Source organism: Anomaloglossus baeobatrachus, chromosome 2 (assembly GCF_048569485.1).
Source record: "Anomaloglossus baeobatrachus isolate aAnoBae1 chromosome 2, aAnoBae1.hap1, whole genome shotgun sequence".
NCBI lineage: Eukaryota > Metazoa > Chordata > Amphibia > Anura > Aromobatidae > Anomaloglossus > Anomaloglossus baeobatrachus.
This window is the reverse complement of record NC_134354.1, coordinates 277,769,428-277,913,606: the sequence shown is the minus strand read 5'-3', so window position 1 is coordinate 277,913,606 and position 144,179 is coordinate 277,769,428.

The following is a 144,179-nucleotide window of genomic DNA, read 5'->3' as shown; positions in this document are numbered from 1 at the left end:
TTTGAATCAAACCCAGGAACGTCAAGAAAGAAACTTTAACAAACAAGCAAAAGCAACCCCCTTCGCCTCTGGTGAAATCGTGTTAAAAAGAAAGAGGAAGCAACACAAGTTAGATGATCAGTGGGAGAAGGAGCCGTATGTAATACAGCCATCCAACTTTGACAACCAAAAGACCTGTTTGATCAGCAAGGACCATGGGGAAACTATGGCTACGGTATCTCGGGACCATCTGAAAAAGTGCCCAGAATCTTTAAGAATGGCAGAAGAACCTCATCCCCAGCCTCAAATGGTGGAAGGGAGTGATCCATACCATTCTAGGTGATTTTCAGGAAGATTGCAGTATGCAGACGTCTCCTACGATATCATCTGCTGCAGCTAATCAGGGTAAGATCAGCTGTTCTCCAGTCCTGTTGTGACCGCGCACGCTCCCGCGGTCAAAACAGATCTGAAGAAGCGAGGGCACATGCGCTGCCCTCTCATGCACCGCCCTCTCACGCACCATAATACTATGGGCTTCAGAAACACAGCGCCGGAGATGAGCGCTATGCGCAGGCACTAACTCCGACGCCGTGTAACTGAAAATTTACATACGACTAGTGAGAGGGAGGAACAGGCAGCGGGGGGGGGCGAGGATACACGTGCATAACCCGCCCGGACATTAGCAGCAGAAGTGCACACGTCAATCAAAAAGTGCATGAATTTTCAAACTTTATAAAGTTGAATTTCACAGCCTAAACATCCGAGCTGCCCAATAATGGTATGTACACAATGTGCCTGATAGTGCCAGTACTGCACTGGCTGCACCTTATATTGGAAAATGCTGATGTTTGGTTCCCTTTAAGAAAAGTGCCTCCCCTGCGTGGGATGAAAATGCAAATAAACATGTTAACTTTGTTTTTCTATCTTTTCTACAGTTTAAAAAAAATAAATAATAAACCTCTCATGTCGGGGGCGTGGCCTGGACATGGAGGGATAAAGAAGCCCAGGGAATCTGCTCCTGCCCTGACCTAGGGATACACCGCAACAGCGTCTCTTTCATATGGTTTCAGAGCAGCAAATGGGCCAGAAGAAGGGGAGAGGAAGCCCCCAGCCCACATCTACTACACCGGGGGCCCCTGCTTGCGATATACGGACCTATATGCTGGACCCGACTCAGGAAGCTGCCAGGCGCAAGATGGCTGACACAGCAATGCACACAAGAAGCGGCCGCTCGCTGAGCTCTACGGTAGCGGCTGCTGAAGATTTACAGGCAGCAGGTGCAGTGAAGGGGCCAGTGGCAGAGACCTGCGGTGACAGGGATCAGACGCAGATTAGTGGGGAACAGGCCAGCGCGGCTCCCGCGGTGGGAGGACAAGATGGCGCTGCACCCACGTGCACTGGCGGTGCAGCAGGAGCGACCGCAGATCACATTCAGGCGGCATCCCCCAGTGCAGGACCAGGAGGAAAAGACAGTGACAGCGGGAAGCCCCCGGTGGTGAGGATTCCCTCTTACCTCCCATCCAGCAGGAGTCTGCACACTGCCTTAGGCCTGGAGGTTCGGTTAATGGAGGAGGGGGGGCGGCGCTGCCCGGCCATGGAGCTGCTGCAGGCATGGAGCTGTGTGTTCCCCCCATGCCCCTGGAAGCTGCTGGGACTGTGTCTTATGGGGGAAGCACCCTAGCAGGATTGTAACAGCTGCAAGACCTGAAACTACTGCACAAGCTATTGAGCTTATAAACATCAGTGAAGGAGGGGGTCCTCCTGCACACCAGTTTATGCACCAGATGTGGAGGGTGCTAGAGGGCCTTTGCTCCCATATTAGAAATATCCCAACAAAAGCAGACATGAAGTCATATATGGACAGATTGGAAAGTTCCTACAGAGCAGAGCTCTCAGGCCTGAGAGACGAAGTCCAGCAGATGGGGGAGAGAGTGGGGTCTATTGAGTCTGCAACACAATGTCTATCAATTAAAGTAACCGAGCAGGATTCTAACCTGGCCTCACACACAGCACATTTCCAGTATCTAGCCGATCATATTGATGATATTGATCGCAGGGTGGGTAGAGAAAGTCGGGTTGAATGCTGCGCTAGAAACCACAAATCCAGGAGATATAATGAATTCTTTCCTTTATTAACACAGGTCAACGCGTTTCAAAGGCATCTCCGCCTTCTTCATCAGGACAAAGAAAGAAACAGAATAACATATGCTGCTGCCATGCAATACATATATAACAGTGGAAGGAGTAGCCATGTTTCAAAAATGACGTCAGCAAACCAGTGACTAATCGCCACGTGGAGCAGGCAGAAAAAAAAGGGAGAGAGAAATACAAGAAAAAAATGTGGGGTGTAACCGATTAAAGACTAATGAAAACCCTAAAGATATACAAAAAAGGGGTATAAATTCATAGTGTTAATTTGAAAATGTGGAGATGTGCAAAAAAAATTAAATTTAATTTTACTGTGAACATAGAAAGCAAAAAGGAAGCATTTTGTTTGATTGATGATATTGAAAATCGTAACCGACGCAACAATATAAGGGTCCGCGGCCTCCCGGAATCGATTGAATCTGTCGACCTTGATAAAACCCTCCGCCACATCTTTAATGCTTTGCTGCAAGTTCCCTTGGACTCACCCTTGGAATTGGATAGATCACACAGAGCTCTGGGCCCTCGGGCCTTGGACCTGGACCGTCCCAGGGATGTCATTTGCAAGGTCCACAAATACCAGCTGAAAGATGCCATTATGATGCGAGCCCGCTCGGCAGAGAATCTACGTCACCAGGGACAGAGGATTCAACTCCTGCCGGACCTATCTAAGTGGATTTTGCAGAAAAGGAGGGCGTTGAGGCCTCTCCTGGACTCTCTACGGCAACGAAACATCCCCTACACATGGGGGTTCCCTTTCCGCCTTAGGGTCCAGCGAGCGGGCAGGATGCATGTCTTGAGTCCTCCCGGGGGTATCCCGGCATTTGCGGAGGCCCTACAGATTTCGGAGGTGATAATCATGGGATGGCCGTGCTTGCCTCCCGTGGGTCCTGGAGATGTGCATCCTGTGGCGGCTCAGGCAAGGAGGGCAAATCAGTGAGATGCCCCTGAAGATCGTGGCTGAGATGCGGTAATTGAGATAAAAGGATAAAGTTAATACTCAATTTTGTTCGAGAGCTAAGGTTTAATTTCTCCTGCAGCAGATTAATATGCTTTACAGAAAAAAAGAATTAATAGTTGTTTGTGTTGCATTGTTTAAATATGATGGGGGTGGCTCCCTTTTGGGGGCAATGGCCTGGGTCGTGGTCCCTTCGGGGACGTTCAGCTCAGTTTGAGTGGCTGGCTCAGCCCTGTGGGGTTCAAGCCCGCAGCTGCAGTATTAATTGAAATTGTGGTCAGAATATTAAACTATAAAGTTAAGATGGTTGACACAAGTTATTCAGGTGGTGTATACTGGGTCGGGGGAGTTCCCCTCCGTGCCAGCTCGCTTCTTAATTGGGGTGGCTGCACCTGGCAGGCCAAGGCGCAGCTATACAAAAGACTTACCCCAATCACACGTCTGGTCGGACGGCAACTTTATCCCTTCTGCGGTGCTGAAGTACTTTCTTCTCTAATCCTTTCCAAACCCTCCCTTTCCCCCCCCTTTTTTTTGCAGTTTATTCCACCCTCTTCTCCTCCTGCTCTTTTTCATTTCTCATTCTTCTTCGCACTTCCTTGGCTTTTCCTCTCCCCTGGCCTCTCTCCATCCCTTCTAGTCACTTATCCTACTTCCCTCTTTCTTACAGTTTGTGGACTGGGACCCAGGTGTGGAGTTATGGCGGAACTAAAATTTGGCTCTCTGAACGTTAAAGGGTTTAATACCCCCCAAAAATGGGCACAAATTCTATATGACATGCAAAAGCGGAGGGTACACATTCTTCTTCTTCTTCAAGAAACTCATTTTAAAGTCGGTTGTATCCCCAACATGACAAACCGTCACTACCCGACCTGGTATCACAGCGCTAACACAGAGTCTAGATCCAGGGGGGTGTCATTGGCTCTGCACAAATCATTAGCACATTCCATGATAGACATAAAACTAGATCTGGAAAGCAGATATGTCATAATTAAGTTACGTATTGCGAATGCAGTGTATACAGTGGAAGGGTGGTATGCGCCCAACGTGGGACAGTCAAGGGCAGGGCGAAGATTCCTTCGGGTGCTGACGGAATTCTCGGAAGGGGTGGTAATCTTGGGAGGGGATTTTAACCTTCCTTTGAACCCATCGGTGGATACCTCATCTGGCAGACGATCCTCCTGTCTCACTTAAGGTCATTTAAACAGGAGATGCACCAATCATAACTGGTAGACGTGTGGTGGATATTAAACCCATCTGGAAGGGACTATACCTTCCACTCAAACCCTCACGACTCTTACAGTCGTATTGATTTCTTTCTGATGAGTCAGCATGCTCTCGCTTGGAGCCCAGTCTCCGAGATCGGTAGCGTGGTTTGGTCAGATCACGCGCCCATTTTTCTAACTATTTCTCCCCTTAGCGGCCAGACACGCGAGTGGACATGGAAACTCAATGATAACCTCTTGAAAGATACGGTGTGCGTGAATGACATCAAGGAATCGATTGGGGTTTTCATGGAGGCACATGCGGTGGACCCTACTTCCCTATCCCTCCTGTGGGAAGCATTAAAGTGCGTGATTAGGGGGGTCCTGATAAAACATGGGACACACATTAAGAGAATGAAGATTTCACAGGTCAAGAAATTACAAATAAGAAATAACGTTTGGAACTCCATACATAGAATGGAGTTCCAAACGTTATTTCTTATTTGTTAGTGGTTTTTCGTTTGTGAACCCTCCCCATACACACCTATTGCCAATCCACATCGTATATATAGCCTGGGTCTCAGCTTCCCATACACGGTAAGTTTTTTAACTGCATGAGAGGACACAAACAAGCTAGGGACCCCAACGTAGAGAAATACTTTGGCGTAGTGTTGGGGCTCTATTGCATTGATCAATTCAGTAGCTAAATTTCTCTTTATTCATATATTCATGGCAGTAATGCAGGTTCCATTTTTCACATTTCATTTTTACATATAGCTATTGAATTTTTCATGTCAGTATTCACACAGCAGTTTCTGCTATTACATGTATTCCCCTTACATAGTCACTGGTGTGCATACCTTATCTCCCCATAATAAGGTCAAGAAATTACTTGACACGATACATAGACTGGAAATTACACATAAAAGACACAGATCGGCAGGGGTCCTAGCGGACCTTACTAAATGTAGAGAAGATCTTAGGTCACTTCTCAATGAAAAATACCTCAGATACCGTAATCACTACAAACGCTTTGTATACCAATACTCAGACAAATGCGGCAGGCCCCTATCGCGCCTTCTTTATCCCCGTAGTAATATGTCGTTTATCTCACGCTTACAGCGGCGGGGCGGTTCGGACACGAGTAACCCGGTGGAGATTCTGGAGGAAATGTGGACATTTTATTCAGATCTCTATAATATCAGGGGCCGCTTGGCTGACATGTGACCGAGTAATTTGTCACAGCGAATTGATGAGTATGTTTCAGAAACTGCGTCCAGGCCTCTGGGAAATGAGGAGGCCTCTCAATTAGAAGAGCAGTTTACAGAAGAGGAGATTGGTGTAGTGATCAAAAATAGATAAAAAGATTTGTAATTTTAGGAGTTTTTTCTATAATTTTGCACTAATGCACTTCTAATTGACTGCTTCAACCTTTCAACAAACTTATTTAATGGCAGGATTTTTGTCAGGGCCTGTAAATCGGGAACAATGGGCATTGGATGCAAGGGATGCCTTCTCTGATTGTGTTACTAACTCTGATACCCCAAGATCTTCAAATATAAGGAACATCTTTCAGGAACTCACAGGGTGTTATAAAGATAACCTGAAGTCATGGTGGGAAATACAGTCCCTGGAGAACTATATTAAAAACAGAATCGTTCCCAGGGGCCTAAGAATAAACTTAACTCCATCTAAGCGTTCCAGGTCCCCGGAACTCTTGATAGCTTGGGAAAAGGAACTTACTGAGAGTTCCCTAAGACTGATGGGTGTGCTTCTCAAAGAGGAGAAGAACATTTTTGATTTTACTTCAAAGAGGCTAACCACTCTAACAGAGGAGGCACTTAAATTTAAAACAGATATAGACTTTCCAAGGAAGGAGGCCGCTCTGCAGTTTGCGATAGAGAAATTTCAAAACTGTATCAAGGACCGCAAGCAGAAACAATTTAGTAGGGACTTATTGGAGTTTAAAGAAGGTAGGGTTTACCCCACGCTCCAAGGAGATCCGGTTGAGGGCTCAAGAGATAGCTCTGCATCAGATACGGATATGTCCGACACTGAAAAGTCTGACACGGTCTCTGCAGACATCGAAAGGGGAGCCAGATTAAAGTCTAGCTATCAGACCTCTGGTCCTTCTGGTAAAGGGAAATGGGGAAGATTTACAACAAAAAAGAACAAGGGCCAAAGAATGGACCCCTCCCCTTTGCCTTATACCTCCTCTTCTACTGCCTCGGCCTCAGGGGTGTCCTCCTCTTTTTTAGAACAGAGGACCCATCAGAATTTTTACAACTTAAGAAACAACCCTGTGAGAATGAATTACAGATGAGACATGGAAATGACAATTGCATCATCAATCTGACCCCCCGTATCCTTACCCCCTATAAATGCCAGGTTCTATCCAAAGGACTATCGTTTGTGCCTACAAATTCCTTTGATGAGTTTGGGTGGATAAAGGATATTAACCTTTTTTCGCGCAAACTCAAGTGGAAGCGGTTTTTCAACTGTCATGATAAACAGGAATGCCTAAGGCTGGGGATATCCGAGGAGGACCTCCCGGACTTTAGGAACCTGAGTAGTCTCTTGAGTGAAAATCTCTCAGTTCCGGGACATGGTCCCTTCACGGATTTAAGACCCAAAAGCCAAAAAATGCCACCAAGTACTGAGGTGAATAGCATTGACATTTTTACCAAATTGGTTACAAATGAGCTTGGCCAGCTTAGGAGTAGGGGTTGGAATCCCAAAAGCAATCTAAGGAGGGAAGAAAGGGAAGCACTGGACACCTTAATGAAAGATGATGCAATTGTGATTAAACCATCTGACAAAGGTGGCAACCTGGTGGTCATGACTCATAGTCAGTATAAAGGGATGTGCTCTGACATCCTGGAAAATAGGGACACTTATGGGGTCATCAGGAGGGATCCGACTGTGGGGTTTAACCAAAAACTTCATTCATTACTCGAGGAAGCTCTATCACAGAGACTGATCTCCAAGAATGAAATGGATTTTATGTATTCAAAATTCCCAGTATTACCGGTCTTTTATTCCCTGCCTAAAGTGCATAAGATGGTGGACCCCCTACGCGGACGCCCGATAGTGTCGGGGGTGGACACACAGAACAGCAGCATCTATGTGGACAGGGTGATGAGGAGGTTTGTCACGGCACTTCCCTCATATTTCAGGGATACCTCAGACCTGCTTATGAAGTTGGAGGATATGGTTGTGGAGGACAATGTCTGCTTTGCCTCAATTGATGTGGAGACTCTCTACAGCTGCATCCCACATGATTTGGGCATTATTGCGGTGGAATATTTCCTCAGTACCAGAGGTACACAGTTTACGGCACATAACCAATTTATCATTACCCTCCTTGACTTTATTCTAAAACATAATGTTTTCAGATTCGATGGGAGTTTTTTCCACCAGCGCAGGGGTACAGCAATGGGGAGCCCTTGTGCTCCCACATATGCTAACCTTTACCTGGGCTGGTGGGAGGACACCATCGTCTTTGGTGAGGAGATGTCTTGGTGGAGCCCCCATATAACATTCTGGGGGCACTATATAGACGATGTGCTGGTACTGTGGTCAGGAGGGGAAGGAGAATTTAGGAGATTTGTGGGTGACCTAAATAAGAACGGATTGGGTCTGAGGTTCACTTCGGATTTCAGAAGGGATAAGATTGATTTCTTGGACATATCAATCATAAGGGACACCCAGGGAAGACTCCAAACCAGGACCTTCCGTAAACCCAAGTAATGAGGATTATTGGGGATTTTGATGATCGGTCAGAGGATGTACGTAGGATTATTGTCAAGTACTGGGACATTCTGAGGGCTGACCCGGCCATTGCGGGCTCCATACAATCTTCCCCTTTGATCACATTCAGGCGAGGTAGGACCATTCGGGACAGGTTGGTCCATAGCAATTATTGCTCTCCATCTGGATCAACCTGGCTCGACACCAGGAAAGTGGGTACATTTAGATGTGGGAGATGCATCTTCTGCAAGTATGTAAAACGGGGAGACCGATTCCTCAGTGGAGTGACAGGCAGAACATACTGTAACAGACAATTTGCTAACTGTACCACGGTTGGTGTGATCTACCTCTTTAGATGTGATTGTGGGAAGGAGTACGTAGGAAAAACCAAGCGTGAATTCAAAAGACGGATAGGAGACCACATCGGGGATATTAGGAATGCCTGGGATACCCCCATCTCAAGACATGTTAGGATGGAACATGGGGGTAGCCTGGACTGTTTTTCCTTCAGTGCCATTGAGGTGGTCCCACCACCAGACAGAGGTGGTAACTGGGACAGACTCATTTTACAGAGGGAGGCCCAGTGGATTCACAGGCTATGTACTGTGAATCCATCTGGCCTCAATGAGCAGATACACTTTGGATGTTTCCTTTAAGTCCTCATAATTTGCCCTTTCTTACACTATTTGATTGGTGTCCTTCTGCCCTCTATTTCCATGGTTTTCTGCCCGGTTTTCATAACCTGTTTTCTTGCCATGCCCATTGTTCCGTAAAGGATCTGGCTTTATTTATTTACCTAACCTTGCTTTTTGCATCCCTTTATTATCAATTTCTTTATCTCAGTTATTTCTATTGGGACTCTCAGACTCCTTTGAATTGTATCCTTCCCCCATTATATCATCTCACCCATACTTTTTGACCCCCTCTATCACTGAACACCAATCTATATTTACCATGTTTTGAATACTTTGCCCCTATAGCAATGGTCTTTCCCTACATCTGCATATTATGGCCTCCGTGTGCACTTTTTTCCTCTTCACGTAGGACTGGGAGGGAGATGTCACTGGCAGTATGAGTTGAATCTCTGCCGATGTGTACGCCTCCCTGTTTGCGTGTTAAACTGGGATGCACGCATTGCGCAGGCGCGGGTACTTTCATCGGTGAGCTCGCTCACGTGACCGCAGCCTGCCAGGCTCCATGTAATGCAATGACGTGGGAATGGGCGCTAGTTTGCGCGCATGCGCGGGATCGCGTCATCGGGAATCCCCGATCACGTGACCGCTGCATGCGAGGATGCGGAAGTGGTGCACTCCGATATGCGCACCCCGCTGGAATATGTGTTCCTTTGATCTCCATCTCCTAAGGGGCTGATCTTGTTTAACCACAGGTGAGAACGCTTAGAATACACCTTATAAGTTGGTGAGCTTTCTGTGGGCGTTTCCTTTGCCCCCTAAACCTGCACCCTGTCATTGTGTCTGCATTTGAACTGGAGGGTGATGACCTGAGGAGCTCACTGACTGCTTTGTTGGGGTTATTGGACTAGTTTATTATCCAAGGAGTCCTGTGAGGATCGTCTCTATCGTATGCTTCTTAAGGCTTGAGATAAGTGGCTGATTTTGTGTACCCTAATGAGTGGCTGCTTTTCACCCCTTTGAATCTATTCCCATTATTATATGCATAAATAACCTGCCTAATCACGGTTACCCAGGTGGGTGACAGAGATCTGGGACTGTTTTTTTAGGCCCTCTATCTACTGGATTTAGTTTAGAGATATTGGGATTATACAGATTCAGGGACTACTGGCTTCTTAGTTTTTCATGGGACTACCAGCATTTACTATTGCATATTTGTTGTCTTTTTTGAACTAACCTTTATTCCACTCCTGAAGAACCTCAGATAGATGAGGGGAAACGCGTCGGGTGGTTTCTGATAGGAGCCGCTTATATCCAACTAGGTGGTTTTTTTCTTGGGTCATTGTACCCTATTGTTTCCCAATTGAATTATATTGGGTATAATGTATTGTTAATCTTTATATTGGATTTGTTGGTTCAGCTTTGTAACTATCCTCTAGACTGTCACCTCTTATTTTCTAGGGTCTGGTTAGGGCCTATAGGGACAGCCTACGTTGAGCGGGGGCGCCTATTGCGCAGGTTTTAGGGTGCCAACCTCCGCGGCAAGGAAGGGGTGAGCCTAGGGCACTAGAAGGGCTAGCCCCCCCCCTTGTACCCTTGGATATCTGATTTAATTTTACATTGATATATATGTTGGGTATTCCCCCTTTTAATACTGAATATAAATAAAGATTTGTAATTTTAGGAGTTTTTTCTATAATTTTGATCAAAAATTCTCCAGTCGGTAAGAGCCCTGCCACAGATGGATTCTCCTCAGCATTTTATAAGAAATTTAGAGAATTAATAACGCCATTTCTCACAAAGGTTTTTAACGCAGTTTCTGACACATCTCCATTTGCCGCACAGTCCCTGGAGGCATACATTACAGTACTACCGAAACCGGGGAAGGATCCATCGATGGTTTCTAATTATAGGCCGATTTCTTTATTAAACGTGGACGTGAAGTTGTTCTCCAAAACACTGGCTAATAGATTGCCTCCCCTTCTCCCTGCAATCTTTAATTCAGACCAAGTCGGCTTTGTACAGGGCAGAGAGGCCCGAGATAATGGAAATAAGACGTTATTACTTATGGCAAACGCAATCTCCTCCTCCACATCTATGGGCCTTCTGTCGGTAGACCCCGAGAAGGCTTTTGACCGCGTGCGCTGGGATTTCCTTCGTGCGGCATTGAAAAATATTGACCTGGGCCCCCGCTTTCTTCAAAAAATTTTGGCATTGTATACGTTTTCCTCGGCACGGATCAAGGCCAATGGAGCATTGTCCCAGTCCATTGCTATAAGGAATGGTACAAGACAAGGGTGCCCTCTCTCCCCGTTGTTATACGTGGTAGTGATGGAGCATCTGGCCAATGCCATAAGGAGGAATCCCTGTGTACACGGTCTGCAAGTGGAAGGTAGGATGTATAAAACCTCCCTGTACGCTGACGACTTATTGATTTATATTTCTCAGCCCCACATCACTCTGCCCTCCCTGATGAAGGAGTTTGAGAAATTTGGAGATTTGAGCAACTTTAAAGTAAACTACTCAAAACAGAAGCATTGAATGTTACCATGTGGCCCTCGGAGGTGTCATTAGCTAAACAAAACTTCTCGTTTCGGTGGCAACCCAAAGCAAACACATACTTAGGCATACAGATCCCTGCCGATCTCACACTTCTGTATTCCCTGAACTATCAAACCCTGTTGACACGAACACTTAAAGACCTACTATCATACCACAAAAAAAAACATTTTGTGGTTCTGACGTATTAAATCGTTCAAAATGGATGTGCTACCGTGGTTTTTGTACGTCTTTCAGGCGCTCCCTATCCTGCCACAGGCAAGCTTTTTCCACACACTTAAAACGGCACTAATTAAATTTGTTTGGGGCCACTCTAGGGCAAGAGTAAGATATCAGATCTTAACTAGATCCATTAGTAAGGGAGGGGCCGGATTGACAGATCTTCGTAGATACCATCAGGCCGCCCTGCTGCTGCGTATGTTCGACTGGCACTTTTCGGCTACACATAAAAAATGGGTCGTGTTGGAACAGGGGGCAGCACCTGTGCCCATGAGGTATCTGCCATGGCTGGAGTCACGTGAAGGGGTGAAGTTACCTATAGCTGACTTTCTAATCAAAGCCATGCTTAAAGTGTGGGATCAGGTGAGGCAGAGGGGCTCCTTGACTGGTCCTCCGCTCCTGCTCATCCCGATTTTTTCAACCCGGAATTTTCTCCGGGACTCACACGTCCCTCCTTTCTGCGCTGGACGGTTGAAGATGATTTTAGGGTATATCATGCTTTGAAAGGGAATGATATTATGTCTTTCAAAGATATGCAGGGTATGGACCCCCTCGCTTGCTGTCATGGATGGAGTATAGACAACTATACACCTTTGTTTGTAATCGACTGAGAAATTGGAAACACATACCTGACATTTCCCCGACCCCATTTGAGGGATTGTTTTTGCGAAAATCCCCACCATCTCATTTGATTTCAGTCATCTACAAATTACTGAGTCAGGCGGCCCCGGAGACAGATACAGACCTAAATTTCATATCTAACTGAGAGACAGAATTGGGCACTACTTTCACTGAGGAGGATAAGCAGAAAGCGTATCTATTCGCCCATAAGATGTCTACAGCTGGTTATGCAAAAGAAAAGAACTACAAAATTCTATCCAGATGGTACCAATATCCAGTGAAGTTACATAAGATCTTTACCTCTGTGTCAGAGTTGTGTTGGCGGTGCGGGGGGGGCCCCCGGGACGATGTTACACACGTGGTGGGGGTGTTCGCTGATCAAGCCCTTCTGGTTGGAGGTGTTTCAGACGTACACCAAAATTACTGGAGAATCGGTGACACCATCACCACAGATCTCATTGCTGTCCATGTTGCCTGGCTCTATTAAAACACAAAAGGGAGATCTGCTTAGATTTTGTCTAACAGCAGCCCGCTCGGTGATCCCTAGGCATTGGCGGATGACGATCCTTCCATCATTGCAAGAATGGCAACAGGAATTGGCCTCTATATTTCATATACAGGACCTGTCTGCAAATCTGGAAGCCCTGGATTCTTTTAAAAGACACTGAAGCGTTCCGTTAACTGTTCGGCCCTTGAGCTGATAGCAAAACCACATATGGTTCCTAACTTGGCCTGCCACACCTGGGAGCACCACGGCCTTCCTTCCCCTCAGACCTTTCCTTCCCTTCCCATCCCTTTCCTCCCCCTACCCACCTTTGCCGCTTTTCTGCTACTCATTTCCCTTTCTTTCCTTGGCTATTTATTATTTATACTCTAAGATGCCTTTCATCACTGTAGAAGTATTACTCTTTGGCCCAACATATGGGATATACATTCCAGACTGCTGGAGCGGACTCCTCCTATTCCCCTCACTGGTTTAAAATCTTGCCTCTCATGGAGAGAGTGGGTTAACGTTGATCGCTTAATGGATGAGGGGGGGGGAGGAGTGAGCAATGAAGCTAACGCTACATAAGGCGGGGCTTAACAGTATTATTATTTTTTTTTTGTTAGAAAAATTGTATTCTTATCTGATTCCATTAGTTAAACTCTTTTGGAATAAGACTCTTACTGTAAAAATGGGTCTGTAAGATCTAACCCCTTTTTTCCTTCTTATTTTCCTGTATTATATGTTTATTTGTTTTTATCCTAATAAAGAAAGATTATACATAAACCTCTGGTGTCCTGTAGCTCGGGGACGAGCTACGTTTAACTAAGGGAGAATGTGACGCTCTGGCCTATCAGGTCATCACAGGGTATTGTGCAATCTGCCCTTCTGCACAGTATTCACATCCTCCTTGGTTACGGGTTCCTGGCTTTTCGTATTGCTAAGAACAAGCTAATCAAAATCCTAGAAACACTCTGCATGACACCCACCAGACACACCAATGGGTAGCCTGAAGGGAATAGGGCCGCCCACTTGGGGGGTTGGTTAGGGAGGGTCAGGAGTGTAAGGAACAGGCAGTTGAGGAGTGACTCTCAAGTTGAGAGGTTGGGAGCAGGGCTCCTGGAGATTACTAGGTGGCAGACGTTGGTCTGGGCCTGGTAGGAGCTTGAACCCCAGTCACAGGGGATCGTGACAAGGGGCATGGAACTGCCTAAGAGGGCAACTGGCGGCCTTTTTCCATCTCTGGGCAGGGGCCAGGGCACAACGGGGTACGTGGACCCTAGGCCAGAAAGTAGTTTCAAGCATCCTGGTAATTCACCCGACGAGGACGGAGCCTTCAAGATTCGTTCTCCATCTGCTCCAAAATCGGGGTACTAGCGCAACAGGGGGATAGGACTTTCAAAATACACACTCCAGAAAGTCCCAAGCGTGAACCCTGAGAGCAAGCTCACTCCATTAGCCATACGGGAGAGCGGGATCCGACTAGTTCTACACTACCAGGGCCAAGGCAAAGGTTACAGGCCAACAAGCAACACCAACGGGCACGGGATCCAGGTGTGCTCCCTCCCTGCTGCAGCAGTGCTCAGAACTTTGGTGTACAAGTTGTCGGTGTCAGCGTCATTGGACTGAGTGAGTACGCAGTGACCCTTACCTCCCCAACGATATCCCTTCGCCAGCGTCACCGAGCCCCGGGGCATCCCCCCTACCCAGGGAGGGGTTAAACACCTGGCTGCCATCCCATCACCACCGGGTGCTTCCAACGGCAGCGGTGGTACTCCTCCTTACCAAACACTGTGGGTGTTGTCACGAACTTTAACCACACAACCCCCTGTAAATACCCCCCTTTTATTTTGAGTGGCCGCACGACCCCTCCCGGGTCTGGAGACCCATCGAGCAACTGCGGATCCAGATCCGAGCAGTTCTGGCTGCTGACACGGGGGCGGTACAATACCAATAGGGAATTTAGATTGTGAGCCCCAATGGGGACAGTGATGATGTCTGTGGAGTTATTGGCACTATAAAAGTGAGTAAAATAAACACAGAAACAAAAGAAGGGATGCCCATCCCCAAGAAATTAAATTTTATTATAAAAAAGAGAGAACTATTACAACAGATTAAACATAATTAAAAACACCAAATGTGTATATGATAATGTATCTTAGCACAAGATAATGAGCAAGAATAGACCACATCCTCAAACCAAATAATGGGTGTAGATATGTAGTTGGAACACACAAAGTGAAAAACACAAGACTCCAAATAGTAATAATATAATAAAGTTCAAAAAATAAATTGAAGAATGAGTGTTAAATAAATATGATGTAAAAATGATATCTTTGAAAATGCTTTGTGCGAAACATGCGTTGGGGTCTGTGGGCCTACATTTGCCACTAACAGTATATGGTATGTAGTATGTTTTTACTTTCATCTTGTATTTATTGTTGTATAAGGCTATTTTAGATGCACCTCATTTCTTTTTGTAAAATGTTACTATACCAGCATTTATATATATAATATTACTTGTATCAGCATGTCCTTATCTGGATGTATTGTATGTATGTGTTAACTGTTGTTTGTGTACTCTCACAATTTTTATTTTAATATGAGAATTTACAGTATAGCGATGGAGAATTCAGCAGTTTGCAGTAACACTAAACTTTCATTACAAACCTGGACAACATCTTTAAATATAATATTAAGCACTGTAGCACGCCCAATCCTAGCAGTGTGTAATAAACTTACTGTCAGGATTCAGCTGTGATTGCAGACTCCAGCGAAAATCACATGACCACATGACCACTTATATGTGATTTTCATACTTATGATCATGAGACAATTGACTTCTTTTATTGCTTCTCTCAGTTAAATAAGGGCTGTAGTTTTCACTGTGAATTGAGAACTTTAGGAAAAGCATTTTGATAGCACATGGCTGTAAGTGTGCAAATCGCATATTAGCAGTGTAAACTCACTGTGGAAGAGAGGGTAAGCCAGCAAGCCGAAGTGGACTCACTGGACCACAGGGGGACCCATGCTTACCCTTTATTGTAAGGGGCTAGAATAAGCATCCACCGAGAGGTAGATAATAGGTGCCACTCCCAGGGCAGTGCCTGGGACTATGGCAGCTGACCCCCACGGCAAGGACAGACACAGGTATAGACAGGCAGAGTCTCTAGTGTAGATGGGGGTCACTGGGATGGCTGAGGTAGATAGCATGGCAAGGGTGGACAGGTACAGTCACTAGTATAGACAGGAACCACCTTGACAGCTGAGGAAGACAGCACGGCAAGGACAGACAGGCACAGTCACTAGGATAGACAGGAATCACTGGGACACCTGAGGCAGATAGCATGGGTAGTGTAGACGGGCACCAGGGTACCAACAGGGCAGGAGTACAGGAATGTACACTGGCTATCTGCCTCATCTGTCCGTGTGGTTCCTGTCTATACTAGTGAGGGTGCCTTTCCGTCCTGGCTCTGCTATCTGCCTTAGCTGTGTGGTCCCTGCAGTACTATAGGAGGTTGACACACTCATTTTGAGTAAATATTACACACATAATTGCCAGTTGCGGATGTAACCATATCCCACAATGCACTGTGGCACTGTCAGATTCACAGCCGCAGCTCGTGCCCACATCATAGCCATGGTAACCAGGGACAACAGTGCAGGCAGAACCCAAATTGTGGGCTGAGTAAGCACAATTCTGTTCCCAGTCTAACATTGTGCTACCCATACCCCTTCCAGGTATAATGAGGTGTTGGTGTTTTAAATTACACATTTGCGATGTCACGGAGCAGTAAGGAGGCGTGGCCAGGTTTGTCTGCCCTTGCCTGATATTGCCATGCCTTGAGCATGTTGCGGTAAGCAATGAGACATGGCGGCACTGACGAGACATGACGATACATGGTGGCACTGACAAGAGACAGAGAGAGAAAAAGAAAAATAAATATGTACACATTATGTTTATTTACAATGAAAATACACACAGCCTTTAACACATTTAATTAGCTCCCAAAAAATATCAGTGGATAATCAAGAGCAGGCCGTGATTTGCTACAATCTCTTGAAGAGATTGTCTTTCTGTTGCTGTTATGTAAAAGAAAGAAGCTTTGCCATTATTTTTGACATGTTAATAAATTGTATCCTTTCTGTTTTTTTGTCCACTTTGGGAACGGACAATCACACACATCAAACTGCACAAAACAATGTACCACCTCCAATTATAGTCACAACAGCTTACAAGAGACCATATAGTGTAAACACACACACACACACACACACACACACACACACACACACACACACTGTGCACAGGGGAGACACCACATACTGAACACAGCTCAAGAAACACAACTCCAGATACCAATATACAGCACACAACAAGGAAGAGAAAGCGCACAGGGGTGAAAGAGGTCAAATGATGCAACACACACAATACACAAATGCAGAGAAATGACATACAACAGATATATTGGAAAGCGCAAACAGTGTGACACATGCCACTGCTCCTGTCAGCATCACTAAGCATAGACAGATGTTCAGTTCACCGTACGCCCAATGCGATAGCATCGGGCCTACTTATAGTATATATACCGTCATATGAAAACGTTTGGGCACCCCTATTAATGTTAACCTTTTTTCTTTATAACAATTTGTTTTTTTGCAACAGCTATTTCAGTTTCATATATCTAATAACTGATAGACTGAGTAATATTTCTGGATTGAAATGAAGTTTATTGTACTAACAGAAAATGTGCAATCCGCATTTAAACAAAATTTGACCGGTGCAAAAGTATGGGCACCCTTATCAATTTCTTGATTTGAACACTCCTAACTACTTTTTACTGACTTACTAAAGCAGTAAATTGGTTTTGTAACCTCATTGAGCTTTGAACTTCATAGGCAGGTGTATCCAATCATGAGAAAAGGTATTTAAGGTGGCCACTTGCAAGTTGTTCTCCTATTTGAATCTCCTATGAAGAGTGGCACCATGGGCTCCTCAAAACAACTCTCAAATGATCTGAAAACAAAGATTATTCAACATAGTTGTTCAGGGGAAGGATACAAAAAGTTGTCTCAGAGATTTAAACTGTCAGTTTCCACTGTGAGGAACATAGTAAGGAAATGGAAGAACACAGGTTCAGTTCTTGTTAAGCCCAGAAGTAGCAGGCCAAGAAAAATATCAGAAAGGTAGAGAAGAAAAATGGTGAGAACAGTCAAGGACAATCCACAGACCACCTCCAAAGACCTACAGCTTCATCTTGCTGCAGATGGTATCAATGTGCATCGGTCAACAATACAGCGCACGTTGCACAAGGAGAAGCTGTATGGGAGAGTGATGTGAAAGAAGCCATTTCTGCAAGCACGCCACAAACAGATTCGCCTGAGGTTTGCAAAATCACATTTGGACAAGCCAGTTACATTTTGGAAGAAGGTCCTGTAGACTGATGAAACAAAGATTGAGTTGTTTGGTCATACAAAAAGGCGTTATGCATGGAGGCAAAAAAACACGGCATTCCAAGAAAAGCACTTGCTACCCACAGTAAAATTTGGTGGAGGTTCCATCATGCTTTGGGGCTGTGTGGCCAATGCTGGCACTGGGAATCTTGTTAAAGTTGAGGGTCGCATGGATTCAACTCAGTATCAGCAGATTCTTGACAAAATTGTGCAAGAATCAGTGACAAAGTTGAAGTTACGCAGTGGATGGATATTTCAGCAAGACAATGATCCAAAACACCGCTCCAAATCTACTCAGGCATTCATGCAGAGGAACAATTACGATGTTCTGGAATGGCCATCCCAGTCCCCAGACCTGAATATCATTGAAAATCTGTGGGATGATTTGAAGCGTGCTGTCCATGCTCGGCGACCATCAAACTTAACTGAACTGGAATTGTTTTGTAAACAGGAATGGTCAAATATACCTTCATCCAGGATCCAGGAACTCATTAAGGCCTGAAACACACATCCGTGAAACACGTGCGTGTTTGGTCCGTTTCCGTGTATACTGGAGACACGGCCAAACGTGCACCAATGTTATTGTATGATAAAAGCTCCACGTGCGTTTTTGATGCATGTCCGTTTGTCCATGTCCGTGATCCGTACCTGTGTGCGTTTTGCACGGCAGCATGTCCGTTTTCTGCACGCAACACGCAGCACAGACCCAATGAAAGTCAATGGGTCTGTGCGCACGTCCGAGTGACATGGACGCATCTCTGTTTGCTCCCTGTATGTTTTGTGCTTTTTTCATGTGATGTCGGTCTTTTTTCTTTTTCTGTTTCATTCTCTCCCTCAGTCCGTCGGTCGGTCTCTATGTCTGTCGGTCGGTCTCTCTGTCTTATCTGTCCCTCTAGCTGTCTGTCGGTCAGTTCCCCCCCCTATCTCATACTTACTGTTCCCCGATCTCCCGCGCGGCGCTGCACGGCTGTTATAAAAACTTCGGCGGCTTTTACTATTTTGAAAAAGCCGGCCGCTCATTAATCAATCTCATATTCCCTGCTTTACCCGCCCACCGGCGCCTGTGATTGGTTGCAGTCACACATGCCCACCACGCTGAGTGACAGCTGTCTCACTGCACCCAATCACAGCAGCCGGTGGGCGTGTCTATACTGTGCAGTAAAATAAATAAATAAATAATTTAAAAAACCAGCGTGCGGCCCCCCCCATTTTAATACCAGCCAGATAAAGCCATACGGCTGAAGGCTGGTATTCTCAGGATGGGGAGCCCCACGTTATGGGGGGCCCCCCAGCCTAACAATATCAGTCAGCAGCCGCCGAGAATCGCCACATACATTAGATGCGACAGTTCTGGGACTGTACCCGGCTCTTCCTGATTTGCCCTGGTGCGTTGGCAAATCGGGGTAATAAGGAGTTATTGGCAGCCCATAGCAGCGCCGGAGATCGGGGAACGGTAAGTATGAGAGACGGCTGCTCAATTCAGTCAGGGGATTAGCGGTCACCGGTGAGTCCCTCACGAGTGACCGCTAATCAGTATGCGGCACACAGACAGAGCCGCAGCATGACAATGAAGTCGGGTGAAGTTGACCTGAGTTCATTCTCATCGCGCAACTCTGTCTGCTGTCTGCCGACATGTATCAACGACATTGTGCATCACACACACACACAGAACATTTTACACGGACAACACACACACATGTCAGTTATTTCACTCATGCACACACGGACATTCCACACGCACATACGGTTAGCATACGGGATACACACGCTGGCCACACATACCATAAAAACGGACCTAAAAAACGGAAAACGGACCCGAAAAAACGGCCCGTATCACACGTGCGTGGTTTTAACGGATGTGTGTTGGAGCTCTAAAAGATACAGGAAGCGACTAGAGGCTGTTATTTTGTGCAAAAGGAGGATCTACAAAATATTAATGTCACTTTTATGTTGAGATGCCCATACTTTTGCACCGGTCAAATTTTGTTTAAATACGGATTGCACATTTTCTGTTAGTACAATAAACCTCATTTCAATCCAAAAATATTACTCAGTCCATCAGTTATTAGATATATGAAACTGAAATAGCTGTTGCAAAAACCCAAATTGTTATAAAGAAAAAAAGGTTAATTAATAGGGGTGCCCAAACTTTTTCATATGACTGTATATGAATATATATATAAAGCGCAATATTTACTCAGTAGGATTAGGATCTGTGTGTTGTGTCTGACTATGTAATGTATTCTGATTCTGATCTGGCTTATATATCCTGAGTCATATTGCAAAGGATTGTTGAAAATCCACTTGTGACTTTTAGGATCGCTACTTCCAATAGGTGGCGCTGTGCTAGAGTTTGTCTCCTTTACTGGAGAGACAATTTGAATATTTCCCAGAGGGGCATTGCAGCTATAAGTCCCCTTACCTGGCAGCCAGACTGGCTTGCAAAGTCTCCTTAAGGAGAATAGTGTTCCCCCGTGGTCCCCACATAGCTTTCTCATGAGCCAGATCAGACACCCCCATACTTTGCACTGACGAGGGGCAAGCACCCCGAAACACCGTGTCTGCAAATTGGGATTCTGATCTGGCTTATATATCCTGAGTCATATTGCAAAGGATTGTTGAAAATCCACTTGTGACTTTTAGGATCACTACTTCCAATAGGTGGCGCTGTGCTAGAGTTTGTCTCCTTTACTGGAGAGACAATATGTAATGTATGTCAAAGCTGCTTGTATTTTGTCATATAGAAGGGTAAAGTGTTTTACATAAGGTCTTTTATTGCAGGGGAGGATTGTATTGTTATCATGCAAAGTATAAGAATGATAAGTAGGATACAGTGCAATGTATGGACCAAGAGTGTAGGAGAAGGTTAAGTGTTAGATAATGTGTTAGCAATAGGAAATGTCATGTGCAGGTGATAGCCTAGGAGACAGAGCACAGTGGGAGGAGCAGAGAGTTGGTTAGGCAGACAGGCCAGAAAGTCAGTTCAGTTCTATATATTGGTGCCTGGGATAACAAGCTCTGTTTCAGGATCCGCCCAGGCCTCAGGAAGTGTACTCCATTGTGTCTCACGGTCACAGCAAGCCGCAAAGGGAAGAGATGGTGAATGCAGAAGTCAGACTCGGCTGCTGGAGAGCTAATACCCAGAGCGAGGCCTAGACAGAAGGTTGCTCCATAGAACAGCAGAATAGTAACGCCGGAGGAAAATGGCATGTCTGTCCTGGAAAGTTTGTTGTAAAGGTATCTCATGAAGATTATATGCTAAATAAAGAAGTTGGAGTTTGAGTTAAAAGGAAATTGTTTCTGTGATGTGTTACCCAACTATGGCTATGACAGTGACCGGCAACCGTGTGGCGGACGAGGCGCTGAAGACGCGAGTAAGTGTCGCATCCCCTGGCCAGGGCAGAACACATGCACAACACCAGATTGAGGAAGGAGAGTGGAGCCCTGCCGGCCATGACCTGGCTCCCCCGTCACTGCAGTTCTGCAGACTGCTGGCACTACAAGCGGTCACATGACGACTACTCAAATAGCTTGAGTGGAAGGGGGAGGTGTTTGACAAACTGAATTCTTGCCCTGGGTTGTAGAAACTTAGATCAACTTCTGTTTTGTTTACACTATTTTTGGCTCATTAACATTTTTGATTACTTTTAAAGCAGCTGTCCAGTTTTGTGGTGAAAGTCTGCAGTCATTCTATGTAACTGCAGACTTCTGAACCCTTAAAGAGTGCATCACATGCTTTCAGAGTTCTACGGTATTGCTGCTGAGAGTCACATGGCTGCAAGTATGAGATTTGCATACATGCAGTCAGGTAGTTACTAGTGTTAAGGTGAACTCTTAATCAGAGATCACTAGTTGCCTACTGCCTGGTCTAAATGGTGTGGATTGAGTGCATGCTTGAAAAATGAGATCAGGCACAGTCAGATATTCATCTTTCCTCGACAGAAGTCAGCCCATGGTCTGCCTTTATTACAACTGAGCTTGCTCTGATATAACCTTGCAAAGGGGCATGTCCGGATGTGTTCATTGGTCAGTGGGTCGAACAATGTGTTAGTCCATGAGCTGATTGGTGGGCGTCATTGTAGGCGGGTCTATGACATCATTGGATGGATCCATGGTGATGGTGATGGGAGGGACATCATCTGGTGGATCCATGCTGATGGTTTGGTCTGTGATGTCATCTGATCTTTGGGTTGGTCTTCTAGCTTGACCAGGGGTCTTCCCTTATATGGTATCTTCTTACATCTGGACATTCCTTGCATTCCAGGCAAGGTGTGGAGAAACAGGCAATGGCAGGCATCTTTATATCTGTGTCATGTATATGATCTGAAACCTGAATTATGTAAGGCAAATCACATATTTCCCACAATCCCTTGTCAAGAAGTTAATTAAGTATTTCATCTTATGGCTCTCCTCAACAGTCCCCCCTAAATATTTTATTAACCTTCTGACCCTACCGTGGTCCTCTAACACATCAGCTCTAATGCTTTAACTGCAACCTTTTTCCGTTTTGCTATCCACTATACAAGTAATGCTAAGCCTTTGCCCCCACTGATACAGACTGCTGATCAGAGAGTTGATCACATCCCGCACCCACAGTTCACAGAGGCACAGGTAACTAGAACAGATTTATTTAATGCTGAAGAGCTTACTCAGAATTTGAGATTAATCGATTAGAAAGAGTAAGGCAATTGTAAGAATAAGCTTCTTACTGTTATGCTGCAGCTTTTAGCATTACTGTTTCTGAAAGGCTGATTCTCAGTCAATATCCGAGTGCTGTCCGTGTTTTCGAGACTTTTCTACCCGAATACACCTGATTGTATCACAACACTAATGGATCTCTTCTTGTCTCGGGTCTATAATCTACCACCAGGAGGCCTTTAACAAGATTTCCCTTACACATGGATCTGATTACCTTCAGTATCATAGAGTAGCTCTTTTACGGCTTCAAATACCAACAAATAAAACAATACCAGTTACCTACAAGTGTATGTTATCCTTAAGTCACTTAAACCCTTAAAATAATTGATTGGTTCAGGTCAGATAATGTTTTTCCCACCATGAGCCCTTATTTGTGTAATGTTCCTGTACCCATTGTTCCCTTATGGTTATTTCCCATGTATCATCCCCAATCTAGAAATTCTCCATAAGGTTCTATGTGAGATAATCCAGCACTATGTGTGTTGTGACCCTCATTCTGCTGGTACGATGGACTCTTTACAGTGGTTGTTGTCTCCAGATGGGTTTTCCCTCAAGCTTCATGGAAGTCGCTGTGGTTGGGAAAACCTGGATCGGCCCATCTGATTCTGACTCATGGCTCATTCTGACTTGTCTTTTTAGGATCACCCAGTCTCCTGGCTGGAGACCACGTGCTCCTGACACTGATTTAGGATCTGGAATTGGAGGATACACATATTTAACACACTATACAGGCAGTTGTATACGGCTCGTACATCACTGGTCAGGATATCACACTGTATCTGCAGTATCTGTGGGAAATATAATCACGTTCTAGGTACTAAACCAAAAATACCTTATGTAAAGATCGAATTATTAAGGAAAATGAACATTTGTTACATGATTTGCCAGCGTCCACCATTATCTTGTGGATCGTTACATGTTTATGTTATAATCATTAAAATTCCAAACAACATACACCCATGTGAGTATAGACACAATTAAATATTCCAATAAAGGAGGGGCAGGGATTGGGGCAATAGCCCTAAACTCTCCCTACCTCACAGCGGAGGTCGGCACCCTATAAGCCGAATTGGCGCCCCCGCTCCCCGACAGCTCGCCCTCCCTATCCCTACACTGCTAAGCTAATACGTGCTGCTAATGTCAGTGAGAGAATATAGAAACCATGAGATACAGGGATAAAGAGGCGTCAATATGCAATTATATATATCCAATTCATTCCCAAAGATTAAATATTCACACTCTGTATTTTACATAGCTGTTTGGTAGCTTAAATCAATATGATACAGCAAAATTGAAGGACCAAACCCTAAAATAAATTAAATATCTCACATGTATAACATGTACCCATTGTATCAATATAATAATAAGGCCAGGTAAAGTCATGAGGAAATCTTGTCCGATCAGAGGCCCTCCACTGTACAATTCACACTCAGGCTAATAAAATAAACACATATTTGTCAGACATTTAGCTTGAAAGAAGCCCAACGCAATTCTCCCTTCTTCACAATGGCAGATGGGTTCATCAGGTACTGATCTCTATAGTGACCTCTGCTATAGAAAATGTTCTTTTACCGCTTTTTAGGAACTCCATCTTTACATACCACCAGCACCATGAGTTTTTCAGCAGTAACGTTTTCCACACTGGATATGTTTTAGAGCAGGCCTGAAAAGAAATTCCCTCAACCCGCCCAAAACTCATATAAACCTACTCATGGTAGATGTATATGACTAATCTGCAATCACCGGAGCAGTAGAGCGGATGAGGGGGGTGTTTCTACGAGGTCTTTACAGTTTTTTCTACCTTAATAGGCACACGTCTTACAAGACTGGATGTGTCTGGTCACCTGGGTACTGAAGCAGTGGTGCCGCCCATATCTTGTCCATCCCAACACCTTTGTCACATGGGTTACCTTGGCCATTATTGAGTAGAACGCTCATGGCAGAGAAAGCTTACCGCCCTTTATCCACAGACCTTCCTCAGTCACTGGCTCCCTGCGTCTCACACTCTGTTCCTTGCTGAATCGCTTGTTCCTGTAAGGATTTAAGAACACAAGGCGTGACCAATGTCACGGACGACGTGACAGGAGCCACCGAAGTACTGGTCTGCATTGGTAAAGGACTCTCAACTCTAGGCCCATTCACTGCTTCATTGTTGTGCAGCTGTGCGAGCATCTCCTCCGACTGCTGCCTATATCCACATTTTGACTATCTTACCCCTTTCCGCTCTACAAACCACAGTGATCGCAAATCTTCAACTCGTTCTCCTATTCCGATGAGAGAGGAGGGAGTGGTTTGATTTTTATTACCTCATGTTGCGTAACCTCAGCATATCCAGTGCAGAATCAACCAGCATCTTGGTATCTGGATCCATCTACGGAAAAACTCAAAATCTGTATTAGCAATGGGCTCATCTGAGACATGTTCAAAACCTGACAATTCTTGTTACATCAGAGCAATCATGAGATATATGTATGTCTGCTGTATGCTCCTTACAGATAAAAATATAAAGAACACTTAATAGAAAAACCCAATCGATGAACAAATTAAAACCTTAAATAATACATGTGACTTTCCACATCATCTTCCCCCCCCTTTTTGAATCTATTATCCAAAACATAATTAGATTCAAAAAATGTGTGGCCCCAGAGCTCTACATTTAGGAATAAAAGTCACATTGTGTAGATTGTACCTAACCGGGAACACCATAAATATTATGTTATGTATCATTTCATAATGGAAATCCATTTCAATGGCTTTTCAACCTTCGCTTGAACCACAGAAATTTGCATTACAATCTTTCTTTCTATAAAAAGAAAACAGATGATTCAATACATTATATATAAAACACAGAATGCCATAAATCATCCACATACCTTAAACCAAATTATTGTAATTATTAATATATTATTAATAAAGATTATTATTATTATTATTATTAATAACAACAATTATAATCTTAATGATACCACAACCTGTGGATATAGAGGCGTTCATATTTGCAAAATTGAGAAAATTATCAGGAAATTTTCAGCATCTCTGTGATAATTCTGTCCATGAATACTATTACTTTTTTATAAATTGCTGCTTTACCATAGAAATCCATCTGATTAAACAGCTTCCTATGGTCTTGTATCTACCAATAAATCTAAACATTTCCACAATTAAGTTTTATTCCTTTAGGATAAAATTAGTAACATAAAAAAACTATTGTCAATTACCTTTTTTCCAATATAATTTGCAATGAATTAAATGTGGAAACCCTTTTTTTTCTCTTTTTTTTTTTTTCCTTCCCTCTATTTGCCTTTTTATGACAAAACAATAGATATGACTAACTCCCCTTGTAACTTGAAACTCTAGTAGTAAACCTGTATTTTTCCTCCTCCCCCTGTAGCCAAAAACAGGTTTTGTTTCTTTTTTTTTTCTTCTGCAAGACAACTTAACATTGCGACCTCTCTTCGCATGGAGATTATTATTATTATTTATTATTATAGCGCCATTTATTCCATGGCGCTTTACAAGTGAGAGAGGGTATAAGTACAACAATCATTAACAGTACAAGACAGACTGGTATAGGAGGAGAGAGGACCCTGCCCGAGAGGGCTCACAGTCTACAGGATATATTTATCTTTTTATATATTTATTTATTTTTAAAACATACAACTCTCAGGATCAATCTATCAGAATGGAATATTTGTTTATTTTCATCAGATCTGTTTTAAGGTACGTTTATTTTAAGGTTTTTCTCTTTTCTTTTATTGCTTACTAATTAATAAGATATTGCTCCTTGTGACTGTCCTGACTCAATCCAACCTGCACACTGGATCTATATTTAGTGTTTTCCACAACTACCCAATCATACAATATTCCATCTTTTAGTGCTATAAACATTTACTAACACTTCATGTTATTCAGTGGCTGCAGCTTTGTCAGCTCCACTGAGGCCTGTAGAAAATGGCCTCACAGCACGTGATTTCCTTCTCTTTGTTGGGATTGCAGCATCATGTGGGGGGAGGGGAAGGTAAACTTTTTTTTTTCTCAACTATTTCCCCCTATATTCTATAGTCTGGATTTTATGCATACACACCACACATACATTTATATATATCATATACACACATTCAGATATCTACAGCCCTGATCCAACTACAGTTAAAAACACTCATGTTTCTGTCTAAGTATATAGTACTCCATCCAATCCATTGCACATCCCCCTACTCACTCTCTGTCTTTGTCTCAGTCATACCTCAGCCATGTGCTTCATCCACCATTTTAAAATCTGTAGGAACATGTGGCAGAGAAAAGGGAAAACTGACCTCACATCTGCTCAAACTCTGTCTCCCCATTTTCTATAGTCTGTATTTATACATATATATTTATACACACACACACATGTCCCAGATCTAAGTCTAATTATAGATAAAAACACTTATTTTTCTGTCTAAGTATATAGTACGCCATCCAATCCATTGTTCAAACATTTACAGAGCACATGGTCTTCTTCACACATCCCCTGACTCACTTCGTTTTCTTTGTCTCAATCATGCCTCAGCCATGTGCTTCGTCCACCATTTTAAAATCTGACCTAAAATGGCTGCTACCAAAAATAGCACATGGCTTATCACAGGATTGCGGCCTAGAGTCCCAACATCCCAACAAAGTCCACTTTCATCCGGATTTTTCCGGCACAACTAGACACAACATCAATTTCTCAATCTTTCTTTCAAGATAAACAACACCAACAAAACCAACAAACAAACAAACACAGGAGTAGATGACTCACAACTGACACACAACTTGAACACTAAGTAAGGTTTTTAAGTCTGCAGTAGGCGCCTCGTCATGGTGTCCCTGCGAGGTTTCTACATGGTCCGTAATTCATAAAGACACCAATGGTGTCACCCTGGCTACAAGGTGCCCGTACCAGCCGATTAATGTCCAGCGCTCTTTCTAGACCCCAAGACACCTCATACCAATTATATCACACAAGCTTGCGCTAAGCCCCAATGGTATCCGTACCAGCCATTTCACGTTCAGCGTTAGGCCCCAAGACTACCACGTACCAGCCACAATGCGCAACTTAAATGCTATGCCCCAATGGTATCCGTACCAGCCATTCCACGCTACACTGCGCTAGGCCCCAAGATTACCACTTACCAGCAGTCCCACGTATTTCCTCACAGAGCCATAAACTGTACCACAGGCGACAACCGTATACTATACCACAGACAATATCCTTCACCATATCAACAAATTTGAGAGCCAAAACACGTGCCTAACCTGACCAATTAAAACCTGCACTTTATCTCTAGGCCTCTTGCCGAGTCATTCACTCTAGGCCTCGAGCCACAACTCTATTTAAATCTCCACTAGAACCGCAAAACATATGACAGGCAACAACCAAAAACCATACCACATGGAGCGTCCTGCACGTTTCCAAACACTGCTCAAAAACCCACTTGCTATCCTAACTACCAGTCAATCTCCCCTCAAGACAAATACACACAACAGGCCGCAGGCAACTGAATATGTGACGGTTCTTCCGCAATTAAATATGGCCAGCAGCGGAGAAACTCTTCTGCCGTCACAGAGATCGCAAACACCGGACACGGTCAGGCAATCAGTGTCACACACCCTGAGACACACAAGTAAGACTTCAGATTATAAAAATCAGCAGACTTACCATGTGTTCTCGTATAAGAGTTGATCAGACTCTTGGCTCAGGGTATCCAGCACGTCCTGCCATTCCAATCGCCGGTCCTCAAGATTGTAGAGTTTCTCCTATACTGGCCCCACGTTGGGCGCCATTAATGTTAAGGTGAACTCTTAATCAGAGATCACTAGTTGCCTACTGCCTGGTCTAAATGGTGTGGATCGAGTGCATGCTTGAAAAATGAGATCAGACACAGTCGGATATTCATCTTTCCTCGACAGAAGTCAGCCCATGCTCTGCCTTTATTACAACTGAGCTTGCTCTGATATAACCTTGCAAAGGGGCATGTCCGGATGTGTTCATTGGTCAGTGGGTCGAACAATGTGTTAGTTCATGAGCTGATTGGTGGGCGTCATTGTAGGCGGGTCTATGAGATCATTGGATGGATCCATGGTGATGGTGATGGGAGGGACGTCATCTGGTGGATCCATGCTGATGGTTTGGTCTGTGATGTCATCTGATCTTTGGGTTGGTCTTCTAGCTTGACCAGGGGTCTTCCCTTATATGGTATCTTCTTACATCTGGACATTCCTTGCATTCCAGGCAAGGTGTGGAGAAACAGGCAATGGCAGGCATCTTTATATCTGTGTCATGTATATGATCTGAAACCTGAATTATGTAAGGCAAATCACATATTTCCCACAATCCCTTGTCAAGAAGTTAATTAAGTATTTCATCTTATGGCTCTCCTCAACACTAGGAGTACCTGGCCTCACTCAACACAAGTGAATTGAGTGACGCTGAGCACGTCCTAATCAGAATTTGAGTGGAAGTCTGCAAATCCCACTTTCATCATACAGTATAAATAATAAGACAGTAAAATTTGGGTCAGCACAATTACACAGCACATTTACCAAAAAAAAACAGATTTACATTTTTTTTATGTTTACTACTTATGTATGCTACAGTCATTTTTCTCAAAGTATGTGTGGGACCCCTGAGGTATCAGTCACCACAGGGTACTTCATCTCACTTAAGGTGCAGTACTTATCCCGGGTAATGAAGAGGTTAATCGCTTGTGTTTAGCACTTATCCAACATTCACATAATCACCCATTTAGTGAGACAGACAGTTACACAACTCAGGAAGTAAGCCAGCTTGGGAAATTCCCGGTTAGCAGGGCAATGGCCTGGGAGGTGGGGAAGCACTGGGGAAATTACAGAACACACAGGAAAATCACTTCAGAATAGTCTGGGACACAGAACAACACGGTTGCTTAAGAGCTTCTTCCCGACTGGAAGAGGCAGGAGATGAGCGGGTGAGCTGCAGAGACAGAGGAGAAACACGGTTGCTGAGGGAAGAGCTTCATTGCTCTCTCGGAACCAGCGCAGAGCAGGGCGCAGAGCCCTAGGGTGGAACATACTCCATGTTGGACTACAAGAATTTGCAGGACAGGGGGATTGTACGTTCTTCTTGCCACCACCAATTCCCGGAGCTCAGTGGCACATAGGGCCCTGGGTCGGGATTACAATCAGGCCCCACAGCGGACCCGCGTCACCTGCATACAGGACGGTAGCTAAGTTACAATAACCGGGGTTCCCAAGTAGCTTCAGTCCACGGAGATCCAACACCAAGCAAAAGGAGGAAGGTCTCTCAGTTCACAGCACTGGAGTTGACCTTGAACTTACCCGGGAGCGGCTGGGGCCCATCACGGCGTAGACGGTACCCTGAGTGCAGCACCAGAACTGTGAGTAAATAGATCTTGACCTTACCTACTGCCTCAGTCTATCATTACTGGCGCCGGTGCTCCGCGCTCCGGTGCCAGCGGCCAACTATCATCCCCATCATCCTCACCGGGCCCTCTCCACCTGTGTGGAGCAGAATCATACTTGCTGCAACACCATCAGCACCGGAGGACATCACCCGCAGCGACGTCTAATCCCTGGCCGCATACCACAGGTGGCGTCACGAGACAAACTTCCATCCCATCCTCCATTCATCCCCTTTTATTGTACGCCTCGGGGCCACGAAGCCGGGCAGGGTCACCCGTGACATCCCATGCCCGACATCACCAGGCCCGGCGACGAGTAACAAGTTTAACCCCTTGCCCATTGGGTGCTAAATATGCTGTTTGTGTTTTTAGATCTTGGATTATTCTATAGTTACTGAAGTACAATTTTAAGCATTTCATATGTTTTTATACTTTTATTGACAACATAAATAAAGTTTATGGAAAGATTTAATATTTACACTGCGGAACATTATTTTTAAAGAGTTTTGCAATTCACTTTGCTATGCTGGATATCAGCTTCTGGACCAAATCCCGACTAATGACAATCCATTCTCGCACAATCAGTGCTTGGAGTTTATCACTATTTCTGTGTATTTTTTTGTCCACCCACTTTTTGAGGCCTCAAAGTACCACTCACCTTTTCTTCTCTAGACAATCAATTTTCCAGATGTCCCAAAAGGTTGAATGGGGCTTCATCAGAGAAAATAACTTTACAGGAAGAACAGGGATTGGGCTGCAGGGAAATGGGGTAAAGTTATTTTCGCTGATGAAGTCTCCTTCAAACTGTTTGAGACAGCTGGAAAATTGATTGTCTAGAGAAGAAAAGGTCAGTGGTACCATGAGTCCTTTGTTATGCTAACAGTAAAGCATCATGTGATAAGACTTTGTATAAACTTGATGTGTTTGTCAAACAAAGTGTAAAAACTTATGAAATGCTTGTAATTGTACTTCAGTAACCATATAAACATCTGATTAAAAGATCTAAAAACACAGAAACCGCAAACAGTGTGAAATCCTAAATATATGTCAATCTCAAAATTTTTAGAAAAAAATTAGTTTTATAAAACATTTTTTTTCAACAGCAACACCCTTTAACGACCACCAATATATATGAAAATGTAGTTCATTAAGGTGCCTTTTAAAACGGCAGTGAAGAATAACTAAATAGCGCCCCCCCGTTGGTGAAGATCCAATAGGTTACAGCTGCACATGATACCTCTAGCCCTGACCGGTTTTGGAACCAATTGAGGCTGATTAAATATCTCTGTCAAATCACAACAACCACATTTAAGTGATTAAAACGAGGTTAACAGACCCTCTTTGACACCGTCAGCCTGCCATGATCGTAATCACTGGTGCCCATGGTTGCCATGGCACTCCCAGGTCATACGATGACCCCAAGTTAGATACTGCTATAACCAAGATCTAACCGCACAACCAGTGAGTCACTAATAGGTCTACGGCACTGCAGAACAGGAGTATTGCAGTGTGTGAGACCAATTATCACATGTAAATGATGTGGTTCAAAATCAGACAAGTACGGTAAATCAAAATATCATCAAGGTAAACCACTACATACCTACCCACCAAATGGCGAAAAATGTCATCGACGAAATGTTGCAAAACAACCATTGGTCAGACCAAATGGCATGACCAGATTTTTATAGTGTCCTTTAGGAGTATTAAGCATGAAGATTCCTATTGATTTTAATTTGTATGTGTCTCCAGTATGTATGAAAATGGACAACACACATACTGGAGACATGGACATGTGAAGGGGCCTTAGACAGCTAGAAGCTGTGGTCGATTAGCATAACGTCGGCTCGGCAGTCTCACCCTGTCAACATTGCAGAGCAGAAAGGAATCACTATGTCAATGGGATGTAACAGAAGCAGATTAATAACTGGCAGGAGCGGTCTGTGACTGCTCTGTGCTGGAGAAAAATGGCCCCTGACACAACAGGCAAGTAGGTACCAACTACATTCCAGTTAGTGCTTCGGGACATTTGTTTTTTTGTTTTTTTTAAAGTCCCAGGTATCCTACTAAATCTCCAGATGTAAAAAATATACATATGTGGAATTACTGTGTTCAGATATGGCCGACCAATCAAAATATTAAATAAACACTAGAATTATGTTTTCTTTGGTCAGCAGAATATCCAAAAAGGAGGGCACTACTGAATAGTGAGGGATCAATCTTGAACATATCAGGACTACACTCCCTCACAGAAGTTCTGTCACTTATCCATGTTATGTAAATAAAAGCTTACAACTTGACTTTAAATTCATCCATTGGTTTTATAAATTACTCTTTTGAAAGCTGAAACCCTCCCAAATTTGGTTTAGGTTATGAAAATAAAGTTGCTGCAAAGCTGAAATATTGATCATTTAATGATCAAAGAAAGGTCAGATTTTGGCAAGACAAAAGTTTTGTTGCCCACAGAAAGTAATGTGAAATTCAAGTAAATAATTAACTTCTAATACAAAGATATGTTGCATAACATTGGTGAATGAACTTGTGGTGCTATTAGAGCCATATTTAATATTTTGTGTGACTGCCATGAGCTTGAAGGACTGCATCCATGCGGTTCAACAATGATTCATACAATTTATTAATGAAGTCATCAGGAATGCAGAAAAAATGCAGTCTTACATGCCTCCCAGAGTTCATCTAGATTCTTTTGTTTTGTCTTCCAAGCTTCCTCTTTCATCCTACCCCAAACATGCTCAATGATGTTCATGTCTGGTATCTGGGTTGGCCTGTCCTTGAGCACCTTGATCTTCTTTGCCAGGAGGAACTTTGTTGTAAAGATGGATGTATGAGATGGAGCACCATCCTGCTGCAGAATTTGACCCCTTTTGTGATTGGGAATGTAATAGGTACCTAATACTTCTTGATATTTTAGGCTATTGATATTGCCTTCCGCCTTGCAAATGTTTTGCACCCCCCATACTGAATGTAACCCCAGACCATGATCTTTCCACCACCAAACTTAACTGTTTTCTGGGTGTATTTTGGATCCTTACGGGCTCCAGTAGGTCTCCTGCAGTATTTGCGGCGGCTGTGGTGTAATTCAACTAAAGATTCATCAGAGAAATCCACCTCCTGCCACTTTTCCAGCATCCATCTGTTTAGCAGGCTGTGGGACTTGGTAAATGCTACACAATTTTTTAATTGCCTTTTCTTTAGTGCTGGCATCTGGGCACTGATTCGACCATGGAGGCCATTTCGAGACAGAATCCTACAAACTGTTCTAGTTGACACAGGGATTTGAGGTGACCAGGACTGTTGGAGCTCTACTTCAGTGAAAGAGGAGCTGGCTTTGGATTTTCTAACCAACAAACGTTTCTCCTGAGCAGTTGTCTTATGGGGTCTGCCAGACCTGGGCTTGTCAAAAACATCTCCAGTCTCTTCAAATCTATTTTAATTATTTGTACTTGACGCTGAGACACATTAAAGATGCCAGCCACCTCTGCAGTGGATTTGGTCTTCAGCCAATTGATAATCAAGGCTTTGGTCACAAGGTGGATTTTTTGCATGTTGTCAGAGGTCAAGTTGCAGTTCAAGTGAAGGTCTGGGATGCTGGGTTTCTTTGTATACACACCCACTAAATAACCGATCATTTAGTGAGCACAGGTGAGGATGTAAACTAGGATTGGGTGCATTATAGGACAAGGCGACAACTTTTGTCTTGCCAAAATCTGACCTTTCTGTGTTCATTAAATGATCAATATTTTAGCTTTGCAGCAACTTCTCATAACCTAAACCAAATTTGGGAAGGTTTCAGCTTTTAAAAGAGTAATTTATAAAACCAATGGATGAATTTAAAGTCCGGCTATAAGCTTTTATTTACATAACATGGATAAGCGACAGAACTTATGTCAGGGAGTGTATTTAGGATAAGAAAAAAGAAAAGAATTGTGCCAAAATCAGATCATCACCAATATACACAAATTTTATTTAATTACAAAAAGTGAATCCAAAAGACACAAGCCATAAAAACAATTAAAAAAGCCCTTTGGCTAACATATAGAAACTGTACAGTGCAGCTAATACAAACAAGTCCAGAGAGGCCAAGCAGGTATACAATACATCTATAATAAAGATAATATAAATACAGATAGAAGCAGCTGTCAATGGAAAATACTCCCCATGAACATGAAGTGAATGAAGGCCAACAGATAACCACTAAAAAATGAAACACAGAAAAACAAGAAGGATTGTCTAGTTAGATTGTGTGAATCAAGAACCAAGGGAGAATCTGGTGAGAGTAACAGAGTTGCAGAAACTGGCAGTTGCAGGAACCTGAAAGGCAAACAAAAGGACAGAGCGGGGAGAGCCACACGTATCTCGCCACCAAAGTGTGTCTTCTTCAGGGACAGTCTATTCTTTAGTAAGGGAGCAAAAAATAAGCCATCACACAGCCCCAGATCTTGAAAAATGAGAAGACTATGACTCTCAGAAAATGGCACCAGAAGCGGTTTGTTTGTTTTTGCCAAATTTCTGATTTTTTTTCCACCACTTAAATAAAAATAAACTATACATGTTTGGTATCTACAAACTCATTCTAACCTGGAAAAACACAATGCCAGGTCAGTTTTAACATCTGATAAATATGCTAAATAAAAATAACCATTGTGGAAATGCACTTTATTTGCAATTTTACCGCACTTGGAATTGTTTTTTCGTTTTCCAGTACAATATGTGGCAGAATGAATGGGGTCCTTCAAATATGCAACCTGTCCCACAAAAAACAAGCCCTTATATGGCTATATTGATTAAAAAATAAAAAAAAGTTATTGCTCTTTAAAGAAGGGGGGAAATTAAACCAAAAAAAGGAAAAATCGCCGAGTAGTGAAGGGGTTAAACGGTGTTGTAAGTAGAAATTTAACTTCTCAATATCCCACTCACGCTGAGCATTGGCTGAATCCCAGTGTGGAAATAACTCACGGCACACCACTGTCCAGGAATCTGCCTTTTTTGACGATCCTTGAAGTTGGCTGCAGCAGAATCCCAAAGTTCGGGCTTTGATTCCACCTTGCAAGTATAAAAAATGCAAGGTATTGGGCTACCAATGCAAGACATATCTGAGACCAACATATTTCAAACTGTATGTCATATGTTGATAAGCGGTTAACTATGTTTGCTGTGTAGAGACACATTAGAAAATACACAATGACAAACCTAAAGGCCCAGTCACACACAACGACTTACCAGCGATCCCGACAACGATTCCACCTGATAAGGATCGCTGGTAAGTCGCTGGGAGGTCGCTGGTGAGATGTCAAACAGTCAGACCTTACCAATGACTCAGTAACGATAAAGATCGCAGTAGCGACCTGTATTATGATCTCGGCAGTCTCTGGGACCCTGTCACACAGCGTCAAACACAGTGATGCGGCCTGCCTAGAGATGAGCGAACCTCTGAAGGCTCAAGTTTGGTTCGGTTCGTCGAATGGAGGGCTGGTTCGGCGAACGTTCGTCGAACCATTCGACGAACCTCTCGAACCCCATTGAAAACAATGGGAGGCAAACACAAACACATAAAAACACATAGAAAACACCTTCAAAGGTGTCCAAAAGGTGACAAACAACTCCCAAGACACCACAAACACAGGGGAAAGTGACAAGGACATATACTCATGCGAAAACAAAACAGCTGGACGAGGAAAAAGAGGAGGAGACAGAGATATATGAGTATCTGCAAGTGAACATCGATGCCATTATTGTGCAACTTGAGCCTTGCTCATTTTAAGCTTCCATTCTGGATAAATTGCCTGAGCTCGCCACTTACGCCTTGGGGATCTTGTCGTGTCCTGCAGCCAGCGTTCTCTCAGAACGTGTCTTCAGTGCTGCTGGCTGTGTGCTGACAGATAAGCGCACACATCTGTCCACTGACAATGTGGACAGACTAACGTTCATCAAGATGAGGAAGTCATGGATCACAGAGGACTTTTTACCCCTGTATCATCAAGGGGAGGCGAAAGTCTGGTGTATTTTTGAGAGTGCTTCATGCAAAGCATCTTTTTAAGATTGCAACTGGGGGACAACTGATGCCAGTGAAGTGGTGTGTGTGTGGCCCAATTTTTGGAAACGAGGGAGACTGTGGTTGGAGTCCCCTTTTTTTAAAAAAATGAACCAAGATAATGAAGTCATGGATCAGAGAGGACTTGTCTACCCCTGTGTCATCCAGGGGAGGCGAAAGTCTGGTGTATTTTTGAGAGTGCTTCATGCAAAGGATCTGTTTAAGATTGCAACTGGGGGACAACTGATGCCAGTGAAGTGGTGTGTGTGTGGCCCAATTTTTGGAAACGAGGGAGACTGTGGTTGGAGTCCCCTTGCTGTGTTTTACATGATTTTAGAAGGGCATGACATGGTTTTGAGGTTGACTTTCAGCATCTGCAAACTGTTGGCTACAGAAATGCTGCCTTTCCAACCTTTTGAACAGAGGATTTTCAAGACCTTATGCACATCGCAGTGCCCCAAGAGCCGATGCCCAGTCACCACTCCTCCAAAAAAGGCGTGCCCGCACTACACCAGCATGTCGCACACAACATCACCGCTTCCTTGAGAAACTCTGTGTGTGACAGGGTGCATTTCACCACAGATACTTGGACCAGTAAGCATGGACAGGGCGTTACATGTCGCTAACTGGGCACTGGGTAACTATGGTGAGAGTCTCTATTGTAAGGCCACCGGCGTTGTAACTGTGCACAAGGAATCCCGCACACCTCCTTACTATGCTGGCAGCAGAGCTTAATGGCATCAGGTAGTCCACGCTTTACTTTGAAATGTCTGGGAAATGTGAGTCACACCGCTGAGGAGTTGTGGACGGTAAGCTCTGGAGAGAGACCGTGTTTCATCTTTGGTTGTCTCCACTCAACCAGCAGCCAGGGAAGGCCGGGTGTGACAATGATGCAAACCTGGGTGCGGCCCTTCGCCGTGACAATGTGACACACGTGCCTTGTATGGCTCATGCATTGAACCTGGTTATCCAGCAATTTTTAAACCACTATCACGGCCTAGATGGCCTTCTGCAGAGGGCACGGTGTAACGCCTGCCTGGATCCACACACTCAGACGGGCTGTAAAGGATAGGCTAGAGGGAAGCCACTCACCAAGCAGGACCCCCAGAACCCTGAAACCCTTTAACCTTTATACAGGGATTTGGAATTACACAGGGCCCAAGATGATCAATACCTGTGGAAGGCTGCAGTCCGAGAGAGTAGTAGTCAGGCAGGGTCAAACCATGAATTGAGGAACATGAACAGAATGGGACGGCCAGGACTTAATCAGAAAACAAGCAGAGTTCAAATGCGGATCAGGCAACGAGGTACATAAACAGCAGGCAGAAGACGTAGTCAGGAAACAAGCAGTAGTCAGGACACAAAATCACAAAACAGAACTGGGTGGAACAGGAATCAAGTTCAAAACTATGTCTGGCAGTGGTCAGCAGACAGGAGGGGCCTAAAAAAGGGTGTGGTGACTTCCCATTGTTTGTAGCTGACTGATGGTACTTCAGCAGTGAGACAACCACCACCTACAGTCAGCCAGTGGTTCTGCATATCTCAAGGTAACCTCGCCCAGTGGCTGAGCGGAACCTGCATCCACCGGCGCCGCTGGCATCGACTCCTCTCCCATCATCAGCACTATCTACTAAAGGAACACGGTGTCACCCGGCGATCGGCGTACAAGTTGCTGGATCAGACTCCAGTGGTGACTTAACAGCTGTGTGAAACAATGATGCAAACCTGGGTGCGGCCCTTCATCAGGGTAATGTGACACACGTGCCTTGTATGGCTCACGTGTTGAACCTGGTTGTCCAGCAATTTTTAAACCACCATCCCGGCCTACATGGCCTTCTGCAGCGGCTACACTCGCTATGTGCTCACATCCACCGTTCACACCCAGCAGCTGAACAACTTGCATCACTCCAGAAGTCTTTCGGTCTGACGGTCCACTGCCTGAAATGCGATGTGCCGACACGCAGGAATTTGAATCTGCACATATTGCAGCGTCTGTGACAGCACCGGCGAGCCCTGCTGCAATACGTTATGACGCATAGCCTGGGCTAAAGCTATCCAGAGGTGGGGAAGATCACGCTGATGGAGCGGTCTCAGATCAAGGACCTATGCACCCTTCTTCAAAGTTTACAAATAGCGACGAAGATATTTAGCGCTGACGTTGCCATTATCGGCATGGCAATTCTGGTCATCTACATGCTGGAGCTCACTCTAAACAGCATTCATAGTCAGGTGGTGGGACAAGAAGACAAGAAGAATGGGTGGTGGGACAAGAAGAATGGGAGGAAGTAAAGGAGGAGTCATATGCTGAAGCAATAACAAGATCAACAAGGTCCACACGTTCAGCAGCACCAAGGCGGCAGGCATGGGATGGTGGGGGAGAGGGATTAACAAGGGCACATAGTATCAGCCTAACTGTTGAGGAAGGTGCAGGAGCCCAGGAAGAAATGGAGGACGAACTGGCGATGGGCATGGAAGACTGAGCAGATGAGGGAGAGCTTGCTCACTTTTCTGTTGTGCGAGGTTGGGGGGAGAGGGCAGAGGAAGGAGGCATGATTCTCACCTCTTCACCACCAACACAGCAAGGACTTGGTCCTCCTGGATGCGCAAGACATATGAGCGCCTTCTTGCTGCACTACCTACAACATGACCCTCGGATTGTATGAATTCAAAGTAATGGTGACTAGTGGGTTGCCACATTGTTAGATCCCCGGTACAAGACAAAATTTGGCGAAATAAATCCTGCCATAGAAAGGGACGCACGTATGCAGGAGTATCAGCAGAAACAGGTACGCAATCTTAGCTCGGCTTTTCCACTAAACACCAGTGCTGCACAGAGTGAATCTCAACTCTTTGTCATGGCTAGGAGGAAATGGTCTTTTACTTGTCCACATCTGAGGGACCGAGGGCTGGCTGCTGTGCTGAGACTAGAGATGAGCGATGTTCGAGGTTCGCCAATTTCATGTTTGAGTGATTTTGGGGGGTGCTCGAGATCGAACTCGAACTCGAGCTTTTTGCTAAAAGCTCGACAGTTCGAGTTACGTTCGAGAACGGTTCGATCACCAAAAGCAGGGCTTTTTACAGCTACAGTGTGCAGGGAGCCATCGCTGGCAGCCTGCGGTAAGCTGGTAACCAATGTAAATATCGGGTATCTAAGCAAAGCGCTTTGCTTGGTAACCCGATATTTACACACTCACACTCACCTGTCCCCAGGCATGCAGTCCCCGGCGCTGACGTCCTCAGCGCCGCATGGCCCCGCTAGGCTCCACCCACTTTGCACTCCGCCGCCTGCACACATGGCCTCGCTAGGCTCCAACCACCTCGCACTCCACACGCATGGCCCTGCTTGGCTCCACCCACCTTGCACTCCGCACACATTACCCCGCTTGGCTCCACCCACCTTGCACTCAGCACATATTACCCCGCTTAGCTCCACCCACCTTGCACTCCGCACACATTACCCCGCTTGGCCCCACCCACCTCGCACTCCGCACACATTACCCCACTTGGCTCCACCCACCTCACACTCCGCTGCCCGTACACATTACCCTGCTTGGCTCCAGCCACCTCGCACTCCGCACACATTACCCCGCTTGGCTCCACCCACCTCGCCTTCCGCACACATTACCATGCTCGGCTTACCTGCGGTGATGAAGTCCCGCCCTCCCGACCTCAGTGCTGTCACATCTCTTCCTCTCGCTGCCGACCTGAGACTGTCACTAGCGGTGACGTCACAGGCTCCCGCGATACTTGGCTGTGAAGGCGGCGGTCATTGAAGTCAGTGACAGCTCTGCTATCAGCAGTGTAGGAGATCGTCACCGCAGGTAATGTACCTCGCTCCTGACAGCAGCACTTGTCATTCCCTGCAGTGACCTGGGCTGACCTATTGATGTTAGCTCAGGTCACTGCGTTGCTCTCCCAGCCAATGGGGAACATTATGTTCTTCATTGACTGGGACAGTGACTATGGTATGGATGGTCATGGGAACCCCTTGAATTACAGCAGACCTTGATTTGTTTTTCTTTCTAATAAATTGGTGAAAGAGGGAATGTTTTGGGGAGTGTTTTTTCAAATAAAAATGTGTTTGTCGTCTATTTTTTTTTTATTACTGACTGGGTTGGTGATGTCGGGTATCTGATAGACGCCTGACCTCACCAACCCCAGGGCTTGATGCCAGGTGACATTACACATCTGGTATTAACCCCATATATCCACCGCACCAGGGCACGGGATGAGCTGGGGCGAAGCACCAGGATTGGCGCATCTAGTGGATGCGCCACTTCTGGTCTGGGGCAGCTGTGGCCTGCTATTTTTAGGCTGGGGAGAGTCCAATAACTATGAACCTCCCTAGTCTGAGAATATCAGACCCCAGCTGTCCGCTTTACCTTGGCTGGTGATCCAATTTTGGGGGGACCCCCACGTGTTTTTTTTTTTTTTTTTAAATTATTTATTTAATTTAAAATAACAGCGTGGGGTGCCCTCAGTTTTGGATTACCAGCCAAGGTGAAGCTGCCAGCTGTGGTCTGCAGGCTGCAGCCGTCTGCTTTACCCTAGCTGGCTATCAAAAATAGGGGGAACCCTACGTCATTTTTTTTAAAATGTATTCATTTTTTTGGCTAAATACAAGGCTAAGCACCCCTTTGTGCCACATGAAAGGCACCAAAGGGTACAAAATTACAAAATGCAGGAGAGTGGGACATGATGTGTCTTTCTGCGATTATAATGACAGAAAAGACTGATATGAAGTGTACAAGCACAGGAAAATCACCAGAGCGCTCTACGCTGTGAAAAGCAGTAGAAAATGGCACTGGAGTGAATATATGACCGCCTCATGTAGGTTGAAGCTTTGAATCCTGGGTAAATTTATGTATTTTCCCTCCTTCAGTTTTTTTGCAGTACGGAAAAAAACCGGAAGGCACACGGATGACAAACAGATGACATACGGACCGTATACGGAACGCAAACGGATGCCACATGGATGCACCCGTGAAAATATGGACCGTTTTTGCGGACCGCAAAAACGGATCGGTCGTGTGACTGTAGCCTTATTCTGATCTGCCGTTTATAAACAGCAGGCAGAAATAAGTGAATAGCGCCCCCCAGCGTCAGAAAATATCCGGGGTTTCAGGGGTAGCTGAGAACCTGGAGATCATGATTCAGGCCGGTTTTTCTGGTCCCCGCTCACGTGATCACCGGTATACACCGTAAACCGATGATCACGTTACAGTAAATGACAGCGCTGGTAAAAAAATATTTATCTCCCATCTGGCATGAACAAACATGTCAGATGGGAGATAAATCTCCTCCCCGGTCCCCCGGTGTCGCCAAAGTGCCCCCCCGACCCCCTCTTGGAAATCCAAGATGGCCGCGTGCACAGCAGCGCGCCAGCCGCATTCACCCTACTCATCTGATTTCTGTCGCATGTGCCATGACACATGTGACAGGAAACTCCTCCCCAGGCCCTGCCAGGTCACCCCCTATAACCCTACCAGTGTTCCCCGGTGTCCCACAGTACCTGTGCAACGTTGATCCCCCGCGGCCCCTTCCTTCACAATAGACGCTGCCGCATGCACAGAGCGGCTGTCAGCTCAGCTTCCTGTGTTCAGACACAGTGAGTGGTGGTAACCATGCATCTGTAAGCTACTGCAATGCCCTGCTCATGAGGTAAGGAACATAGTTAATCAGTAGAGCTATACTACGTTTTCCAATGGATGTATTTGATTTTATAGTTGCCCTGCTGAACGACTACCAAACATGAGAGTCCGTTATACGCCACAAGAAAACATGTCTAAATAGCGAGCTCTGTTGTTTAGTATTCATTCAGCTGGATAACTGTACTTAAAGGGGTATTCCATCTCCAAGATCCTATCCCCAATATATAGTAGGTGGAATAGCAATAATATCAGCAAATACCAATATTTGGAAATGTAGAATATTTCTCCTGATTAGGCATGCCCTTACCTCATGAGCAGGGCATTGCAGCTTTGGTAGCAACAGTTATGATATGGACTCTGCTGTTGTGGACCCGGGGAGAGTGGGTGCAGATTCATTGCACCCACACTCCTCACATGGAGGGTCTGCACTTCTAGAAAATGGGGGATACGTTCCCTGAGCATGTCCCCCCATATTCTAGACGGTCCAGAGTCATCGTGGGACCCCCTTATTTTTTTTCCTTACAATAAATTGCTGAAAGAAGGAATGTTTTGGGGAGTGTTTTTTCAAATACATTTTTTTTTGTCTATTTTTTGTGTTAGTTTGACAGTTTGTGATGTTGGGTATCTGATAGACTGCATGACATCACAAACTGCTGGGCTTGATGTCAAGTGACCTTACAGCTAGTATCAACCCCATTTATTACCCTGTTTGCCACGCATCAGGGCACGGGAAGAGCTGGGGTGAAGCGCCAGGATTGGCGTATCTAGTGGATGTACCACTTCCGGGGCACCTGCGGCCTGCTATTTTTAGGCTGTGAAGGGCCAATAACTATGGACCTTCCCACCCTTAGAATACCAGACCACAGCTGTCCGCTTTACCTTGGCTGGTGATCCAATTTGGGGGGGACCCTACTTTTTTTTGTAATTATTGATATTTATAAAATAATTATAAAAAAAGAGCCTGGGGTGACCTCCACATTGGATCCCCAACCACGGTAAAGCTGCCAGTTGTGGTTTTGAGGCTACAGCCTTCTGCTTTACTCTAGCTGGCTATCAAAAATGGGGGGACCCAACGTCATTTTTTTTAACTATTTTTTTAAATAAAAATAATTAATGGGCTTCCCTGTATTTTGATTGCCAGCCAAGGTAACGCCAGGCAGATGGGGGTGGCAACCCGTAGCTGTCTGCATTATCTGCGCTGAGAATCAAAAATACCGCGGAGCGCTACGTCATTTTTTTTAAAGATTTATTTTTACAGCACTGTGATGTCAGGCAATCAAAATACAGGGAAGCCCTTTTTGTTTTTAGTTATTTAAATAAATAATTAAAAAAAATATATATGGGCTCCCGCTGCATTTTTTTGTATTGCTAGCTAAGGGTAATCCAAGCAGCTACTGGCTGCTAACCCCAACTGCTTGGTGTTACCTTCACTGGCAATGGAAAATCCAGGGAAGCATTTTTCATTTTTTTTGCCAAAAAACTACAAAAAAAATGACGTGAGCTTCGCCATATTTTTGCATGCTAGCCAGGTACAACAGGCAGGTATGGCTGCCCCCAACCCCTAGCTGCCTATTTGTACCCAGCTGGAAACTAAAAATATAGGGAAGCCCTTTTTTTAATTATTTCATGAATTTGCCACGTCATCAGTGGCATAACCAGCAGCTTATTCGGAACCGCCAATTCAATGATGACCTCATGGCAGCCAGGACCCAAACACCTCACCAGTCATCGTCTGACGAACAATAACGAGGTGACAAGTCATAGGGGCTGGCCTCTGCGAGCCAGTCCGGAGTGGCATGGCCACATCATCAGGACACCTGATTCCCTGTGGCCTATCTGGGCCTGCCATGTCATGGACAGGGCCAAAGAGTTCATTACCGGACCTAGCCTCTGATGCAGTAAGTGGCTGAGCATGCTCAGTAGCCTGAAAAACAGTCTCAGAAAAAAGACTATCAGCTTCAGCATGCTCTCTAGACACAACACAGGACTTAGACACGGCACGGAGTCCAAGTACCTGTGCAAAGAGGCTTTTCGCACTAAGTGTGGGAGCATGCACTGTAGCCCGAACTGAGGACTTAGCCTCAGGAATGGCACAGTCAGGCTGAGCATACTCACTAGGCGAGACACTGGATTTAGGCTGTGGCTGGGGTAAATCGGCACACGAATGCGCAATAGCCGCCTCTCCACACTTAGACGTGGAGGAGAAAGCAGCCAGCTGGACGACCCGAGGCACGGCCAAAAATGGCAGCTGACGCCTGGGTGCAACTGGAACCGCAGCAGGCTGCAAGCGTCTACGGCGGCACCAATTCGTAACACCAACTACCAGCCAAAATAAGAGATGTACTTCTGCCCGTCGATAATCTGATATGATCCCTTTTTTCACGGACACGACCATCGCTACCAAATGTAGATGAGGCACCAAAACAGCAGGTGCATCAATGGATCTCAAGTGCTCCATAAAGTGGCCTTTCCTCCACCTCAAGTTCAATATCCCAAATACTCCATTCCTCTGTGGTGTCAACCCAATCGCACTTGCTTCCTAACAGCTCTCAAGTTTCCACCAGCCCTGCTGAGTATGGGGTAACGAAGATGGTTGAGTCTGCAGAGCTGTTCAGTCACACTATAGCCTGGCAATCAGACGTCTGCTCCAAAGCTGCAGTGAGTCCAGCTAAGGAAATGATCTGCCCAGAAGCTTTGTGAGTCGGATCCAGGCCCCCAAGAAGAAGGTGCTGAGCATAATGTACACCTTCATTCCCAAACTGTAAATCCTCCTGGTGGAGACAATGGGGAACATGCTGATGAGACTCAGATACCTGATTGGAACGACAACTTTACTATTCGGTCAGGGCAGGAAGAGGTTGGCTCGGAGGAGTCAGGATGAGGGGAGTGAAAACACACAGGGTGATGATGAGGTTGGAGACCCCACTTACTGTCAAACCAAAGTCACCCAGTCGATGAGGTCAGCAGAGGAGGTGGAGGAGGATGCTACTGACGACGAGGTTACATTGGGTCTTCCTGGACAGAGACAAAGTACTGGACGCACGTCAACAACTGAATCCACAGCCACAACTCTGCCTCTGAGCAGAAGTCGTGGTGGCTCTGCAGGTCGCATGGACTGTAAGCCTTGTTTAGCCTGAGGCTTTTTTGACATCTCAAAGGATCACCCAAGTCATGTCATCTGTAAGATTTGTCACCAATCTCTAAGTAGAGGCCAAAAGCTCACTATTTAGAGTACTTCGTCCATGAAGTGTCACATGTGTCACAAGTGTCACATGAATTGATAGCGTGAAGTAGTATTGATCAGCTTTATCCACTGTCAATTCAACATGCTTATTTGCCATTCAATGCATGCATTGTTGCAGACTACACACAAGGGGCAGCTGTTTTTTTGCATCTGCCTTTGTCTGTTTGGTCACTATAGCAATAGCAAAACAGTCTTCAGCTGTGGACTTGAAGAGCGGAGGAGATGCTGTCTATGAACAGACGGAAAAGCTAAAGGTGTGTGTTACAGCAAGGAGCCACAGTGGAAACACTTCGGTCAATTGTGAGGGAAGTCATGTTGGAGTTTGGTGAGGAGGACCGTAACGCCTGTGAGTAGCATCCTGTGCCACAGACCGACATTCTTCCGGTGCTGTCTATACTGTTTACCTTGAGAGGAGTGTAAAGTCTGTATTTATGGCAACTGGACACCACAGTACCCGGTACGGTAGGCTGGGCCCAGATAGTAATGCGTGCACGCAACACTTTGTTTTCTTAGCAAAACACATATCTGTTCTGGTTAGGCCAACTATATAGACAATAAGACTTGCTGCCTCTGCACTGTCAAATTGTCACTTACAGTTAAAATCATAGAGGGACAGCGACACATGTTTGCATTGACTGTTGCTTTACAAGATTACCAGGACTGTATTGCTGAGCTGTGTGGTTTGCATTCACACTGTTATCATCTGCCTTATCGGTGAGGCTTCAGCTAACAAGGGTATTCAGGGGGGTAATGGGTTTTGTCTATGTTTAGGTAGATAAGTTGTAAGCTCTTGTGATGCGCCACACACACACACACACACAATTACTCCTGCTACGCAGAGGGATTACCAGGTAGTAGGCAACTATTTAGACAGTCCCTTGGTTAGGCAAACGTTGGTGAGCAGGGGGTATAAATCGCCATTACGAGTGTCGCAGCATAGGGGTGTAGGCTTTTGGAATTGTGAATAGATTGTTCTATTCTTTTAGGTTATTTTTTAAACCAAATTTTTTATTTCTTTTCTTGTAATGGTAAAATAGGGTACAGAATGAAGGAAATAAGGGTCAACAAATCAAAATATCAAATAACATAGTCTCTACAATTTATCGATCAAATATTTGTCACAGTCATCAAATTTGCTCCTTCCCCTTCTTCGTCAATGTATATTTCCATTATTCAGTCTCCGCTAACCCCCTTCAGCATTCCTTGATAACTTGTTACAAACATTACTTGTAAACACTATCCCTCCCATTCCCCCCTCCCCTCTCCATGCGACACAACCCAGAATTTGGCCAACTATGCTTTCAGCTCGCACAGGGACCCTGACAGGTCTTCCTTCATGTGCCATTCCGTAGACACAAATGTGGACATTATTTGTATTGTTTCTTCTCTAGAACATATAACGCTTATGAACTTTCTCCATTTACTGAAAAATTTTGCTGTCATCCTTTCTTTACACCTCTCCACCATCACCTTCTCCAACATGAGCGTTTTTTTCAATTGATTAACAAGTTCTTCTTTTGTTGGTGTTTCCTTCACCAGCCACTTCTGAAGAATAGACCTTTTACTTATCATTGCTATATCATGGAAAAGATTCGGTAACTTGTCTCCCCCTTTCTCTCCCTCCTCTCGATGCTGATAGTGAAATAACCAGACCATTGGATCTAACTCTACATTTCTATTCCAGATTTTCCTCACTACCCCTTGGACTTGTTTCCAAAATCTTTCAATCCTTTCGCACTGCCATATCCCATGATATAGATCTGTTTTTTCCGTCCCACAATTTGGACAACTCATCATCTTATCTGGATGTCTTGCATTCAGTATATTAAATCCATAGATAGCTCTATGTATGATCCTGAATTGGGTATCTCTTAAGTTCTCATTCACAATCTTCTTTCTCATCACCATCCAACCATTCATAATCTTCTCCTCCACTTCTTGATCTCCCAACTGCTTTGCCCACCCTTCCAACATTCTTCCTGATATGTTAGGGACTAACACTTCTCTCATATTTCCATAAAGACTTGATATATTTGTGGCATGGATATCCCTTAATATGATCGCATCCATCTGATTTGCCTCATATTCGTTATTTATGTTGTATAGTTTCTTCATTATCCCTTGTTTCACCTGTTCAAACTGGAGAGTCTGGAATGGGCGCAAGTCATACTTTGCCCTCTTCCCAGAAGAGTCAACGGCAAATTTGCCCAACCTTGCAGTTCACGTTCAATTTTCTCGATCAAAGGGGAATAATTTAATGAATATATGGTCTTAGTATCCCTCCCAACCTGTACTCCCAAGTATTTAATTGTATTTCTAGCTATTGGAATGTCACATAATGCACCCCTCTCCCCCTCCGCTCTCTTTCCGTCCAAGAAGAGAATTTCACATTTGTTTTTGTTAAGTCTAAACCCTGCTAACCTCCCAAACTCCTCAATTTGTTCTATGACTCTACTCAATTGCGTTTTAGGTTTGCTCATGAACAGGATTATATCATCAGCAAATAAGGCTGAGTGCAATGACTTCCTCCCTACCTTGATCCCTTCAAACCACCCCCCCTCATTCAAACGTCTAGCCAGTGGTTCAATAGCCAAGTTAAACAATAGTGGTGACATCGGGCATCCTTGCCTGGTTCCCTTCATCAAAGGAAATGTTTTTGACAGAAATCCCGGGGTACTCACTCTTGCCTGAGGATTTGCATAAAGGACCCTCACAAAATTCCTAAAAGCTCCGTGTAAGCCCAGGTGATCTAGCACCTGTTCCAGTCATGACCACCTCACATTGTCAAAGGCTTTCTCCGCGTCCAAGGTGATCAAGGCTGGATTCCCCTCCCAGCCGTCTCTCGTCTGCTTTACTACATCAATTGCTAGCATTACAAAGTCGCTGTGCAGCCGGTAGTCAGCGGTGAATGTGTAGTCAGCGGGTAGTCATTCACCGCTGACTACCGGCTGCACAGCGACTTTGTCACTTTATCACTGCCCCACTGGGAGATAGCAGTCATTTCTTTTTTTCCCCTAATTGAGATATTTCTTTCACTCACACAATAAAATTGAATATCTTCATATATGGAGCCATACAGTACTGTGAGCTCCCATTAGATATACTGTACAAAAGTACGCTTGAGGTTCTTCCTAATATAGATCTGTTTCATCTATTAGTTTATGAAGAAGGCATTAGCCGAAACGTTAATTTAATGGATATGCAATAAAGAACAATCAATTCTTTTCACCACAAATACATGTCCTTGCTTGTCTGGCAAAAATCCACTTTGCTGTGTGTGTGTCTGTGATTTGCTGACAGCCTGGCCGCCCCACTGTACGCACGGTTAGAAAAAAAAAAAATGGCGATCGGCATTCTTTCAGCACTCAGCAGCAGCAATGATCCAAACCCCGTCCCCCCCGCACACTATATGCTGAATTTTGATAATATCGTGATTCACAGTGACTCACACTATTACAGTGAAAAGCCAGCTAGTAACTAGCTACGCTTTTTGTTGATCGAACCGTTCTCGAACGTAACTCGAACTACCGAACTTTTAGCAAATCGTTCGAGTTCGTCGAACGACTCGAACATGAAATTGGCAAACCTTGAACCTCGAACATCGCTCATCTCTAATGTCAAGTTTGCAACTAGGGGACAACTGATGCCACTTAAGTGGTGTGTGTGGCCCAATTTTTGGAAAAGAGGGAGACTGTGGTTGGAGTCCCCTTTTTTTTTTAAAAAATGAACCAAGATGAAGAAGTCATGGATCAACAAGGACCTTTCTACCCCTGTGTCATCCTGGGGAGACTAAAGGCTGGTGGATTTTTGAATGTGCTTCATGCAAATCAATATGTCAAGTTTGCAACTGGGGGACAACTGATGCCAGTGAAGTGGTGTGTGTGGCCCAATTTTTGGAAAAGAGGGAGACTGTGGTTGGAGTCCCCTTGCTGTGTTTTACATGATTTTAGAAGGGCATGACATGCCTAAGAGGTTGACTTTCAGCATCTGCAAGCTGTTGGCTACAGAAATGCTGCCTTTCCACAATTTTGACACAGAGGATTTTTGAGACCTTATGCCCATCGCAGTGCCCCAAGAGCCGATGCCCAGTCACCACTCCTCCAAAAAAGGCGTGCCGGCACTACACCAGCATGTCGCACACAACATCACCACAGATACTTGGACCAGTAAGCACTGACAGGGCGTTACATGTCGCTGACTGGGCACTGGGTAACTATGGTGAGAGATGGAGAAGGGTCTGCTGTACAAATCTTTCCGTCCCCACGAGTTGTGTGTCAATCCTTCCTCTGTATGTAGAAGTTCCTCCCCCTCCTTCCTCCTCACTGTGGGTGCCATGTTATCTGCACTCACCCCCTCCTCCCTCTGCTCTGCTCTGGGCTTGAATGGTGTTCCACCACTTCTGAGGAGATAACGATCCATGCACTGACAGCTGGTAATTCAGTGCAGTCTCTCTATGTTGGTCTAGGGTGCTGTTTGCTTCTGTTAGTCGCTGTATATTGCAGGGGCTGTATGGAGCTGCTTCTTCCCCCTCCTCACATCTCAGCGCAGGAACAGGAAGTCCCTATTCTTTTAGTTTTATGCATGGTTCTTATTGTTTATTTTGGGAAAGTTAAACAATCATTTATCAACCCAACTGCCTAGAGTCCTTTTCCTAGTGTGTGGTTTTGCTGTATACTGGGGAGCCCACCCTATACACTACTTTAAATGAAGCATAAGTTGCAGTGGAAAGGTCACTATGCTACAATGCGGCCTAGCAGGGTGGTGCACCATCTGCCCCATCAATGGCATCTGCGTGCTCTTCATCCTCTGTGACTGTGGGGACAGCAGTCACACATGCTTTTTCAAGCTGACCTTCCACCCCTGTACCCGCAACAGGGAGTGGGATTGTCATGTCGTCAGTTGTTTTGGAAGTGGAAACAGCTGGTGGTGTTGAGCTCTCTCAGACATCGAGAACCACCTTTGGATGAAGGAAACATTAGATCAACGCCTGCACCTTCGTCACAGATTGGCTGGACTACCTGCAGTTAATAATTGCATAGCATAAATGGAGAGGAGTGTAGAATGCACATGTGGTGTACCTTGCTTGGCAGCAAAGGAACACAAAGGAAGTATCCCAGACAATTGTAGTATGCCCCTTAAAATGTCAGCACTTTTGGACATTAAGAATACATAGCAGAAATGGAGAGGCGTGTAGAATGCACATGTGGTGTAACTTGCTTGGCAGCAAAAGAACACTAATTTAGTATTCCAGACACTTTTAGGATGCCACAAAAAGTGTCAGCTCTTTGGGGAAATAAAATTGCGTGGCAAAAATGGGCAGGTGGGTAGAATGCACAGGTGCTTTGGGTCAGTGGACAGCAAAGGAACACTAACTTAGTATGCCAAACACTTTTCGGATCAAATAAAATATGTCAGCTCTTTGGGGAAATAAAATAGCATGGCAAAAATTGGCAGGTGGGTAGAATGCACGGGTGCTGTGGGTCAGTGGACAGCAAAGGAACACTAACTTAGTATTCCAGACACTTTTAGGATGCCCCAAAAAGTGTCAGCTCTTTGGGGAAATAAAATTGCGTGGCAAAAATGGGCAGGTGGGTAGAATGCATGGGTGCTGTGGGTCAGTGCACAGCAAAGGAACACTAACTTAGTTAGGAGCGGTGACTGTCACACACACGCAGCAGAGAGATAATAGTGGCGACGGGGAAAATGGCCGTGTCTTATAAAGCAAGAACATGTGACATGCACAGCCTATGAAACATGCCCTTGCTTGTCTGGCAAAAATCCACTTAACTGTGTGTGTGTGTGTGTCTGTGATTGGCTGACAGCCTGGCCGCCCCACTGTACGCGCGGTTAGGGAAAAAAAAATGGCGATCGGCATTCTCTCAGCACTCAGCAGCAGCAATGATACAAACCCCGCCCCCCCCGCACACTATACGCTGAATTTTGATAACAGCGTGATTCACAGTGACTCACACTATTACAGTGAAAAGCCAGCTAGTAACTAGCTAGGCTTTTTGTTGATCAAACGTTACTCGAACTGTTGAACTTTTAGCAAAAGGCTCAAGTTCGTCGAACGACTCGAATAGCCCCCAAAATCACTCGAACATGAAATATGGCGAACCTCGAACATCGCTCATCTCTAATCCTGCCCAGCAGGACATCGCCTTTGAAAAATATGGTCTGGACTATTCAGCAATGACTAGCGATCTTACAGCAGGGGCCTGATCTCTGGTAGGTGTCACACATAATGAGATCGCTAACGGGATCGTTACTGCATCACAGAAACTGTGACTCAGCAATGATCTCGTTAGCGATCTCGTTGTGTGTGACAGGAGGGGGGGGGAGGTTGAGTTGTTTAGGTATTGTTTAACATATAACTAACTTAATTAACAACATTAACAATGCAAGCACGGGGGAGAAACAAAGGATTGCTTTAATAAACAACAATTACCTGCAATTAATTAGGTGCAATTGCTTTACAAGTAAAAAAAATACTTACAAGCATGATTAGATGCGCAATATCTTTACTGATAGGCTGACATTAGGTTGGTAAAACACTCCACAATCTCCTTCCTGTACCTCACACAAAGTTCTCTGCCTACTTCCTTTTCCTGTGAGGTCACTTCCTGCTGTTCTTGAGGTTTATGCAACATAACCGGATACCTGCATTTTTGCTGAATTTTTACATTTCCTCATTGACTTCTTTCGGTGAAAAAATGCTGCAAAACTGATGAAAGGATTGAAATGCTGCTTCTTTCACAAACAGAGCAAAAATGCAGCAGTTTTCCATTTCACTCAGTAAAAAAGCAGTTGTGTGTGTGTGTCTGTGCGTGCATGTGGTTTCTGAAATCTCACAGGTTTTGAAGGAACAGCAGCTTTTTATTTGCATAAAACTCATGAAAAGAAAAAACATACAAAAACGCAACATGTGAACATTAGTGTTGAGCCATCCCCCTAGTGTTCGAGTTCGGTTCGTCGAATGGCAGGCATGTTCGGCGAACGTTCGACGAATGTTAGACGAACCCATTCAAACCCCATTGAAAATAATGGCAGGCAAGCACAAACACATACAAACACATACAAAACACCTTCTAAGGTGTCCAAAAGGTGACAAACAACTCACGAGACACCACAAACACATGGAAAGGTCACAAGTACATATACTCATGCGAAAACAAAACAGCTGGATGAGTAAAAGAAGGAGGAGACACAGATATAGGAGTATCTGCAAGTAGTTGCACTTGAAGGGGCAAACGGTGATTGGCCCGCTCCGCTAGGCCGCATTGTAGCACATTGGAGCTTCCCACTGGGACTTATGCTTGTTATTCATGTGACGATTCATGGAAGAAGTTGTCAAACTAGTGAGGTTTTGGCCTCTACTTATAGATTGGCGACAAACCTTACAGATAATATGATTTGGGAGATCCTTTGCGATGTCAAAAAAGGACCAGGCTAGGCAAGGCTTAGAGCCCATGCAACCTGCAGAGCCACCACGACTTGTGCTCAGAGGCAGAGTTGTGGCTGAGGATGCAGTTGTTGACGTGCTTCCAGTACTCTGATTCTGTCCAGGAAGGCACAAGGTAACCTTGTCGTCAGTTGCATCCTCCTCCACCGCTGCTGCTGACCTCCTCGAGTGCCTGACTGTGGGTTGACAGTAAGTGGGATCTAGAACTTCATCATCAACCGTTGTGTTTGCACTCCCCTCGCCCTCAGACCTAACCTCTTCCTGCCCTGACTGAATAGTTAACTTGTCATTCCAATCAGGTATCTGCGTCTCATCATCATCAGTATGTTCCCCATTGTCTCCACCAAGAGGTGTTACAGTTTGGGAATGTGGGTCTACATTATGCTCAGAAACTTGGTCATCAGGGCCTGAATCTGACTCACAAAGCTTCTGGGCATCACTGCAGACCGTTTCATGGTCTGTACTCACTGTAGCTTGGGAGCAGACCTCTGATTCCCAGGCTATAGTGTGACTGAACAGCTCTGCAGACTCACCCATCTCTGTTACAACATACTCTGCAGGGCGGATAGAGACTTGAGAGCTGGGTGAAAGCAAGTGCGATTGGGGTGACAACTCAGAGGACTGGTGTTTTTTGGATGTTGAAGTTGAGATGGAGGAGAGGCCACTTGTTGGAGCACTTGAGATCCATTCAAGCATGTTCTTTTTTTGTGCATCATCTACCTTTGTTACAGTTGTCCGGGTCCGTACAAAAGGGAGCACATCAGATTGTCCATGGAAAGTAATAGACATCTTACTTTTGCTGGAAGATGGCCTTTCTTCAGCAGATGTTACTGTAGCTTTCCCACCTACCCCAAGGACACAAACTTTTTTTCCTTTTCCAATACGCCTGTTCCCCTTTCCACCAGCATCTGTCCTTTTGCCACTCAATTTTGTTTGTGACCAGATTGGACACTTAAAATGTCATAGTAAAAATGGAGAGGAGGTGTACAATGCAGAGGTGGTCTAGCTTTATTGACAGCTGAAGAACCAACACTGACTATCCCTGACAATGAAACTATGCCACTAAAAGTCTCAGTACTGTTTGCAATTACAATTGCGTGGGAAAAATGGGCAGGTGTGTAGAATGCACAGGTGCTGTAGGTAACTTTACAGCAAAGGAACACTAACTTAGTATTCTAGACACTTTTAGTATGCCCCTAAAAGTGTCAGCATTGTGTGCAATTAAAATTGCGTGGGAAAAATGGGCAGGTGGGTAGAATGCACAGGTGCTGTAGGTAACTGGACAGCAAAGGAACACTAACTCAGTATTCCAGACACTTTTAGTATGCCACTAAAAGTGTCAGCACTGTGTGCAATTAAAATTGCGTGGCAAAGATGGGCAGGTGTGTGGAATGCACAGGTGCTGTAGGTAACTGGACAGCAAAGGAACACTAACTTTGTATTCCAGACACTTTTAGTATGCCACGAAAAGTGTCAGCACTGTGTGCAATTAAAATTGCGTGGCAAAAATGGGCAGGTGGGTAGAATGCACTAGTGCTGTAGGTAGTAGGACAGCAAAGGAACACTAACTTAGTATTCTATTAGGTTCTTCCTAATATAGATCTGTTTCATCTATTAGTTTATGAAGAAGGCATTAGCCGAAACGTTAATTTAATGGATATGCAATAAAGAACAATCAATTCTTTTCACCACAAATGAGTGCCGAAGTTTTTTGATTATCTATTCATAGTGTTCTCCTGAGCACCGCCTAAACAGTGAGCCAGACCATCACGGTTTTTCAAGCAAGGACATGTGTCATAGGCTGTGCATGTCACATGTCCTTGCTTTATAAGACCCGGCCATTTTCCCCGTCGCCGCCATTATTCTAAGTTAGTGTGTAGTCATTCACCGCTGACTACCGGCTGCACAGCGACTTTGTCACTTTATCACTGCCCCACTGGGAGATAGCAGTCATTTCTTTTTTTCCCCTAATTGAGATATTTCTTTCACTCACACAATAAAATTGAATATCTTCATATATGGAGCCATACATTACTGTGAGCTCCCATTAGATATACTGTACAAAAGTACGCTTGAGGTTCTTCCTAATATAGATCTGTTTCATCTATTAGTTTATGAAGAAGGCATTAGCCGAAACGTTAATTTAATGGATATGCAATAAAGAACAATCAATTCTTTTCACCACAAATACATGTCCTTGCTTGTCTGGCAAAAATCCACTTTGCTGTGTGTGTGTCTGTGATTTGCTGACAGCCTGGCCGCCCCACTGTACGCACGGTTAGAAAAAAAAAAAATGGCGATCGGCATTCTTTCAGCACTCAGCAGCAGCAATGATCCAAACCCCGTCCCCCCTGCACACTATACGCTGAATTTTGATAATATCGTGATTCACAGTGACTCACACTATTACAGTGAAAAGCCAGCTAGTAACTAGCTACGCTTTTAGTTGATCGAACCGTTCTCGAACGTAACTCGAACTACCGAACTTTTAGCAAATCGTTCGAGTTCGTCGAACGACTCGAACATGAAATTGGCGAACCTTGAACCTCAAACATCGCTCATCTCTAATGTCAAGTTTGCAACTAGGGGACAACTGATGCCACTTAAGTGGTGTGTGTGGCCCAATTTTTGGAAAAGAGGGAGACTGTGGTTGGAGTCCCCTTTTTTTAAAAAAATGAACCAAGATGAAGAAGTCATGGATCAACAAGGACCTTTTTACCCCTGTGTCATCCTGGGGAGACTAAAGGCTGGTGGATTTTTGAATGTGCTTCATGCAAATCAATATGTCAAGTTTGCAACTGGGGGACAATTGATGCCAGTGAAGTGGTGTGTGTGGCCCAATTTTTGGAAAAGAGGGAGACTGTGGTTGGAGTCCCCTTGCTGTGTTTTACATGATTTTAGAAGGGCATGACATGCCTAAGAGGTTGACTTTCAGCATCTGCAAGCTGTTGCTATAGAAATGCTGCCTTTCCACAATTTTGACACAGAGGATTTTTGAGACCTTATGCCCATCGCAGTGCCCCAAGAGCCGATGCCCAGTCACCACTCCTCCAAAAAAGGCGTGCCCGCACTACACCAGCATGTCGCACACAACATCACCGCTTCCTTGAGAAACTCTGTGTGTGACAGGGTGCATTTCACCACAGATACTTGGACCAGTAAGCATGGACAGGGCGTTACATGTCGCTGACTGGGCACTGGGTAACTATGGTGAGAGATGGAGAAGGGTCTGCTGTACAAGTCTTTCCGTCCCCACGAGTTGTGTGTCAATCCTTCCTCTGTATGTAGAAGTTCCTCCACTGCTTCTGCCTCCTCAACCTCGTCTGGGTCCTGAACCTCTATTGTAAGGCCATCGGCGTTGTAACTGTGCACAAGGAATCCCGCACACCTCCTTACTATGCTGGCAGCAGAGCCTAACGGCATCAGGTAGTCGACTCTTTACTTTGAAATGTCTGGGAAATATGAGTCACACCGCTGAGGAGTTGTGGACGGTAAGCTCTGGAGAGTGAGACCGCGAAGTTCCTCCACTGCTTCTGCCTTCTCAACCTCATCTAGGTCCTCAACCTCCGCTCAAAACCTGTCTGGCAAGGCCACCCGCGTTGTAACTGTGCACAAGGAATCCCGCACACCTCCTTACTATGCTGGCAGCAGAGCTCAACTCCATCAGGCGGTCAAATCTTTACTTTGAAATGTATGGGAAATGTGAGTCATACCGCTGAGGAGTTGTGGACGGTTAGCTCTGGAGACCGAGTTTCATTAATGGTTGTCTCCACTCAACCAGCAGCCAGGGAAGGCCGTGTGTGACAATGATGCAAACCTGGGTGCGGCCCTTCGCCAGGGCAATGTGACACACGTGCCTTGTATGGCTCTCGTGTTGAACCTGGTTGTCCAGCAATTTTTAAACTACTATCCCGGCCTACATGGCCTTCTGCAGAGGGCACGCTCGCTATGTGCTCACTTCCACCGTTCACACCCCGCAGCTGAACAACTTGCATCGCTCCAGAAGTCTTTTGGTCTGCCTGCTCACTGCCTGAAATGCGATGTGCCGACACGCAGGAATTTGAATCTGCACATGTAGCAGCGTCTGTTGCAGCACCGGCGAGCCCTGCTGCAATACGTTATGACGTATAGCCCGGGCTAACAAGATCCAGAGGTGGGGAAGATCACGCTGCTGGAGTGGTCTGAAATCAAGGACCTATGCACCCTTCTTCACAGTTTACAAATGGAGACAAAGATGTTTAGCAATGACGATGTCATTATCAGTATGACAATTCCGGTCATCTACATGCTGGAGCACACTCTAAACATTATTCAGAGTCAGGTGGTGGGACAAGAGGAAGGGGAGGAAGTACAGGAGGAGTCATATGCGGAAGGGATAACAAGATCTACAAGGTCCACACGTTCTGCAGCACCAAGGCGGCAGGCATGGGACGGTGGGGGAGAGGGATTAACAAGGGCGCATAGTATCAGCCAAACTGTTGAGGAAGGTGCAGGAGCCCAGGAAGAAATAGAGGACGAACTGGCGATGGGCATGGAAGACTCAGTAGATGAGGGAGAGCTTGATCACATTTCTGTTGTGCGAGGTTGGGGGGAGAGGGCAGAGGAAGGAGGCATGATTTTCACCTCTCCGCCACTAACACAGCAAGGACTTGGTCCTCCTGGATGCGCAAGACACATGAGCGCCTTCTTGCTGCACTACCTACAACATGACCCTCGGATTGTCCGAATTCGAAGTAATGCTGACTACTGGTTGCCGCACTGTTAGATCCCCGGTACAAGACAAAATTTGTCGAAATAAGTCCTGCCATAGAAAGGGACGCACGTATGCAGGAGTATCAGCAGAATCTGGTACGCAATCTTAGATCGGCTTTTCCACTAAACACCAGTGCTGCACAGAGTGAATCTCAATGCTTGTCATGGCTAGGAGGAAATGGTCTTTTACTTGTCCACATCTGAGGGACCGAGGGCTGGCTGCTGTGCTGAGGCGGCATTGAGTAGGGTGTCCCTGCAAAGTTGCAAATTTGGTCATATACAAAATGAGTGGAAAATGACCATATGCTGGTGGAAAGGGGAACAAGTGTGTTTGAAAGGGAAAAAAGTTTGTGTCCATGGGTTTGGTGGTTAAGCAACAGTTACATCTGCTGAAGAAACACCATCTATTACGGGGGGACTGGCAGATTTGGATAAGGTGGTATATATCCCAATCGCCAGTCGGGGTCCACCGTGCTCCCAGATGGAAAAGGAGATGCTGGCAACCCGAAGGTTAGGCGGAGGATACAGAGCTGGGTGGCTCTGAAACAAATAGTAGCCTGAACCGAGTTAGACGACACTCAGATTTGGAGACTGGGAACCCTGTTAGCGTCACAGGGTCCACACTAGAGTTGAGCGCGGTTCGTGGTTCGTGGTTCTCCAGTTCGCGGCTCGAGTGATTTTGGGGCATGTTCTAGATCGAACTAGAACTCGAGCTTTTTGCAAAAGCTCGATAGTTCTACAAACGTTCGAGAACGGTTCTAGCAGCCAAAAAACAGCTAAATCCTAGCTTGGTTTCTGCTGTAATAGTGTAAGTCACTCTGTGAATCAAACTATTATCACATTTCAGTGTATAGTGTGCGTGAACAGCGCCTTCAGATCACTGCTGTTTCTATAATGGCGATCGCCATTTTTTTTTTTTTTTTTCTTGTCTTCCTTCCCTAAGCGCGCGCGTCTTGTGGGGCGGGCCAGCATGTCAGCCAATCACAGACACACACACACCTAAGTGGACTTTGAGCCAGAGAAGCAACGGCATGTGTGATAGGATCTGCATGTCACATGTCCCTGCATTATAAAACCGGACATTTTCTTCACGAACGCCATTATCTGCCTTCTGCGTCTTTGGTGTCAGACATCAGTGTCGCAGCTCCGTCCTCCTGAGTCCTATAGCCGATACAGCTGTATGCGCTGCATACACAGCGTTAGACAGCTTAGGGAGAGCACATTCTAGCAGTCCTTTTAAGGGCTCAAAGCGGCAGGGTCAGAGAGCCATAAGTGACAGGTCCTGCAAACAGCAACAGCGTCTGTGTAGCCCAGGTCAGGGATTTCCTCCCTGCATTTCACCATTAGGAGGGAATAGAAAGGCAGGCTTCCATTCCTCTACCCAGAGCACCACAATCCTGCCACTGTACCCTCTTGTCCTCTGCACACTCCAACTCATTCTAAGTAAGCCATTATACTAGCAAACATTCAGTGTACCTAGTGGCATCCTATACGTGGCTATTGGACTTTGCTATAGTCCCACTAGTGCAAAGACATTTGCAGAGCACGTCTGCCTGCATTGCACACTACAACTTTTTTAAACTAAGCAATTTTACTAGCAAACACTCAGTGTACCTAGTGGCATCCTATACGTGGCTATTGGACTTTGCTATAGTCCCACTAGTGCCAAGACATTTGCAGAGCGCATCTGCCTGCGTTGCACACTCCAACGAATTATAACTAAGCCATTATACTAGCACACACTCAGTGTACCTAGTGGCATCCTATACGTGGCTATTGGACTTTGCTATAGTCCCACTAGTGCAAAGACATTAGCAGAGCACATCTGCCTGCATTGCACACTCCAAGTTTTTTAAACTAAGCAATTTTACTAGCAAACACTCAGTGTACCTAGTGGCATCCTATACGTGGCTATTGGACTTTGCTATAGTCCCACTAGTGCAAAGACATTTGCAGAGCACGTCTGCCTGCATTGCACACTACAACTTTTTTAAACTAAGCAATTTTACTAGCAAACACTCAGTGTACCTAGTGGCATCCTATACGTGGCTATTGGACTTTGCTATAGTCCCACTAGTGCCAAGACATTTGCAGCACGTCTGCCTGCGTTGCACACTCCAACTAATTATAACTAAGCCATTATACTAGCACACACTCAGTGTACCTAGTGGCATCCTATACGTGGCTATTGGACTTTGCTATAGTCCCACTAGTGCCAAGACATTTGCAGCACGTCTGCCTGCGTTGCACACTCCAACTAATTATAACTAAGCCATTATACTAGCACACACTCAGTGTACCTAGTGGCCTCCTATACGTGGCTATTGGACTTTGCTATAGTCCCACTAGTGCCAAGACATTTGCAGCACGTCTGCCTGCGTTGCACACTCCAACTAATTATAACTAAGCCATTATACTAGCACACACTCAGTGTACCTAGTGGCATCCTATATGTGGCTATTGGACTTTGCTATAGTCCCACTAGTGCCAAGACATTTGCAGCACGTCTGCCTGCGTTGCACACTCCAACTAATTATAACTAAGCCATTATACTAGCACACACTCAGTGTACCTAGTGGCATCCTATACGTGGCTATTGGACTTTGCTATAGTCCCACTAGTGCCAAGACATTTGCAGCACGTCTGCCTGCGTTGCACACTCCAACTAATTATAACTAAGCCATTATACTAGCACACACTCAGTGTACCTAGTGGCATCCTATACGTGGCTATTGGACTTTGCTATAGTCCCACTAGTGCCAAGACATTTGCAGCACGTCTGCCTGCGTTGCACACTCCAACTAATTATAACTAAGCCATTATACTAGCACACACTCAGTGTACCTAGTGGCATCCTATACGTGGCTATTGGACTTTGCTATAGTCCCACTAGTGCCAAGACATTTGCAGCACGTCTGCCTGCGTTGCACACTCCAACTAATTATAACTAAGCCATTATACTAGCACACACTCAGTGTACCTAGTGGCATCCTATACGTGGCTATTGGACTTTGCTATAGTCCCACTAGTGCCAAGACATTTGCAGCACGTCTGCCTGCGTTGCACACTCCAACTAATTATAACTAAGCCATTATACTAGCACACACTCAGTGTACCTAGTGGCATCCTATACGTGGCTATTGGACTTTGCTATAGTCCCACTAGTGCCAAGACATTTGCAGCACGTCTGCCTGCGTTGCACACTCCAACTAATTATAACTAAGCCATTATACTAGCACACACTCAGTGTACCTAGTGGCATCCTATACGTGGCTATTGGACTTTGCTATAGTCCCACTAGTGCCAAGACATTTGCAGCACGTCTGCCTGCGTTGCACACTCCAACTAATTATAACTAAGCCATTATACTAGCACACACTCAGTGTACCTAGTGGCATCCTATACGTGGCTATTGGACTTTGCTATAGTCCCACTAGTGCCAAGACATTTGCAGCACGTCTGCCTGCGTTGCACACTCCAACTAATTATAACTAAGCCATTATACTAGCACACACTCAGTGTACCTAGTGGCATCCTATACGTGGCTATTGGACTTTGCTATAGTCCCACTAGTGCCAAGACATTTGCAGCACGTCTGCCTGCGTTGCACACTCCAACTAATTATAACTAAGCCATTATACTAGCACACACTCAGTGTACCTAGTGGCATCCTATACGTGGCTATTGGACTTTGCTATAGTCCCACTAGTGCCAAGACATTTGCAGCACGTCTGCCTGCGTTGCACACTCCAACTAATTATAACTAAGCCATTATACTAGCACACACTCAGTGTACCTAGTGGCATCCTATACGTGGCTATTGGACTTTGCTATAGTCCCACTAGTGCCAAGACATTTGCAGCACGTCTGCCTGCGTTGCACACTCCAACTAATTATAACTAAGCCATTATACTAGCACACACTCAGTGTACCTAGTGGCATCCTATACGTGGCTATTGGACTTTGCTATAGTCCCACTAGTGCCAAGACATTTGCAGCACGTCTGCCTGCGTTGCACACTCCAACTAATTATAACTAAGCCATTATACTAGCACACACTCAGTGTACCTAGTGGCATCCTATACGTGGCTATTGGACTTTGCTATAGTCCCACTAGTGCCAAGACATTTGCAGCACGTCTGCCTGCGTTGCACACTCCAACTAATTATAACTAAGCCATTATACTAGCACACACTCAGTGTACCTAGTGGCATCCTATACGTGGCTATTGGACTTTGCTATAGTCCCACTAGTGCCAAGACATTTGCAGCACGTCTGCCTGCGTTGCACACTCCAACTAATTATAACTAAGCCATTATACTAGCACACACTCAGTGTACCTAGTGGCATCCTATACGTGGCTATTGGACTTTGCTATAGTCCCACTAGTGCCAAGACATTTGCAGCACGTCTGCCTGCGTTGCACACTCCAACTAATTATAACTAAGCCATTATACTAGCACACACTCAGTGTACCTAGTGGCATCCTATACGTGGCTATTGGACTTTGCTATAGTCCCACTAGTGCCAAGACATTTGCAGCACGTCTGCCTGCGTTGCACACTCCAACTAATTATAACTAAGCCATTATACTAGCACACACTCAGTGTACCTAGTGGCATCCTATACGTGGCTATTGGACTTTGCTATAGTCCCACTAGTGCCAAGACATTTGCAGCACGTCTGCCTGCGTTGCACACTCCAACTAATTATAACTAAGCCATTATACTAGCACACACTCAGTGTACCTAGTGGCATCCTATACGTGGCTATTGGACTTTGCTATAGTCCCACTAGTGCCAAGACATTTGCAGCACGTCTGCCTGCGTTGCACACTCCAACTAATTATAACTAAGCCATTATACTAGCACACACTCAGTGTACCTAGTGGCATCCTATACGTGGCTATTGGACTTTGCTATAGTCCCACTAGTGCCAAGACATTTGCAGCACGTCTGCCTGCGTTGCACACTCCAACTAATTATAACTAAGCCATTATACTAGCACACACTCAGTGTACCTAGTGGCATCCTATACGTGGCTATTGGACTTTGCTATAGTCCCACTAGTGCCAAGACATTTGCAGCACGTCTGCCTGCGTTGCACACTCCAACTAATTATAACTAAGCCATTATACTAGCACACACTCAGTGTACCTAGTGGCATCCTATACGTGGCTATTGGACTTTGCTATAGTCCCACTAGTGCCAAGACATTTGCAGCACGTCTGCCTGCGTTGCACACTCCAACTAATTATAACTAAGCCATTATACTAGCACACACTCAGTGTACCTAGTGGCATCCTATACGTGGCTATTGGACTTTGCTATAGTCCCACTAGTGCCAAGACATTTGCAGCACGTCTGCCTGCGTTGCACACTCCAACTAATTATAACTAAGCCATTATACTAGCACACACTCAGTGTACCTAGTGGCATCCTATACGTGGCTATTGGACTTTGCTATAGTCCCACTAGTGCCAAGACATTTGCAGCACGTCTGCCTGCGTTGCACACTCCAACTAATTATAACTAAGCCATTATACTAGCACACACTCAGTGTACCTAGTGGCATCCTATACGTGGCTATTGGACTTTGCTATAGTCCCACTAGTGCCAAGACATTTGCAGCACGTCTGCCTGCGTTGCACACTCCAACTAATTATAACTAAGCCATTATACTAGCACACACTCAGTGTACCTAGTGGCATCCTATACGTGGCTATTGGACTTTGCTATAGTCCCACTAGTGCCAAGACATTTGCAGCACGTCTGCCTGCGTTGCACACTCCAACTAATTATAACTAAGCCATTATACTAGCACACACTCAGTGTACCTAGTGGCATCCTATACGTGGCTATTGGACTTTGCTATAGTCCCACTAGTGCCAAGACATTTGCAGCACGTCTGCCTGCGTTGCACACTCCAACTAATTATAACTAAGCCATTATACTAGCACACACTCAGTGTACCTAGTGGCATCCTATACGTGGCTATTGGACTTTGCTATAGTCCCACTAGTGCCAAGACATTTGCAGCACGTCTGCCTGCGTTGCACACTCCAACTAATTATAACTAAGCCATTATACTAGCACACACTCAGTGTACCTAGTGGCATCCTATACGTGGCTATTGGACTTTGCTATAGTCCTACTAGTGCCAAGACATTTGCAGAGCGCATCTGCCTGCGTTGCACACTCCAACTAATTATAACTAAGCCATTATACTAGCACACACTCAGTGAACCTAGTGGCATCCTATACGTGGCTATTGGACTTTGCTATAGTCCCACTAGTGCCAAGACATTTGCAGCACGTCTGCCTGCGTTGCACACTCCAACGAATTATAACTAAGTTACATTGTCAGGGATATTTATTCTTTATTATTCTGCTGTTAATAAAGCTAGACCACCACTGCAATCTTCACCACCTCTCAATTTTTACTACCACATTTTCAGTCCACAATCTTGTCGCAATCAACATGAGTGGCAAAATGACAGATGCTGGTGGAAAGGGGAAGAGGCGTGGTGGAAAAGGCAAAAAAGGTTTTGTCAGTGGGGAAGGTGCCAAAGCTCCATTATCATCTGCTGAAGATAGACCATCTACTAGCAAAAGTAAGATGTCTACTACTTATTGTGGACAATCCGATGTGCTCCCTTTTTTACGGACACGAACAAGAGGAACAAAGGTAGATGATGGGCAAAAAAGGAAAATGTTTGAATGGATCTCAAGTGGTCCAACAAGTGCCCTCTCAGCCACTTCAAGTACCGCATCCAAAAAACACCATTCCTCTGAGTTGTCATCCCAATCACACTTGATTTCTCCCAGCTCTGAAGTCTCCATCAGCCCTGCACAGTATGGTGGAACTGAGATGGCTGAGTCTGCAGAGCTGTTCAGTCACACTATAGCCTGGGAATCAGAGGTCTGCTCCCAAGCTACAGTGAGTACAGAACAGGAAATGGTCTGCAGTGATGCCCAGAACCTTTGCGACTCAGATTCAGGCCGTGAGGACCAAGTTTCTGAGCATAATGTTGACCCTTTGTCACAAACTGTAACACCTGTGGTTATAGACAATGAGGAACATACTGATGAAGATGAGACGCAGATACCCGATTGGGATGACAACTTAAATATTCGGTCAGGGCAAGAAGAGGCTCGGTCTGAGGGGGAGGGGAGTGCGAACACAACAATTGATGATGACGTTCTAGATCCCACCTACTGTCAACCCCCAGTCAGGCACTCGAGGAGGTCAACAGAGGCGGTGGAGGAGGATGCAACCGACGACGAAGTTACCTTGCGCCTTCCTGGACAGAGTCGGAGCACTGGTAGCACGTCTACAACTGCATCCTCAGCCACCACTCTGCCTATGAGCATTATTCGGGGTGGATCAACAGGTCGCATGGCCTCTAAGCCTTGCCTAGCCTGGGCCTTTTTTCACATCGAAAAAGATCGCCCAACTCATGTGATATGTAACATTTGTCATGATTCTGTTAGTAGGGGTCAAAACCTCAGCAGTTTGACAACTTCTTCCATGAATCGTCACATGAATAAATATCATAAGTCCCGGTGGGAAGCTCACCGTGCTGCAATGCCGGCTAGCGGAGCGAACCATCCACCGCCCGCCCCTTCCAGTGCATCCGCGCGCTCTTCATCTTCTAGGACTGTGGGGACAGCTGTCACACCTGTTTTTCCACGCAAAACTTCCACCACTGTAACCGCAACAGGCAGTTTGCTTGTAAGGTCGTCAGTTGGTTTGGAAGGGGAAACAAGTGAGTGTGTACAGCTCTCTCAGACATCGATAGCACCAACGTTGGATGAAGGCAACATCATGTCTCCGCCTGCACTTTCCTCACAAACCTGCATTTTTCCAGGGACACCCTACTCAACACCGTCTACACACAGCAGCCAGATCTCTGTCCCTCAGATGTGGTCAAATAAAAGGCCACTTCCTCCGACCCATGACAAAGCTAAGAGGTTGACTCTATCCCTCTGTAAGCTGTTGGCTACCGAAATGCTGCCTTTCCGCCTAGTGGACACACAGGATTTTAGAGACCTTATGTCTGTCGCTGTGCCCCAGTACCAGATGCCTAGTCGCCACTACTTCTCTAAGAAAGGTGTGCCCGCGCTACACCAGCATGTCGCACACAACATCACCGCTTCCTTGAGAAACTCTGTGTGTGAACGGGTGCATTTCACCACCGATACTTGGACCAGTAAGCATGGACAGGGACGTTACATGTCGCTGACTGGGCACTGGGTAACTATGGTGATAGATGGTGAAGGGTCTGCTGCACAAGTCTTGCCGTCCCCACGACTTGTGTGTCAATCCTCTGTCTGTCCAAGTTCCGCCACAGCTTCTGCATCCTCCACCTCATCTGGGTCCTCCACCTCCGCCCCAAGCCTGCCTGGTCAGGCCACCAGCGTTCTCACTGCGCAGAAGGAATCACGCACGCCTCATTACTATGCTGGCAGCCGAGCGCAACGGCATCAGGCGGTCTTTAGCTTGACATGTCTTGGTAATAAGAGTCACACAGCTGAGGAGTTGTGGTCAGCTCTGCGGTCCGAGTTTAATAAATGGTTGTCTCCACTCAACCTGCAGCCTGGTAAGGCCGTGTGCGACAATGCTGCAAACCTGGGTGCGGCCCTTCGCCTGGGCAAGGTGACACACGTACCTTGTATGGCTCACGTGTTGAACCTTGTCGTGCAGCAATTTTTAACACACTATCCCGGCCTAGATGGCCTTCTGAACAGGGCACGAAAACTGTCTGCTCACTTCCGGCGTTCAAGCGCCGCAGCTGAGCGACTTGCATCGCTACAGAAGTCTTTCGGCCTGCCGGTTCATCGCCTGAAATGCGATGTGGCGACACGCTGGAATTCAACTCTCCACATGTTACAGCGACTGTGGCAGCACCGCAGAGCCCTGGTGCAATACGTCATGACGTATAGCCTGGGCCAACGAGATGCAGAGGTGGGGCAGATCACCCTGATGGAGTGGTCTCAGATCAAGGACCTATGCACCCTTCTGCACAGTTTCGACATGGCGACGAATATGTTTAGCTCTGACAATGCCATTATCAGCATGACGATTCCAGTCATTTACATGCAGGAGCACACGCTAAACACTATTCGGAGTCAGGGGGTGGGACAACATGAAGGGGAGGAACTACAGGAGGATTCATATGTGCAAGGGACAACAACATCACCAAGGTCCAGACGTTCATCATCACCAACGCAGCAGGCATGGGACCATGGGGAACAGGGATCGACAAGGGCGCATAGTAGCAGGCGAAATGTTGAGCAAGGTGCAGGAGAACATGAAGAAATGGAGGATGAACTGTCCATGGACATGGAAGACTCAGCGGATGAGGGAGACCTTGGTCAAATTTCAGTTGAAAGAGGTTGGGGGGAGATGTCAGAGGAAGAAAGAACGGGTAGCACCTCTATGCCACAAACACAGCGTGGACTTGGTCCGCATGGCTGCGCAAGACACATGAGTGCCTTTTTGTTGCACTACCTCCAACATGACAGTCGTATTGTCAAAATTAGAAGTGATGATGACTACTGGATTGCCACACTATTAGATCCCCGGTACAAGTCCAAATTTTGTGACATAATTCCAGCCATAGAAAGGGACGCACGTATGCAGGAGTATCAGCAGAAGCTGTTACTCGATCTTAGCTCGGCTTTTCCACCAAACAACCGTGCAGGTGCAGGGAGGGAATCTCCCAGTTGTAACTTGACAAACATGGGACGGTCTCGTCATCTTCACCAGTCTACCCGTACCAGTAGGACCGTATCTGGTGCCGGTAACAGCAATTTTATGGAATCTTTTCATAATTTTTTTAGACCCTCTTTTGCAAGGCCACCAGAGACAACAAGTCTGACACATACTCAACGGCTGGAGAGGATGATACAGGAGTATCTCCAAATGAACATCGATGCCATGACTGTGCAACTGGAGCCTTGCTCCTTTTGGGCTTCAAACATAGAAAAATGGCCAGAGCTCTCCAGTTACGCCTTGGAGATTTTGTCGTGTCCAGCTGCCAGCGTTGTCTCTGAACGTGTATTCAGTGCTGCTGGGTGTGTGCTGACAGATAAGCGCACGCGTCTGTCCAGTGACAATGTGGACAGACTGACGTTCATCAAAATGAACAAGTCATGGATCCAGAAGGAATTTACTACCCCTGTGTCATCCTGGGGAGAGTAAATGCTTGTGGATTTGGAATGTGCTTGATGCAAATCAAAACATCCTGTTTGCAACTAGGGCCCAAGTGCTGCCACTGATGGGGTGGGTGTCTGTGTGGCCCAATTTTTGGAAAAAAGGGAGACTCCGCTTGGAGTAACCCTTGCTTACATTGTTTTTAAAAGAAGCCAAGATGAACAAGTCATGGGTCAGCAAAGACTTTGCTACCTACCCCGGTGTCATCCTGGGGACGGTTAATTATGGGGTATTTTTGAATGTGATTGATGCAAATGTAGCTGTGAAGTGTACAACTAGGGCCCAAGTGCTGCCACTGATGGGGTGGGTGTCTGTGTGGCCCAATTTTTGGAAAAAAAGGGAGACTCCGCTTGGAGTAACCCTTGCTTGATGTGTTTTTAAAAGAAGCCAAGATGAACAGAGCTGGGATCAGCAAAGACTTTGCTACCTACCCCGGTGTCATCCTGGGGACGGATAAGAATGGCGTATTTTTGAATGTGCTTGATGCAAATCAAAACATCCTGTTTGCAACTAGGGCCCAAGTGCTGCCACTGATGGGGTGGGTGTCTGTGTGGCCCAATTTTTGGAAAAAAAGGGAGACTCCGCTTGGAGTAACCCTTGCTTGATGTGTTTTTAAAAGAAGCCAAGATGAACAGAGCTGGGATCAGCAAAGACTTTGCTACCTACCCCGGTGTCATCCTGGGGACGGATAAGAATGGCGTATTTTTGAATGTGCTTGATGCAAATCAAAACATCCTGTTTGCAACTAGGGCCCAAGTGCTGCCACTGATGGGGTGGGTGTCTGTGTGGCCCAATTTTTGGAAAAAAGGGAGACTCCGCTTGGAGTAACCCTTGCTTGATGTGTTTTTAAAAGAAGCCAAGATGAACAGAGCTGGGATCAGGAAATACTTTGCTACCTACCCCGGTGTCATCCTGGGGACGGATAAGAATGGCGTATTTTTGAATGTGCTTGATGCAAATCAAAACATCCTGTTTGCAACTAGGGCCCAAGTGCTGCCACTGATGGGGTGGGTGTCTGTGTGGCCCAATTTTTGGAAAAAAAGGGAGACTCCGCTTGGAGTAACCCTTGCTTGATGTGTTTTTAAAAGAAGCCAAGATGAACAGAGCTGGGATCAGGAAAGACTTTGCTACCTACCCCGGTGTCATCCTGGGGACGGATAAGAATGGCGTATTTTTGAATGTGCTTGATGCAAATCAAAACATCCTGTTTGCAACTAGGGCCCAAGTGCTGCCACTGATGGGGTGGGTGTCTGTGTGGCCCAATTTTTGGAAAAAAAGGGAGACTCCGCTTGGAGTAACCCTTGCTTGATGTGTTTTTAAAAGAAGCCAAGATGAACAGAGCTGGGATCAGCAAAGACTTTGCTACCTACCCCGGTGTCATCCTGGGGACGGATAAGAATGGCGTATTTTTGAATGTGCTTGATGCAAATCAAAACATCCTGTTTGCAACTAGGGCCCAAGTGCTGCCACTGATGGGGTGGGTGTCTGTGTGGCCCAATTTTTGGAAAAAAGGGAGACTCCGCTTGGAGTAACCCTTGCTTGATGTGTTTTTAAAAGAAGCCAAGATGAACAGAGCTGGGATCAGGAAATACTTTGCTACCTACCCCGGTGTCATCCTGGGGACGGATAAGAATGGCGTATTTTTGAATGTGCTTGATGCAAATCAAAACATCCTGTTTGCAACTAGGGCCCAAGTGCTGCCACTGATGGGGTGGGTGTCTGTGTGGCCCAATTTTTGGAAAAAAAGGGAGACTCCGCTTGGAGTAACCCTTGCTTGATGTGTTTTTAAAAGAAGCCAAGATGAACAGAGCTGGGATCAGCAAAGACTTTGCTACCTACCCCGGTGTCATCCTGGGGACGGATAAGAATGGCGTATTTTTGAATGTGCTTGATGCAAATCAAAACATCCTGTTTGCAACTAGGGCCCAAGTGCTGCCACTGATGGGGTGGGTGTCTGTGTGGCCCAATTTTTGGAAAAAAGGGAGACTCCGCTTGGAGTAACCCTTGCTTGATGTGTTTTTAAAAGAAGCCAAGATGAACAGAGCTGGGATCAGCAAAGACTTTGCTACCTACCCCGGTGTCATCCTGGGGACGGATAAGCATGGCGTATTTTTGAATGTGCTTGATGCAAATCAAAACATCCTGTTTGCAACTAGGGCCCAAGTGCTGCCACTGATGGGGTGGGTGTCTGTGTGGCCCAATTTTTGGAAAAAAGGGAGACTCCGCTTGGAGTAACCCTTGCTTGATGTGTTTTTAAAAGAAGCCAAGATGAACAGAGCTGGGATCAGGAAATACTTTGCTACCTACCCCGGTGTCATCCTGGGGACGGATAAGAATGGCGTATTTTTGAATGTGCTTGATGCAAATCAAAACATCCTGTTTGCAACTAGGGCCCAAGTGCTGCCACTGATGGGGTGGGTGTCTGTGTGGCCCAATTTTTGGAAAAAAAGGGAGACTCCGCTTGGAGTAACCCTTGCTTGATGTGTTTTTAAAAGAAGCCAAGATGAACAGAGCTGGGATCAGCAAAGACTTTGCTACCTACCCCGGTGTCATCCTGGGGACGGATAAGAATGGCGTATTTTTGAATGTGCTTGATGCAAATCAAAACATCCTGTTTGCAACTAGGGCCCAAGTGCTGCCACTGATGGGGTGGGTGTCTGTGTGGCCCAATTTTTGGAAAAAAAGGGAGACTCCGCTTGGAGTAACCCTTGCTTGATGTGTTTTTAAAAGAAGCCAAGATGAACAGAGCTGGGATCAGCAAAGACTTTGCTACCTACCCCGGTGTCATCCTGGGGACGGATAAGAATGGCGTATTTTTGAATGTGCTTGATGCAAATCAAAACATCCTGTTTGCAACTAGGGCCCAAGTGCTGCCACTGATGGGGTGGGTGTCTGTGTGGCCCAATTTTTGGAAAAAAGGGAGACTCCGCTTGGAGTAACCCTTGCTTGATGTGTTTTTAAAAGAAGCCAAGATGAACAGAGCTGGGATCAGGAAATACTTTGCTACCTACCCCGGTATCATCCTGGGGACGGATAAGAATGGCGTATTTTTGAATGTGCTTGATGCAAATCAAAACATCCTGTTTGCAACTAGGGCCCAAGTGCTGCCACTGATGGGGTGGGTGTCTGTGTGGCCCAATTTTTGGAAAAAAAGGGAGACTCCGCTTGGAGTAACCCTTGCTTGATGTGTTTTTAAAAGAAGCCAAGATGAACAGAGCTGGGATCAGGAAAGACTTTGCTACCTACCCCGGTGTCATCCTGGGGACGGATAAGAATGGCGTATTTTTGAATGTGCTTGATGCAAATCAAAACATCCTGTTTGCAACTAGGGCCCAAGTGCTGCCACTGATGGGGTGGGTGTCTGTGTGGCCCAATTTTTGGAAAAAAGGGAGACTCCGCTTGGAGTAACCCTTGCTTACATTGTTTTTAAAAGAAGCCAAGATGAACAAGTCATGTGTCAGCAAAGACTTTGCTACCTACCCCGGTGTCATCCTGGGGATGGATAAGAATGGCGTATTTTTGAATGTGCTTGATGCAAATGTAGCTGTGAAGTGTACAACTGGGGCACAACTGCTGCCACTGAAGGGGTGGGTGTGTGTGTGGCCCAATTTTTGGAAAAAATGGAGACTCCGCTTGGAGTCACCTTGCGGTGTTTTACATGATTTTAGAAGGGCGTGCCATGCCTATATCTGTGTGTCCTCCTCTTTTTCCTTGTCCAGCTGTTTTGTTTTCGCATGAGTATATGTCCTTGTCACTTTCCAATGTGTTTGAGTTGTTTGTCACCTTTAGGACACCTTTGAGGGTGTTTTCTAGGTGTTTTTCTGTGTTTGTGATTGCCTGCCATTGTTTCCTATGCAGTTCGAGTTCGGTTCGTCGAACGTTCGACGAACCGAACTCGAACGGGAGGTCCGTTCGGCGAACCAACCTCGAGCCGAACCGCGACCGGTTCGCTCATCTCTAGTCCACACATCCAGCCCAGTAACTCCCTGTTAACAACACAGGGTCCATTGGGTACGCTGTCCGTGTGCGTAGGACACACCTCTGAACAGCAGGTGCAGCCGTAGTAGCAGCAGCCCAGTTAATGCCACTGTGCTGCACTAGCAGGACTGGTAGAACAGCAGCTGGTCATAACCATTCTGCGTTACCAAGTGTGGTGGCGTCCTGCACCGACGCCCTATCTCTGCCTACCTCTAGCCTAAAGCCACAATGGGTTCAACACATGGAGGTGTGCTCTGTCTGAGCATAATGGAAGACTGCGCACCTCCTTGTTGTCTTCAGCCCCTTTTATAACATGTGTCCGCCCTAACCCAGGGTGGACCACAATGCACCTCCAGGAGCCAAAACCAGAGTGCCACGTCATCAGTGACATAACCAGCGACCTATCCGGAACCGCCACTTCAATGATGACCTCATGGCAGCCATGCCACAAACACCTCACCAGTCATCGTCTGACGAACAATGACGAGGTGCCAAATCATAGGGGCTGGCCTCTGCGAGCCAGTCCGGAGTGGCCACATCATCAGGACACCTGATGCCTTCTGGACTATCATGGACTGCCACCTCATGGACATGGCCAGTGAGTTCCTTAATGGACCTAGTCTCTGATGCACTAAGTTCCTGAGCATGTTCATTAGCCTGAAAAACAGTCTCAAAAAATCAGCTTCTGCATGCTCTGTAGGCCCAACACAAGACTTAAGGGGGCTTTACACGCTACGATATCGTTAATGTTTTATCGTCTGGGTCACGTTGTTAGTGACGCACATCTGGCGTCATTAACGATATCGCAGTGTGTGACACTGACCAGCGACCTTAAGCGACCTCAAAAATGGTGAAAATCGTTCACCATGGAGAGGTCGTCCCAAACTCAAAAATCGGTAAGGGTTGTTTATCCATGTTGTTCATCGCTCATGCGGCAGCACACATCGCTATGTGTGACATCGCAGGAGCGAGGAACGTCTCCTTACCTGCCGCCGGCCCCAATGCGGAAGGAAGGAGGTGGGCGGGGTGTTACGTCCTGCTCATCTCCGCCCCTCCGCTTTGATTGGCCGGCCGCTTAGTGATGTTGCGGTGACGTCGCTGTGATGCCGAACGTCCCTCCCCCTTGAAGGAGGTATTGTTCGGCAGTCATAGCGACGCCGCCGACCAAGTGTGACGCTGCAGTAGCGATAATGTTCGCTACGGCAGCGATCACAAACAATCGCATGCGCGACGGGGGGCGGGTACTTACATGCTCGATATCGCTAGAAATTGCTAACGATATCGCTACCGTGTAAAGCTCCGTTAGGCCTCCGACACACATCCGTGCCGCCGGTACGTGTTTGGTACGTTTTTGTACGTACCGGCGGCACAGAGACACGTACAACAATGTTACCCTATGGTAACAGGCACACACACATAAAACCACACGGAGCGTGTGTCCGTGTCGTTTGTACATGTGTGCGTTTTCCAACACGCTCGACATGTCCATTTTTTACTGGCATCACGCAGGCACGGACCTGCTAAAGTCAATGGGTCCATGCCTGCACAGACGGCACACGTAGCATGTCCGTGTGCTACACGTACCGTCCGTGTGCGTTTTTTAGTGAGCGATGTCGGTCAATCTTTTTTTTCTGTGGTTGCTAGTCATTCTCCCTTTGTAGGTCGGTCAGTCTCTCCCCCTCTCCCATACTTACCGATCCCCGATCACCAGCGCGGCGCAGCACAGCTGTAAAAAAGCTACGGCGGCTTAAAACTATTTTGAAAATGCCGACCGCTCATTATTCAATCTAGTATTCACTGCTTTCCCCGCCCACCGCCGCCTATGATTGGTTGCAGTCAGACATGCCTCCACGCTGAGTGACAGCTGTCTCACTGCAACCAATCACAGCCGCCGGTGGGCGGGTCTATATCGTGCAGTAAAATAAATAATTAAATAATTTAAAAAAACGGCGTGCGGTCCCCCCAATTTTGATACCAGCCATGGTAAAGTCACACGGCTGAAGGCTGGTATTCTCAGGATGGGGAGCTCCATATTATGGGGAGCCCAAAAGCCTAACAATATCAGCCAGCAGCCGCCCAGAATTGCCGCATCCATTAGATGCGACAGTCCTGGGACTCTACCAGACTCTTCCCGAATTGCCCTGGTGCGGTGGCAATTGGGGTAAAAGGAGTTAATGGCAGCAGCCTATAGCTGCCACTAAGTCCTAGGTTAATCATGGCAGCCGTCTCCCCAAGATAACTTCCATGATTAACCTATTATTCAAAGTGCATAAACACACACATTCAAATAAACCTTTATTTAAAATAATAAGCACAAAGAAACTCCCTCATTCACCACTTTAATAAGACCAAAAAACCCATCCTTGTCCACCATAATCCATTAATATCCCACAACGCTCTCAGCTCTGCTACATGAAGGTGACAGGAGCGGCCACACACAATGACCGCTCTCTATAACCTCCAAGCAGCAACTGAAGTGAGCCGAGCGAGCACCGATGACGTTACTCAGGTTACTCGCGGCCACCGCTGGATCCTCCAACTGTGACAGCAAGTCGCCCAAGTGACAGAAGTGAGCTGCGCGATCTGCAATGAAGTCATAGGTGAGTTGCCGTCTTGGGTGGCTGATCCCAGCTAGCTGCGAGTAACCTGAGTGACGGCAGCGAAAATCACGTCGCTCACTTCAGTGACTCTGGGGATTAGTGGTCACCGGTGAGTCCTTCACGGGTGACCGCTAATCAGGACGCCACACACAGACAGAGCCGTGGTATGACAATGAAGTCGGGTGAGGTTCACCCGAGTTCAATCTCATCGCGCGAATTGGTCTGTGTCGGCTGTCAGCGGGTATGTAACGACACTTTACATACACATTGATCAACACATACGGACACCACACGGACATTACACGTATGCATACACGGACATTCCACACGCACACACGGCAAGCATACGCCATCACATGGATGTCACACGTACCGGAGAAACGCCCAAAAAAACCGCAACACGGACCCGAAAAACGGAACGTGAGACACGTCCGAATTTTTTGCAGGAGTGTGGCAGAGGCCTTAGACACGGCACAAAGTCCAAGTACCTGTGCAAAGAGGCTTTTCTCACTAAGTGTAGGAGCATGATCAGTAGCACGAACTGAGGACTTAGCCTCAGGAATGGCACAGTCATGCTGAGCATGCTCAGTAGGCGAAACACTGGACTAAGGGGTACTTTGCACGCTGCGACATCGCTACTGCGATATCGTCGTTGTCAAATCGAAAGTGACGCACATCCAGCGCCGGTAATGACGTCGCAACATGTAAAGCCTAGATGCGCCGATAATCGATCGCAAAAGCGTTGAAAATCGGTGATCTGTGTAGTGTCAGGCATTTTCATAATGTCGCACCAATAGGAGATTCGATGTTGTTCCTCGTTCCTGCGGCAGCACACATCGTGTGTGAAGCCGCAAGAGCGAGGAACATCTCCTTACCTGCGTCCCGACGGCAATGCGGAAGGAAGGAGGTGGGCGGGATGTTTGCGTCCCACTCATCCCTGCCCCTCCGCTTCTATTGGCCGCCTGCCGTGTGACATCGCTGTGACGCCATACAAACCGCCCCCTTAGGAAGGAGGCGGGTCGCCGGCCAGAGCGACGTCACAGGGAAGGTAAGTGCGTGTGAAGCTGCCGTAGCGATAATGTTTGCTAAGGCAGCTATCACAAGATATCGCATGTGCGACGGGGGCGGGTATTATCGCGCTCGGCATCGCTATTACCGGCTACCGATGTCGCAGCGTGCAAAGTACCCCTTAGGCTGTGTCTGGGGTAAATTGGCACACGAATGCGCACTAGCCGTCTTTCAACACATAAACGTGGAGGAGGAAGCAGCCAGCTGGACGACCCAAGGCACGGCCAAAAATGGCAGCTGACACCTGGGCGCAACTGGAACCACAGCAGGCTGCTTGCATCTACGGCGACACCGATTCGTAACACCAACTACCAGCCAAAATAAGAGGTGTACTTCTTCCCGTCGATAATCTGATATGATCCCTTTTTTCACGGACATCACCATCGCTACCAAATGTAGATGAGGCACCAAAAGAGATGGTGTTTCAATGGATCTCAAGTGCTCCATCAAGTGGCCTCTCCTCCACCTCAACTTCAATATCCAAAATACTCCATTCCTCTGTGGTGTCAACCCAATCACACTTGCTTCCTAACAGCTCAAAAGTTTCCACCAGCTCTGCTGAGTATGGTGTAACAGAGATGGTTGAGTCTGCAGAGCTGTTCAGTCACACTATAGCCTGGGAATCAGAGGTCTGCTCCAAAGCTGCAGTGAGTCCAGACAAGGAAATGATCTGCACTGATGCCCAGAAGCTTTGTGAGTTGGATCCAGGCCCCCAAGAAGAAGGTGCTGAGCATAATGTACACCCTCATTCCCAAACTGTAAATCCTCCTGGTGGAGACAATGGGGAACATGCTGATGAGACTCAGATATCTGATTGGAACGACAACTTTACTATTCAGTCAGGGCAGGAAGAGGTTGGCTCGGAGGAGTCAGGATGAGGGGAGTGAAAACACACAGGGTGATGATGAGGTTGGAGACCCCACTTACTGTCAAACCAGTCAATGAGGTCAGCAGAGGAGGTGGAGGAGGATGCTACTGATGACGAGGTTAGGTTGCGTCTTACTGGACAGAGACAAAGTACTGGAAGCACATCAACAACTGAATCCTCAGCCACAACTCTGCCTCTGTGCCGAAGTCGTGGTGGCTCTGCAGGTCGCATGGGCTGTAAGCCATACCTAACAAACACCACTTGGTATCGGAATGACCGACCAAGAAGAAGTGAATCGACACCAAAATTATTTACAAATCTTAAATATTTTATTTCTTATTTTTGGTGAATTTATTTAATAATTATACAAACAAGAGAGCCACCTGGGGGGCACATGATTCCAGATTTATCTACATATAATGTCCCATCCACTGTTCAACATCATAAAAAGTGACTATGTTTCATATCCATTTTTTGTTTTTAATAAAAAAATTTTTTTACAGCAACAAGGAACAGCTATGGGGGCCTCATGTGCCCCCTCGTATGTTAATTTATTTTTAGGGTTTTGGGAAAGAAATTTATTTTTGGGTGATAATTTACCAGCAGTGTCGATGGTTCAGGAGTGGATGCGTTACATTGATGACGTGTGGTTTTTGTGGATGGGTACAAGTCAGGAGTTGGAAAGATTCATGGCGGATCTTAATACCAACGAGCAAAACATCAAATTAACCTATAAAAGTGGCAAACAGTTGGAATTTCTTGTCATTATGATAAGTATTGGAGATGATGGGGAAATTGCGACAGAAATGTACCGCAAGCCAACGGCTACAAACTCCCTATTACATGCCTCGTCATCTCATTTGTCTTCAACTATACAAGGTATACCAGGAGGTCAATTCCTGAGGGCCCGCAGGCTATGCTCCACTATGGAGAATTTCAAGGAGCAAGCGGGAGATATAGCACGGAGGTTTGCGGAGCGTGGCTATAGTCGCAAAAACATCAAAAGCGGATACAGTAAAGCCGTTAAAAGTAATAGAGATGATCTTTTGTATGGTACCCATGCTAAACAGAATAAGGTTAATGATGGAACAACACGTATCATTACCACATACAACTCGAGATGGAACGAGTTAAGATCTATCATTGACAAACATTGGAGGGTGTTAACCCCTTCACGACCATGGACGGATCTTTCCGTCATGGATCGTGTCCCGGTAAGCCCCCGCCCCCTGCCGCAGGCAGGCGGCGTGGATCGGCACACATATCAGCTGTTTTCAACAGCTGACATGTGTGCCTACATGGTCTGAGTGGAATCGCATTCCACCCGGAACATTAACCCCTTAGATCTCGCTGCCAAAGTCTGGCAGCGAGATCTATATGTGCGCGGCCATGTTTTTTGCTTACCGTCGCCCCCTCCGGACGTCACGTGAGTGATCACGTGACGTTCGGTGGTTGCCATCGTAGCACAGGGTCATGTGATGACGCCTGCTGCTAAGAAGTTTCACTTTCCTTTTTCCTCGGCACGGAGCAGAGGAAAAAAGAAAGTCACTATTTCTGCTGTTTACAGCGGTATAGCTGTGATCAGCAGATAGCGATCAGCAATCGGATTGCTGATCGCTATAGCCCCCTAGGGGGACTAGTAAAATAAAATAAAAAAAGTAAAAAAAAGTTTTAAAAAATTAAAAAAAAACCCAAAAAACCTAAAAGTTCAAATCACCCCCCTTTCCCCCCACTGAAAATTAAAGGGTTAAAAAAATAAATATACACATATTTGGTATCGCCGCGTTCAGAAATGCCCGATCTATCAAAATATAAAATCAATTAATCTGATTGGTAAACGGCGTAGTGGCGAAAAAATTCCAAACGCCAAAATTTTGTTTTTTGGTCGCCGCAAGTTTTACGCAAAATGCAATAATAGGCGATCAAAACGTAGCATCTGCGCAAAAATGCTACCATTAGAAACATCAGCTCGAGACGCAAAAATTAAGCCATCACTGAGCCATAGATCCCAAAAAATGAGAACTCTACGGGTTTCGGAAAATGGCGCAAAACGTACGCCACTTTTATTGGACAAGCTTGTGAATTTTTTTTAACCCCTTAGATACAAGTAAACCTATACATGTTTGGTGTCTACAAACTCGCACCGACCTCAGGCATCATACCCACACATCAGTTTTACCATATAGTGAACACCGTGAATAAAACATCCCAAAACTATTGTGCCATCACACTTTTTTGCAATTTTTCCACACTTGGAATTTTTTTGCTGCTTTCCAGTACACCATATGGTAAAACTTATGGTTTCATTTAAAAGTACAACTTGTCCCGCAAAAAACAAGCCCTCATATGGCAAGATTGACGGAAAAATAAAAAAGGTACGGCTCTCGGAAGAAGGGGAGCAAAAAACAAAAATGCAAAAATGGAAAGTGCCCCGGGGCTGAAGGGGTTAATGACGAACCCTATTTTGAAAAAGGAACTACCACAGGTACCAGCGATGGTGGCAAGAAGGTCGCAAAATTTACGCGACATCCTTGTTCATAGCCACTACGAGTCAGACATCAAAAAAATCTGTGATTAATGACCCTCTTAATGGCTTTTATCCATGTGGCCTGTGTAAGGCATGTGGAAACTGCATCAAGACTAAGGTGTTTAAAAATTTTGACGGCTCTAGGATATACAATATAAGAAAGATTTTAAATTGTTCTTCTAGTGGAATTATATACCAGGCGGAATGCCCATGTGCAAAAATCTACATTGGCTTGACCACACGAGAATTTAAGGTCCGAGCCTTAGAACATCTTAAGGACATCCGTAATGCACAAACAGCTAAGGATATTTCCAGTTTAAAAACAATACCGTGCCACTTCTATCTGGTGCATGGATGTAATCCTAGAGGGTTAAAATTTCGAGTCATTGACCAGGTCAGTTTGGGCCCAAGAGGAGGCGATTTAGGCCTGGCCTTGGCGAGGCTTGAATGTAAATGGATATACCGTCTTGGCTCCATGGCACCTCAAGGGCTCACTGAGAGCAGTGGTTTTGGTTCCTTTTTATGATTAAAATTAAGTAATGGAGTTATGAGATGATATGGTTCTCTATATCAAATGATTGACTTACGTCATTTCCCAGCCCCCCCCCAATGTTATGTCAAGTTAATGGGTGATAAGTGGTTGAGGATTTCCACCTATTAGTAACACAGAACAAATAAAATATCTAGGGGACTTTAGAGTAGCCCAATTTAGTATTAGAATTAGGTCGGCATACTCCTGTTGTCAGTGGTTATTTTTATGGGAGGGATATGTTTTTAAAGTGTTGTTTTTACTAATTTCGTTCTTGTTTGATTTACTCCAGCCATAGGACCGTTGATATTGACTGCATGTTATACAGTGCCTACAAGTAGTATTCAACCCCCTGCAGATTTAGCAGGTTTACACATTCGGAATTAACTTGGCATTGTGAAATTTGGACTGTAGATCAGCCTGGAAGTGTGAAATGCACTGCAGCAAAAAAGAATGTTATTTCTTTTTTTTTTTTTTTTTTAAATTGTGAAAAGTTTATTCAGAGGGTCATTTATTATTCAACCCCTCAAACCACCAGAATTCTGTTTGGTTTCCCTAAAGTATTAAGAAGTATTTCAGGCACAAAGAACAATGAGCTTCACATGTTTGGATTAATTATCTCTTTTTCCAGCCTTTTCTGACTAATTAAGACCCTTCCCAAACTTGTGAACAGCACTCATACTTGGTTAACATGGGAAAGACAAAGGAGCATTCCAAGGCCTTCAGAGACAAGATCATGGAGGGTCACAAGGCTGGCAAGGGGTACAAAACCCTTTCCAAGGAGTTGGGCCTACCTGTCTCCACTGTTGGGAGCATCATCCGGAAGTGGAAGGCTTATGGAACTACTGTTAGCCTTCCACGGCCTGGACAGCCTTTGAAAGTTTCCACCCGTGCCGAGGCCAGGCTTGTCCGAAGAGTCAAGGCTAACCCAAGGACAACAAGGAAGGAGCTCCAGGAAGATCTCATGGCAGTGGGGACATTGGTTTCAGTCAATACCATAAGTAACGTACTCCACCGCAATGGTCTCCGTTCCAGACGAGCCCGTAAGGTACCTTTACTTTCAAAGCGTCATGTCAAGGCTTGTCTACAGTTTGCTCATGATCACTTGTAGGACTCTGAGACAGACTGGTTCAAGGTTCTCTGGTCTGATGAGACCAAGATCGAGATCTTTGGTGCCAACCACACACGTGACGTTTGGAGACTGTATGGCACTGCATACGACCCCAAGAATACCATCACTACAGTCAAGCATGGTGGTGGCAGCATCATGCTGTGGGGCTGTTTCTCAGCCAAGGGGCCTGGCCATCTGGTCCGCATCCATGGGAAGATAGATAGCACGGCCTATCTGGAGATTTTGGCCAAGAACCTCCACTCCTCCATCAAGGATCTTAAGATGGGTTGTCATTTCATCTTCCAACAAGACAACGACCCAAAGCACACAGCCAAGAAAACCAAGGCCTGGTTCAAGAGGGAAAAAATCAAGGTGTTGCAGTGGCCTAGTCAGTCTCCTGACCTTAACCCAATTGAAAACTTGTGGAAGGAGCTCAAGATTAAAGTCCACATGAGACACCCAAAGAACCTAGATAACTTGGAGAAGATCTGCATGGAGGAGTGGGCCAAGATAACTCCAGAGACCTGTGCCGGCCTGATCAGGTCTTATAAAAGACGATTATTAGCTGTAATTGCAAACAAGGGTTATTCCACAAAATATTAAACCTAGGGGTTGAATAATAATTGACCCACACTTTTATGTTGAAAATTTATTAAAATTTAACTGAGCAACATAACTTGTTGGTTTGTAAGATTTATGCATCTGTTAATAAATCCTGCTCTTGTTTGAAGTTTGCAGGCTCTAACTTATTTGCATCTTATCAAACCTGCTAAATCTGCAAGGGGTTGAATACAAGATCCGAAACACTTGAATAAGCCAATATTGAAATCGTAGTGTAAAGAAGGAAAACAAAGGAACAAGCATGAAATAAGTGTCTTATGAATAAATATGCTGTATAGCTCTAATGGGCAAAGATGCGCCAGTGTATGAATTCATATATACATATATTTGTGAAAGTTATATAGCAATTTATCGTTCTTAACACTATTTGTACTGTCCATAATGCTTTAAGCTTCTGGATACATGTATATTTCAAGTGTTTATGTGTTATCTACGTGTTGTTTATTAACATGTGAGACAGATCTCTAATGCCACGTATATATTATATGGTTCAGGCATGAAGATATTATATGTTTATGGCTGATTGTGTCACCAAAATTACGGCATAATTTATTTGTTTATATATGGTGTTTCCACCGGTTGTGCGCATGTCTTGCTGTCCGCTCCTCGGACTTCCGGGTCTGCGCGCATCACATGACCAAGAGCATATGATGCTTGCGGGTCAGCGCGCGCAGCTCGGAAGTCCCTTTACAAGAGGGAGGCGGCGGTATTAACATGCGCCGACGTTATACCGGAAGTGAGGTCTTCTCACGTAGTGATGGATGCACGCAAGCGGTTTTCTATTGGCCGGTGAATAATACTTAAACACGGATGTTCCCTCACCTTGACACGCCCCCTTTTGATAAAGCGAGTGGCGAAACGTACGTCAGGGGTGGCGGGACGCATGGCCAGGAAACTCATCTAACAATGTAAGTAATCCCGTCCTTGTGAGATATGCAAATCACTGTATTGTTGTATTTTAAGTGACTGTGTTCTTATAGCTGGGCGGACCCAGTACCAACCTATGACTCATTGTTTGTCATGTGGTGATATAGGGACGCTCTTAGATACATAGTCCAGGACAATGGCAATTATTATGTACTTATCTGTATCTATTAGTGGAGCTAGGAAATGAAATGGGAAACATTTGGAAATCAATCCCTTAGAATATTAATTATATGTCATTACTTTATCCCAGCAGACATCGCGGTTTGAGGATTAAGTGCTGGAGCAGTGGCAGTGGTTTACCATTGATTATATACATGATAAATATGCATATTCTGCAGTTAAATGCTATTACTATATGTATTATATGATATGATAGGTTGATTAATGATAATGGTGATCCATGCCACGCTCCGGTATCTATAGTCCCTTTACGTTATGTCGGTGGGAGATTCTATTGATATGTGATATGTAGTATTTTGTCCTTGGATATGAAACATAGTCACTTTTTATGATGTTGAACAGTGGATGGGACATTATATGTAGATAAATCTGGAATCATGTGCCCCCCAGGTGGCTCTCTTGTTTGTATAATTATTAAATAAATTCACCAAAAATAAGAAATAAAATATTTAAGATTTGTAAGTAATTTTGGTGTCGATTCACTTCTTGGTCGGTCATTCCGATACCAAGTGGTGTTTAAGTTAGGCGAAGTGTATATAATACTGGACATTGGTGATTAATTGTAAGCCATACCTAGCCTGGGGCTTTTTTTTACATCGCAAAAGATCACCCAAGTCATGTCATCTCTAAGATTTGTCACCAATCTCTAAGTAGAGGCCAAAAACTCACTACTTTGAGTACTTCGTCCATGAAGTGTCACATGGATAAGAAGTGATAGTGTGCCGTACCCGTCCCAGCAGCCGGCGCAGATGTACAGGCTAGGCCGTAATAAGTTTGTGACGCCACCCACGGTGTGTGGTGAGGTGGGACACCACCGCTGCTGTTATGGGGCACCCGAGGGAGATGTTATGCAGCAAGTTGTTAACCCCTCCATGGGCAGGGATGGTGGCCCCGGGACCCGTCGGCTCGGTGCAGGGGATAGCGACCGCAGGGGGTGCTGGTGTTGGCGCTGGTGACGGTTAGTAAATACACAAGTCTCTGGTAAACCAAGGTGGTGGTGGCATTCAGGGTCCCCCACCCAGCTGGTGGTCTCGATCTCTTTGCCTGCACCTCTTTGTGTAAGGTGGACTTTCCTGGCGTGAAACACAGAAGTCCGCTCCCGGCTGGATGTGGCCTAAGGAGCTGTGCCCGCAGATGCTGGCCCATGGGATCTTTGGGCCCTGGCGGTGACCTCTTATCCCTAATCAGTTGGCTGTTGTCTTCTATGAGGGACTTTGGGTGGGACATATCCTCTAGTCCTGGCCTCAATCGGTTAATTAACCAACTCCAGTAGATTCTCGCTTCTGGCTTCAGGGTCCGAGTACCCCCCTTTGTGCTACAGTTTCCGGGTCGGTTCCCCGTGTCGGTACTGGTGGGCTACAACCCTGGCCCGGTCCACCTCAGTTCCACCGAGCCGTCTTCCCATCCCCTGCTGACGGAGACCACCGTCTGCCTCCTAGCCAGTGGCACCAGGGCTCCTACCCTGGTACCGTTCAATTTGGACTTTACTGTTGGAGCTACCTCTAGTTCCAGCCCACACTCCTCTCCAACTTGAACTACAGAGCTTAACTGCCTGTTTTTCCTGCCCCGGGCTATTTAGACCCCAAAGGGGGGTGACTAGGGTTTAATGGTTGGCTGTGTGTTTCCTAGTGAGGGAACGGTGTTATGCAGGGGCCTATCTGTGACTACCTGGTTTTGCCAGGGCGTCACACTCCCCCTTGGTTAAACATACACCGTCCGCGGGCTGTCCGACCACCACCGGTTTATTTTTACTGCAAGAAAAGATAAAAGGATAAAACATTTTACAAGGACAATAACATATTTACATTGTAAGAATATTTTGGTTTCTTCCCTTACGGAAGGCAGGTTGCTTAAACGTTGCATAACATAACAGGGACGGGACGGGACCGGGTCCTTCTCGACTTTACCACCCAAACAAACCTAACCCTGGTGCCACCACTAAGCACTGGTGCGCACCCCTTGCCCAAGTCCAGGTTAAGTCCGGGTGTTGCCCAAACGGGCCGGGTAAAAAGTTCCTTACCCGGCAGTCCTTTACAAGGACCCCACGTCCAGGGGCCCCTGTCCCGGAGGATAGTCACCAGTCCCAATGGTGACTGGGCCTCGGCCTACTCTACCGCGGGCCCATCCGCCAATCAGCCTCTCCGGAGACTGCTGCAAAGGTGTAGAAGGAAGGTCCAGGATTATTTACAAGGCCCAATAGTTTATGGGTTGGCCTGCAAGTTATCAGCCATTGTCTTTGGTTTTAACTTTTGAAACAGGAAACATCAAAAGGCACACTGTCCCAACGGGGAACTGAACTGTGGGTAGCCGGGAACCGCTACCCAAACATCTTAATCTGGTGACAGCCTCGGTTGATTAGTATTCATTCACACTCATATTTACACAATGCACAGACACCACTCACTATATTGCGGTCTCTCTGTACCTAAGTGGTGGCTGGCCCAAGTTAGGGCATGTGGACCTCCTAGGCCCACTAGGTTCGCAGGGGATTGGTGGAGGAGAGGGAGTGTCAAGTCCCTCTCCCCTAATGTTGGGTATGACCGGTAGAGACCTACGGGGTCGGGGTGTAGGTGCATCCCTGGGCGCTGGTGTGGGTATGCTACTGGCAGGCTCTTCTGGCTCGCTCTCTTCCACAGATTGTGGGAACATGATAACGGGAATAATCACCGCTCCATTCTGCATAGGCCAGTCGGCTGGAAAATCATCTATCATGGTGTGGATCACCTCTTTCTTTTGCTCCATGTTCGGCGTAGGAGGGAGGACCTCTTCCATCCCCCTTAGGGGTTCTGGGCACTTCTTCAGGTGGTCCCTGGAAACAGTGGCCATAGTTCTTCCCTGATCTCGACTGACAAGGTATGTTTTCTGCTCTTCCCATCCAGTGGGTTGGATAACGTAAGGGGTTCTTTCCCACTGGTCGTCCAGCTTGTGCGTCCTTCTCTTCCTCTTCAGTACCACATCTCCAGGTCCAAAGGAAGCAGCCCGAGCCCGCTTGTTAAAACGCTGCTCTTGCCGCTCTCTGTTCTGGTGCAGGTTCTTCTCTACATATTCCTGAATCTGCCGATACTGCTTCTGGCGCTTGATGTCCCAATTGGCAGTGGGGGAGATGGTCTCAGGTGCTTCAACGTTCAGCTCTAGGTCCACTGGCAGCTTCCAAGGCCGGGCTCTCATCAGATATGCAGGCGTACATTTTGTGGAACTGAAAGGGATATTATTGTACATGTCCACTAGATGAGGCAGTTTCTCGGGCCACAAGTTCCTCTCCTCCAGGGGCAAGGTTTTAAGGAGATTGAGAACCAAATGATTCATTTTCTCACACATTCCGTTAGTCTAGGCATGGTAAGCTGTGGTCCTGATTTTCTTGCACCCATATAAGTTGCAGAACTCTTGGAAAACCTCTGCCTCAAAGGCCGGGCCCCGATCCGTAAGCACCTTCTCCGGATACCCGTGCGATCGGCAGAAGTACGCCTGGAAGACTCTTGCTGCCGTGCGACCTGTTCAATCCTTGACAGGGACTAGCACCATAAACCTGGAGTAGTGGTCTACGATGGTCAAGGCGTACGTGCATCCACTTCGGCTAGGCGTGAGCTTCACATGGTCCAAGGCAACAAACTCCATTGACTGGCGAGTAACAATTGGCTGCAGCGGAGCTTTTTGACTGGTTTCGTCCCATCTTCTCAGCGCACAGGGACCACATTCTCTACACCAGGCCTCTATGGACTCTCTCATCCCGCTCCAGTAGAAGCGCTCCCTCAGCAGCATCTCCAGCTTCTTCCAGCCGAAATGTCCGGCCCCATCATGATAAGCCTTCAGAACCATAGGTACGTATGCTTGTGGCACCACCAGCTGGCGGACTTTATCGTGCGTCTTCGGGTTGATCAATCCCCGGTATAGCTTGCCGTGTTGCAGGTAGAGGCGGTCTCTCTCTTTCCATAACCACTGCGCTTTGGAGGGGGAAGTAGGCTCTAGCCTGGAAGCATCTTGAGAAATCAGTGTTTTGACTAACCGGACTGCGGGTTTCTGATCTTGTGCTTCTTGCCACTCATGGTGGGGTAACGGGTCAAAGCTCGCCTGCTGCTGGCCAGCACAAGGCCTTTCATCCCTTGGTTGATGGAATGCGGGCAACTCGATTTCTTCCAACCCATCTTCATCCACCCCTTCATCAGGTAGGTGCGGCATCCGGGACAAGGCATCCGCGTTGGTGTTCTTGCGGCCGGCTCGGTACTTAATGGTGAAGTCGTAGTTAGCTAGCCGGGCTACCCAGCTCTGTTCCAGGGCCCCCAGTTTCACTGTGTCCAGATGTGTCAGAGCATTGTTGCCTGTATAGGCGGTGACTTTTGCCGACGCCAGGTAGTGTTTGAATCTCTCAGTTATCGCCCAGACGAGTGCCAGGAACTCCAACTTGAAAGAGCTGTAGTTCTCGGGATTTCTCTCTGTCGGCCGGAGCTTCCTGTTTGCATAGGCAATCACCTTTTCCCTGCCATCTTGCCTCTGAGACAGGACAGCACCCAAGCCCACGTTGCTGGCGTCCTTGTAGAGAATGAACGGGAGGCCATAGTCGGGATAGGCCAGGATTTCTTCTCCAGTTAGGGCCATCTTCAGTTGCTGGAAGGCTTCCTCGTGCTTCTCGCCCCAGGCAAACGGGATTCCGGGGATTTTGCCATTCTTAGTCTGTCCCACAAGGAGGTCCTGCATGGGAGCAGCCATCTTGGTGTATCCCTTAATGAAGCGACGGTAGTAGCCCACCAGGCCCAGGAACTGTCGCACCTCCTTATCCGTGGTGGGCTGCGGCTAACTCTGGATGGCAGTGATCTTCTCAGGGTCTGGGTCCACACCTTCGGCACTCACCACATGACAGAGGTACTGCACTCTGGGCTTCAACAGGTGGCACTTAGAGGGTTTCAATTTCATCCCGTACGTGGAGAGGGCTTCAAACACTTCCACGAGGTGTTCTAAATGGGCTTCGTACGATTTGGAGTAGACGATAACGTCATCCAGGTACAACAAGACCGTCTCGAAGTTGCGATGTCCCAAGCAGCACTCCATGAGCCTCTGAAAGGTTCCCGGGGCATTACACAGCCCAAAAAGGCATTCTGTTGAACTCGCATAGTCCCATCGGGGTAGCGAACGCAGTCTTTTCGCGGTCTTCCTCCGCAACCGCTACCTGCCAGTAGCCACTAGTGAGGTCAAGAGTAGAGAAATAATTAGCTGCCTTCAACGTGGCCAACGACTCTTCAATGCAGGGGAGAGGGTATGCATCGTTATGCGTTATCTGATTAATTTTTCGGTAATCCACACACATCCTCATAGTGCTATCCTTCTTCTTTACCAGGACCAACGGAGCTGCCCAGGGACTACAACTATCACGGATGACCCCTGCCTCCTTCATGTTCCTCAACATATCTTTGGCGCACTGGTAATGTACAGGTGGGATTGGCCTGTACCTTTCCTTAATAGGTGGGTGTGTGCCGGTGGGAATATGATGCTGAACCCCCTTAATCCTCCCAAAATCTAACGGGTGTTTGCTAAATACCTGCTCATACTCTTGCACTACCCTGTACACCCCTTCTTTGTGATGCGTGGGTGTGGATTCGGTGCCTATGTGACGCTCTGAACTAGCCAGGTAGTCACAGGTAGGCCCTTGTGTGGCGCCCCTGACCTGGTCAGGCACCACTGAGTACTGCACCCATGCTGGGGGCAGTACAATACAGGTAATCCAGAAGGCTGACCGAGGTGTGACTACACAGGCGCATAGTAATCAGGTCTCACACATGTACTTTTGGGATGACTCCTGAGAACTTCCAGGAGGGGGCGTGGCCTCCATGTCCACTCAAGGGGTGTGGTAGAGAGCCTGCTTGCTAGGTTACGTTGGCAGGCATGGTGGGGAAAGAGGAAGAGAAGGAGGAACAAGGGTCTGGAGCAGAGTGTTGAGGAGAGAGGAGTCTGGAAGTGGAGCTCAGACAGAGCAGACGTGCAGAACCCACAAGTGAGCCAGTTAGTGAGTGGAGCTCAGGGAGAGCAGACGCATGCAGCAAACCCTGGAGTCTGTCACAAGCTGACAGCGTACGCGCAGTGACTACTGACGGGGGAGATCGGTCACCTGGTAGTGCCACCCGAAATCCACCCAAGGCTAGAGAAAGCAAAGGGGTGGCAGAGTAAGGGGACTGCCAGGGAGGTACCAGGCCCGCAGGGTAACAGGTCCCAGTGCAGAGATAGATTCACCTTTCTTCTGCCAAACCTGCCGGTGTGGGGCCCTTAAAGCCCACACCATACCACCACAGAGTCCGCAGCCACGTAGCAAAGAGAGGGCCCATAGTTCACAGGAGGCAAGCAGCCGGAGTGAGCTGGTCCAGGCTACAAGCAAACGGGCCGAAACGAGGGGAGCAGCAACTTCCAACCCCCGTAGGGACTGCAAGTCGGGGTCATCACAAACAACAGAAGGGCTAGAGAAGGCGAGTCAGTAGCCACCCTCACCAGTCAGCCTGAAGGACGCCTGGTTCCAGCCTGGTTCATCCCAGCTATGCCCGGGTTACTCACCCTGCCACCTAATGTGAGTAAAATCCCTGAAAGACTGTTTGGACTGTGCCTGAGTCATTCTGCGCCTTGTGGTTCCACACACCTAAACAGGGTCCTGGGGCTTGCCTCACTCTCGGGAGGCCACTACAACTGACTGCACCCACCATCAGCCCCAGGCACCCCTCAATCTGCAGTGGCGGTCCCCACTGACCGCAATACCGAGAGTGGCGTCACGACAATCCTAGAAGAAGATTTCCTACCTGTGACCAGACTGTCCCGCCACGTGGAGTCCCTGAAGGTAATGCACCGACACAACACCTGTGGGGCTTCGCATCTGGCGTCACGACCAGGATAAGGACTAGACCTCTTAAGACAGGTGACCATGTGCCTGGGCGGTCCGCTTAAAAAGTTTGAAGCGCCGCCATATTGCCACCATGAAAAGCGCGCTGAAAAACAACAGAAGCCCGCGCTAGAAGAAGTTACCACCCACGAAGAGGTGTGGCTACCCAGAGAACCCCTGCAGAGTCCTGACCCCGCAAGTTATGAAAGCGGAGGTGTGCAGAGACGGCGGGAAGGAAAGGAAACCACAAGCCTACTGCTGGGAGAAGAGTTACAGGAAGTGACAAGCCTGCTACAGAGAGAAGATCTGGAGAGCAGCGACGACGCAGAGAAAATGGCGTTCACGCGCAGCGATCCAGAGATGGGCTCCGCTGCCTGGTGGGGCTGGGAGCTGGACCAGTGGTGTGAGAGGCTGAAAGCGAAGGTGCTGCAGCAGATCTGGGAGGCACGCGGTGTGAGTGTGAGATGGCTGGAATCGCTCGGGCCCATGAGAAGTGGACGGCGAGGCAAGCGACGCGCGGAGCAGCGACCGCCCGAACACCAGAAATGCTGCTGAAGGGTGAGTCATCTAATGCCCCTGCCAGCGCAAGTGCCCCGATCCCCGCTGCCATGCCCGCGGTCCCTGGAGAGTCGCCCAGCGCAGCGACGCTGAACCAGGCCACAGCCACTTCAGGTGCGGCCCGCCAAGCTCAGGCCACAGCCACGCCAGGCTCGGCCCGCCAAGATCCCGCCACAGCCGCAATGTCCCTGAAACGAGGTCCAGAAGCCACTGGACTTAGTTAATTCACTGATTGAGGTCTGGACTTTAGGTCCTTTCCCACCCAAGTCCCGACTGAAGATGACAGCCCACCAAGGGGGATAGAAAGCCACCGCACAGGCAGAGAGATCCCACGGGCCAGCGTCTACGAGCAAACGGGCTTTACCACACATACACACTACATGGTGCAGGAGAAAGGCAAAGACCACCAAACCGGGTGGGGGACCAGACGCAGCCGGCTGCGGGCACCGACGACCATCATCTTGGTTTTACAGAGACTCTTGTGCATCAATCAGTGAGTACATCTGTGCCCTCGGGCCGCGCACCGTCCTGCACCGCCAAGCACCGACATACTATCCCAATCGGGTCCTGGGGCCATCACCACTGCTCACGGAGGGGTTAACATCTTTGCTGCGCAACATCTTCCCTGGGTGCCTAGTAAACAGCAGCTGTGATGTCCACATTCACCACAGCCCGTGGGTGGCATCATGAACGTAACTAAAAACCACGGCCCCGGCCATAAACCTAACCCCCCTATGTAGTGCCAGCATCCTTTCAGAGCGAAGTGACCCTGGGTCCGGAGGCGCTCGAGCCACCCACCAACAAGCCCGGATCCGAGCGGCTCGGCTGCAGCCGAGCGCGGGGCGGTACACATCCATGTAACTCCCGGGACCACTCTTCTAGCTGTCTGGATGGGGTATCACTGCCTGGCTGGGGTGCGGTCATAGGGGAGGTTGCTGTGTGAATGGAATCTGCATCTACAGTGAATAGCTTAGCAATGGTGGTGTAACGGGGTAGCCTAACCTCTTCCTCACCACAGTTCATCACTCTCATGGGCACTCGTCCTTTCTTGACATCAATCACCCCTCTTGCTGCCATCACTGTGGGCCAATGCTCGGAAGGCAGGGGTTCCACCACTGCCGGGTAATCCTGTCCACGGGGTCCCACTGCCACTCTACACCAGATTATCATCTCGCTCCCCGGAGGCACCACTAGAGGCGCCACATCCATCACTCGCACACCACCAATCTTTCCACCTGACATATTCACTTGCTGCCGCTACAGTAGGGCCCGGATGTCACGTTGTAAGGCCCTCTGCTGCCCTCCTCCTGCTGTGACGGACAGTTGTTGCAATAGGTGCAGCACTTTTCCCATGCAGTTCTCAATCACGTTGGTCCCTAGGACCATTTTTAGGGTACGGTCACTAGGGTCATTTTGCACCACAATTAGCCCTTGTTGCTTTAGCTCTACCAGCCCCACCTTCAAGGTTACCTCCTTAAACCCCACCTGGGTCATAGGAAGTCCATTAGCTGCAATGATGGTCAAACTGGGATCTGGAGGGGTGAGCTCACTATCGGACCAGTATTGCTTGTACAGTATACAGTTAGGTCCAGAAATATTTGGACAGTGACACAAGTTTTGTTATTTTAGCTGTTTACAAAAACATGTTCAGAAATACAATTATATATATAATATGGGCTGAAAGTGCACACTCCCAGCTGCAATATGAGAGTTTTCACATCCAAATCAGAGAAAGGGTTTAGGAATCATAGCTCTGTAATGCATAGCCACCTCTTTTTCAAGGGACCAAAAGTAATTGGACAACAGACTCTAAGGGCTGCAATTAACTCTGAAGGCATCTCCCTCGTTAACCTGTAATCAATGAAGTAGTTAAAAGGTCTGGGGTTGATTACAGGTGTGTGGTTTTGCATTTGGAAGTTGTTGCTGTGACCAGACAACATGCGGTCTAAGGAACTCTCAATTGAGGTGAAGCAGAACATCCTGAGGCTGAAAAAAAAGAAAAAATCCATCAGAGAGATAGCAGACATGCTTGGAGTAGCAAAATCAACAGTCGGGTACATTCTGAGAAAAAAGGAATTGACTGGTGAGCTTGGGAACTCAAAAAGGCCTGGGCGTCCACGGATGACAACAGTGGTGGATGATCGCCGCATACTTTCTTTGGTGAAGAAGAACCCGTTCACAACATCAACTGAAGTCCAGAACACTCTCAGTGAAGTAGGTGTATCTGTCTCTAAGTCAACAGTAAAGAGAAGACTCCATGAAAGTAAATACAAAGGGTTCACATCTAGATGCAAACCATTCATCAATTCCAAAAATAGACAGGCCAGAGTTAAATTTGCTGAAAAACACCTCATGAAGCCAGCTCAGTTCTGGAAAAGTATTCTATGGACAGATGAGACAAAGATCAACCTGTACCAGAATGATGGGAAGAAAAAAGTTTGGAGAAGAAAGGGAACAGCACATGATCAAAGGCACACCACATCCTCTGTAAAACATGATGGAGGCAACGTGATGGCATGGGCATGCATGGCTTTCAATGGCACTGGGTCACTTGTGTTTATTGATGACATTACAGCAGACAAGAGTAGCCGGATGAATTCTGAAGTGTACTGGGATATACTTTCAGCCCAGATTCAGCCAAATGCCGCAAAGTTGATCGGACAGCGCTTCATAGTACAGATGGACAATGACCCCAAGCATACAGCCAAAGCTACCCAGGAGTTCATGAGTGCAAAAAAGTGGAACATTCTGCAATGGCCAAGTCAATCACCAGATCTTAACCCAATTGAGCATGCATTTCACTTGCTCAAATCCAGACTTAAGACGGAAAGACCCACAAACAAGCAAGACCTGAAGGCTGTGGCTGTAAAGGCCTGGCAAAGCATTAAGAAGGAGGAAACCCAGCGTTTGGTGATGTCCATGGGTTCCAGACTTAAGGCAGTGATTGCCTCCAAAGGATTCGCAACAAAATATTGAAAAAAAAAATATTTTGTTTGGGTTTGGTTTATTTGTCCAATTACTTTTGACCTCCTAAAATGTAGAGTGTTTGTAAAGAAATGTGTACAATTCCTACAATTTCTATCAGATATTTTTGTTCAAACCTTCAAATTAAACGTTACAATCTGCACTTGAATTCTGTTGTAGAGATTTCATTTCAAATCCAATGTGGTGGCATGCAGAGCCCAACTCGCGAAAATTGTGTCACTGTCCAAATATTTCTGGACCTAACTGTATAAGGCATAGTTGTTACCTGCGAACTGGTGTCGAGAGGGGCGTAGGTCGGGATACCGTCCACAGCAAGGGAGATGATGGGGCGGCCTCCAACGTATCGATCATGCCAGTCGGCTGGGCATTAAGGGTCTATTCTTGAGGATTGGTCCCTGGCCTCAGGGATTGCTCGTTTAAAGGGCACCGGCGAGAGTAGTGACCAGTCTTGTTACACTTGTAGCAAACGGGTGGTCCACACCGGCTGTCATTGTTCCTCCTCCGCTGCATCCACGGGACGTCCTCTGGGCTCTCGCTGAGCTGTATCTTCTCCGCTGGCTTGGCTTTCGGTGGTAGCTGTAGCTGTAAGGCGGCAAGGTTCCTGGCGACGTCATCACTCAGGCGCTGTACTTGCAACGACAGGTCCTTCGGGGTCCCGGCTGCTGCTGCAGGAGCTGGCAGGGCCAACAAGGGGGGCGCCACCGAGACGGGAGCGGTATCAGCCAGCCAGGGTGGTGGGTCAGCGGTACCAGCATTGACCGTCTGCAGCGCTTTAATGGCTCTTTCTTTCAGAACCGCAAAGCTCAAGTCCGCGTGTTCCAGAGACCACAGCCATAGTTGTTTATGATCTTCGGCGGACCCCAGCCCCAGCAGGAACTATTCCACCAGCATATTGTTGCTCTCAGCCTAGTTAATAGTGTCCACCTGCTTCAGGGTGCGTAGGGCCGTCTGCAGCATCAGGGCATAGTCTCGGATGCTGTTCTGCGGGCGCTGTCGGCAATTATAAAACTGCATCCGCAACTCCGCTTCAGTACGGGTCTCAAAAGCGACTTACAGTTTGTCGAAAATGGCGGTTACCGAGACCCAATCGGCGTCGGCCCAGGTCTCCACCTCCTGCTTAGCGGCGCAGGTCAGCTGCCCGAGTACCACAGATGCAGCTGCTTGCTGGTCATGACATACAAATCAAGGATAGTACAAATTTTCTTCCCGAATATCTGCAGGGCATCGGGCCTCCTGTCATACTGGGGTAGCCAAGCAGCACCGGGCACATATAGCAAGGAGATTGGCATTACCTGGGTGACCGCCGGGGCCACGGTTCACCCCGCTCCGGCGACCGGAGCGAGATCCGCCACATTTCTGTCATCTGCCCCATCCGCGGGTGCCGTTGCTCCAGCGGCCGGCGCCACTCTGACATCGGGGTTAGGCGGAGACATCTTCCCGCTCCCCCTTGGTCTTTTTCTGGCACTCCTCTTTCAGGTCTGTAAGTTTCATTTTGCGACTTCCGGCCTTGCTTTCCGGCCGCGATCCCAGGGGGAGGGGCTTCGGCTTTTGCTCCCTTTTCACGGGAAAGAAGACGCTGAGCTGTAGTTTTTCGCGCCAAAATGGCGACCAAAATGGCGACTTCTGAAAATTTGTCAACGGATCACCGCTGACTGTCCAATACAAGGCGCACTTCCACAAGGTAAGTGGATGGGTAAGGATCCTGTTCGTGACGCCAAGTTTCAGTGTGTGCCGCCCCCGTACCAGCAGCCGGCGCTGCTCGAGCCTTCTGGGGTGGTGGCTCGAGGGTCTCCGGACCCGGGGGTCTCGCGGACACGCCAAATAAATAGGGTGATGTAGATGTACGGGCTAGGCCGTAATAAGTTCGTGACGCCACCCACGGTGTGTGGTGAGGTGGGACACCACCGCTGCTGTTATGGGGCACCTGGGGGAGATGTTATGCAGCAAGTTGTTAACTCCTCCGTGGGCAGGGATGGTGGCCCCAGGACCCGTCGGCTCGGTGTAGGGGATAGCGACCGCAGGGGGTGCTGGTGTACTCACGGTTAGTAAACACACAAGTCTCTGGTAAACCAAGGTGGTGGTGGCCGGTGCCGCGGCCGGTTGCATTCAGGGTTCCCCACCCGGCTGTTGGTCTCTATTTCTTTTCCTGCACCTCTTTGTGTAAGGTGGACTTTCCTGGCGTGAAACACAGGAGTCCGCTCCCGGCTGGATGTGGCCCCTAAGGAGCCGTGCCCACAGACGCTGGCCCGTGGGATCTATGGGCCCTGGCGGTGACCTCTTATCCCTAATCGGTGGGCTGTTGTCTAATATGAGGGACTTTGGGTGGGACAGAACCTCTAGTCCTGGCCTCAATCGGTTAACTAACCAGCTCCAGTCGATTCTGGCTTCTGGCTTCAGGGTTCGAGTACCCCCCTTTGTGCTATGGTTTCTGGGTCGGTTCCCCGTGTCGGTACCGGCAGGCTACAACCCTGGCCCGGTCCACCTCGGTTCCACCGAGACGTCTTCCTGTCTCCTTCTGATGGAGACCACGTCTGCCTCCTAGCCAGTGGCACCAGGGCTCCTACCCTGGTCCCGTTCAATTTGGACTTTACTGCTGGAGCTACCCCTATCTCCAGCCCACACTCCTATCCAACTTGAACTACAGAGCTTAACTGCCTGTTTTTCCCGCCCCGGGCTGTCTAGACCCCTGGGTGGGCGTGCACCAACCGCCTGGCCAAACCCACTGATGTGTCTATGTGTCCCTAAGGGGGGTGACTAGGGGTTTAATGGTTGGCTGTGTGTTTCCTAGTGAGGGAACGGTGTTATGCAGGAGCCTATCTATGACTTCCTGGTTTTGCCAGGGCGTCACAGTAGCGTGAGGGTATGTTCATGAGCTTTATCTACTGTGAATGCAACATGCTTATTTGCCGTTAGTTGTATGCATTGTTGCAGACTACCCACAAGTGGCTGCTGTATTTTTGCATCTGCCTTTGACTGTTTGGTCACTATAGCAATAGCAAAACGGTCTTCAGCTGTGGACTTGGAGAGCGGAGGAGATGCTGTCTGTGAAGTGAAGGAAAAGCTAAAGGTGTGCGTTACAGCAAGGAGCCACCGTGGAAACACTTTGGTGGATTGTGAGGAGACTCGTATTGGAGTTTGGTGAAGAGGACCGTAACGCCTGTGAGCAGCATCCTGTGCTGGAGACCGACATTCTTCTGGTGCTGTCTATACTGTTTACCTTGAGAGGATCGTAAACTCTGTATTTATGGCAACTGGACACCACAGTACCCGGGTACTGTAGGCTGGGCCCAGACAGTAATGCGTGCACGCAACACTTTGTTTTGTTAACAAAACACATATCTGTTCTGCTTAGGCCGACTATATAGACAACAAGACTTGCTGCTTCTGCTCTATCAATTTGTCAGTTAGGGGTGCTTCACACACAGCGAGCTCACTGCCGAGATCGCTGCTGAGTCACGCTTTTTGTGACGCAGCAGTGACCTCATTAGCGATCTCGCTGTGTGTGACAATGAGCAGCGATCTGGCCCCTGCTGCGAGATCGCTGCTCGTTACACACAGCCCTGGTTCGTTTTCTTCAAAGGCGCTCTCCCGCTGTGACACACAGATCGCTGTGTGTGACAGCGAGAGAGCGACAAATGAAGCGAGCAGGGAGCAGGAGCCGGCGTCTGACAGCTGAGGTAAGCTTGTAACCAAGATAAACATCGGGTAACCAAGGTGGTTACCCGATATTTACCTTAGTTACCAGCCTCTGCAGCTCTCACGCTGCCTGTGCTGCCGGCTCCGGCTCTCTGCACATGTAGCTGCTGTACACATCGGGTTAATTAACCCGATGTGTACAGCAGCTAGGAGAGCAAGGAGCCAGCGCTCAGTGTGCGCGGCTCCCTGCTCCCTGCACACACAGCTAAGCGGTGTGCGCTGGTAACTAATGTAAACATCGGGTAACCATACCCGATGTTTACCTTAGTTACCAGTCTCCGCAGCTTCCAGACGGCAGCTCCGTGCAAGCGCAGCGTCGCTTGCACGTCGCTGCTGGCTGGGGGCTATTCACTGGTCGCTGGTGAGATCTGCCTGTTTGACAGCTCACCAGCGACCATGTAGCGATGCAGCAGCGATCCTGACCAGGTCAGATCGCTGGTCGGATCGCTGCTGCATCGCTAAGTGTGAAGGTACCCTTACAGTTAAAATCATAGAGGGACAGCAACACATGTTTGCATTGACTGTTGCTTTACAAGATTTCCAGGACTGTGTTGCTGAGCTGTGTGGTTTGACTTACCACTGTTATCATCTTCCTTATCTGTGAGGCTTCAGCTAACAAGGGTATTCAGGGGGGGTAATGGGTTTTGTCTATGTTTAGGTAGATAAGTTGTAAGCTCTTGTGATGCGCCACTGGTAAGTCGTGTTCGCACACACACACACAATTACTCCTGCTACGCAGAGGGATTACCGGGTAGTAGTTGTCGCGGGCGGCGGGGCGCTGCGCTCGCTAACGCTCGGGTCCGGCGCTGCGGCTGCTGCTCGGTGGCTCGAGCGGTGGGCCGGATCCGGGGACTCGAGCGGCGCTCCTCGCCCGTGAGTGAAAAGGGGATTTTTTGTTTGGGGATTTAGTCCGTGACGCCACCCACGGGTTATGGTGAAGATGGGCACCACCACTGCTGGTGACAGAGATCCCGGGAGCGATGGTAGGGAGCAGCTGGGATGTTGTTTTCCCCCTCCGTAGGTAGGGGTTGGTGGTCCTGGGGCCCGGTGGTGTGACGGGGAGGCAGGGTTGGTGAGGTGCAGGGTTGCAGGGACAGCGCGGCGCGGTGCTGGATGGCACGGGTGTACTCACTCAGCAATAGAGGCACAAAGTCTCTGGTGAACCAAACGGCTGGATGGACGGGTCCTGCAGCCGGCTGCAGTGTCTCTCCCCGGACAGGTCATGATGGCTGTCTCTCCCTGCACCTTTGTGTACTGAGTTGACTCCAATGGCTATCCAACGGTAGTCCGCTCCCCGGTGTATAGATACCGGAGGAGCCCGTTCTGCCCGCAGGCGCTGGCCCTCGGATTTCTAGCTGGTGGTAGTGGCTGTATATCCTCACAGTGTGAGCAGTTGCCTTCAATCGGGACTTAGTTGTTAGGGAACCCCGGGGGTTCCTGTCACATTCGGATTTGACTATTGATGGCGGCTCGAAGCCTGGTCGGGGTCCGATGGCCCTGCCTGTGTGCTTAGCTTCACTCCGTTCCCCGGTCCGGTACCGGTGGGCCCAGCCCCGGTCCTTACTGCTCTGCAGAGTTCAACCAACTCCTGCAGATGGCCACCACCATCTGCCAACCTTGCTGTCAGTGCCTGGGCTCCGACCCAGACATCTCAAGTGTTTACTCCTCTCACTTTCACCTCCAAGACTAAACTAAACTTTTCCCGCCTCCAGGCCTGTGAACTCCTCGGTGGTTGGGGCCAACTGCCTGGCTCCGCCCCACCTGGTGTGGACATCAGACCCTGGAGGGAGGCAACAAGGGTTTTGTGTCTGACTAATGTAACTGTCCGGGGGTGGGGGTGTGTGTGTGTTTTGTCTGTGGCTACCTGGCTAGTCCAGGGCGCCACATAGGCAACTGTTTATACAGCCCCTTGATTCGGCAAAAGTTGGTGAGAAGTTGGTATAAATCGCCATTACGAGTGTCGCAGCATAGGGGTGTAGGCTTTTGGACTTGTGAATAGATTGTTCTATTCTTTTAGTTTTATACATGGTTCTTATTGTTTTGGTAAAGTTGAACAATCATTTATCCACCCAATTGCCTAGAGTCCTTTTCCTGTTGCGGGGTTTTGCTGTCTATTGGGGAGCCCACCCTGCACACAACTTTAAAGGAAACATAAGTCTCTGTGGAAAGGTCACTATTAGAGATGAGCGAACCGGTCGCGGTTCGGCTCGAGCTTGGTTCGCCGAACGGAGGTCGCATTCGAGTTCGGTTCGGCGAACCGGTTCGGAGAACCACTCGAACCCCATAGGAAACAATGGGAGGCAATCACAAACAAATAAAAACACCTAGAAAACACCCTCAAATGTGTCCAAAGGGTGACAAACAACTCACAACACAACACAAACACATGGGAAAGGGACAGGAACAAATTCTCATGCGAAAACAAAACAGCGTTACGAGGAAAAAGAGGACGAGACACAGATATAGGCATGGCATGCCCTTCTAAAATCATGTAAAACACCGCAAGGTGACTCCAAGCGGAGTCTCCCTTTTTTCAAAAAATTGGGCCACACAGACACCCCTTCAGTGGCTGCACTTGTGCCCCAGTCGTACACTTCACAGGTAGATTTGCATCAAGCACATTCAAAAATACGCCGTCCTTAACTGTCCCCAGGATGACACCGGGGAAGGTAGCTAAGTCTTTGCTGAACCATGACTTGTTCATCTTGGCTCCTTTTTAAAAACACAGCAAGGGTTACTCCAAGCAGAGTCTTTCTTTTTTTTCCAAAAATTGGGCCACACAGACACCCCTTCAGTTGCAGCACTTGTGCCCCAGTCGTACACTTCACAGGTAGATTTTCATCAAGCACATTCAAAAATATACCATCCTTAACCATCCCCAGGATGGCACTGGGGTAGGTAGCAAAGTCTTTGCTGATCCCAGATCTGTTCATCTTGGATCATGTTTAGAAACACTGCAAGCAAGGGTTACTCCAAGCGGAGTCTCACTTTTTAAAAAAAATTGGGCCACAGAGACACCCCTTCAGTGGCAGCACTTGTGCCCTAGTCGTACACTTCACAGGTAGATTTGCATCAAGCACATTCAAAAATATGTCATCTTATCCTTAACCGTCCCCAGGATGACACCGGGGTAGGTTGCAAAGTCTTTGCTGGTCCCAGATCTGTTCATCTTGGATCATTTTTAAAAACACTGCAATCAAGGGTTACTCCAAGCGGAGTCTCCCTTTTTTTCCCAAAATTGGGCCCCATAGACACCACTTCAGTGGCATCACTTGTGCCCCAGTTGCAAACAGGATGTTTTGATTTGCATCAAGCACATTCAAAAATACGCCAGCCTTAATTGTCCCCAGGATGACACCGGGGAAGGTAGCAAAGTCTTTGCTAAACCATGACGTGTTCATCTTGGCTCCTTTTTAAAAACACAGCAAGGGTTACTCCAAGCAGAGTTTTTCTTTTTTTTCCAAAAATTGGGCCACACAGACACCCCTTCAGTGGCAGCACGTATACCCCAGTCGTACACTTCACAGGTAGATTTGCATCAAGCACATTCAAAAATTCGCCATCCTTAACCGTCCCCAGGATGGCACCGGGGTAGGTAGCAAAGTCTTTGCTGATCCCAGATCTGTTCATCTTGGATCATGTTTAGAAACACTGCAAGCAAGGGATACTCCAAGCGGAGTCTCCCTTTTTTCAAAAAATTGGGCAACACAGACACCCCTTCAGTGGCAGCACTTGTGCCCCAGTTGTACACTTCACAGGTAGATTTGCATCAAGCACATTTCAAATCCACAAGCATTTACTCTCCCCAGGATGATACAGGGGTAGTAAATTCCTTGCGGATCAATGACTTGTTCATTTTGATGAACGTTAGTCTGTCCACATTGTCACTGGACAGACGCATGCGATTATCTGTCAGCACACACCCAGCAGCACTGAAGACACGTTCAGAGACAACGCTGGCAGCTGGACACGACAAGATCTCCAAGGCGTAAGTGGAGAGCTCTGGCCATTTTTCAAGATTTGAAGCCCAAAATGAGAAAGGCTCCATTTGCAAAGTCATGGCATTGATGTTCATTTGGAGATACTCCTGGGAGATTCACTCCGTGCACCACGGTTGTTTGGTGGAAAAGCCGAGCTAAGATTGAGTAACAGCTTCTGCTGATACTCCTGCATACGTGCGTCCCTTTCTATGGCTGGAATTATGTCACAAAATTTGGACTTATACTGGGGATCTAATAGTGTGGCAAGCCAGTAGTCATCATTACTTCTAATTTTGACAATACGAGGGTCATGTTGGAGGTAGTGCAGCCAGAAGGCGCTCATGTGTCTTGCGCAGCCATGCGGACCAAGTCCACGCTGTGTTTATGGCATAGAGGTGCTAACCGTTCTTTATTCCTCTGACATCTCCCCCCAACCTCTTTCAACTTAAATTTGACCAAGGCCTCCCTCATCCGCTGAGTCTTCAATTTCCATGGACAGTTCGTCCTCCATTTCTTCATGTTCTCCTGCACCTTCCTCAACATTTCGCCTGCTACCATGCACCCTTGTTGATCCCTGTCCCCCATGGTCCCATGCCTGCCGCCTTGGTGATGATGAAAGTCTGGACCTTGGTAATGTTGTTGTCACTTGCGCATATGAATCCTCCTGTAGTTCCTCCCCTTCCTGTTGTCCCACCCCCTTAGTCCGAATAGTGTTTAGCGTGTGCTCCAGCATGTAAATGACTGGAATTGTCATGCTGATAATGGCATTGTCAGCGCTAAACATATTCGTCGCCATGTCGAAACTGTGCAGAAGGGTGCATAGGTCCTTGATCTGAGACCACTCCATCAGGGTGATCTGCCCCACCTCAGCATCTCGTTGGCCCAGGCTATACGTCATGACATATTGCACCAGTGCTCGGCGGTGCTGCCACAGTTGCTGTAACATGTGGAGAGTCGAATTCCAGCGTGTCGACACATCGCATTTCAGGCGATGAACCGGCAGGCCGAAAGACTTCTGGAGCAATGCAAGTCGCTCAGCTGCGGCAAATGAACGGCGGAAGTGAGCAGACAGTTTTCGTGCCCTGTTCAGAAGGCCATCTAGGCCGGGATAGTGTGTTAAAAATTGCTGGACAACAAGGTTCAACACGTGAGCCATACAAGGCACGTGTGTCACCTTGCCCAGGCGAAGGGCCGCACCCAGGTTTGCAGCATTGTCGCACATGGCCTTACCAGGCTGCAGGTTGAGTGGAGACAACCATTTACCAAACTCAGTCTCCAGAGCTGCCCACAACTCAGCCGCTGTGTGACTCTTATTTCCAAGACATTTCAAGATAAAGACCGCCTGATGCCGTTGCACTCTGCTGCCAGCATAATAATGAGGGGTGCGTGATTCCTTCTGCGCAGTAACAACGCTGGTGGCCTGACCAGGCAGGCTTGGGGCGGAGGTGGAGGACCCAGACGAGGTGAAGGAAGCAGAAGCAGTGGAGGAACTTGTACAGACAGAAGATTGACACACAAGTCGTGGGGACGGGAAGACTTGTTCAGCAGACCCTTCTCCATCTATCACCATAGCTACCCAGTGCCCAGTCAGCAACATGTAACGTCCCTGTCCATGCTTACTGGTCCAAGTATCAGTGGTGAAATGCACCCGTTCACACACAGAGTTTCTCAAGGAAGCGGTGATGTTGTGTGTGACATGCTGGTGTAGCGCAGGCACACCTTTCTTAGAGAAGTAGTGGCGACTGGGCATCTGGTACTGGGGCACAGCGACAGACATAAGGTCTCGAAAATCCTGTGTGTCCACCAGGCGGAAAGGCAGCATTTTGGTAGCCAAGAGCTTACAGAGGGATAAATTCAACCTCTTAGCTTTGCCATGAGTCGCAGGAAATGGCGTTTTATTTGTCCCCATCTGAAGGACAGAGATCTGGCTGCTGTGTGTAGATGGTGGTGAGTAGGGTGTCCCTGGAAAAATGCCGGTTTGTGAGGAAAGTGCAGGCGTAGACCTGATGTTGCCTTCATCCAACGTTGGTGCCATTGATGTCTAAGAGGGCTGTACACACGAACTTGTTTCCCCTTTCAAACCAACTGACGACCTACCAAGTAAACTGCCTGTTGCGGTTACAGTGGTGGAAGGTGTGCATGGAAAACCAGGTGTGACAGCTGTCCCCACAGTCCTAGAAGATGAAGAGCACGCGGATGCACTGGAAGGGGCAGGCGGTGAATGGTCCGCTCCACTAGGCCGCATTGCAGCACGGTGAGCTTCCCACTGGGACATATGATATTTATTCATGTGACGATTCATGGAAGAAGTTGTCAAACTGCTGAGGTTTTTGCCTCTACTAACAGATTCCCGACAAATTTTACAGATCACATGATTTGGGCGATCCTTTGCAAGGTCAAAAAAGGACCAGGCTAGGCAAGGCTTAGAGGACATGTGACCTGCTGAGCCACCCTGACTAGTGCTCAGAGGCAGAGTGGTGGCTGAGGATGCAGTTGTAGACGTACTACCAGTACTCCGACTCTGTCCAGGAAGGTGCAAGGTAACTTCGTCGTCAGTTGCATCCTCCTCCACCGCCTCTGTTGACCTCCTTGAGTGCCTGACTGTGGGTTGACAGTAGGTGGGATCTAGAACTTCCTCATCAAGCGTTGTGTTTGCACTCCCCTCACCCTCAGACCCAACCTCTTCCTGCCCTGACCGAATATTTAAGTTGCCATCCCAATCTGGTATCTGCGTCTCATCGTCATCAGTATGTTCCTCATTATCTCTAACAACAGGTGTTACAGTTTGTGAATAAGGGTCAACATTATGCTCAGAAACTTGGTCATCATGGCCTGAATCTGAGTCACAAAGGTTCTGGGCATCACTGCAGACCATTTCCTGGTTTGTACTCAATGTAGCTTGGGAGCATACCTCTGATTCCAAGTCTATAGTGTGACTGAACAGCTCGGCAGACTCAGCCATCTCTGTTCCACCATACTGTGCAGGGTGGATGGAGACTTGAGAGCTGGGAGAAAGCAAGTGTGATTGGGATGACAACTCAGAGGACTATTTTTTATTGGATGCGTAGTTGAGGTGGAGGAGAGGGCACTTGTTGGAGCACTTGAGATCAATTCAAACATGTTCTTTTTTTGTGAATCATCTACCTTTCTTACAGTTGTTTGGGTCCGTACAAAAGAGAGCACATCAGATTGTCCACGGAAAGTAGTAGACATCTTACTTTTGCTGTAAGATGGCCTATCTTCAGCAGATGTTAATGTAGCTTTGCCACCTTCCCCACAGTCAAAAACTTTTTTTCCTTTTCCAACACGCCTGTTTCCCTTTCCACCAGCATCTGTCATTTTGCCACTCATTTTGATAGCGACAAGAGTGTCCACTTAAAATATGGTAAAAAAATTGAGAGGTGGTGTAGATTGCAGAGGTGGTCTAGCTTTATTGACAGCAGAAGAAACAACACTGACTATCCCTGACAATGCAACTATGGCCCTTAAACTGGCAGCACAATTTGCTATTATAATAGCTTAGTAAAAATGAGCAGGAGGGTGTTATGCAGAGGTGCTGGAAATTGCTTGGCACCAGTGGGACACTAATGGAGTCCAACAACCACTTTTTGGATGCCACTAAGTTTCCTCAGTATTTGCTATTGTAATAGCTTAGTAAAAATGAGCAGGAGGGTGGAATGCAGAGGTGCTGGAAATTGCTTGGCACCAGTGGGACACTAATGGAGTCCAACAGCCACTTTTTGGATGCCACTAAGCTTCCTCAGTGTTTGCTATTATAATAGCTTAGTAAAAATGAGCAGCAGGGTGTAATGTAGAGGTGCTGGAAATTGCTTGGCACCAGTGGGACACTAATGGAGTCCAACAGCCACTTTTTGGATGCCACTAAGTTTCCTCAGTGTTTGCTATTATAATAGCTTAGTAAAATAAGCAGGAGGGTTTAATGCAGAGTGCATCCTACACCATGTAATGTGTAATGCAGAGTGCATCCTAAGTGTAATGCACTTAGTGGCATCCTAAAAGTGGCTGTTGGACTCCATTAGTGTCCTACTGGTGATAAGCAATTTCAAGCACCTCTGCATTACACCCTCAAGCTCATTTTTAGTAAGCTATTATATTAGCAAACACTGAGGAAACTTAGTGGCATCCAAAAAGTGTCTGTTGGACTCCATTAGTGTCCGAATGGAGCCAAGCAATTTCCAGCACCTCTGCATTGCACTCTCAAGCTCATTTTTACTAAGCTATTATATTAGCAAACACTGAGGAAACTTAGTGGCATCCAAAAAGTGTCTGTTGGACTCCATTAGTGTCCTACTGGTGCCAAGCAATTTCCAGCACCTCTGCATTGCACCCTCAAGCTCACTTTTAATAAGCTATTATATTAGCAAACACTGAGGAAACTTAGTGGCATCCAAAAAGTGTCTGTTGGACTCCATTAGTGTCCCACTGGTGCCAAGCAATTTCCTGCACCTCTGCATTGCACACTCAAGCTCATTTTTACTAAGCTATTATAATAGAAAACACTGAGGAAACTTAGTGGCATCCTAAAATTGGCTGTTTGACGCCATTAGTGTCCCACTGGTGCCAAGCAATTTCCAGCACCTCTGCATTTCACCCTCAAGCTCATTTTTTCTAAGCTATTATATTAGCAAACACTGAGCAGACTTAGTGGCATCCTAAAAGTGGCTGTTGGACTCCATTAGTGTCCCACTGGTGCCAAGCAATTTCCTGCACCTCTGCATTGCACACTCAAGCTCATTTTTACTAAGCTATTATATTAGCAAACACTGAGCAGACTTAGTTGCATCCTAAAAGTGGCTGTTGGACTCCATTAGTGTCCCACTGGTGCCAAGCACTTTCCAACACCTCTGCATTGCACCCTCAAGCTCATTTTTACTAAGCTATTATATTAGCAAACACTGAGCAGACTTAGTGGCATCCTAAAAGTGGCTGTTGGACTCCATTAGTGTCCCACTGGTGCCAAGCAATTTCCAGCACCTCTGCATTGCACCCTGAGGGTATGTGTGCACGTTGCTTTTTACCTGCTTTTTACCTGCTTTTTTGCTGCTTTTTCTTCTGCGCTGTTTAATGCCAAAATGGATGTGTTCTTCTATTCAAGCAAAGTCTATGGGAATTTGGGTTTCTTGTTCACACTATGTTGTTCAAAATGCTGCCTTTTTGTGGCAGAACTTTGGTCAAAAACTCAGCTTTTCAAAGAAGCAACATGTCAATTGTTTTTGCCATTTGGGTTTTGCACTGCAAAGCTGAGTTTTTGACCAAAGTTCTGCCACAAAAAGGCAGCATTTTGAACAACATAGTGTGAACAAGAAACCCAAATTCCCATAGACTTTGCTTGAATAGAAGAACACATCCATTTTGGCATTAAACAGCGCAGAAGAAAAAGCAGCAAAAAAGCAGGTAAAAAGCAGGTAAAAAGCAACGTGCGCACATACCCTCAAGATGGGCAATGAGCCCCATAGGGGTGAATGAGCCCCATGACTATCGGGAGGGTATAGGGTAGGAAGGGGTTAATGTGGAGGGAATAGGGCTGTGTAAGGGATTAAGGGATTGGTGGTTTGGTGAGCGGCGAGGATTGGGCCAGAGGGCATAAGGGGTGGGGAGAGAAAGGGGGGGTTTATAAGGGGCAGTCGTTGGCAGTACCTCCTCTTTGCCGTGGGTGCCATTTCGTGTGTGGTCAGCATCGCCGGTTCCAGAATGGCTGACCTCGCCGCGCTGTTGGAGTGGGTCCGTGGAGCCTCCGAAGTCCTGGGGGTGGATGTGGTGCGGGAGCAGCTGCGTGCGGCCTGTGGGGACGGAGCGATGGTGCCTTCAGCTGTGGCTGCAGCTGCAGCACCTGGACCTGTGCTGCGTGCTCGGCGGTCGCGGCCGCCGGAGCGTTACTCCCCCAGCGGGAGGGGAGCGAGATCTAGGAGCCCCTTGCGGGACCCTCCGGGACAGGGGAGCCCTCACCAGCATGCAGGAGCTTCGCCGGCCTCCGGGAGGAATCCTCATCGGAGATCCCGCGGGCCGGAGGTGGGCGGAGCTTATGTGCGGCCTACTTCCGGTCCGCGGGCGGCAAGGCCCCGGACCAGATATACAGCAGCCCCCGGTGATGTGCCGGCCGGGGGCAGTGCTCAGCTGATGAATATGCCGTTGGGGACTCCCTGCAGACGGCAGGGGAGGCGCACGGATAGTGCAGCACAGGAGCTGCAGATCGCCAGCCAAAGGGCTGGGGAGGAGGGGTCCGGAATCGGCGGGGCGACAGCGGGCGATCAGTGGTGACGGTCCCCCCCAGCGAGGATCGTGCTGGGGGGAGGACTCAGCGGCTATCAGAGAGCGGACGGTCGCCCTGCAGTCGGCAGGGTGGGAGACCAGTGGGGACGGCACGTGGAGCCGCAGTGCAGCAGTCGGCCTCGGGATCGTCGTGGGTGGACGGCGGCAGGATGCCGCGTCGGGCGACACGCAAAAGGTCCAGCAGGAGGCGAGTGGAGGAGCAGGGTGCGGTGACCGTGGGGGTTGACGGCCGCCAATTGCAGGCTGTCCCCTTGCTGGTCCCCCCTGAGGTCCTCAGCGGCGATTCGGACTCTGGTGACGAGGATGGAAGCGACAACGCAGCAAGACGGATGGAGCGTCCGGAGAATCATGATACGGCTGTTCTGGATCCGATTCAGAGGCAGCCTGGTGAGAGAACGACGAGTATGCTTAATGTTGCGGGTAGTGTGGGGGGAGGGTCTTCTGTGTCTGTGAGTGCGCAGGGCTCTGGGGTTCGGGAGCCGGCGGCGTTACCGGGGGCAGATTTTTGGGGGCAGTTATTGGGGGTGCTGCAGGGGCTGTCGGCTGAGCGAGCAGGTACTAGTGGGTCTGGTTCGCCGGCGGGGGCTTGGGTGGGTCCCTCGGGTGGCGTGCCGCCGGGGGTGGCGGCGCAGAGTATTGCTACGCAGGGAGCTGCAGTGTCGTCAGAAGCAGGGCAGGGGGCAGGGGTTGCGGCCGGGTCGGACGCGGTAAAGGATGGGGATAAAGAGAAGGAGAAAGAGGATGAGGTGGTGCGGCTAGATGATAGGGCGCGGAGCGAGGTATACGTTTGCTTCGAGAGTCCGTTGGGGGTGCATTTGAAAAAGGAGGTGAGGGAGAAGATCTGGAAAGGGGAGTATGTGGAAATTTTTTCCCTGCTTCCCCTTGAGAAGTTTAACTTGGATAAGGTGAAGCCAAGCGATTCAAAAAAGGAGAAGGAGGATGAGGAAAAGAGGAGGTATAGGCTTATTCCCAGGACATTTACCAACTGGTTACAGGCCTTTGCGATCCTAGCCAGTGTCATTGGGGAAAAGGAGCCGGAACATTGTTCCGCACTTTTCGGGTATATGGATTCAATTGGGGAGGCGTATAGAGTGTATGGCGGGTTAGGGTGGTTGAGGTACGATGAACAGTTTCGGCAGCGCAAGGCTCTGCGGGCCGGACTTAAATGGGACCACAAGGACATCTCCTTGTGGATGAGGTTAATGACAGCCCCGGCACAGCCCTTTCGGGGGGCTGCCGGGGGTTCGGGTACAAGCAACGGGTCCTCGGCGGGTCAGAGAAAGGGAGCCTGCTGGCAATTCAATGAGGGACAGTGTAAATTCGGGGCCTCGTGCCATTTCAAGCACGAGTGTTCCGGATGTGGAGGTTCCCATCCGTTGTCCCGGTGCTTTAAGAAAGGAAAAAGTAAGCCTGGGGAGGGGGCTGGAAAAAGGGAGGACGCCGGTGAGGGTAGAGGCGATGCTTCCCTATTTAAGTAGGTATCCGGATGTGCGGGCGGCCGAGTTATTGAGGAAGGGTTTTACTGAGGGTTTTCGGATTCCGTTTGAATCTGGGGCCCCAGTGTTTCGCCCAGGTAACTTGAGGTCCGCACGGGAACACCCAGAGGTTGTGAAAGAGAAGCTGGACAAGGAGGTTGAATTAGGGAGGATGGCGGGACCATTTCAGGACCCACCATTTCGACATTGGGGGTGGTTCCCAAAAAAGAGCCGAGAAAATTTCGGCTCATACATCATTTATCCTACCCGGCCGGGTTGTCGGTGAATGATGGGATATCTCCGGAGCTGTCAGCGGTTTGTTATGTTTCTTTTGACAGAGCTTTGGATTTGGTGCGGGCGGCCGGGCGTGGGGCCCTGATGGCGAAAGCGGATGTGGAGGCAGCTTTTCGCTTGCTCCCAGTGCATCCAGACAGTCAGCATCTGTTGGGATGTATGTGGGAGGGGGAGTATTATGTGGACCGTTGCATGCCCATGGGATGTTCTATTTCTTGTTCCTATTTCGAGGCATTTAGTTCTTTCGTGGAATGGGTGGTCCGGGACATGGCGGGGGTTCACTCCGTCATTCATTACTTGGACGATTTCCTTTGTGTCGGGCCGGCAAGGTCTTCGGTTTGTTCATTGTTGTTGTTTACGTTACAGCGGATAGCGCAGAGTTTGGGTATTCCTTTGGCGAAGGAAAAAACGGAAGGGCCAGTGACGGCTTTATGCTTTTTGGGCATAGAAATTGACACGATGGCGATGGAATGCCGCTTGCCGGAAGGGAAGTTGGTGGATTTGAAAGCGTCAGTGCGGTCATTATACCAGGCTAAAAAGGTGAAGCTGAGGGAGTTGCAGTCAGTCTTGGGAAAATTGAATTTCGCCTGTCGCATCATGCCGATGGGGCGCATATTTAATAGGAGATTGGCGAGCGCGACTGCTGGAGTGACAGCGCCGAATCATTTTGTCAGAGTGACGAGGGTGATGAAAGGGGATCTGCTGGTTTGGGATTCCTTTTTAGACAGGTATAATGGTAGGACACTGTGGATGAGCAAGGCAATGTCCAATAGTCAGATTGAGCTGTTTACGGATGCGGCAGGGGCGACGGGTTTTGGAGCGATTTTTCAGACTCATTGGTGCGTGGCACAGTGGCCACAAGCGTGGAAGGAGAAGGGGTTGGTAAAGAATTTGGCTTTGCTTGAATTGTTCCCGATCATAGTGGCGCTCGAGCTGTGGGGCTCTGAATTTTCGGGAAAAAAGGTTTGCATGCATTGTGATAATATGGCGGTGGTTCATTCGATCAATTCGTTGTCAGCAAAATCTCCCCCGGTGGTGGGGTATCTGAGGCATCTGGTGCTCCGTTGCTTGGCACTGAACATTTGTGTTGTGGCGAGGCATGTGCCGGGGGTTCAGAACGAGGTGGCTGATGCGCTGTCTCGGTTTCAGTTTCGCAGGTTCAGAAGGCTGGTGCCAGGAGCAGACGACGATGGAGCACTATGTCCGGAATGGTTGTGGGATCTAGCATTGGTGTAGCTTTGGAGGGCATTAGGAGATCGGTGTCTGAGGCTACTTGGTGCCGATACCAGGCAGTGTGGAATGAGTGGGAAGAGTTAGGCAGGTCGGAGGGCATGGAGCCGGGTTATCATGGCCGAGTGGTGGGGGTTTTGGCGGTGATTAGTGGCGATTTTTCAGCGGGACGGTCCGTATCGGTAATGAGTTACAGGTTGTCAGCTTTGGCCTTTTTATTCAAGTTGCAAGGGGTGCGGGATGCCACGAAGGATTTTCTAGTACGGCAGGCCATGAAGGGTTTTCGAAGAGGGGCGCGGTCGCGGGACTCTAGGCGGCCGATATCGCTTCCATTGTTAGTGCGTTTAGTGGGGTGCTTGGGGGACGTGTGTGCATCCCCTTACGAACAGAGGTTGTTTGCAGTGGCATTTGTGTTGGCCTTTTTCGGGGCCTTTCGGATTGGCGAGTTGGTTAGCCCGGCGAAGCAGGTGGTAGGAGGGTTGTTATTGGGAGACGTAACGCTTGGGGTGGATCGAGTGGAATGTCGATTACATTTTTCCAAAACGGATCAGGTGGGGGCGGGCGCCTGGTGGTTTTGTATGGGATTCCGGGACACCCATTGTTCCCGGTTGGGCAGGTAACAGTTTTTGAAGATAAGGGGAGGTTATCCTGGGGTTTTCTTGAGACACATGGATGGATCTGCATTGTCCAGATTCCAGTTTATTGCGGTTTTCAAAACTGTGTTGGCACGAGTGGGGGAGGTGCCGGGTGACTATGGGTCACACTCTTTTCGGATTGGGGCAGCGACAGAGGCGGCCAGGTGGGGTTTGAGCGATGATTGTATCCGGCGTATTGGGAGATGGGAGTCGTCCAGGTTCCGTTTGTACGTGAGGCCTCACCTGCTGAGGGGTGACGGGGAGTGATTCGGCTGGTTTGGAATTAGGGGGGTCAATAGCTGTTTATTGTGAGACATGGTTTTTTCGTTCAGTTGCTGTTTATTCTTGGTTTTATATTTTTTAGGTGTGTGCCTGGTGTGGATTCTCGGGCATTCCTTTGTTCACTGGGGAGCGTTGCGGGCGGATGTGCGTTCCGACGGTCGGCAACTTGGAGTGGCGAGCACGGGTCAAATGGATCGGGATTCGGGGCATGACCTGGGGGAGAGTTCGGCCAGAGGTGGCGTACTATAGCAGGATCGACCAGGATCCTAATGTTCTCATTTTGCATGTGGGTGGAAATGATCTAGGGGTGAGGACAGCGAGGGAATTAAAAAGGGACATTAAGTTGGATCTTCTGCACCTGTGGAGAGCGTTCCCGGGTATTATTATAGTATGGTCGGATATTGTGGCTAGGGAGAACTGGCGTTTTGGGAGGTCGGCTGACCGGATTAATAGGGCACGTATTAAGTTGAATAGGGCGATTGGCCGGTTTGTGACGCGGAATGGGGGCTTGGTGGTGCGACATAAGGAATTGGAGGAGTCGTCAGGGCAATATTTGCGGAGAGATGGGGTGCATCTCACAGATATTGGCTTGGACTTGTGGATGCTTGGTTTGCGGGATGGTCTGGAGCAAGCCCTGGGGGTGTGGGGGGCCCGGGCCACGTAAGGGGTCACGTGGCCGGTCTGTGGCGGGGGGATAGGTCCGTTCCTAGAGGCTGGGAGCACCGATAGTCGGTGGGGAGTATGAAGTCACTCAGGGGTAGTGGCTTCAGACAGGATTGGGAACTTGTGGGCGTAGGTCCTGCAGGTTCTGGGGAGGGGTATTTTAACGATGGAACGTTATTACCCCACACCTTGGGTTGGTTGGTCACAGCCGAGGTGGTCCTCTGGGCCAGTGGTATGTTACGGCCAGGGGATAAGGATGATTATTGGCTTCTTGGACGGACCTATCGGTTGTTTGTCAGTTGGGAGGGTATACATGTATCGGTTTATGTTAAAAGAGGGTGGCATGTCGCGCCACAAGTTGTGATACATGTATACCGTTTAAATAAAAGCTGTGGCCATTCGCCCATAAGAAGTTGTTATGTCTTCATTTCAAGTAGAGTGGGTAAGAGGGGTTTTGTACATGGGAGACCCAATTATCCCTTTTAGATACGTCAAGATGGGCAATGAGCCCCATAGGGGTGAATGAGCCCCATGACTATCGGGAGGGTATAGGGTAGGAAGGGGTTAATGTGGAGGGAATAGGGCTGTGTAAGGGATTAAGGGATTGGTGGTTTGGTGAGCGGCGAGGATTGGGCCAGAGGGCATAAGGGGTGGGGAGAGAAAGGGGGGGTTTATAAGGGGCAGTCGTTGGCAGTACCTCCTCTTTGCCGTGGGTGCCATTTCGTGTGTGGCCCGCCCAGCCGCCCTTAATGTAAAAAAAAAAAAAAAAAAGTTTAAAAAAAAAAACAAAAAAAAAAACAAAACAAAACAATAACATCAAAGGGTTTATATGTTGGTTTCTGTGTTTGTCGCAGCGGGGGGATAGGTCCGTTCCTAGAGGCTGGGAGCACCGATAGTCGGTGGGGAGTATGAAGTCACTCAGGGGTAGTGGCTTCAGACAGGATTGGGAACTTGTGGGCGTAGGTCCTGCAGGTTCTGGGGAGGGGTATTTTAACGATGGAACGTTATTACCCCACACCTTGGGTTGGTTGGTCACAGCCGAGGTGGTCCTCTGGGCCAGTGGTATGTTACGGCCAGGGGATAAGGATGATTATTGGCTTCTTGGACGGACCTATCGGTTGTTTGTCAGTTGGGAGGGTATACATGTATCGGTTTATGTTAAAAGAGGGTGGCATGTCGAGCCACAAGTTGTGATACATGTATACCGTTTAAATAAAAGCTGTGGCCATTCGCCCATAAGAAGTTGTTATGTCTTCATTTCAAGTAGAGTGGGTAAGAGGGGTTTTGTACATGGGAGACCCAATTATCCCTTTTAGATACGTCAAGCTCATTTTAACTAAGCTATTATAATAGCAAACACTGAGGAAACTTAGTGGCATCCTAAAAGTGGCTGTTGGACTCCATTAGTGTCCCACTGGTGCCAAGCAATTTCCAGCACCTCTGCATTGCACCCTCAAGCTCATTTTTACTAAGCTATTATAATAGCAAACACTGAGGAAACTTAGTGGCATCCAAAAAGTGTCTGTTGGACTCCATTAGTATCCCACTGGTGCCAAGCAATTTGCAGCACCTCTGGATTGCACCCTCAAGCTCAGTTTTACTAAGCTATTATATTAGCAAACTCTGAGGAAACTTAGTGCCATCCAAAAAGTGTCTGTTGGACTCCATTAGTGTCCCACTGGTGCCAAGCAATTTCCAGCACCTTTGCATTGCACACTCAAGCTCATTTTTACTAAGCTATTATAATAGCAAACACTGAGGAAACTTAGTGGCATCCTAAAAGTGGCTGTTGGACTCCATTAGTGTCCCACTGGTGCCAAGCAATTTACAGCACCTCTGCATTGCACCCTCAAGCTCATTTTTACTAAGCTATTATATTAGCAAACACTGAGCAGACTTAGTGGCATCCTAAAAGTGGCTGTTGGACTCCATTAGTGTCCCACTGGTGCCAAGCAATTTCCAGCACCTCTGCATTGCACCCTCAAGCTCATTTTTACTAAGCCATTATAATAGCAAACACTGAGGAAACTTAGTGGCATCCTAAAAGTGGCTGTTGGACTCCATTAGTGTCCCACTGGTGCCAAGCAATTTCCAGCACCTCTGCTTTGCACCCTCAAGCTCATTTTTAGTAAGCTATTATATTAGCAAACACTGAGGAAACTTAGTGGCATCCAAAAAGTGTCTGTTGGACTCCATTAGTATCCCACTGGTGCCAAGCAATTTGCAGCACCTCTGGATTGCACCCTCAAGCTCAGTTTTACTAAGCTATTATATTAGCAAACTCTGAGGAAACTTAGTGCCATCCAAAAAGTGTCTGTTGGACTCCATTAGTGTCCCACTGGTGCCAAGCAATTTCCAGCACCTTTGCATTGCACACTCAAGCTCATTTTTACTAAGCTATTATAATAGCAAACACTGAGGAAACTTAGTGGCATCCTAAAAGTGGCTGTTGGACTCCATTAGTGTCCCACTGGTGCCAAGCAATTTCCTGCACCTCTGCATTGCACACTCAAGCTCATTTTTTCTAAGCTATTATAATAGCAAACACTGAGGAAACTTAGTGGCATCCAAAAAGTGTCTGTTGGACTCCATTAGTGTCCCACTGGTGCCAAGCAGTTTCCAGCACCTCGGCATTGCACGCTCAAGCTCGTTTTTACTAAGCTTTTATATTAGCAAACACTGCTGAAACTTTAAGGGCCATAGTTGCATTGTCAGGGATAGTCAGTGTTGTTTCTTCAGCTGTCAATAAAGCTAGACCACCTCTGCAATCTACGCCACCTCTCAATTTTTACTAATACATTTTAAGTGGACAATCTTGTCGCTATCAAAATGTGTGGCAAAATGACAGATGCTGGTGGAAAGGGGAACAGGCGTGTTGGATAAGGAAAAAAAGTTTTTGACTGTGGGGAAGGTGGCAAAGCTTCATTAACATCTGCTGAAGATCTTCCAGCAAAAGTAAGATGTCTACTACTTTCCGTGGACAATCCGATGTGCTCCCTTTTTTACGGACCCGAACAACTGGAACAAAGGTAGATGATGCACAAAAAAGAACATGCTTGAATGGATCTCAAGTGCTCCAACAAGTGCCCTCTCCTCCACCTCAACTACTGCATCCAAAAAAAAACCAGTCCTCTGAGTTGTCATCCCTATCACACTTGCTTTCTCCCAGCTCTCAAGTCTCCATCCGCCCTGCACAGTATGGTGGAACAGAGATGGCTGAGTCTGCAGAGCTGTTCAGTCACAGAGGTCTGTTCCCAAGTTACAGTGAGTACAGACCAGGAAATGGTCTGCAGTGATGCCCAGAACCTTTGTGACTCAGATTCAGGCCGTGATGACCAAGTTTCTGAGCATAATGTTGACCCTTATTCACAAACTGTAACACCTGTTGTTATAGACAATGAGGAACATACTGATGACGATGAGACGCAGATACCAGATTGGGATGACAACTTAAATATTCGGTCAGGGCAGGAAGAGGCTCGGTCTGAGGGTAAGGGGAGTGCAAACACATTGCTTGATGAGGAAGTTCTAGATCCCACCTACTGTCAACCCACAGTCAGGCACTCAAGGAGGTCAACAGAGGCGGTGGAGGAAGATGCAACTGACGACGAAGTTACCTTGCGCCTTCCTGGACAGAGTCGGAGTACTGGTAGCACGTCTACAACTGCATCCTCAGCCACCACTCTGCCTCTGAGCACTAGTCGGGGTGGCTCAGCAGGTCACATGTCCTCTAAGCCTTGCCTAGCCTGGTCCTTTTTTGACCTTGCAAAGGATCACCCAAATCATGTGATCTGTAAAATTTGTCGAGAATCTGTTAGTAGAGGCAAAAACCTCAGCAGTTTGACAACTTCTTCCATGAATCGTCGCATGAATAAATATCATATGTCCCAGTGGGAAGCTCACCGTGCTGCAATGCGGCCTAGCGGAGCGGACCATCCACCGCCTGCCCCTTCCAGTGCATCCGTGCGCTCTTCATCTTCTAGGACTGTGGGGACAGCTGTCACACCTGGTTTTCCACGCACACCTTCCACCACTGTAACCGCAACAGGCAGTTTGCTTGGTAGGTCGTCAGTTGGTTTGGAAGGGGAAATAAGTGTGTATGTACAGCTCTCTCAGACATCGATAGCACCAACGTTGGATGAAGGCAACATCATGTCTACGCCTGCACTTTCCTCCCAAACCTGCATTTTTCCAGGGACACCCTACTCACCACCGTCTACACACAGCAGCCAGATCTCTGTCCCTCAGATGTGGACAAATAAAAGGCCATTTCCTGTGACCCATGACAAAGGTAAGAGGTTGACTTTATCCCTCTGTAAGCTCTTGGCTACCGAAATGGTGCCTTTCCGCCTGGTGGACATACAGGATTTTCGAGACCTTATGTCTGTCGCTGTGCCCCAGTACCAGATGCCCAGTCGCTACTATTTCTCTAAGAAAGGCGTGCTTGCGCTACACCAGCATGTCGCACACAACATCACCGCTTTCTTGAGAAACTCTGTGTGTGAACGGGTGCATTTCACCACTGATACTTGGACCAGTAAGCATGGACAGGGACGTTACATGTTGCTGACTGGGCACTGGGTAACTATGTTGATAGATGGAGAAGGGTCTGCTGCACAAGTCTTGCCGTCCCCACGACTTGTGCATCAGTCCTCTGTCTGTACAAGTTTCTCCACTGCTTCTGCCTCCTCAACCTCGTCTGGGTCCTCCACCTCCTCCCCAAGCCTGCCTGGTCAGGCCACCAGCGTTGTTACTGCGCAGAAGGAATCACGCACCCCTCATTACTATGCTGGCAGCAGAGCGCAACGGCATCAGGCGGTTTTTATCTTGAAATGTCTTGGAAATAAGAGTCACACAGCGGCTGAGTTGTGGGCAGCTCTGGAGACTGAGTTTGGTAAATGGTTGTCTCCACTCAACCTGCAGCCTGGGAAGGCCGAGTGCGACAATGCTGCAAACCTGGGTGCGGCCCTTCACCTGGGCAAGGTGACACACGTGCCTTGTATGGCTCACGTGTTGAACCTTGTTGACCAGCAATTTTTAACATACTATCCCGGCCTAGATGGCCTTCTGAACATGGCACGAAAACTGTCTGCTCACTTCCGCCATTCAACCGCCGTAGCTGAGCGATTTGCATCACTCCAGAAGTCTTTCGGCCTCCCGGTTCATTGCCTGAAATGCGATGTGCCGACACGCTGGAATTCTACTCTCCACATGTTACAGCGACTGTGGCAGCACCGCTGAGCCCTGGTGCAATACGTCATGACGTATAGCCTGGACCAACGAGATGCAGAGGTGGGGTACATCACCCTGATGGAGTGGTCTCAGATCAAGGACCTATGCACCCTTCTGCACAGTTTCGACATGGCGACGAATATGTTTAGTGCTGACAATGCCATTATCAGCATGACAATTCCAGTCATTTACATGCTGGAGCACACGCTAAACACTATTCTGAGTCATGGGGTAAGACAACAGGAAGGGGAGGAACTACAGGAGGATTCATATGCGCAAGGGACAACAACATCACCAAGGTACAGACGTTCATCATCACCAAGGCGGCAGGCATGGGACCATGGGGGACAGGGATCAACAAGGGTGCATGGTAGCAGGCGAAATGTTGAGGAAGGTGCAGGAGAACATGAAGAAATGGAGGACGAACTGTCCATGGACATTGAAGACTCAGCGGATGAGGGAGACCTTGGTCAAATTTCAGTTGAAAGAGGTTGGGGGGAGATGTCAGAGGAAGAAAGAACGGTTAGCACCTCTATGCCACAAACACAGCATGGACTTGGTCCGCATGGCTGCGCAAGACACATGAGCGCCTTCTTGCTGCACTACCTCCAACATGACCCTCATATTGTCAAAATTAGAAGTGATGATGACTACTGGCTTGCCACACTATTAGATCCCCGGTACAAGTCCAAGTTTTGTGACATAATTCCAGCCATAGAAAGGGACGCACGTATGCAGGAGTATCAGCAGAAGCTGTTACTCGATCTTAGCTCGGCTTTTCCACCAAACAACTGTGGTGCACGGAGTGAATCTCCCAGGAGTATCTCCAAATGACATCGATACCATGACTTTGCAAATGGAGCCTTGCTCATTTTGGGCTTCAAATCTTTAAAAATGGCCAGAGCTCTCCACTTATGCCCTGGAGATCTTGTCGTGTCCAGCTGCCAGCGTTGTCTCAGAACGTGTCTTCAGTGCTGCTGGGTGTGTGCTGATAGATAAGAGCACACGTCTGTCCAGTGACAATGTGGATAGACTAACGTTCATCAAAATGAACAAGTCATGGATCCACAAGGAATTTACTACCCATGTGCCATCCTGGGGAGAGTAAATGCTTGTGGATTTGAAATGTGCTTGATGCAAATCTACCTGTGAAGTGTACAACTGGGGCACAAGTGCTGCCACTGAAGGGGTGTCTGTGTGGCCCAATTTTTGGAAAAAAGGGAGACTCCGCTTGGAGTAACCCTTGCTGTGTTTTTAAAAAGGAGCCAAGCTAAACAAGTCATGGTTCAGCAAAGACTTAGCTACTTACCCCGGTGTCATCCTGGGGACGGTTAAGGTTGGCGCATTTTTGAATGTGCTTGATGCAAATCTACCTGTGAAGTGTACAACTGGGGCACAAGTGCTGCCACTGAAGGGGTGTCTGTGTGGCCAGTTTTTGGAAAAAAAGGGAGACTCCGCTTGGAGTCACCTTGCGGTGTTTTACGTGATTTTAGAAGGGCATGCCATGCCTATATCTGTGTCTCGTCCTCTTTTTCCTCGTAACGCTGTTTTGTTTTCGCATGAGAATTTGTTCTTGTCACTTTCCCATGTGCTTGTGTTGTGTTGTGAGTTGTTTGTCACCTTTTGGACACCTTTGAGGGTGTTTTCTAGGTACTTTTATGGGTTTGTGATTGCCTCCCATTGTTTCGTATGGGTTCGAGTGGTTCGCTGAACCGGTTCGCCAAACCGAACTCGAATGCGACCTCTGTTCGGCGAACCAAGCTCGAGCCGAACCGCGACCAGTTCGCTCATCTCTAATTATAATAGCTTAGTAAAAATGAGCAGGAGGGTGTAATGCACAGGTGCTGGAAATTGCTTGGCACCAGTGGGACACTAATGGAGTCCAACAGCCACTTTTTGGATGCCACTAAGTTTCCTCTGTGTTTGCTATTATAATAGCTTAGTAAAAATGAGCAGGAGGGTGAAATGCAGAGGTGCTGGAAATTGCTTGGCACCAGTGGGACACTAATGGAGTCCAACAGCCACTTTTTGGATGCCACTAAGTTTCCTCAGTGTTTGCTATTATAATAGCTTAGTAAAAATGAGCTTGAGGGTGTAATGCAGAGGTGCTGGAAATTGCTTGGCACCAGTGGGACACTAATGGAGTCCAACAGCCACTTTTTGGATGCCACTAAGTTTCCTCAGTGTTTGCTATTATAATAGCTTAGTAAAAATGAGCAGGAGGGTGCAATGCAGAGGTGCTGGAAATTTCTTGGCACCAGTGGGACACTAATGGAGTCCAACAGCCACTTTTTGGATGCCACTACGTTTCCTCAGTGTTTGCTATTATATAATAGCTTAGTAAAAATGAGCTTGAGGGTGTAATGCAGAGGTGCTGGAAATTGCTTGGCACCAGTGGGACACTAATGGAGTCCAACAGCCACTTTTTGGATGCCACTAAGTTTCCTCAGTGTTTGCTATTATAATAGCTTAGTAAAAATGAGCAGGAGGGTGCAATGCAGAGGTGCTGGAAATTTCTTGGCACCAGTGGGACACTAATGGAGTCCAACAGCCACTTTTTGGATGCCACTAACTGGCAGCACTCTTCTCAATTAAAATGGCTTTGCAAAAATGTGCAGGAGGGGAGAATGCAGAGGGGGTGGGACTTGCTTGGCACAAGTGGCACAATAATGGAGTCCAACAGCCACTTTATGGATGCCAGTAACTGGCAGCACTCTTTTAAATTAAAATGGCTTTGCAAAAATGTGCAGGAGGGGAGAATGCAGAGGTGGTCGGACTTGCTTGGCCCAAGTAGCACAATAATGGAGTACAGCAGCCACTCTTTGGATGGCACTAACAGGCAGCACTCTGCAATTAAAATGGCTTTGCAAAAAAGGGCAGGAGGGTACAGTGGCCGGGTTGTGGGTCAGTGTAGAAGAAAGAAAGCCTCACTTTCTATCCCTCCTAATAGTGAAATGCAGCAAGGAATTCCCTGAGCTTAGCTACACAGACACTGTTATCTGAAGCTGCATACAGCGTTTCAACGGACCTGACTGTCACCTATGGCTCTGAGCCAGCTGTAATTAGCCCTTAAAAGGGCTGAAATAAACTTCTGTCCCTAATGAGTAGAGCGCTGTGTGTATAGCGTACACAGCAGGACCGGCGACAGGAGCTGCGTGAGTGGTGACTGACACCCAGATGCAGAATTCAGATAATGGCGTCCTGAGGGAAAATGTCCGTTTTTATAATGCAAGGACATGTGACATGGACAGCCTATGACACATGTCCTTGCTTGTCTGGCAAAAAGTACACTTAGCTGTGTGTGTCTGGGATTGGCTGACATGCTGGCCTGCCCCACTACACGCACGCTTAGAAAAAAAAAATATGGCGATCGCCATTATCCCAGCAGCAGAGATATAAACGCGCAGACCCCGCACACTATACGCTGAAATTTGATTATAGTGTGAATCACAGAGTGACTCACACTATTACAGTGAAAAGCCAGCTAGTAATTAGCTAGGCTTTTTGGTGATAGAACCGTAACTCGAGCTAATGAACTTTTAGCAAAAAGCTCGAGTTCTAGTTCGATCTAGAACACCCCGCAAAATCACTCGAACCGCGAACTGGAGAACCACGAACCGCGCTCAACTCTAGTCACTATGCTACAATGCGGCCTAGCATGGCGGTACAACCACCGTCTGCCCCATCAATGGCATTTGCGTGATTATAGCCGGCTTTATCTATGTGCGAGTTGTGCGGTCGTAAAGGGCGCCGGTAGGCTGACAGCATAGGGGGCGCCGCAGGGAGCAGCTGTTTACTTTCACTTTACTTCTCCTAATGCACAGGCTCCAGCAGGGAGCACTCCCCTCCCCTCCCCTCCGCTCCGCTCTGCTCTCCCCTGCTCTGAGTACTGTCAGCTCCCTGCACAGCTTCCAGCAGGGAGCGGCCCCCCTCCGCTCCGCTCTGCGTACTGTCACCTCCCTGCACAGCCGCCTCCTCCGCTCTGCGTACTGTCGGCTCCCTGCACAGCCGCCCCCTCCCCTCTGCACTGTCGGCTCCCTGCACAGGCTCCAGCAGGGAGCGCCCTCACCTACTCTCGGCTCTGCACTGTCGGCTCCCTGCACAGGCTCCAGCAGGGGGTGCCCTTACCTGCTCTCGGCTCTGCACTGTCGGCTCCCTGCACAGGCTCCAGCAGGGGGCGCCCTCACCTGACCTCGGCTCTGCACTGTCGGCTCCCTGCACAGGCTCCAGCAGGGGGCGCCCTCACCTGCTCTCGGCTCTGCACTGTCGGCTCCCTGCACAGGCTCCAGCAAGGGGCACCCTCACCTGCTCTCGGCTCTGCACTGTCGGCTCTATGCACAGGCTCCAGCAGGGGGCGCCCTCACCTGCTCCCAGCTCTGCACTGTCGGCTCCCTGCCCAGGCTCCAGCAGGGGGCGCCCTCACCTACTCTCAGCTCTGCACTGTCGGCTTCCTGTACAGGCTCCAGCAGGGGGAGCCCTCACCTGACCTCGGCTCTGTGTCCTCTCTCCTATCTTTACCTTAGAGAGGGGGAGGGGCAGCAGCACTGCCGGAGATGCTGCTACAACAGCCACACTGAAATCCTGCAGCCCAGGAAGTGACTGTATGTGAGCAGGGCCGCCATCAGGGCATTACTACTGTGCCTGGTGTAGGGGGCCCGGTGAAGAGAGGGGGACCGGACAGGCCCGGGGTAATTACTTAGCTTTATTAAGCTTTGGGCATGCCAGGCATCCCCTCTTCACCGGGCCCCTGTCACAGCCGCAGCAGAGGGGCCCGGCGGTGTCGTTTCAGCCACTGCACACAGACACACGGCTAAATTGCAGGTGAAGCCCTTCTAGGGCATCACATGCAAATTAGCCATGTGTCCGGAAGCGAGGCAGTGGAGCTGAGCAGAGAAGGGAGGCGGCGCGTCATTACACAGCACTGTGATGAGGTCATCACTCTGCGCCTCGTCACAGTGCTGCTGCGGGCAATGTGGAGGTGGCGAGGAAGCGGCATCCTGCGGGGAAAGGTAGGCACTCGGTGAGCTGAACATTGCCGTGGGTGGTGGGGGGCGCCCCTGCCTTGTTTTAGCTCAGGGGTTGGAACCACAGGCGTGCAATGAGGTTTTCTGCGGCTCGCGGGCAGATTTCCAGGGGCCGCAGTGCTCAGGTGTAGAGATGAGCGAACCAGTCCCGGTTCGGCTCGAGGTCGGTTCGCCGAACGGAGGTCCCGTTCGAACGTTCGACGAACCGAACTCGAACTGCATAGGAAACAATGGCAGGCAATCACAAACACAGAAAAACACCTAGAAAACACCCTCAAAGGTGTCCAAAAGGTGACAAACAACTCACAACACATGGGAAAGTGACAAGGACATATACTCATGCGAAAACAAAAGAGCTGGACAAGGAAAAAGAGGAGGACACACAGATATATGAGTATATGCAAGGAAACATCGATTCCATTAATGTGCAACTTGAGCCCTGCTCATTTTAGGCTTCCAATCTGGATAAATTGCCTGAGCTCGCCACGTACGCCTTGGGGATCTTGTCGTGTCCTGCAGCCAGCGTTCTCTCGGAACCTTTCTTCAGTGCTGCTGGGGGTCTGCTGGCAGATAAGCACACGTGTCTGTCCACTGACAATGTGGACATGGCTCTCAGAGGACTTTTCTTCCCCTGGGTCAGCCAGGGGACGGGAAAGGCACGCGTATTTTTGAGAGTGCTTCATGCAAAACATATTTTTCTTTTTCAAAAGGGGGCTCAACCGATGCCAGTCAAGTGGGGTGTGTGTGGCCCAATTAGTGGCAACGAGGGAGACTGTGGTTGGAGTCCCCTCGCTGTGTTTCTAAAAGAACCAAGATGAACAAGTCATGGCTCTCAGAGGACGTTTCTTTGCCTGGGTCAGCCAGGGGACGGGAAAGGCATGCGTATTTTTGAGAGTGCTTCATGCAAAGCATCTTTTTCATCTTGAAAATTGGGTCAACTGATGCCAGTCAAGTGGGGTGTGTGTGGCCCATTTAGTGGCAACGAGGGAGACTGTGGTTGGAGTCCCCTCGCTGTGTTTCTAAAAGAACCAAAATGAACAAATCATGGCTCTCAGAGGACTTTTCTTCCCCTGGGTCAGCCAGGGGACGGGAAAGGCACGCGTATTTTTGAGAGTGCTTCATGCAAAGCATCTTTTTCATCTTGAAAATTGGGTCAACTGATGCCAGTCAAGTGGGGTGTGTGTGGCCCAGTTAGTGGAAACGAGGGAGACTGTGGTTGGAGTCCCCTCGCTGTGTTTCTAAAAGAACCAAGATGAACAAGTCATGGCTCTCAGAGGACTTTTCTTCCCCTGGGTCAGCCAGGGGACGGGAAAGGCACGCGTATTTTTGAGAGTGCTTCATGCAAAGCATATTTTTCATTTTGAAAATTGGGTCAACTGATGCCAGTCAAGTGGGGTGTGTGTGGCCCATTTAGTGGAAATGAGGGAGACTGTGGTTGGAGTCCCCTCGCTGTGTTTCTAAAAGAACCAAGATGAACAAGTCATGGCTCTCAGAGGACTTTTCTTCCCCTGGGTCAGCCAGGGGACGGGAAAGGCACGCGTATTTTTGAGAGTGCTTCATGCAAAGCATCTTTTTCATCTTGAAAATTGGGTCAACTGATGCCAGTCAAGTGGGGTGTGTGTGGCACATTTAGTGGAAACGAGGGAGACTGTGGTTGGAGTCCCCTCGCTGTGTTTCTAAAAGAACTTAAATGAACAAATCATGGCTCTCAGAGGACTTTTCTTCCCCTGGGTCAGCCAGGGGACGGGAAAGGCACGCGTATTTTTGAGAGTGCTTCATGCAAAGCATCTTTTTCATCTTGAAAATTGGGTCAACTGATGCCAGTCAAGTGGGGTGTGTGTGGCCCATTTAGTGGCAACGAGGGAGACTGTGGTTGGAGTCCCCTCGCTGTGTTTCTAAAAGAACCAAAATGAACAAATCATGGCTCTCAGAGGACTTTTCTTCCCCTGGGTCAGCCAGGGGACGGGAAAGGCACGCGTATTTTTGAGAGTGCTTCATGCAAAGCATATTTTTCATCTTGAAAATTGGGTCAACTGATGCCAGTCAAGTGGGGTGTGTGTGGCCCATTTAGTGGAAACGAGGGAGACTGTGGTTGGAGTCCCCTCGCTGTGTTTCTAAAAGAACCAAAATGAACAAATCATGGCTCTCAGAGGACTTTTCTTCCCCTGGGTCAGCCAGGGGACGGGAAAGGCACGCGTATTGTTGAGAGTGCTTCATGCAAAGCATCTTTTTCATCTTGAAAATTGGGTCAACTGATGCCAGTCAAGTGGGGTGTGTGTGGCCCATTTAGTGGAAACGAGGGAGACTGTGGTTGGAGTCCCCTCGCTGTGTTTCTAAAAGAACCAAAATGAACAAATCATGGCTCTCAGAGGACTTTTCTTCCCCTGGGTCAGCCAGGGGACGGGAAAGGCACGCGTATTTTTGAGAGTGCTTCATGCAAAGCATATTTTTCATTTTGAAAATTGGGTCAACTGATGCCAGTCAAGTGGGGTGTGTGTGGCCCATTTAGTGGAAATGAGGGAGACTGTGGTTGGAGTCCCCTCGCTGTGTTTCTAAAAGAACCAAGATGAACAAGTCATGGCTCTCAGAGGACTTTTCTTCCCCTGGGTCAGCCAGGGGACGGGAAAGGCACGCGTATTTTTGAGAGTGCTTCATGCAAAGCATCTTTTTCATCTTGAAAATTGGGTCAACTGATGCCAGTCAAGTGGGGTGTGTGTGGCACATTTAGTGGAAACGAGGGAGACTGTGGTTGGAGTCCCCTCGCTGTGTTTCTAAAAGAACTTAAATGAACAAATCATGGCTCTCAGAGGACTTTTCTTCCCCTGGGTCAGCCAGGGGACGGGAAAGGCACGCATATTTTTGAGAGTGCTTCATGCAAAGCATCTTTTTCATCTTGAAAATTGGGTCAACTGATGCCAGTCAAGTGGGGTGTGTGTGGCCCATTTAGTGGCAACGAGGGAGACTGTGGTTGGAGTCCCCTCGCTGTGTTTCTAAAAGAACCAAAATGAACAAATCATGGCTCTCAGAGGACTTTTCTTCCCCTGGGTCAGCCAGGGGACGGGAAAGGCACGCGTATTTTTGAGAGTGCTTCATGCAAAGCATCTTTTTCATCTTGAAAATTGGGTCAACTGATGCCAGTCAAGTGGGGTGTGTGTGGCCCAGTTAGTGGAAACAAGGGAGACTGTGGTTGGAGTCCCCTCGCTGTGTTTCTAAAAGAACCAAGATGAACAAGTCATGGCTCTCAGAGGACTTTTCTTCCCCTGGGTCAGCCAGGGGACGGGAAAGGCACGCGTATTTTTGAGAGTGCTTCATGCAAAGCATATTTTTCATCTTGAAAATTGGGTCAACTGATGCCAGTCAAGTGGGGTGTGTGTGGCCCATTTAGTGGAAACGAGGGAGACTGTGGTTGGAGTCCCCTCGCTGTGTTTCTAAAAGAACCAAAATAAACAAATCATGGCTCTCAGAGGACTTTTCTTCCCCTGGGTCAGCCAGGGGACGGGAAAGGCACGCGTATTTTTGAGAGTGCTTCATGCAAAGCATCTTTTTCATCTTGAAAATTGGGTCAACTGATGCCAGTCAAGTGGGGGGGGTGTGGCCCAGTTAGTGGAAACGAGGGAGACTGTGGTTGGAGTTCCCTCGCTGTGTTTCTAAAAGAACCAAGATGAACAAGTCATGGCTCTCAGAGGACTTTTCTTCCCCTGGGTCAGCCAGGGGACGGGAAAAGCACGCGTATTTTTGAGAGTGCTTCATGCAAAGCATATTTTTCATCTTGAAAATTGGGTCAACTGATGCCAGTCAAGTGGGGTGTGTGTGGCCCAGTTAGTGGAAACGAGGGAGACTGTGGTTGGAGTCCCCTCGCTGTGTTTCTAAAAGAACCAAAATGAACAAATCATGGCTCTCAGAGGACTTTTCTTCCCCTGGGTCAGCCAGGGGACGGGAAAGGCACGCGTATTTTTGAGAGTGCTTCATGCAAAGCATCTTTTTCATCTTGAAAATTGGGTCAACTGATGCCAGTCAAGTGGGGTGTGTGTGGCCCATTTAGTGGAAACGAGGGAGACTGTGGTTGGAGTCCCCTCGCTGTGTTTCTAAAAGAACCAAGATGAACAAGTCATGGCTCTCAGAGTACTTATCTTCCCCTGGGTCAGCCAAGGGACGGGAAAGGCACGCGCATTTTTGAGAGTGCTTCATGCAAAGCATCTTTTTCTTTTTCAAAAGGGGGCTCAACCGATCCCAGGCAAGTGGGGTGTGTGTGGCCCAGTTAGTGGAAACGAGGGAGACTGTGGTTGGAGTCCCCTCGCTGTGTTTTACATGCTTTTAGAAGGGCATGACATGGCTTGGAGGTTGACTTTCAGCATCTGCAAACTGTTGGCTACCAAAATGCTGCCTTTCCAACACCTGTGGTTATAGACAATGAGGAACATACTGATGAAGATGAGACGCAGATACCCGATTGGGATGACAACTTAAATATTCGGTCAGGGCAAGAAGAGGCTCGATCTGAGGGGGAGGGGAGTGCAAACACAACAATTGATGATGAAGTTCTAGATCCCACCTACTGTCAACCCACAGTCAGACACTCGAGGAGGTCAACAGAGGCGGTGGAGGAGGATGCAACCGACGACGAAGTTACCTTGCGCCTTCCTGGACACAGTCGGAGCACTGGTAGCACGTCTACAACTGCATCCTCAGCCACCACTCTGCCTCTGAGCATTATTCGGGGTGGATCAACAGGTCGCATGGCCTCTAAGCCTTGCCTAGCCTGGTCCTTTTTTGACATAGAAAAAGATCGCCCAAATTATGTGATCTGTAAAATTTGTCATGGTTCTCTTAGTAGAGGTCAAAACCTCAGCAGTTTGACAACTTCTTCCATGAATCGTCACATGAATAAATATCATATGGCCTGGTGGGAAGCTCACCGTGCTGCAATGCGGCCTAGCGGAGCGAACCATCCACCGCCTGCCCCTTCCAGTGCATCCGCGCGCTCGTCATCTTCTAGGACTGTGGGGACAGCTGTCACACCTGTTTTTCCACCCACAACTTCCACCACTGTAACCGCAACAGGCAGTTTGCTTGGTAGGTCGTCAGTTGGTTTGGAAGGGGAAACAAGTGAGTGTGTACAGCTCTCTCAAACATCGATAGCACCAACGTTGGATGAAGGCAACATCATGTCTCCGCCTGCACTTTCCTCACAAACCTGCATTTTTCCAGGGACACCCTACTCAACACCGTCTACACACAGCAGCCAGATCTCTGTCCCTCAGATGTGGTCAAGTAAAAGGCCACTTCCTGCGACCCATGACAAAGCTAAGAGGTTGACTCTATCCCTCTGTAAGCTGTTGGCTACCGAAATGCTGCCTTTCCGCCTAGTGGACACACAGGATTTTAGAGACCTTATGTCTGTCGCTGTGCCCCAGTACCAGATGCCCAATCACCACTGCTTCTCCAAGAAAAGCATGCCCGCGCTACACCAGCATGTCGCACACAACATCACCACTTCCTTGAGAAACTCTGTGTGCGACAGGGTGCATTTCAACACAGATACTTGGACCAGTAAGCATAGACAGGGTCATTACATGTCACTGACTGGGCACTGGCAAACTATGGTGAGAGATGGAGAAGGGTCAGCTGTACAAGTCTTGCCGTCCCCACGAGTTGTTTCAATCCTTCTTCTGTATGTAGAAGTTAATACACTGCTTCTGCCTCTTCAACCTCGTGTGGGTCCTCCACCTTGGCGCAAACCCTGTGTGGTCAGGCCACCCTTCCTTGTAACTGCGCACAAGGACTACCACACACCTCCTTACTATGCTGGCAGCAGAGCTCAATGCCATCAGGCGGTCAAAGTTTTACTTTGAAATGTATGGGAAATGTGAGTCACACCGCTGAGAAGTTGTGGACGGTTAGCTCTGGATACCGAGTTTCATCAATGGTTGTCTCCACTCAACCAGCAGCCAGGGAAGGCCGGGTGCGACAATGATGCAAACATGGGTGCGGCCCTTCGCTGTGACAATGTGACACACATGCCTTGTGTGGTTCACGTGTTGAACCTGGTTGTCCAGCAATTTTTAAAGCACTATCCTGGCCCACATGGCCTTCTGCAGAGAGCACGGTGTAACGCCTTCCTTGATCCACACACTCAGATGGGCTGTTAATGATAGGCTAGAGGGAAGCCACTCACCAAGCAGGACCCCTAGAACCCTGAAACCCTTTAACCCCTATACAGGGATTAGGAATTGCACAGGGCCCAAGGTGATTAATACCTGTGGAAGGCTGCAGTTCCACAGAATAGTAGTCAGGCAGGGTCAAAACATTAATTGAGGAACAGGAACAGAATGGGACGGCCAGGACTTAATCAGAAAACAAGCAGAGGTGAAATGCGGATCGGCCAACAAGGTACATAAACAGCAAGCAGGAAAAGTAGTCAGGTAACAAGCACACAAAATCATAAAACTGAACTGGGGGTAAAAGTAACCAGAGGTCATAGCTATGTCTGGCAGTGGTCTGCAGACAGGATGGGCATAAAAAAGGGTGTGGTGTCTTCCCATTGGTTGTAGCTGAATGATGGTATTTCATCTGTGAGATACCCACCAGCTACATTCAGCCAGAGATTCTGCATCTGTCAAGGTAATGCAGCCCAGTGGGTGAGCATAACCTGCGTCCACCTGCGCCGCTGGCATCGACTCCTCTCCCATCATCAGCACTATTCATGAAAGGAACACGTTGTCACCTGGCGACCGGAGTACAAATTGACGGAGCGGACTCTGTTGGTGACTTAATAGCCGTGTGCGGCAATGATGCAAACCTGGCTGCGGGCCATCGTCAGGGCAATGTGACACACGTGCCTTGTATGGCTCACGTGTTGAACCTAATTCTCCAGCAATTTTTAAAACACCATCACGGCCTACATGGCCTTGTGCAGCGTGCACGCTCGCTATGTGCTCACTTCCATCGTGCGCACACAGCAGCTCAACAACTTTCGTCGCTACAGAAGTCTTTAGGTCTGGTGGTTAAACGCCTGAAATGCGATGTGCCCACACGCAGGAATTTGAATCTGCACATGTTGCAGCGTTTGTGGCAGCACCGCCGAACCCTGCTGCAATACGTTATGACATATAGCCTGGGATAACTTGATCCAGAGGTGGTGCAGATCACGCTGCTGGAGTGGTGTCAGATCAAGGACCTATGCACCCTGCTACACAGTTTACAAATGTCGACGAAGATGTTTAGCACTGGCAATGTCATTCTCAGCGTGACAATTCTGGTCATCTACATGATGGAGCACACTGTAATTATTATTCGGAGTCAGGTGTTGGGACAAGAGGAAGGGGAGGAAGTACAGGAGGAGTCATATGCGGAAGGGATAACAAGATCTACGAGGTCCAGATGGTCAGCGGCACCTATGCGGCAGTCATGGTGAGGGAGAGGGATTAACAAGGGCGCATAGTATCAGCAAAAAGTGTTGAGGAAGGTGCAGGAGCCCATGAAGAAATGGAGGACGAACTGGCGATGGGCATGGAAGACTCAGCAGATGAGTGAGAGCTTGCTCACATTTCGGTTGTGCGAGGTTGTGGGGAGAGGGCAGAGGAAGGAGGCACGATTCTCACCTCTCTGCCACCAACACACCAAGGACTTGGTCCTCCTGGATGCACAAGACACATGAGCGGCTTCTTGCTGCACTACCTACAACATGACCCTCGGATTGTACGAATTCAAAGTAATCCAGAATACTGGGTTGCCACACTGTTACATCCCCGGTACAAGACAAAATTTGGCAAAATAATTCCTGCCATAGAAATGGACGCACGTATACAGGAGTATCTGCAGAATGTGGTACGCAATCTTAGATCTACTTTTCCACTAAACACCAGTGCTGCACAGAGTGAATCTCAACGCTTTGTCATGGATAGGAGGAAATGGTCTTTTACTTGTCCACATCTGAGGGACCGAGGGCTGGCTGCTGTGCTGAGATGGCGTTGAGTACGGTGTCCCTGCACAGTTGCACTTTTGGTCATATACCAAAATGAGTTGAAAAAGGACAGATGCTGGTGGAAAGGGGAACAGGTGTGTTGGAAAGGGGAAAAAAGTTTTGGTCCGTGGATTTGGTGGTTAAGCAACAGTAACATTTGCTGAAGAAACACCATCTGTTACAGTGGGACTGGCAGATTTGGATAAAGTGGTATATACTATGTTACCACTATATAACGAAAATTAATAAGAAAAGAAAGAGAAAGGTATATATCCCCATCAGCAGTCAGTGTCCACCGTGCTCCCAGTTGGAAAAGGAGAGGTTGGCAACTGGAAGGTTTGGTGGAGGATACAGAGCTGTGTGGCTATGAAACTAATAGTAGCCTGAACCGAGTTAGACGCCATTCGGATCTGGAGACTGTGAGCCCTGTTAGCGTCACAGGGTCCACATGCCCACCAAGCCCAGGAACTCCCTGTTAACAACACAGGGGCCATTGAGTACGCTGACCGTGTGCGTAGGGGCACACCTGTGGACAGCAGGCGCATCAGCAGCAGCAGGCCTGTTAATGCCACTGGGCTGCACAAGCAGGACTGGTAGGACAGGAGCTGGTCTTAACCGTTCTGCGTTACCAACTGTGGTGGTGGCCTGCATCGACACCCTATCCTTGCCTACCTCTGGCCTAAAGCCGCAATGGGTTCAACACATGGAGGTGTGCTCTTTCGGAGCATAATAGAAGACTGCGCACCTCCTTGTTGGCTCCAGCCCCTTTTATAACCTGGGTCCGCCCCAAACCAGGGTGAACCACAATGCACCTCCTGGAGACAAAAGTAGAGGGACACGTCATGAGTGGCATAACTAGCGTCCTATTTGGAACCGCAACTTCAATGATGACCTCATGGCTGCCATGACCCAAACACCTCACCAGTCATCGTCTGATTATCAATAATGCGGTGACAAGTCATAGGGGTGGCCCTCTGCAAGCCATTTCGGAGGACACCTGATGCCCTGTGGTCTATATGTGCCCCCCCACATCAGGGGCAGGGCCAAAGAGTTTATTACCGGACCTAGTCTCTGATGCAGGAAGTGCCTGAGCATGCTCAGTAGCATGAAATACAGTCTCTGAAAAAAGACTATCAGCTTTAGCATGGTGTCTAGGCACAAAACAGGACTTAGACCCGGCACGGAATGCAAGCACCTGTGCAAAGAGGGTTTTCACACTTAGTGTGGGAGCATGCGCTGTATCCCGAAATGAAGACTTAGCGTCAGGAATAGCACAGTCAGGCTGAGCATACTCACTAGGCGAAACACTGTAATTAGGCTGCAGCTGGGGTAAATCGGCACACGCATGCGCACTAGCTGCCTCTCCACACTTAGACGTGGAGGGGAAATTGCTCTTGGAGATGCTGTCTATGAACAGAAGGAAAAGCTAAAGGAAGCCTGACTTCCTATCCCTCCGAATTATCAAATGCAGCAATGAATTCCATGAGTTTGCTATAACATTAGCGTAGCAAAATGTGCATGAGGGTGTCATGTAGAGGTGCTAGAAATAGCTTGGCACCAGTGGGGCACTAATGGAATACAACAGCCAGTTCTATGATGCCACTAAATGGCAGTATTTTTTGCTATCATTATAGCTTATTAAAAACAGAGCAGGAGGGTGTCATGCAGAGGTGCTAGAAATAGCTTGGCACCAGTGGGGCACTAATGGAATACAACAGCCAGTTCTATGATGCCACTAAATGGCAGTATTTTTTGCTATCATTATAGCTTATTAAAAACAGAGCAGGAGGGTGTCATGCAGAGGTGCTAGAAATAGCTTGGCACCAGTGGGGCACTAATGGAATACAACAGCCAGTTCTATGATGCCACTAAATGGCAGTATTTTTTGCTATCATTATAGCTTATTAAAAACAGAGCAGAAGGGTGTCATGCAGAGATGCTGCACATAGATTTGCACTAGTGTGACTAGACAAAAGTCCAATAGCCACGTTTAGGATGCCACTAGGTACACTGACTGTTTGCTAGTATAATGGCTTAGTTAAAAAGAGTTGGAGTGTGCAATGCAGGCAGACGTGCTGCAAATATCTTTCCACTAGTGTGACTACACAAAAGCACAATAGCCACGTTTAGGATGCCACTAGGTACACTGACTGCTAGTATAATGGCTTAGTTAAAAAGAGTTTGAGTGTGCAATGCAGGCAGAGGTGCTGCAAATATCTTTCCACTAGTTTGACTACACAAAAGTACAATAGCCACGTTTAGGATGCCACTAGGTACACTGACTGTTTGCTAGTATAATGGCTTAGTTAAAAAGAGTTGGAGTGTGCAATGCAGGCAGACGTGCTGCAAATATCTTTACAATTGTGTGAATAGACGAAAGTACAATAGCCACGTTTTGGATGCCACTAGGTACACTGACTGTTTGCTAGCATAATGGCTTAGTTAAAAAGAGTTGGAGTGTGCAATGCAGGCAGACGTGCTGCAAATATCTTTACAATAGTGTGAATACACAAAAGTATAATAGCCACGTTTAGGATGCCACTAGGTACACTGACTGTTTGCTAGCATAATGGCTTAGTTAAAAAGAGTTGGAGTGTGCAATGCAGGCAGACGTGCTGCAAATATCTTTACAATAGTGTGAATACACAAAAGTACAATAGCCACGTTTAGGATGCCACTAGGTACACTGACTGTTTGCTAGTATAATGGCTTAGTTAAAAAGAGTTGGAGTGTGCAATGCAGGCAGACGTGCTGCAAATATATTTACAATAGTGTGAATAGACAAAAGTACAATAGCCACGTTTAGGATGCCACTAGGTACACTGACTGTTTGCTAGCATAATGGCTTAGTTAAAAAGAGTTGGAGTGTGCAATGCAGGCAGACGTGCTGCAAATATCTTTACAATAGTGTGAATACACAAAAGTATAATAGCCACGTTTAGGATGCCACTAGGTACACTGACTGTTTGCTAGCATAATGGCTTAGTTAAAAAGAGTTGGAGTGTGCAATGCAGGCAGACGTGCTGCAAATATCTTTACAATAGTGTGAATACACAAAAGTACAATAGCCACGTTTAGGATGCCACTAGGTACACTGACTGTTTGCTAGTATAATGGCTTAGTTAAAAAGAGTTGGAGTGTGCAATGCAGGCAGACGTGCTGCAAATATCTTTACAATAGTGTGAATAGACAAAAGTACAATAGCCACGTTTAGGATGCCACTAGGTACACTGACTGTTTGCTAGCATAATGGCTTAGTTAAAAAGAGTTGGAGTGTGCAATGCAGGCAGACGTGCTGCAAATATCTTTACAATAGTGTGAATACACAAAAGTACAATAGCCACGTTTAGGATGCCACTAGGTACACTGACTGTTTGCTAGTATAATGGCTTAGTTAAAAAGAGTTGGAGTGTGCAATGCAGGCAGACGTGCTGCAAATATCTTTACAATAGTGTGAATAGACAAAAGTACAATAGCCACGTTTAGGATGCCACTAGGTACACTGACTGTTTGCTAGTATAATGGCTTAGTTAAAAAGAGTTGGAGTGTGCAATGCAGGCAGACGTGCTGCAAATATCTTTACAATAGTGTGAATACACAAAAGTACAATAGCCACGTTTAGGATGCCACTAGGTACACTGACTGTTTGCTAGCATAATGGCTTAGTTAAAAAGAGTTGGAGTGTGCAATGCAGGCAGACGTGCTGCAAATATCTTTACAATAGTGTGAATACACAAAAGTACAATAGCCACGTTTAGGATGCCACTAGGTACACTGACTGTTTGCTAGTATAATGGCTTAGTTAAAAAGAGTTAGAGTGTGCAATGCAGGCAGACGTGCTGCAAATATCTTTACAATAGTGTGAATAGACAAAAGTACAATAGCCACGTTTAGGATGCCACTAGGTACACTGACTGTTTTCTAGTATAATGGCTTAGTTAAAAAGAGTTGGAGTGTGCAATGCAGGCAGACGTGCTGCAAATATCTTTACAATAGTGTGAATAGACAAAAGTACAATAGCCACGTTTAGGATGCCACTAGGTACACTGCCTGTTTGCTAGTATAATGGCTTAGTTAAAAAGAGTTGGAGTGTGCAATGCAGGCAGACGTGCTGCAAATATCTTTACAATAGTGTGAATAGACAAAAGTACAATAGCCACGTTTAGGATGCCACTAGGTACACTGACTGTTTGCTAGCATAATGGCTTAGTTAAAAAGAGTTGGAGTGTGCAATGCAGGCAGACGTGCTGCAAATATCTTTACAATAGTGTGAATAGACAAAAGTACAATAGCCACGTTTAGGATGCCACTAGGTACACTGACTGTTTGCTAGTATAATGGCTTAGTTAAAAAGAGTTGGAGTGTGCAATGCAGGCAGACGTGCTGCAAATATCTTTACAATAGTGTGAATACACAAAAGTACAATAGCCACGTTTAGGATGCCACTAGGTACACTGACTGTTTGCTAGTATAATGGCTTAGTTAAAAAGAGTTGGAGTGTGCAATGCAGGCAGACGTGCTGCAAATATCTTTACAATAGTGTGAATAGACAAAAGTACAATAGCCACGTTTAGGATGCCACTAGGTACACTGACTGTTTGCTAGTATAATGGCTTAGTTAAAAAGAGTTGGAGTGTGCAATGCAGGCAGACGTGCTGCAAATATCTTTACAATAGTGTGAATACACAAAAGTACAATAGCCACGTTTAGGATGCCACTAGGTACACTGACTGTTTGCTAGTATAATGGCTTAGTTAAAAAGAGTTGGAGTGTGCAATGCAGGCAGACGTGCTGCAAATATCTTTACAATAGTGTGAATACACAAAAGTACAATAGCCACGTTTAGGATGTCACTAGGTACACTGACTGTTTGCTAGTATAATGGCTTAGTTAAAAAGAGTTGGAGTGTGCAATGCAGGCAGACGTGCGGCAAATATCTTTACAATAGTGTGAATAGACAAAAGTACAATAGCCACGTTTAGGATGCCACTAGGTACACTGACTGTTTGCTAGTATAATGGCTTAGTTAAAAAGAGTTGGAGTGTGCAATGCAGGCAGACGTGCTGCAAATATCTTTGCACTACTGTGACTACACAAAAGTCCAATAGCCACGTTTTGGATGCCACTAGGTACACTGACTGTTTGCTAGCATAATGGCTTAGTTAAAAAGAGTTGGAGTGTGCAATGCAGGCAGACGTGCTGCAAATATCTTTACAATAGTGTGAATAGACAAAAGTACAATAGCCACGTTTAGGATGCCACTAGGTACACTGACTGTTTGCTAGTATAATGGCTTAGTTAAAAAGAGTTGGAGTGTGCAATGCAGGCAGACGTGCTGCAAATATCTTTACAATAGTGTGAATACACAAAAGTACAATAGCCACGTTTAGGATGCCACTAGGTACACTGACTGTTTGCTAGTATAATGGCTTAGTTAAAAAGAGTTGGAGTGTGCAATGCAGGCAGACGTGCTGCAAATATCTTTGCACTACTGTGACTACACAAAAGTCCAATAGCCATGTTTAGGATGCCACTAGGTACACTGACTGTTTGCTAGCATAATGACTTAGTTAAAAAGAGTTGGAGTGTGCAATGCAGGCAGACGTGATGCAAATATCTTTGCAATAGTGTGACTAGACAAAAGTACAATAGCCACGTTTAGGATGCCACTAGGTACACTGACTGTTTGCTAGTATAATGGCTTAGTTAAAAAGAGTTGGAGAGTGCAATGCAGGCAGACGTGCTGCAAATATTTTTGCACTACTGTGACTACACAAAAGTCCAATAGCCACGTTTAGGATGCCACTAGGTACACTGACTGTTTGCTAGCATAATGGCTTAGTTAAAAAGAGTTGGAGTGTGCAGAGGACAGGAGGGTACAGTGCCAGGATTGTGGGGCTCTGGGTAGAGGAATGGAAGCCTGCCTTTCTATTCCCTCCTAATGGGGAAATGCAGCGACGAAATCCCTGACCTTGGCTACACAGACGCTGTCTCTGTTTTCAGGACCTGTCACCTATGGCTCTGACCCTACCGGTTTCAGCCCTTAAAAGGACTGATAGAAAGTGCTATCCCTATGCTGTCTAACGCTGTGTATGGAGCGCATACAGCTGTATCGGCGATAGGACTCAGGAGGACGGAGCTGCGACAGTGATGTCTGACACCAAAGACGCAGAAGAGATAATGGCGTCCTGGAGGAAAATGTCCGGTTTTATAATGCAGGGACATGTGACATGGACATCCTATCACACATGCCGTTGCTTCTCTGGCTAAAAGTCCACTTAGCTGTGTGTGTGTCTGGGATTGGCTGACATGCTGGCCCGCCCCACTACACACGCGCGCTTAGGGAAGTAAGACAAGGGAAAAAAAAAAAATGGCGATCGCCATTATAGAAACAGCAGTGATCTGAAGGCGCTGTTCACGCACACTATACACTGAAATGTCATAATAGTGTGATTCACAGAGTGACTTACACTATTACAGCGGAAACCAAGCTAGGAATTAGCTGTTTTTTTGATGCTAGAACCGTTCTCGAACGTTTCTAGAACTATCGAGCTTTTGCAAAAAGCTCAAGTTCTAGTTCGATCTAGAACAGGCCCCAAAATCACTCGAGCCTAGAACTGGAGAACCTCGAACCACGAACCGCGCTCAACTCTACTCAGGTGCTTACATTTTACAAATGTGGTCAGGACCTGCTGCATGCCTGGAGTCCACCCTCCGGTGTCGTCTGCTCGCTCCCCACTGCGGTCTAGTCCCCCACAGTGCTGTGTGCAGCCCCCCCACAGTGCTGTGTGCAGCCCCGCACACCGACAGTGCTCTGTGCAGCCCCCTACAGTGCTCTGTGCAGCCTCCCCTACAGTGCTGTGTGCAGCCCCCCCTACAGTGCTGTGTGCAGCCCCCCCTACAATGCTGTGTGCAGCCCCCTACAGTGCTATGTGCATCCCCCCCACAGTGCTGTGTGTAGCCCCCACCACCCCCACAGTGTTAGTACTGTGTGCAGTCCTCTCCAGTACTGTGTGCAGCCCCTCCAGTGCTGTGTGCAGCCCCCTCCAGTGCTGTGTGCAACCCCCTCCAGTGCTGTGTGCAGCACCCTCCAGTGCTGTTAATCTCCCCAGTGTTGTGTTCCCTTTAATGCTGTGTACCACCCCCAGTGATGTTTGCCCTCCTAGTGATGTCTGTGCTCCGCAATTGCTGTCTGTGCCACCCAGTGCTGTCCGTGCCTCCCTAGTGATGTCTGTGCGCCCCCCCCTAGTGATGTCTGTAATGTAATTTTTTGAGGGAAATACTTCATCTGGAACAACTGCAAGGGTGCTAACAATTTTGGCAGTGTGTTTGTGTATATATATATATATATATATATATATACTAGCTGTAGTACCCAGTGTTGCCTGGGTTAGTAACCGTCTCTCTATCTCTCTCCCACTGTCCCTCTCTCCCAGCCTCTATCTGTCTGTCTCTTTCCCTGTCTATCTCTTCCCTTTGTGTCTCTCTCTGTGTGTGTGTCTGTCTGTCTCTGTGTGTCTGTCTCTTTTTCTGTTTGTCCCTGTCTGTTTCTTTCCCTGTGTGTCTCTCTGTGTCTGTCTCTGTGTTTGTTTCTGCCTCTTTCCCTGTCTGCCTCTTTCCCTGTCTGCCTCTTTCCCTGTCCACCTCTTTCCCTGTCCACCTCTTTCCCTGTCCGCCTCTTTCCTTGTCCGCCTCTTTCCCTGTCCGCCTCTTTCCCTGTCCGCCTCTTTCCCTGTCCGCCTCTTTCCCTGTATGCCTCTTTGTGTTTGTCTCTTTTCCTGGCTCTCTGTCTCTGTCTCTTTCCCTGTCTTTCTCTGTCTGTCTCTTTTCCTATCTGTCTGTCTCTTTTCCTGTCTGTCTGTCTCTCTCTCTCTGTCTGTCTCTGTCTCTCTGTCTGTCTGTCTCTTTCCCTGTCTGCCTCTTTCTCTCTCTCTCTGTCCCTCCACCAATATCATATTACCTCACACATAAGCTTATTATACTAAGAATATCCTTCATTGCCTATAGCAACCAATCAGAGCTCTTATTACTAACCTGTAGCTCCCAGCTCCATTGACTTTAATGGAGGCAGGTTTTTGGAGAGTAACTGTAAACTGCAGGGTTACATTTTCCACTCAAAATAATAGTTTATGACGTTCCCTGAGTCATATGAGGCGTCTTTGCAAAATGTTGTGATTGTAAATGTCCCTGACTGCCTCTTTCCCTGACTACCTCTCTCCCTGACTGCCTCTTTCCCTGTCTGTCTCTTTTCCTGTCTTTCTCTGTCTCTCTTTCCCTGTCTTTCTCTGTCTCTCTTTCCCTGTCTGTCTGTCTCTCTGTCTGTCTCTCTCTCTGTCTCTTTCTGTCTCTCTCTGTCTCTCTACCGACATCATATTACCTCACACATAAGCTTCCTATACTAAGAATATCCTTCATTGCCTATTAATAACCTGTAGCTTCCAGCTCCATTGACTTTAATGGAAGCAGTTTTTTTGGAGAGTAACTGTAAAGCGCGAGGTTAAATTTCCTTGTCAAAACAATAGTCTATGACATTCTCTGAGTCACATGAGGTGTCTGTGCAAAATTTTGTGATTGTAAATGTGACGGTGCGGATTTCTTTAGCGGACACACACACACACACACACACATACACACATACTGTACATACATAAATACACTCAGCTTTATATATACGGTATATATATATATATATATATATATATATGTATATATATATTTATATATACAGTCATATGAAAAAGTTTGGGCACCCCTATTAATGTTAACCTTTTTTCTTTATACCAATTTGGGTTTTTGCAACAGCTATTTCAGTTTCATAAATCTAATAACTGATGGACTGAGTAATATTTCTGGATTGAAATGAGGTTTATTGTACTAACAGAAAATGTGTAATCCGCATTTAAACAAAATTTGACCGGTGCAAAAGTATGGGCACCTCAACATAAAAGTGACATTAATATTTTGTAGATCCTCCTTTTGCAAAAATAACAGCCTCTAGTCACTTCCTGTAGCTTTTAATGAGTTCCTGGATCCTGGATGAAGGTATATTTGACCATTCCTGTTTACAAAACAATTCCAGTTCAGTTAAGTTTGATAGTCGCCGAGCATGGACATCACGCCTCAAATCATCCCACAGATGTTCAATGATATTCAGGTCTGGGGACTGGGATGGTCATTCCAGAACATTGCAATTGTTCCTCTGCATGAATGCCTGAGTAGATTTGGAGCGGTGTTTTGGATCATTGTCTTGCTGAAATATCCATCCCCTGCGTAACTTCAACTTCGTCACTGATTCTTGCACATTATCGTCAAGAATCTGCTGATGCTGAGTTGAATCCATGCGACCCTCAACTTTAACAAGATTCCCGGTGCCTGCATTGGCCACACAGCCCCAAAGCATGATGGAACCTCCACCAAATTTTACTGTGGGTAGCAAGTGCTTTTCTTGGAATGCCGTGTTTTTTTGCCTCCATGCATAACGCCTTTTTGTATGACCAAACAACTCAATCTTTGTTTCATCAGTCCACAGGACCTTCTTACAAAATGTAACTGGCTTGTCCAAATGTGCTTTTGCATACTTCAGGCAACTCTGTTTGTGGCGTGCTTGCAGAAACGGCCTCTGTCGCATCACTCTCCCATACAGCTTCTCCGTGTGCAACGTGCGCTGTATTGTTGACCGATGCACATTGACACCATCTGCAGCAAGATGATGCTGCAGGCCTTTGGAGGTGGTTTGTGGATTGTCCTTGACTGTTCTCACCATTCTTCTTCTCTGCCTTTCTGATATTTTTCTTGGCCTGCCACTTCTGGGCTTAACAAGAACTGTACCTGTGTTCTTCCATTTCCTTACTATGTTCCTCACAGTGGAAACTGACAGTTTAAATCTCTGAGACACCTTTTTGTATCCTTCCCCTGAACAACTATGTTGAATAATCTTTGTTTTCAGATCATTTGAGAGTTGTTTTGAGGAGCCCATGATGCCACTCTTCATAGGAGATTCAAATAGGAGAATAACTTGCAAGTGGCCACCTTAAATACCTTTTCTCATGATTGGATACACCTGTATATAAGTTCAAAGCTAAATGAGGTTACAGAACCAATTTAGAGCTTTAGTAAGTCAGTAAAAAGTAGTTAGGAGTGTTCAAATCACGAAATTGATAAGGGTGCCCATACTTTTGCACCGGTCAAATTTTGTTTAAATGCGGATTGCACATTTTCTGTTAGTACAATAAACCTCATTTCAATCCAGAATTATTACTCAGTCTATCAGTTATTAGATATATGAAACTGAAATAGCTGTTGCAAAAACCCAAATTGTTATAAAGAAAAAAGGTTAACATTAATAGAGGTGCCCAAACTTTTTCATATGACTGTATATATACATATATATATTACACGTCTTTCCAAGCATGGCGTTAAGAGTGTGGAAGGTTTGAGGGGTGGAGCCTGGGCGGGGTCTCAAGGGGGCCCGAAAATGTTGCCAGTATGGGGCCCTGAAATTCCTATTGGCGGCCCTGTATGTGAGTATAACATGCTGTGTGTCATATCTGTAATGTATTATGTGCTGTCTGTATGTGTTATGTATAACATGTGTGTGTCCTGTATACTGTGCATTGCAATGTCTGTCTATCTATTATCTGTCTGTCTGCCTATCTATTATATATCTATCTATCTCCCTATCTATCTATCTATCTATCATCTATCCCTCTATCTATCATATATCTATCTATCCCTCTATATATCTATCTAGCTATCATATTTCTATCTATTTATCTATCTCCCTATCTATCTATCTATCCCTCTATCTATCTATGTATCCCTCTATCTCTCTTTCTATCTATCATCTATCTATCTATGTATCCCTCTATCTGTCTATCTATCTAGCTATCATATTTCTATCTATGTATCTATCCCTCTATATATCTATGCATCCCTCGATCCCGCTATCTATCTATCTATCTATCTATCTATCTATCTATCATCTATCTATCTATGTATCCCTCTATCTATCTATCATATATCTATCTATCTATCCATCCATTTATCATATACCTATCTATCTATCTATCATATATCTATCTATCATATATCTATCTATCTATCATATATCTATCTATCTATCTATCATATATCTATCTATCTATCTATCTATCTATCTATCTGATATCTATTTGTCTATCATCTATCCAGCGTTGGTCTGGCACACAGACACCAGTCAATGCCCCAGAGGGCTCTCCAACTGGACATAGAGGGGACCCGTCAGCAGAGGCACCACCGGCATCAAAGATCCGGAGCTCCAGCCCAGAACTTCTTGGCCGGAGCCCCGAATCTTCTGCAACCACCGCACTGAACTATGTCGGCGTCACTGCGATACAGTTCAATCCTGTGACAGAGCACAGAGCTCCATGCTCTATCATCACTGCCTGTCTCCTAAGCCACAGACTGCTGAAGGCCTGTGTCTTAGGAGACCGTATATCCACGAGGGCAGTGCAGTGACATCATTGCATAGCGTTGCCTCTGCAGGCCACCATATAAGAGAAGACGGAGGCTGCGGTGCTGGGAATCAGGATTAGGTGAGTATAATTTTTTTTATGTCTATATGGGATCTGTGGGGGCTCCTGTTGTATATAAGAGGCTATGTGGGGGCTCCTACTGTGTGCAGGAGGCTGTGTGGGGGTTCCTACTGTGTGCAGGAGGCTGTGTGGGGGCTCCTGCTGTGTGTAGGAGGCTGTGTGGGGGTTCCTGCTGTGTGCAGGAGGCTGTGTGGGGGCTCCTGCTGTGTGTAAGAGGCTGTGTGAGGGCTCCTGCTGTGTGTAGGAGGCTGTATGAGGGCTCCTGCTGTGTGTAGGAGGCTGTGTGGGGGTTCCTGCTGTGTGCAGGAGGCTGTGTGGGGGCTCCTGCTGTGTGTAAGAGGCTGTGTGAGGGCTCCTGCTGTGTGTAGGAGGCTATATGAGGGCTCCTGCTGTGTGTAGGAGGCTGTGTGAGGGCTCCTGCTGTGTGCAGGAGGCTGTGTGGGGGCTCCTGCTGTGTGCAGGAGGCTGTGTGGGGGCTCCTGCTGTGTGCAGGAGGCTGTGTGGGGGCTCCTGCTGTGTGTAGGAGGCTGTGTGAGGGCTCCTGTTGTGTATAGGAGGCTGTGTGAGGGCTCCTGCTGTGTGTAGGAGGCTGTGTGAGGGCTCCTGCTGTGTGCAGGAGGCTGTGTGGGGGCTCCTGCTGTGTGCAGGAGGCTATGTGGGGGCTCCTGCTGTGCGTAGGAGACTGTTTGGGGGCTCCTGCTGTGCGTAGGAGACTGTTTGGGGGCTCCTGCTGTGCATGGGAGGCTGTGTGGGAGCTCCTGCTGTGCATAGGAGGCTGTGTGGGGGCTCCTGCAGCTATTTGCATATAGTTGTTGTGTGGCCTCTAGAGTTAACTCCTCCTATGGACCCGAGACACCCCAGTCCAACCCATCTATCTTTTCTATAGTATCTATGCGTGTGTCATGTGTATGGTGTAATTTATGCAGTGGCAAAATGACTTGGCCTGTCGGTGATGGGGGCCATTGCTATTTTCTCGGATGCATGGTTGAAAACCATTCAGGATCAGTTGGCCACTGGCTCTCTGTTTCGCCCTTGCTCTGCACTGCTGTGGGCCCTGGATAAGTGTAATGACATCAGAGGGAGACTGACGTGATTCCAGTGGGCCCAGCAGCTGCGGCCAGAGTGGGTGCAGAGCATGTGTAGGGGGTAATATATATATGTATCTATTTACTAGCTGTAGTACCTGGCGGTGCCTGGGATAGTAATTGTCTCTCTCCCTCTCCCTCTCTCCCACCCTCTGTGTCCCTCTCTGTCTGTCTGTCTCCCTCTCTCTGTCTGTGTGTTTCTGTCTCTGTGTGTCTGTGCTTGTGTTTGTGTGTATCTCTGTGTCTCTGTCTCTGTGTATCTCTATCTATGTGTGTCTCTGTGTCTATATCTGTGTTTCTTTGTGTCTCTTTGTGTCTCTGTCTCTGCGTGTCTCTGCGTGGCTCTGTCTTTGTGGGTCTCTGTGTGTGTCTATCTCTGTGTATCTCTGTCTATGTGCCTGTCTCTGCCTCTGTATCTGTCTGTCTCTGTGTCTCTGTGTGTCTCTGTGTGTGAATGTGTCTTTGTGTGTGTCCGTGTCTCTGTATGTGTGTCTCTGTCTCTGCGTGTCTGTGTGTCTCTGTCTGTGTGTCTCTGTCTTTGTGGGTCTCTTGTCTGGTCTTTGTTTGTCTGTGTATCTCTGTCTGTGTCTCTGTGTGTCTCCGTCTCTTTCTCTTTGCCTCTGTGTCTCTGTATCAGTTATCAGTCTTTGTGTGTCTATGTCTCTGTGTGTCTCTGTATCAGTCTCTATATTAGTCTGTCTCTGTATCTGTATTTGTGTGTCTTTGTATCAGTCTTTGTGTCTATGTCTCTGTGTGTGTCTCTGTATCAGTCTATGTGTGTCTCTGTGTCTCTCTTTGTCTCTATATCAGTCTCTGTGATTCTCTGTCTGTCTCTGTATCTCTATCTCTGTGTCTCTGTCTCTGTGTCTCTCTGTCTCCTCTGTCTCTGTCTCTGTGTGTCTCTATGTCAGTCTATGTGTGTGTCTCTGCATCAGTCTCTGTGTGTGTGTTTCTCTTTGTGTCTCTGTGTTTCTGTGTGTCTGTCTCTGTATCAGACTCTGTGTCCCTGTGTGTCTCTGTATCAGTCTGTGTGTCTCTGTGTGTATCTGTCTCTATATTAGTCTCTCTGGGTGTGTGTCTCTGTCTCTGTTTGTCTCCATCAACATTATATTATCTGACACATTACCTGTCTTATACTAACAATGCCCTTTGTTACCTATAGCAACCAATTACAGCTCCTATTAATGACCTGTAGCTCCCAGCTCTATTGATTTTAATGTAAGCAGGTTTTTCAGCAAATAACTGTAAAGTGCGGGGTTAAATTTTCCCCTCAAAACATAGTCTATGACGTTCCTTGAGTCACATGGGGCGTCTGTGGAAAATTTTGTGATTGTAAATGCGACGGTGCGGATTCCTTTAACAGACATACACATATACATACACCCAACTTTATATATTAGATTATACACCCTACATATGCCCTGTACCTGTCACGTATAGTGTGTAATGTAATGTAATTCTGAATATTGACCGGCCATATCCTCTAGGTGTGTAATGTGCACTCTGTTAGGATTTCACTTGCCGAGTAGTTGTCACCTGATCGCTCACTTGTGATTTGCAATGTGTGGTCATCTGCAGAATGACGTCTCCTCCTTTTTTCTCTCAAATTGAAAATTATAACAATGAGAAAATGATAACAATGAGAGACGCAGGAGGAGACGTCATTCTGCAGATGACCCTCAGTCTGCAAATCACTGGTGAGCGATCACACGACCACTCAAATTGGCAAATTAAATCCTAACAGTGTATATTACACATTTTGGGGGTTCGACCAGTCAATGTGCAGAATGTCAGACACAGGGGAGATACCGGTCAGTCCGGGCCAGCAGAGCAGGGAGAAGCCGTTGGGCAGCAGCCTCCCGGGCACCTCATCCTGACTGCATCGTCCTCGGCAGAGATTAAATGTGTTTTATCTGAAATGTGGAGACAAGAAGAGAAGAGTACCGCACATGATGGGGAGCACAACAACAATAAATGGTAAAAACAACCTTTATTTGTAGCAAAAGTTAAAAACCATTAAAATACAAAACACACACCTAATGGCACGGCATGCGCCCACCGCCCAGCTCCAAAGCAATATTGTGCGTATTACAAATCATGAAATACAAGCATTAATGACACGTGGCAAAATTTGAGATGACAATAAACAGCATGTATACAGCCGTAACAAAACCCAGAGGGAGAATATAAGCATATACCCTCATAAAGCCACAGGGCAAGAAGAGGCCCAACAATACCAGGACATAGTCAGAGGTATAAAGTTTGCAATTACTGACTATAATCAAATAACCTGATGTAGCAATATACCTATGCTCGTATACAGACCATAAGTCCCTCTAAGGGAGAGGATGGTAAGGAATGTGGAGGCAGGGACGGGGGTAGGCATGGAATACCGTGAGCAAGGCCCACGCGTATCGCCACAAGAAAAACGGCTTCCTCAGGGTATGCTCGTATAC